This window comes from Trichogramma pretiosum, unplaced genomic scaffold, assembly GCF_000599845.2.
Source record: "Trichogramma pretiosum strain Unisexual culture from Peru unplaced genomic scaffold, Tpre_2.0 scaffold22, whole genome shotgun sequence".
Lineage (NCBI taxonomy): Eukaryota > Metazoa > Arthropoda > Insecta > Hymenoptera > Trichogrammatidae > Trichogramma > Trichogramma pretiosum.
In genome coordinates this window covers 1,821,737-1,965,915 of record NW_019640932.1, presented here as the reverse complement: position 1 = coordinate 1,965,915, position 144,179 = coordinate 1,821,737, and the positions used below count along the sequence as shown (strand labels likewise).

General features: G+C 40.6%; 10 protein-coding genes across 14 annotated transcripts; 4 read left to right on the top strand and 6 right to left on the bottom strand.

The window, feature by feature from the left end:
• Positions 1-33,126: 33,126 nt before the first annotated feature.
• On the bottom strand, positions 33,127-34,271 carry LOC106648889. Its single transcript, XM_014366037.2, has 2 exons — positions 33,477-34,271; positions 33,127-33,273 (listed from the first exon to the last, which is right to left on the bottom strand). Exons 1-2 carry the CDS (start codon positions 34,072-34,074, stop codon positions 33,233-33,235), a joined length of 639 nt encoding a protein of 212 aa, XP_014221523.1. The 5' UTR covers positions 34,075-34,271; the 3' UTR covers positions 33,127-33,232.
• A 14,985-nt stretch (positions 34,272-49,256) lies between these two features.
• LOC106648801 (serine proteinase stubble-like) lies at positions 49,257-61,655 on the top strand. The gene is made up of 9 exons (XM_014365900.2): positions 49,257-49,332; positions 49,545-49,793; positions 49,863-50,341; positions 50,554-50,828; positions 51,735-51,993; positions 59,510-60,045; positions 60,825-61,122; positions 61,207-61,332; positions 61,399-61,655. The coding sequence occupies exons 1-9, from the start codon at positions 49,257-49,259 to the stop codon at positions 61,555-61,557; spliced, it is 2,457 nt and encodes an 818-aa protein (XP_014221386.2). The 3' UTR covers positions 61,558-61,655.
• Positions 61,656-62,489: 834 nt separating this feature from the next.
• Positions 62,490-68,476, bottom strand: LOC106648758 (the record flags this gene model as incomplete). Its single annotated transcript, XM_023457797.1, has 8 exons — positions 62,490-63,181; positions 65,265-65,631; positions 66,140-66,325; positions 66,444-66,643; positions 67,249-67,592; positions 67,678-67,771; positions 67,859-68,126; positions 68,198-68,476. Coding segments are annotated over 8 exons (1,875 nt in total), but the record flags the coding sequence as incomplete, so codon positions are not given.
• A 4,138-nt stretch (positions 68,477-72,614) lies between these two features.
• On the bottom strand, positions 72,615-79,144 carry LOC106648757 (ionotropic receptor 93a). The gene is made up of 14 exons (XM_023457738.1): positions 79,025-79,144; positions 78,779-78,937; positions 78,536-78,631; positions 78,029-78,178; positions 77,573-77,958; positions 77,272-77,439; positions 76,823-77,080; positions 76,541-76,732; positions 74,746-74,967; positions 74,180-74,336; positions 73,859-74,106; positions 73,079-73,323; positions 72,843-73,000; positions 72,615-72,752 (listed from the first exon to the last, which is right to left on the bottom strand). Exons 1-14 carry the CDS (start codon positions 79,140-79,142, stop codon positions 72,655-72,657), a joined length of 2,655 nt encoding a protein of 884 aa, XP_023313506.1. The 5' UTR covers positions 79,143-79,144; the 3' UTR covers positions 72,615-72,654.
• Positions 79,145-82,608: 3,464 nt separating this feature from the next.
• Positions 82,609-87,264, top strand: LOC106648944 (docking protein 2). The gene is made up of 3 exons (XM_014366149.2): positions 82,609-83,501; positions 84,426-84,599; positions 84,658-87,264. Exons 1-3 carry the CDS (start codon positions 83,427-83,429, stop codon positions 86,026-86,028), a joined length of 1,620 nt encoding a protein of 539 aa, XP_014221635.1. The 5' UTR covers positions 82,609-83,426; the 3' UTR covers positions 86,029-87,264.
• Positions 87,265-87,348: 84 nt separating this feature from the next.
• On the bottom strand, positions 87,349-88,598 carry LOC106648946 (DNL-type zinc finger protein-like). The gene has a single exon (XM_014366153.2). The coding sequence runs from the start codon at positions 88,325-88,327 to the stop codon at positions 87,737-87,739; it is 591 nt and encodes a 196-aa protein (XP_014221639.1). The 5' UTR covers positions 88,328-88,598; the 3' UTR covers positions 87,349-87,736.
• A 450-nt stretch (positions 88,599-89,048) lies between these two features.
• On the top strand, positions 89,049-92,810 carry LOC106648945 (upstream stimulatory factor 2). 3 transcript variants are annotated; one of them, XM_023457783.1, is made up of 5 exons: positions 89,049-90,107; positions 90,645-90,715; positions 90,798-91,069; positions 91,145-91,297; positions 91,387-92,810. In XM_023457783.1, the coding sequence occupies exons 1-5, from the start codon at positions 89,941-89,943 to the stop codon at positions 91,597-91,599; spliced, it is 876 nt and encodes a 291-aa protein (XP_023313551.1). In that variant the 5' UTR covers positions 89,049-89,940; the 3' UTR covers positions 91,600-92,810. The 3 variants fall into 3 exon arrangements, with proteins under 3 accessions (XP_023313551.1, XP_014221637.1, XP_014221638.1); XM_014366151.2 differs by having other exon boundaries at positions 91,133-91,297; positions 91,387-92,809; XM_014366152.2 differs by having other exon boundaries at positions 90,648-90,715; positions 91,133-91,297; positions 91,387-92,808.
• Positions 92,811-92,880: 70 nt separating this feature from the next.
• LOC106648943 (V-type proton ATPase catalytic subunit A) lies at positions 92,881-99,178 on the bottom strand. 2 transcript variants are annotated; one of them, XM_014366147.2, is made up of 6 exons: positions 98,854-99,178; positions 97,025-97,111; positions 96,471-96,949; positions 95,388-96,394; positions 95,121-95,310; positions 92,881-95,028 (listed from the first exon to the last, which is right to left on the bottom strand). In XM_014366147.2, exons 2-6 carry the CDS (start codon positions 97,095-97,097, stop codon positions 94,936-94,938), a joined length of 1,842 nt encoding a protein of 613 aa, XP_014221633.1. In that variant the 5' UTR covers positions 97,098-97,111; positions 98,854-99,178; the 3' UTR covers positions 92,881-94,935. The 2 variants fall into 2 exon arrangements, with proteins under 2 accessions (XP_014221633.1, XP_014221634.1); XM_014366148.2 differs by lacking the exon at positions 98,854-99,178 and adding an exon at positions 97,685-97,859.
• A 15,001-nt stretch (positions 99,179-114,179) lies between these two features.
• Positions 114,180-138,708, top strand: LOC106649020 (serine-rich adhesin for platelets-like). Of its 2 annotated transcripts, none has more exons than XM_023457735.1 (11): positions 114,180-114,611; positions 123,354-123,489; positions 124,126-124,257; positions 124,967-125,047; positions 126,916-127,143; positions 130,962-131,165; positions 131,281-131,898; positions 133,017-133,678; positions 134,996-135,355; positions 135,708-135,978; positions 136,058-138,708. In XM_023457735.1, exons 2-11 carry the CDS (start codon positions 123,469-123,471, stop codon positions 136,238-136,240), a joined length of 2,760 nt encoding a protein of 919 aa, XP_023313503.1. In that variant the 5' UTR covers positions 114,180-114,611; positions 123,354-123,468; the 3' UTR covers positions 136,241-138,708. The 2 variants fall into 2 exon arrangements, with proteins under 2 accessions (XP_023313503.1, XP_014221773.1); XM_014366287.1 differs by having other exon boundaries at positions 131,278-131,898.
• Positions 138,709-138,830: 122 nt separating this feature from the next.
• Positions 138,831-141,962, bottom strand: LOC106648823 (Golgi resident protein GCP60). Its single transcript, XM_014365937.2, has 5 exons — positions 141,538-141,962; positions 140,245-140,924; positions 139,797-140,177; positions 139,661-139,720; positions 138,831-139,589 (listed from the first exon to the last, which is right to left on the bottom strand). Exons 1-5 carry the CDS (start codon positions 141,725-141,727, stop codon positions 139,503-139,505), a joined length of 1,398 nt encoding a protein of 465 aa, XP_014221423.1. The 5' UTR covers positions 141,728-141,962; the 3' UTR covers positions 138,831-139,502.
• Between the last annotated feature and the right edge of the window lie 2,217 nt (positions 141,963-144,179).

The window sequence follows — 144,179 nt, the reverse complement described above, 5'->3', positions numbered from 1 at the left end:
GCGCAAGGAGAGTTAGAAGTCGCGCAGTTCCACGCGGCATTAGCATATACGCGAGTCGACGAGCTCGCGCTCGTGCACCACGCGTAACTTTGGGACTCGCAGCTACACATATATAACGATATCGTCGCCGGAGATCTGCGACGCGAGCGCGAGCAAGATGCATGGCGTCCGGAATAATTTAACACTCGACGTCTCGAGTCGAGCGAGAGCACACGAAGCGGCCTTACGTAGATAGCGCATCGGTATACGCCTTGGGTGCAGTTGCCGCGCGCCACGTATACTTTAATATTTATAACGCAATATTGCGACACGCCGCAGCTATCCCAAAGTCATTGTCCTTTCGCGTAGTGAATGAAATTGCAGCGATGCCCGTTTATACGTATTTATTCGTACACCTTTCAACCTGAATTCTCGAAGAAAAACAAAATTTTCCGTACGGCCTAGCGCACGAGCACGATGCGATGAGTGACTGTGCGCGGCGGCGGCGGCGGCGGTGGCAGCGTTGCGGAGAAAGCTGGAGCGCAAAAAAGCCGCAGCTGCTGCTGCCGCTGCATCGGATGCGCGAAAGTAGGTAAAGACAAATCGGTAGGCGCAGAATGGACAATTGCAGCGAGCTGCCGAGGTCCACTCTAGTGTGTGTGTGTGTGTGTGTGTGTATGCGTGAGCCTATATCAGCTACAAGTATCTGCTACTGCTTTACTGCATAGATCGCCCGAGTCTGTAAGCGGACAAAAAGTCTGCACTTGCTATACTGCACACGAGTGCGCGTATGTGCCGTGTGGACGCCGCGTACAGTAGTGGCATATTCTCTAGAGAGGATGCTTTCGTCGCGGAGCCCGGCGCGACCGGTTGTTAAGCTTGACCGATTTCTATAATGGCAAAACTCGCCGTATACTCGTATGTATACGATATATAGCGATCGAGGCGTGACAAAAACGACCCGCGCACGCTGCTGCTGCCGCACATACACCTATATACATTTACGTATATAGTTTATAATATGAATTCCAACGCACGCGTATATAGCCGCTTGCGCGTAAAACATTTACAGCGACGACGAGAGGTAGAGTATAGCAACTGCGTCAAGAGCGTACGCTTGACACACAAAAACGCCCAAAAAAAACTCCGATTCATCTATCGATTAGAGTAGGTGCAGCCGCTGATTGACGCGGATGAGATTTATCTTTCCTTTATAGAGAGTAAGAAGAAGGAGAAGATAAAGTTGAAGATAACCGCTGCGGCTCGTCGCGCAGTCGTCGATGGGGTTACCATACGTACGCGCGCAGAAACTACATCGTATGCACTGTGTATATGAATATAGAAACTAGTTTTCTCGTCGTATCTCGAGACGGGCCGCCTATCATATGCGGCTAGCTGCAACTCAGCGCACGGTTATACAAACATGACACTTGTCGCTTAAGCGTAACAGTTAAATAATTTAGCATATTTATTGGCACATCGTTTTCCATATGCCAGCCGGATTACACTTTTGATATATTAATCCTTGGGCGACGACAGCGTAGTAATTATACGTGTATACACTGTGTAAGTTTATTAATTCGTTGGACACTACGATTGCGGTGCCGCATACATCAGCACATAAATATACACGGGGATGGCTTAGAATTTGGTATATTTTATAACATACACAGAAAATAAAAAAAAATCTGCAGAGGTACCCTCGAAGAGATTCAAATTATTTCAAATTATTCATATATTTGAGGGCTTCACAAAAATTATTGAAAATTTAAAAAAATTATTGACAGTGATCTGATTTGAAACGCCCATTCGAAATTTTTTTTGGCATAATAATACATATCCTCGAATTTTTTTCAATTTATCAAATTGGTGCGAAGTTAAAGTTTGCTGAAGTTTAGCGTCAGAAAACCTTTATTATTAACGAAAATCATTTTTTACGCGAAATCACTTAAACCCATATGTTGTCAAATATTTTCAGCCTGTAATTTAAGCGTTTGAGTAAACAAAGTCGCTTTATTGCGATGTAGCTACTCGTACAAAAAATATAAAAAATTCACAAATGTTCATTGATTAATTCTAAAAAAACAATCTGCACATGAATAATTTATAATAAGAAACTATGTACGTAATTTACGATCACATTAAAAAAACTCACAATTCATAAATTTTTCCTTTTATAAAGAATTATAGAAATTTTTTGATATTTATATTTTTATACGCGTCCTAACTTGGAATTTGCACTCCTGAATTGGATTTGGATCCACAATGAAAGATAAAATTAGTCAAGGTTACTCATTTTTTAGTTTCTGTTTATAAATTATTTTAATAATCCAGCTGATAGTCAATTAAAAGTCTTGTAGATGACTTCTTTTGGAAATTTCAGGTCAACTGTATGTTTAGATGTCAATTGCAGGTAAAAAGGGGGCTGGATTGCATAAAATGACTAAATCAATACTGACTTAGCCATTGATACTGGGGGCCCCAGTCCTGATACTGGGGATTTCTATGTCATGAGAAAAACTCATTAACATGCTCATTGGCGACGAGCTAAAAAGTAAACGCTAGATGTCATGATCAATTTCAAACGTGAAAAAATAAAGTTTTGCTTACATATAGATGGATAAATAGATCGATCGATGATTGCTTGATTTTTTCTTTTATTTATGTCCTTCATACTCATACAATCAGGCTTTAGTACAGACAAGTAAATTCTAGATGGTTTCAGTCAGTAGCAAAGAAATGAGTTGACATCATATACGGATAAATGCTTGAAATAACAGAAAAGAAAAAAGATGTACATTGGTCCTCTGTCCAAGAATTTAAGTTTTCGTGGGTTCGATCATGTACGTGGTGTAATTACGTGAACTTTCTCCGCGAAATAGTTAAATAATTTCCGCTCCCTCTATCTCAAAAACGAAACTAATATTATATGTAAAACTTCCTCGCTGCGCGAGGGACGCAATACTTTTTTGGCGACACTAACGATCTCCGCGAGCAGTGGCCGAGCACGCACACTTATACTCTTATATATCGACGACGTAGCCGCGCGTCCAACTTTCACTGTTGTTATGTGCCGCGCGCGTACATATGCACATAAAGCAAAGCTCGCTTCGTATTATACCTGTGCATGTGCGTTTGTGTCCGCTCGCGCGCGCGGAATATAATATAATGGCCGCGAGCCGCGAAGCACGGAGAGAAAATCGCAGCTCGTGCTCGCGCGCGTGGCGGCTATTGTGCATCGCGGTGTACACAGCTCGTACGTGTGTACTCGCGAGTGCAGGTGTAAATGCAAAAGCCGCTACGAGTGTACGTACGTTTTTGTGTATGTACACGAGGTACGTGCGTGTGCGGCTATTTTTACACTTGTCGCCGCTGCTACCGCACAAGGGACTCTTTAAATATTTCTCTTTCTCTTTCTTTCTCGCAGATATTGTGACAAAGTTCTTGCAGTATCGATGTATGAGCGTGTACAATGTGCCTGAAGTATGTAAGGTGCGAAATTCAATGCGCTCTTTAGTGAAGCTGAATTCTCACTTTCGTTCGTTTCAATGTACTTGCTATAGGGTACACGTTACTTTCGTGGAAAATCTGCGAAATTATGACGTTACTGCCTTATTTTCGCTTCCCATTTTTTTCCTCCTTTTTTTTGCAACCAAAGCACTTGTGCGTGATTCCCGTGGACGCACGTCTTCGTGTTTACAAACAACAGAAGCAGCAGCGGCGTAATCGTCCTTTCGCAACTTATACGCGAGCTCTTTAACTTTGTCATTGTGTGTGTGAATGCTCGCTGCTCTGTCGGCACATTGTATACGCGCACTGTTGCGAAGGAAGTAAGGCACACTTTTTCTTTCAAAACAGGTGGACAGTATCGGATCGATAAGAGAGAACGGCCTATTTCAGCGCACTTTAAGAATTTTCGATCGTTTGTCAATTTGCTATCAAGGTTTTTCAAGGAAATTGTTCAGTCAAATTAGTTATTAGGTACTCATAGATTATTACTGCGTAAAAAATTGTTTAATGATCTTTCTATCACTGTGGACTAAGGGTGAGCAATATGTAGATGTTGCGCTACACGAGATTCCCTATTCTCTTCCCTGTATAATGCACCGTTTTAAAAAGCCTTGAATTGAATACATGTACGATTCTTATAGCAAAAATTACCAAAAAAAATTTTTAATTCTGTATTACTGTAAAATTGAAACGTTTCGTTATAAAATAACTCAAAGCATTCATGACAATTCAACGATAATTAAAACCTGTACCCACCGCTAGATGGCGAGTACCTTTACTGGTAAATCTGCAAGTGACACAGTAAAAATAACTGTATAAATCAAAGCAAAAGTGATGTTATAAATCAAAGCACAGGTATAATTTTTTTAGAATTGTTGGTGTAATTTTATTTCTCTATATGTAAGGTTACGCATATAAAGATCGTGTTTGATATTTTAAAAAATTAACAAAAGCATTATTAAATTGAACCGATACTTTATGGAGATACACAGACTGCGTTGAATTGATTATACTTCGAAAAAACTACGAGGATGTATATAAATGGGTCTTTCTTCATTCTAAAGAATTCATCAATAAAACTGAAGGAATTTTAAAGCATCGAAGCCGGTATTTGTGGACAATGTGTACGATGTGTTTCTAAGTACAATCATAAACATTAATTTCATTAAATTTAATAATGTACAAATTTGATTTAATTGAGGTTTCACATTTCAAATGTAGTATAACTTTATGGTAATCTAACTGAAGGTGTTTTTTTGTCATTTATATGAATTCACTTTTTTGTAAAATAATCAAAATTAATGTAATTTGAATTAGATTTAAGTCAAATAGTATCATTTCTAAAGTTTATTTTAATAAAATTGGATTCATCTACGTGGAGAAAAAACGTCTACTTTTACGTAAATTTTAACGTAAATATTTTTAACTATTGTCAACAAACAAACAACAAATCCAAATTCATAAATTTACGACTTTATTTTTAAAAAATAGTTCCGATTCAATGGCACATGATTATTTTTTAGATCATCAACAAAAACGCAGAGTTGCCATATCCGATCTACATGACACTTTTCACCCAAACATTCTAAAACTTAAAAAAAAAAAAATTCATGCAACAAGACGATCCTAAATGTAAAATGAAAATCTCACAAACTTACGTATAATGCGATACAACATAAAGGAGTGAATCTGGTAGATGTCGAGCGGAACTAACGAGCCTCCGCACTTGCCTCGCTCATTGTACTGGCCGCGCGCGCGTCAACTCTTTTTTTCTCCTTTTTTCTTTTGTACATCTGTTATTACCGCCATTATATTACAGTGTCGCAGCGGTGATTCTTCTTTATACATTGCTCGCGCGACACAATAACATAATGGTTTTCACCTCGGCTGCCCATTCGGCAAACTCGAAGAAGATACGCGCCGCGATTATATCACCGCATAGAGAAAGAGAGATCGTTTTGTCAACGCTTGAGAAAGTAGCTACTGCGCTAACTGTCTACGATTATTAAAGGCCGAAGGACGCAAGTAAATTTTTCGCGAATTTTATGCACTATACCGTCGCGAGTAGTTTTCTTCGACAGAATGACGAAACTGTGCTACACATATCGTAGCTTCGCCGACTGGGGCTCAATCGTGTATCCGTCCAATGTTAGTTTTGTCAAGATTCAATTGGGATAAGATATGCAAAAATGAAAGTACAGCTGCTGCCGCTGTACGTATACTGTACGCACACATCCGATTGCCGCATTTAGTCGAGCAACACGGCGCGTTTATTGTTTCTATTTTTTTTCTCCCTTTTTAACTTCCTTGTAAATCGAGCTCATAATATACGTATACGCACGCGTACAAGCTACAAAGTGAAGAATATAAATCTGCGTATGCGCGCAAAGCGATACTTACTAATGGTCCTGCAACGAACTGCTGCAGCTACTTCGAGAAAAGAGACTTGTTCAGTTGTGCTCTAGAAAATTTATTGCAACGCTAATTTAACGACGCTGCCGCGGACTCGGAACGAGCTCGCGAGTTGAGCATTGGGTTACGCTTTAACTGTATTATTGCTTCTTTTTTTTTCGTAGCCGCTAGAATTGTTTTTACCGCGTGTTTGTATATGTACATCCGCGTATTTACATGGATCTCAGTAAACGTATGACGATATAAATGTAGACGTATTTTCGCGGGTGAAATTCGTGGAAAATTGAGAGATGACCCGTTATATAGCCGCAAGATTATAATATATGGCTAATTAATTACGAAAGTATCATTCGCGGGACGATTTGGTATCGCGTGCACGGGCAATTAAAATAATCGATTATAGCAGTTTTCCAAAGTCGCGACTCCGAACGAGCAGCAGTCAAAGGAGATTATATCCCTTGTACACTTGGCGTATACAAGAGAAGAAAGTGATATTCGCATATATACTTGCCTCTACGATATTCTAGTTAGTACAATTAAGACCGCGTACGCAGCTGCATATTATACGAAAATTAAGCAGCTTATTAATTATAGAAATCGTGCAATGCGATACGCACATCTTGCCATATATATGTATCATTAAACATCCGCCGCGCGCATATAAAAGCCATATAACACACTTGAAACGGCAAACTTTTCCTTTCTTTCCTCCCGACGCGAGTATACGCTCTGTGCTTTTATTAATTCTAAGCGCGTAATCTCGCGCAGCTGACAATTATTTCTTATCCTTGTTCTCGTCATCGTCGACCTTACGGTATCCTTTTCTTATAAAAAAAAAGAGGAGCAAGAAAGGGAACAAATTGTATTTGACCTCTTTCTCTCTTCCTCTCTGTCTCGGCTCGTCATATTCTCTGCGTACATATATTTATACGTGGCTGCGTTATACGCGCTAGCCCCCGCGCGTGGATGGGAAAGTCTGGACTTTTAAGCCACGGCGAAGATGGTCTTAAAAGATTTTACGACTACTAATAAAGGAGAGGAGATCCCTGGCGAGTGCGTTGCGCGTATTACGGAGGATTATAGCTATATATATAACGTACGTTGTTCCAGATGCAGACGCCGTCGCCGCCGACGACGACCAGCCAAGCGCGCTTTCGTCCAAAATCATATTCGCAGCTCCAATTGACCTGATTTTAGCTGCGCAGCGCATTTACAACTGAGCTCGTCCGTTTTATTTTATTTTTTTTTTATATTGTTCCGCGGATCGAGCGCGTGTGTATATTTATATTTATAAAGCAAGTCGTTGGCGGGCAGCTGTTTATAAAATTTACAATGAAACCCGGTAGCATTTCGAGGTCAGGCCGTACAATAATCGGCGAAATATCAAGTCTGACGTAAAACAAATAGACTTGTAAAGATATACTTTTTGCGCGTTGCAGCAGTAGCAGCTCGGAAATTCGTGACGATCGGCTCGAGAGCTCTCGCGCGCGCGACAACGAAAAACCGGTATTATAATACCTACGTACGAGACATTATCGGATCTCGCGCGCGAGCTCTCGCGGCTTACGATGCCGCAACGTGTAATTTTGACGCGGCCAAAGTGTCAGCTCGTAAAATTTTATTGAATCCCCGCCCGATATACATACACGAATACGCCTCCATTAATAAGACCTTCCGATCGTTTGCTTTTGCGCATAAAATGCCGTATCATATGTATGATACGTGTTGCGCGCGGCACACGATCCTTTTGGAAACAAGGTTAACGCGCGCGTCCGAGCGTTTAGTCCAAAAGGGCCGAAAATTGCAGGCTCGTCCAAGCTCGAGACGCGATAAAAATTAACACTCGTCGTTGTGTGCGTGTGCCGTTTAGCGCCTCGCGTTGCATCAAATTATACAACTGCTTTGAACGGCGTACAGTGCTGCTGAGAGAAGAGATGATGTTTTTGTGTGCAGCGGCAGCATCGAAAACCGATTTTGGGCCTAAAAATGACGAGGTATCGAGCTATAATGATACCGACCGTCAATCAAACTTGACAACGATTTTCGACACAAATACACAGACACACGCGAGGAAAATTTTCGAGTACGGTGTACCGAGCCTCGAAGAAGCCGCGCACGACCGGCCTTTATTGTGGGAATACATCTTACTTTGTTGATGGCCACCCTGCCTGCCTGCCACTACTCGTGGCTCGGTTAAAAATTGTTAAGCGCGTAAACGCACCGACTGCTCTGCGAAGGGATAATTTCTGGGTAAAAGCCCTACTCAGCGCTGGCGTACACATACATAATACTATATAAACGCGCGGGTAACGGTGAATTTTTCATTATGTCCTTGTTTGTTTCCTTGGCTGCGCTGCGTGCATCATCTCGTCAAAATTGCTCCTTTTTTCGTGTATAATAGCTCGAGCGCGCCCAGCGGCTAACGAGTGCAAGATTATTTCGTCTTCTTCTTCTTCTTTTGGCCGAGTATTTCCTTTACAGCAGCATTTCAACGTGTTTTTGCAATATCGCCGTTCGATCTTCACACCTCGCACCGCGATTTTCGCTCGACTTGGCTTGGGAGCCTCGCGTACACCCGTATGTATACAAATGAAACAACACCGGAGTAGCAGAAGCGAAAGCAGCGATAGCAAATGTAAAATGGGATATCAATCTTCTTCTTTCTCTCTCTCTCTCTCTCTCTTTTCAGTGTATCTGTTGGCTGTTGGCTGGATGCGAGTCGCGGTCCGCGCGCATAAATCCGCCGCTGGGCTGGCTTTTATGCATTATAATGCGCGCATACACACGTAATCCGAATCCCGCTACGCACAGCCACGTAAATTAGACGTAATAGCGTTCTTGAGGATGCAGCGCGCGCCACGCCGCGTAATGTACGAGCGCTTATAAAATAATTCAGTTAAATTGACGACTCTGCGCGTATATGAGCTGAGCAGCAGCCACGCGCGCGTGCATATAATACTACGTGCCTCTTCTCTTCGGTATATAAAAGGTGGAGTCGCTCGCGCGCGTGGCATGCCGGCCAGCAGCATCAGCAGCAGCAGCTCGAGCCAATGTCGAGATTCTTGGCGCGACACGTCGATGCGAAAATATTTAAAAACGAGTCCAATTTTCCATTGCTCTAATGATCTGTGTGTACACTTTATAGGCACACATACTGGATGCAGACCGGCAGTAGCCGCGTGCAGCTCTTAACGTACCAGCCTCTTTCTCTCTGACGTATTGTAAGTGCACTACGCGTATGTACACGTACATCAGCTGCCTTTTACTCTTGTTCGATGACGAAGCGCATATCTCGAGTATAATATAATACATATAATGCGATATTGAAAGTCTCGGGCATCATCAGCACGCGCCGCCACGAGATGATTGCCGTATATACAGGCGAGGATTAGCGCATCGGATATGTCGCGCGTACATATACGGCATATGCTATATAGCGGTATTAAATCTGCGCGCGGCCTTTCCTTTCTTTTCGATTGAAACTGCGCGGAGAAATTTCACGCGGCTACGTACGCATTATAAGATATTCGCGAGCGCGCAAAATTGACGCGATGATCGCGGGTCTCTCTCGGCTTTTGCGAGTAAAAGTGCGCAGAGATTGCCGTGCATTTACGGATACGCGCGCGCATGCGATCGAGGCAGCATAAGTAAGCGATTAAACATATGTAATGAGCGAATAAAGCGATCATCGCAATTGCCGAGAGAAATCAAAAGGAGGCAACGTTACACGTTTACGCGAGAGTACTCAACCTTCAATTGCGCTTTAATCAGCTGCACATAAAGCGATTCACTGTATTTTTCGTTTCCTATTTTCTGTTTACTCGTATTTTTTTTTCGTTTTTATTAAAATGTCATTTTCGGATCGAAATATCGAGTAAAGTCGAAAGTGAATTTTCAATACATTATGCGATCGCTGCTTCGTGCAATTGTTATTAAGCTGTGTGCATATAAAGAAGGATTATAAAGCTGTATACGTGATCGCGCCACGATTTCGGAACGGTAAAAGCGCGCCTATATACGTGTGCGTATATGGTTGATTCTCCTGAAATCTGCTTTTTGCATGTCTTTATGCCATATTCTTAAACTAGTGAAGATGAGCCAAAACTGGCTCGGTCATTCATTCAATATTGTTGTATTCTTCATGATAGGACATCAATATTTCAATTTTTTAGGGTCAGTTAAATTTGCCGTGAAGATATACATGCCAAATGTCACCTCCGTGGCATGTCTACATCTCAAAATCAACTCTATTTGCATGTACCATGCATTCTCATTAGCACCTGACCCTGTAATAACTATGAGACCAGCTTCTATACATCCAGAGTAAAGTTTAAGTCTATTATAGGGCTTTGAAAAATGTTTTAAAAAAATTTCCCACGCAATTGAAAAATGTCTCGGATTTTAATCATGCTTCTGAATAATTTCAAACATAACGCCTGCTTTGGGTCGCTAACTCATTTTTGATGTCGCTAGATACGTAAATGTCAAGTATTATAGCCCAGCTTTCGATTGGTGTAGGTTGCGGGTTCAAATTTTACATTTTATCGATGCTGCGATAATTATTCTATTGAAAAATTCACGTGTGTCAAAAAAACGGTCACCTCCGTGGACATGAATATCTCGAGCTATGATCATTCTTTTTAACCGCTCGCCCCGTCAAAAGACTCGTTTTTCATGACCAAATTTCGGGTTGTGCGGAAAATTTTGTGCGTTTCTTATTTTTCTTACATAGTTGATCAAAGCAGTGATTTGTCACCTCCGTGTGTGTCACCTCCGTAACCGAAAATAGTCGATTTTAAGCATAAAATCGGACATAGTTTTCGTAAAACGAAATCTCAAAGCCCCAGATTCAATAATTATTCATATTTTATGGTTTAAAAAAGGGTAAACTAGTTCGCGCCGTTCAATATGACAAAAAAATTTTCACCATTTTTTCGTTTTCCATACCCGAAAAAGCAGATTTCGGGAGAATCAACCATATACAGCCGCGTGCGTCAATCAGCTACGCGCACTGCACCACGCCCGCGTCCATGCATGTACTCTCGCATAACTTTGAGACTCGTCCTTTTTGAAGCAGCCAATTTTTAACGTATACATCTTAATTTTTGTAATTTATTGGTTATTTATCAGGATAAATACGACGACTCAATCGCTGATGAGTCGAGTTCTCACACATTTGTGTATCGTATACCCATATAAAGAGAAGAGCGAGAGAAGGAAACGAAGAAGGATGAAAAAGGAGGAGAAGAAGTTTAGGGACCTACCGCACGTACGCAAAAAAGGGTAAGCGATGCGAGCGAATATAAAAAAGCGAGATGCGCGCGCGTGCACGTTCGCAAGGCGCGTCGCAGCCAAAAGCGAAGGCCCAAAAGGGAAGGACGCAAATTAAATTGCGCAACCGATTCCATATACAAGTGAGCGCAGGAAGCTGCATGCGAGCAGTGCACCGAAAAGATGGTCGCGCAAACGAGATAAGACTCCCGCGGCAGTGATACATCGTCGCGGGCCCTATACCGAAAGTGAAAAACAGAGAAAAAAAAGAAAAGACGCGCGCGTTCAAACAAACCTCGAGTACGGCGCTGCAGCACGCAGCAGGCCTCCGCGAGAGGGTCGTCAACCTCTCTCGGTCTCTCACTCTCTTTCTCGAGTGTATATAGTCGCCATTATTTTTCTGCAAAACGATGACGATGCAATTTAAAGGGTTGCTCGCTGCGTAGATCGCGGCAGAATGCTCAACTCGCTCCAACCTTTTTTTGAGGAAGTTGTTAATGAGATTTGCAATGTGCGCGCGCGGCCAACGTGTACTGCACACACACGCGCGCATTTATTCGATACGCGCATGCGATATATACTTTATAATGGGCCGTTTAACGTTATATACCCCCTTCCGAATGGCCACTTATATATTCTTGGGGCATTATCGTATTGTGCACGAGCCGCTGGCTGGAAATTTGACTCCCGACGCGATCGCGCGCGATGTAAAATGCACTGCAATGCGCACTTGATAATTTCGGATAAGACGATGAGTTTCGTATTACACCTCGCGAGCCGCGCGTCGAGCGATATTTATCGTTTATTATACGGCTTCTTGTACATGAGCAAGTTACGCGACGCGATCTATTTCAATTTTCGATCGATATGCCGACATTAAAGGAGAAATATACCAAAGTCAATTGAGGTAAAATTATAAAGTTTTAAATAAGTTTTGTATGACTCGTCACTGAATAATTTCGTAAAAATTAAACTACTTCAAAAGATATTTGTCTTGGTAAATACTCGTTTTAGGTCACCAAAATAGTTTCTTCAATATAAAAAGGACATTAGAAATAGACACATACTATAACTAACCAAAAATGTATATATTTTTTGCAACATTTTATACTCACATAATGTTCGACATATCTATGCTATTTAATGCACATTTTTTGATGATATAAAATTCTTACAAACTACCATTTCTGCATAAAAAAGAAGGGTATCTCTTTCAAAATCAGAGACAAAAAGATACAAGTTCCCATCTTATAATATAGGACTTTACTGAGTTTTAAAAAGATAACTATATGTTCTGGGCCGACACATCACATACAAAATTTGCTACCGTGCTTTGACTTATAAGATTATTTTCACTTTGCCACTTGTAGATTAACTGATGGAGATACTCGCCATCTATTGGTGGAAATTAAAATGTTATAATTATATTAAGAGAGGTGGAAAACTAGTTTTAATTTCTTGGAACAATAAAATTGTTATTTTCTAGTTATTTAAAATGTGCCTCTCGATCATCGACCGCGTAGATGTAGCGATAAATTCAAAGTGAGCTCGAGCGTCGCGTAGTCCTCACATATAGATCCTGAAAGCTCTCCAAAGGAGCAATGCAGTGTACATATTAAGCGAGCGCAGGAGGATGTGTCGTTATACTGTGTCTGTGTTCGTATACGGTACACTTGCGGCGAATCACGATAATCAAATGTGCAGCGCGCCGTACACACACACACACACACACATACGAACGGTGATGTAATTCGCGTACAGCAGCAGGGACTACCGTCGTCGATTTATCGCTCTGTAATTTAGTCTCTATACACATTATGCTCGACTATCTTTCTCTACTTTTTTGCAACTCAAACCTCATAGTTGGAAAATCACTGATATTTTGCGCTGCGCGCCGCGGTTTGCGAGATCGCTGTACGTGGGTATGCGTTTGCATAGCATGTGCACGGAGCACCGCCCGCGGCGCTGCACTATGGTATTGTTTGCATGCCCCATACGTATATAAATAATGTATTATCATCGGGCTTATTCTTTTCATTTTCTCGCTTTTTCCATGCTCCAGCTGATTTCTCTCTCGAGTATACTTCCTGCGCGCCTGCAGCCTGGCTCACGCACTGTACTATTTGGCTATATCTTTTTCTCTTCTCGAATCGGTATAGACATTGTAGAAGCCGTGCGCGATACAAATTGGCAGTGTTCGTAGACGCAAAGTGTAAATTATCACCCCGCATATACGTATTGGTTAAACTACAACGAGCCTCCACTGTACACATATTGCGCCGTAGCTTTTGATTCTCGCGCATTTAATAAAATCGCACGAGCTTTAAACACGCATTTGAATAAACGGCGCACGTATATCGATCTTCGGGCAGCTTTATTAAAAAAAGAAAGAGAGAAGAAGAAAATAAAAAAGGAACCTCTCACGCGCGCGCGCGCACGTATCTCTCAATCTGCCAGAGATATGTACTCAACTGAAAATCAATATTATTCCTTGGGCGATCTGCTATAATGTATTCGATGCGAAACGATGAGAGTTGGGCTGCAGAGAGCGTTTCAAGCGCATAGCACGTTTATAGGTAGCGTATACCCGAGTGTGCATGCCGCGCCACGATAGATCGATCATTTTGTGCATTTGCTCAGCTGCTTTTCTCTCTCTCTCGCTCTGGCTCACTCTGCACTCTGAATGTCTAAGTAATTGAAGTGAGCGCGGCCGATCACGTTGAAATGTGCCTCACTCGCTCTCTCGAGTCTGCGTGCAGTATCGCTCGTTCCTCTCTTTTTTTGTCGTTTTTTCCGGGCACTCGATTAGCTATGCACGTCATAGCCACTGACCTCGTTGTTATCGTTAGCGAATTGCTCTGCGGTCAACCATTTTTTTTTCATTCTTTTTGTTGCTTCCCCCCGTTCACTCGATTTTGGGGCGATGCGTTAAGTTTGCCAAGTGAATTGATGTTGTGCGCGGATATTAAATTTCGCGCGCAATTTTCAACCACGTAAAATTGCTGATGCGTAAATATTGTCCCAATGTCGTGGAAAGTAACGTCGAACGTTCACGACCGCAAAATAAATGTACATCTGCATGCATTTAGACTTCATCGCAGGTATATCCAATATTACAATGCTCGATTAGTTTGGAGGTAGAGGCTGAAGCTATCCGCGCTGCGGACGATCTCGTCACTCTCTCTTTCCACCGGTGAGCCTCGGATTTACGCGAGATCGAGTACATATAAGCCGGGTACACGTCTTGTCTATGCAAAGTATGCCCATCGCGGCTCTTCACGCATGCGTGTCCCTATATAGCGATCGTACGTTATTACAAGTACCGCGATCTCTCTCGCTCGTATTATATGCTCGCGCGCAGGTGTTGAGCAGCTCGCGAAACGCCGCGCAATCGACTAGCGAGTATTACGGTACTTTTACTGCGCGCACACGCACTTACACACAAACGAATCGTACAGGCGTCCTGAGCACTATACACGTACACACGCGAGAGAGCGCAAGGACTCGTCGATTTATGAGATTTTCCGTTTGTTATAGTTAATCAATGTCTCGGGATCGTTGTGGCTTTAATAACGAAGTATATAAAAATATTAGCCACCGCAGCGCGCATGTCTTACAAACTGCTAATGCACGAGCTTAAAATCAGAAGATCGTTATCGTCTTGGGTAAATACTATTTTACGCTTTATTGCATCAACACAATGCCTTATAATATCGTATGATATATTTACTCTAAAAATGATAGCTTTTGTTACTGCAACAAACATTTTTAGTTGGCGAAACAACTTTTTTTTGTAGTACCAACTACGAATCTTTTAGTATGTATTAAGGTTTTTTTCATGTGTTATTTACGTATGCTCCAATAAGTCTTTGACAATAGTTCAGATCTGATGCTACTTGCAGTTCACAGCTGTTATCCATATATTTATTTTATTCTTCATTGATTCAATTATATCCAATATTGGTATGAATAATAAATAAAAATCTTGATCATAATCGTACTTGTATATCATGTCACGATGTTTTCATTTATAATTAATATTCTGGGCTGGGTGAGCGTAACCAATATAGTAAATCTAGCTGGCGATTAAATGTAAGAAAACGTTTCGTTTTTCATTTACTTTCGAGATGATTAAAATTTTGACACTTCCAAAAGCGCACTATCGAAAATTACTGTCTGGTTGAATAATCGGAACATGGGATGGTGACTATTATCATATCCAGCATTTGAATTAATCGTATTTCTGATCATTTATGTCATCATTAATCCAATGCAATAAAATATAGTGCCATCTTCGCTGATCGGCTAAATTTGTATCGGGACCATTTTTCATCATTTGTTCAGTCATGTTCATTAATTCACTTTGTACTCGATATTAAGATCTGTGTCGTTCTTCGATAATAATTGAACTTTGTCGTATAAAGAATGGCGGATTCGGCTTTTACGTTCATTAACGGCTGCACGAGAGAAAAAGAGAGGCGGCCTCGACGAGCCACCGTAGCGTTAACGGCTCACACGTGTATTTGTATATGTATCGTGCAGCATGCAGTTATATCTGTGTCGGGGTCCGTACATGCATATGTATACATATACCTTAACACACCATAAATACTCGGCATACTGCAGTTGAGCTGGCGCACACATACACACACACACGTACGTACGTACAATCATTTTATTATCTAACGGCAAAAGAGCTTCGAGTTATCGCTTTTCGTGTTAATCGCCGCCCGTAAATACACATATACGTGGCGGCGAGTTGCACCCGCGAGTACGCGCTGGCGGTACAGCTCCGGCCTGTGTGTGTGTGTGTGCGGGATATTTTGTGCGTACGTAAGAGTGTAAGTGTGTATGTGCAGCATAGCTGCATAATAAGGCGCTGCGAATTGCGGATGAGCATACGCTTACCCACACACACACACACACATTATACGTACTGTATCGTACGTGTGAAATTTCGAACGCAATGATTTGCGTGGGACGAGTGTACACAGGCGCGCGGCGCGTTTTGCATCTTTGATTGCTCATTGTGCGAACTCACTTTTACGAGCCTAGCTCTGGTGCGCACACATACACACACATACGCGTTTTTGCGCTTGCATATATTATGTATTATGCCCGATGACGGATGATCCTCGCGTCGACTCGTTTTCCTGTGGCGCGCGTACTACACTGCCTCGCGTCGACTCGTCGTTGCGCCCAGTGCCGCACGCACATAATACGTCTTTATCAAGCAGGATGATTATCGGTCAATGTCTTATACACATGCGTATGTATGTGAGGCTTAACGATATCAATCCATTAATCATCTTTTCTAGCGATGAATTATACCTTGGTTATACGCGATGATCGCCAGCGCCAAGGAAAATAAAAATCTCGACAGTCGCGTTATTGCAGTATACGCTTACTTCAGTGCAAACCTAGTGCCACAGATATCGGCTTTGCTCCGAACAGAGTGCAGCGCATTCGAAATGTACTTGTTGTCGTCGTCTTCACCAAGCGGGGCGTCGAGAAAAACGGTAAAATCGGCTCAGCTGCTGCTTTACAGGTATGAATGAAAAATTGGAAAATTCAGGCAATGGGACGATCCGTGTGGAGATGAAAATTCATTTATGCAAGTTCGTCGCTTATTCGCTGCCACGTGTGAGTGTGTGTGCGCGCACGAGTGTAAGAAGCTGCAGTGTTGCACGTAGTGTGATGCAGGTAATGCAGCGGCTGCGCGACGAGCACGTGGCACGCGCAAATTGACGTGACGATAATTTATTCGACCCAAGCAGCAGCAGCAGCAGCAGTAGCTAGTCCTATAAATAGGAAATGTGCAGTTCGCGAGGTCTACGTGTCACTTGCAGACTATGTGTATGTGTGTGTAAGCTACCTATTGGGAGCCTAAGCGCTAACGGTTACGTATACATGGCAAAAATCTATCTTCTCGTAAAATATAAATGTTCGAACGTGTATGTGTTGGTGAACTGCAGAAGAATCGGCTTGTACATATAGGCTATAACGTACAGGCATTCATACATGCTATACGGCATCTGATTTGCTCGAGACATTTGGACTCGTTTGTAAAGCTCGCGACGATCGCGACCGAGTAAGTACGTGCAGCCGAGACTAGGGCAATAATTTGCAAGTATACGAGCTGCTGCTGCTGCTGCTGCTACATGTCAGACCTGAGAATAGTCCTCCTCGTCGTCGGTGGATCGTCGTTGCGTCGTTGCTGTTACAAGATATTTATATGTAGGGCTCGCGCAACGATATCTCTATGGAAATTTAAATGTCAAGTATTATTACGGAGACCGCGCGAGCACGGCGATACATAAAGGTCGAGGTGAGTCAATTCGCGATCAACTGGCCGATATTCACGCGCGAATTATTCACACACATACTGCTTCGTTAAGGATAATTATATACATTCGTGCTTGCGTTTTATAAGCCGCTGGTTACGCTTTTCGAGCCTCGCGCGTCTACATGTATTATACACACATACTGCTATGTTATTATCAGCATCTACATATAATATAGGCTAGCACACGGCGCGGCTTTTAAAATCAAATATCGCGAAATGTTATAAACGCTCGTTATTCCAGTATCCTTCCGTATATCTGCTCCCTCGCTCGTAGCGAGGCTACACACATAATGCCGCCAGCCAACTATTAATTCCGAAGAAAAACACTGCTTTTGAGCTAGAGAGAGAGAGAGAGAGCTTTTACGCTGATAAAAATATATTTACACACACATACATCTAGGTACAACACGCACACGTGTGCGATATATGCTACTCTACTCGCACATCCCAACGTTTAGCGTCTATATAATTCGTTTTCACGAGACTTTTATTTTCATTTATCGCAGCTACACATAGGTGGAAGGAAAAAATTTATCTTTCTAGCTCGACGCACGCGTGAACCGTTTCGGAACCTACCAACGTACGTATTATACAGACACATGTACGTGTCGGGGGGGCCATTGGATATTTCACGTGTATGTGTGTGCAATACCACGTGGCCAGAGGAGCCAATATTCGGAGCACGTATTTTCACCCGAATTTTTATATGCTCGACTCTACATAGTTATATGCGGAATATCCACTAGCCCCGGCTAGCGGACGAAATTAAAAAGATGCCCGCGTGCACGCGAAAAATATTATGCTCGGCTTCTGCCAGGTTTTCGCTCGACGCGCGTTAGGTAAAAAAAAAGAAGGAAAAACGAGGAAATAAAGGCTGAAACATTCCTCGATATTAAAAGTCTAACGCTTGGTACAGGCGCGCGACGATGTTGACAATTGCATATGCATAATTCAACGATCAGCGATGCATACCAAATATTATAGCAGATGACAGAGGGTATATGTTTTGAGCTCGATTAATTTATATAAATGTCGAATAATCGTATAGAGACGCAAACGATGAAAGATGACGAGGTGGTGGCTATAATTTCACATAATACAAGTTCACGGGTCATTGGCTCATTTTTACACTTTTTTTTATTCCATGCTTCAAGTCATGAACACATCGCTGGTGTAAAAACTAAGCTCCATCTTGAACAAAATAATTGCAATGTGTCTTTTTACAATTAACTTTAGAAAATTAAGTTATGCAGTGGTGGTACACGGCAATTCTTCATAATTTTCAAAATCAAATGAACCCTTTCGTTGGTCATCATATGACACGGGTTGAGCGAAACGTCTTTTTTTTAGCAAAATACCGACGTAATTTTACAACTTCGAATTTTTCATGAACATAATTTCTTAGAAATACTATGCTTTGTCTTATACGGTTATCGTCACTTTGCTACTTGCGAATATACAAATAAAGGTACAAGCCATCTAGTGGTGAAGATTGTCTTCAATCGTGATTAAATTTTCATACATTTCTGGAGCAAAGCACAAAAATATAAATCAGTATTAAGATTATTTTTGATAGGTTTAAGGTTGTTCTAATGAAAAGAAGAACACTTTATTATATTAGCAAAAACTGTTAAAAAGGACAAAGGGGTCCGCGCAGCGCAAAGGCTCAAACAGAAGTGAGTGCGCGCCGGATACGGCATCAATATCAAGCTGTCGAAGATAGCCGCTAGGTGGGCAGAGAGCAGAGGCGACAGTCGCTCAAATCTAACANGGCTAATTGTAGCTCTGCACCAAGATTATTGAGTATAGTTAGTGTGTGACCACCAGTAAATTCAGTTCCTTGATCTGATCGCAAGTAGCACACCTTTGCGTCATGTCGTAGGAGATTTCTGGCACTTTTAACAAAGTAATTCAAACAGTCTCCGGTTTCACTTTTATGTCTCATTGGGTATGCCATCGCTAGGCGCGAGTAATCGTCAATGAACACTGCAATAAATTTGTACCCTCTCGGGTATGAAGCTGGAGAAATAGGACCCATTAAATCAGCGTGAATTATTTCTAAGGGAGAATTCGCTCGTGTTCTTACGTTCTTAAAGATCAACTTTTTGAAGTTAGCGATTTTACAGACTTCACAATCTACTGAGTTTTTGTCGAAGATCGCGCTTTTAAGTTCTTTATTTTCCGGGAATTTCTTTTGAAGAGCTTTGAGATAATCGAGCGATGCATGTCCGAATCTCACGTGCCATAATAAGGCTTTATTATTTTTGTTAAATTTATTATTATTGTTCGAAAAGGGAGATACATCGTCAACCTCTTCAGACTCTGATAACTCATCGAGATTAACAACTTTCCTGTCCCATATGGAAAAATCAAAAGATAAATGTTCAAATTTTTTATTATTTGAATCTTTTTGTTCGTCAATTCGCGATTCCTTTTGCTCGTCAATCTTTGGATCTGATGTTTGATTTTCGGTAATTAATTCAACTTCAGTAATTTGAGTAGGAGTCGAACACCTATCTACTATAGTCGGTGGTTCTATTAATGGCATTTCAACATCTCCCTCTGAAATTGACGTCGTTTCAGCGGTTTTATTTCTAGCCTTAGCACTGACGCTTCGCGTCACATATCGCACCTTGTCTGTGTCTGACTCTGCTAAATGAGTAGCCATGAAACTATTCAAATCGTAAGTGTGCGTAGGATTTATATTGTCTTTTTTTACTTTAAGTTCTATAAACCAATATGGCTTACTATACACGCCTGTTAAAAATGATTCTTCCGATACGGGATCGAAGATATCAATGATTTTATTATCTAAATAAATAGACAGCCCCATTTCAACAAATCGACGGAGTGATAATAGATTTTCTTTTAAGTTTTTCGCAAAAATCATATTATCTACAGTAAGACATTTTCCATTTGATAATTGAATCACAACATTACCTACTCCCTCTGTTTTTAAATTTGCCGATTCATTTTTATTTGCGCATTGAATCACACCACAATCCATTTCATTCAACGAGGAAAATACTAATTTAGAATTAGTGAAGTGCTCAGTCGCGCCCGAATCAGCAATGAAATTGAAATTTGAATCAGGATCTACTTTACTATTGCTACAGTCAATTTGGACATTGTTACAATATAATTTATTATGTAAAGTTTTGTTACCTGTATTAGCGCTGTTGGGCTTATCTTGTACCTTCTGCTGCTGATTGGAGTTACTCTGGAATTGCCTTTTATTATTATTTGATTTGTTGTAGTTAGCAAATCTCCCTCTCTTTCCGCCTCGAGAATCTTTCGCGCTGTTGTCAGGGTATTTGCGCTTCTTCGCGTCATTGTTGGCGTGAGAAGCACCTCTGCCTCGTGATGAGTTTGATTTGAATGATCTATTGTTGTATTTAGTCGTTTTTCCAGATCTATTTCGCAGAGGGCAATCTTCCTTTTTGTGTGTGCCAAACGTGTTACAACTGTAACAGAGAATACCTTTACCCAAGTTAGGACAATCTTTTCCGATATGTCCAAAGCCTTGACATTCAAAGCAACGTATATCTTTTGTATGGGCTAAGTTCGCTGATCTCCCAGTCGTGATTGTCTCAGCTGAGTTATTGATCTGCCTTTTCTCAGCCTCATCTTGCAATACGAGAGATTTCAGCTCCTCGTAATTTGCTTCAGTACCCTGAATATTTTTAGTCACAGTATTAACTGTTTGAACGAGTGGTACTGATATCATGACTGCATTGTAAAAGGCATCACGTTTTTCTTCCGCAGAAAATGGTACCGCGCCTGATGTATTTTCATAACTTCTTACAGTTTCTTCAAACTTTTCGACGAACTCAGCGGCACTTGATTTTCCAACTATGTATCTCATGTTATACAATTGTTGACGTACTGAGTGTGACGTTATATTTTGCTCACACCGTTTTAACTCTTGCAATTTCTTTATGATTTCTTTTGGATTTTTAAGATGCATTACTTTTGCATGATAGTGATTATCCAAATGATTAATGAGAATATCTCGAACTTTGAATTGTTTGTCTTGAAATGTTGGATCATTTTCATTCTGATTGGTATTTTCAATTACATGCAAGAGTCCGCAAGCTCTTAATTCAGACGAAAAATAGTCATAAAAGTGCTCGTACTTCATACTTGAACTAAGTTTATAGTCGCGTTTTACATTTGTTCCTATCGATTTAAGTTCAAGTTCCAGTGCATCTTTTATATGTTTCTGAGCATTATCTTCTTTATGAACTGTCTGGCTCCAGTTTCTTGCTAACGACTCAAACTTCTTTTCAGTCAATTTATTTATTTGATCTTGGAGATTAAAATTAGGGTCAATCTCACTTTCACTTTCATTTTCATTTTGACTGTCTTCGTCTTGCATGTTGTTTTTAAGCATACTTTCAAAATTATCTAATGCCGAATTAAGGCAATTTATCTGCCTTTCATTATTTTTTCGCAACATTTCAGACAACATTTCATTTCGTTGTTCATATTCTTGTCTTTCTCGTTTCCTTGCTTCTGACTCGAGCTTGGAAAGCTTTACTAATTCGCTCACCATATCAGTCATTTTCTTTGAATTTTCCGACATCTCTTTACACGAATTCATGACCAATTGTAAAGCTTTTTCCGAAAATATGGACGAAGGATTTTTCTTTTCTGTATTGAAAAATACTGATTTCGACTTTACAATCTGAACTTCGTTGTTGGTGCTCTCGCCGGTACTATTTTGAGTCGCATCGTTGCTTTTTCTCATCCCGTCGTTTTCCCTCTCGTCGTTTCCTTTCTCGCCGTTCGTGGTAGACTCGCCATTACTCTCATTTATCTGTTCCATTGTTGGCAAACTCATAGCTCGAGTTTTTGGCATGATGAGTTCTTTCTCTGAGGACGTCATTTTTCCACACCAATCCATAAATTTGTCCCACTCTGCTTCAGGAAACATTCTTTGTTCTGTGCAAAATATGAATGCAATTAGTAATTTATATAGCGCGCTTACCAATAAGGCATTCTTGTCTCATAGTGGCTATCTGAACACAAGCTAACCACTCTAAGACTAGTGAATAAACAGTGATCGGAACACACGGCCACTAGTTTAATCACTAAAATCAATTACAAGTTTGGTACCGAACACAAGCACACACTTGTAAATTGATTTAGAATTTCAACATGGAACAATTTTAACTAAAGTAATTTGATAAACAAATACTCAATTTTTGATTATTTATACAGTTTAATGTCACACTGAGTATGCTAGCAAATTACTCTAGTGCACTGAAAAACATCAAATTTATCAAATCTCACTACATCTCATCGTAACTCGTCAGATATACAACTCACCAGTAACGTATTCTTTTCCGAGAGAAGTCTTTATTTTTAGGAAATCAGCATTGATATCAAAGGCTATCGTCTCGTTTCGGTGATTCTGGTTCAAGCAGAACATACGTGTCAACCGATGCCAAAAATTTTCCAACTCGCCTTCAGCTGAAATATTTATAACATTATAAAAAACACTGTATACGCATAGCCCGGGTTACGTACACATCATACAATGTTTCATCGCATCATTTTAGCACATCAATTATCGCGTGTATGCGTATGGTATTTTCGCGCCATTTATACTCATAAATTTGCACATACGACGTCGCAGTATACACGGTGATCAGTCGCGTAATGCTATGTCGATATATGCTTTTACGATCACACCAAGAACATCAGAATTTAGGAAATAATATTAGTCTGCGTAACTAGACGTTGAATCTTATACGTAAGAGCCGTGTGCTGTTTTTCTTGTCCGGACCGGCGTCCTTTGTCTTGCTCGCACGCACGTGCTCGACCTGTTCGGATTCCACGAAAACAAGATAGGCACAAACTCGAGTCGCGAATGCACGCTATACTCCCGCGTGTCACACAGCCACGTTCCAAACGCACACAGATTGAAAACTTTTTTTTTCCTCCAAATTTTCCTTTATTTATTTTAACTTTGATTGTTATATTTTTCAATTATTCTCAAACTTATGATCGCGACAAACAAGCAACACCACACACGATTTCTCCTGTCATACAGACTCTTACGAAGACACACCTTAATTAACTTTTTTTTTTAATCATACTTACGCATGCCCAAGTCACCATTTCCACTCTCACCAGTCTGGATGACCTGCACCTCCTCGACGCTGACCAAACCATCAGCATCCGCGCTCATGGTACAACGCACCAGTCACGAACAGACACAAAGAAACTGAACACCTCAAAACGCGGTAATTTCACAGTTTTCTTTTTTTATTGTTGTCGCGCAGTGGAAGCAACACAATTAAGTAAGCTAGGCCTATAACCTGATAGGTTTAAGGTTGTTCTAATGAAAAGAAGAACACTTTATTATATTAGCAAAAACTGTTAAAAAGGACAAAGGGGTCCGCGCAGCGCAAAGGCTCAAACAGAAGTGAGTGCGCGCCGGATACGGCATCAATATCAAGCTGTCGAAGATAGCCGCTAGGTGGGCAGAGAGCAGAGGCGACAGTCGCTCAAATCTAACAATTTTCAACGTTTAAATTTGAGGGTAGAATTAAATATTTTTAATTTATTTTTGCATTAAAATTAATGTATGAGATTGCATTTTTTAATATTTTTTGCATTTTACGGAAAAAGTCAGTGATAATATGCATTGGTTTCCAAGGTAGATTTAATAAAAAGTACCTCAAATAAAATTCAGTATCTATTACCTTAATTTTTATGTCTCATTTTACGTCAAACATGCATTTTTAAATTTCAAGTTTTTTTAAACAATGTACATTTTATAACTATACTGTCCAATTAACTAATTGTACGTTCAAACAGGAATAAAGAAAAGTCGCTTAAGGGAGGCGTGACAAAGGTAGAAAAGTTTCGTTTGTTTAACTTTCGTCCCTGATCACGTGATATTCTATTACTCTCGCTTGCATGCAACTGCGTATGCAGGTAATGGCAGTTTGAGCATCATGTGGACATGAACGCGTAGACGAGGTATTACTCGCTCTCGAGCTCTCGCGCAGAACGTATATATGTACAACAACGATGAAAGAAGAATAACAAAAAAAAAGAAAGAAAAAAGGAAGGAAAAAAATCAGACGTGCCCAGGCATCCATACCGTTATAGCCGCGCACATTCGCACACAAACACACTCACAACTACAGTGAAGGCGCGCGCATGTATCCGTATAATGCGCGCTATATGTGATGGTGTGTGCGGTGTACGTATGTGTAAAACGCATAGATGCATGCCAAGTTGAATCTGCTGTGCTGCGGTGCGCGCACTGCACAGAGTGCACACACTGCAGCGCATGCGATTGTATGCGAGTGTATGTGTACGCGCGCGTGTATGTGTGAGTGGGTCCGGTAGCAGCAAACTAGAGCCGTTTCTCTCGGCTGCGCGCGAGAAGTCTCTTCGCACGCTCCGTACTCCGCTCCATGCCCATAGATCCTTTGACACATAAATAAGCCTGGAAGTATGTGTTTCTCTTTCTCTCTCTCTTTCTCTTTGGAGTATAGCTCCACATATATAAACTATATAAATCGATCTGTTGGGATTTGGTGCGCGGCGCAACCTTGAGTGTACTGGCCCGATTATCGCATGCTCGTTGCAAGCTCACGTGCTGCTTCTGCTGCTGGTCGCGTACTTATGGTTTTTCCTCGACTCGCGCGTCTTCTTTTTTTCTTTTTTTTTTGCCCCCGTCGAAGCGCACGACGACGACGTCGTGCCTATCGTGTGGTTTGCGTGCGACTCGCAACGATCTCTGCGTCCACGTGATCCGAGGTATAAACGTATTATATGCGCCGCGGCCCAGATCGATGATCCTTGCGAAGAATGCGCCCGCGAGTCCATATACGAGCTGCTATAAATATACATTATATAGCTGCATGTGCAGTTTCCTATGTACAGCTGTTGCAATCGGAGCGCACGAGTAGCAGCAGCAATCCGAAGCGCAGCCATAGGCGCCTATAATAAATGAGTCCGCAGTACGACGCGATGATCTGATTATCTAAACTCTCAAACTGCCAAAAAAAAATAAATAAGCGACGAGTTTATGGCTGCTGCAATATGTGTGCACGTGTGGATTACTAATAGGAGCAATTAGGGACACAACGATGCAGGTATACGCAGATATGCGCGCGCGCGCGCGTATGTAAATTTGCGCATAACGAGAAAGAGAAACCACTTGATCAATCTTCCGATTTGCAAAAGTAGACGATCGTATACTATATGCATGTGCACGAGGTATAAGCAGTAGTAGTGTGTGCTCAGGGACCTCGCGACGAGCCGCAGCGCAGATTGAAATCGCCGCGTGTTTCTCTCGAGTCCGATATCTCGTATACGTGTATAGCGACGAACGAGCTCGGGAGCTAATATAAATATCTTGATCTCTCGTCGCTTCGACTCCTGCTCTTACGCGCTTGTATACGATAATATGATGTATGCATGCCCAGGCGATCCTCGAGAGCCAAGGCAAGTATTCCGGTATATATCATCGTGTCGCCATGCATAACATGTACATTTGGGCGATCGCTACATGTACATACGTACACACGAGGGAGGAGGAGGAAAAGAAGAGTCTCTTTCTGCCTGGAGCGGCTGTGGCGGCGGTGTAGTAGCGATAACGAGGCGATTAGCGAGGGCGCGCGCGGCAAGGAAAATTAGCGCACCTGCTTCGTTCCTCTCGTTGCTGCTGCTGCTCCAACTATATGGCGTGCATGCACACATAGAGGTTCTCTTTGCTCGTTGCAGGAGAACTGCTGCTGCTGCTGTCTTTCTTTCGTTTTACAGGCCAACGTCCTTCCCCGTCTTTCACCGCCGCCGCGTGCGGAGCACTTCACTCTGCGCGCTGCGTGGTAGAGAGAGAGAAAGAGAGACTCGCAGTGCGAAGGAAAGAGTCAAGTGAGTGTGCACGGCGCAAAGAAAGAAGTTCGGCTCTCCGCGGAGAGTAGGAGAAACGGGCGCGAGCTGTGCGAGAGTCGCCGCCACCGCCGCAGCCACAGCAGCAGCGGAGCAGCCAGCCAACCGATCGCTGTATCGCCCGCCGCCGTCTCGTGTACGTGTGTTCCGCCGATTCAGTGCGAGTCCGGGCGCGCGATCCGATACAACCGGACGCCTCCTCCTGTACATCTCCATATACGAGCGCGCGTTTACAGCTTATCGGTATACGAGGCCACGGATCGAAAGTTGTGTGCGTGCCTACAACCCCCCGCGGTGCTATTTATATAGTGATCTTCCCTCACGCAAATATGTCGAGTGCGCGCCGTGCCGATTTTTGTCGATTCGACTAGTGCGCCAATCGGTTGACGTGTTTTTCGGCTCGTTCAGTGACGCGTTCAATGGTTAACGAATGGAAAAATACAAAAATGACAACAGCCGCAACGCATCGACTGAGAGGCATCTGCAAGCACGCGAGACAGCGACCCCAGCAGTGATTTTGGCAACAAAAAAAGCATGTCTCGTCGTCGAGTTTGACGGACAGTCGTGCATTTAGCCACGCTTCCAGTCGTCTGCAGTAGACTCGCAGCGCAGAATATCGAGTAGGTTGTTTCATCGGCCAAATAAATCCATTATCTACACGGACAGTGGAGTATTAACACCGAGTAAACTAGCAGTAACTCTCTCACGACGACGACGACGACGACGACGGAGGTGGCGACGGTGGCTGCTGCGGTGGTGTCTGGAAGAAGAATAGTAAAAAAAAATTAATTTTCCGTCTGCGTGATAATACATGCAGACGCCTCGCTGCGCAGCAACAAGCATGAAGCTTATCCCGGCGCGTCGAATCGGATCGATCCATAACGAGAGATCAACGAGCAGCGATAATACTGTTCAGGCTGACGCGCGCCAGCGTTCGACGGTCTGCATTTAAATTGCGACGCGCTCAGTGACAGCCCTTCGGGACACACGTACTTTGTGCCTGTACACACTGGGCCACGCATTTTCTGGAGGTGCAGCTGTGTTCGAGGTAGCGGCTTATCTCTGCTACTTTTACGTTCGAAATTGGCCTTCCAGGTGAGTGCGTGTTGGTGGCGCTGAACATTATTTTTTATAAGTCAATTAAGCTTATACGCGTCTATCGATCGATTATATGAGCATCCAGAAAAAAGAACAGAAGTATGCGAAAGAACCATAGTGCGTTATCTACGCTCTCGAGACCATTCCGCCTTATTCACTGCCTCAGCCCAGGCGAAAAAACGTGATTTAAAAATTTTACGACTTTTCACCCCTCTCCCTCGTGAGCCACATAAGCGCGCACGTCCCGCAAGAACATACAACATAAAAGCTAACCTTGTTGAGTTCAAATGAATTTTTCACGCACACATATTCGAACTGCGATCCGCGTGTCTATAATATAAGTGCATACACGGGGGGGCATCGTATGGGAATGGCACACGAATGTGGATAAAGCGGTCAACTTGGATATTATCATGCCTCTTTTTTTACGGCGAGATATAACTCAACTCGACGTTATAATATTCTTCCCGCGCTGAAGTGCGCGTTCGCGTAAATAAGCGCGCGCATTTATAACGTATATAATATATAGCATAGGAATTCGACTAGAATCTGAAAAGTTTTGATGAGTTTGAATTTCGCAGCTATGTGTATGTGCAGCAGCGGGAGTACGAGCAAGCTCTCGTGTGCGTACGTGCTCCGATTAGAAAACGCCGCCGCTGCCGCGACTTGTTTAATGCACGCTCGATTCGTGCGCTCTGCACCGACAAAAGTTTGAAATTACGCGCACGCGACTCGTTTGTGAGCACTAGCGCGCGCGCGATTTTCGCTGCAGGGTGACAATTTTACCCTCTCGCAGCCAGCCACACGTATTATTGTATTATTGCTCGAGACTCTTTCGAGCTGTCTGTCTCTTTCTCTGAATAACGTGCTTTTAACATTGAATCGCTGTAAACGCGAGAGAGAGAGCTCGCGAGAGCTACAGGTGCCGATATTTTACTCTGCGTGAAAGAAATGTGTAAATACGTCGATTTTCGCGCGTCAAAAGTACTATTCATGTAATATAATAAAGGCGTCCTCGTGCTTAGGTGTGTACACTGCGTATATATGTGTCCATAAAATCATCACGCCCCGAGCTGCGAAAGCGAGAGTTACGATCGCGGCGCAGGCGCTTTATATCTACATTATGGCGTATATTACGGCTCCGGGTCGCAAGCATAATATGAGATGCGCGCCTGGATACCTAGAGATTCTCGTCCTGTATGCTCAGCTTCAACGCGTCAATATTTCGCGAGACGCGGCTAGACGCGGTGCGCTGCGCATCAGGCTGCAAAACGAACTTGTCCGAATATAAACAAACTCGGTGATGTGCTATTAAAGCAGCTGTCCGTTAACGTGCCCTGACGTTCAAAGTATACACGTTGAAAAACGTCTTGATCAGAATCGCGTTTATACACATGCGCGCGATTCGTAATTTCTCTCGTCGCACTCGTGCAGCTGCGAGGATCCGTCTTAATTTTCGCGTTTTAACGGACGCTTTTACAGCCTGTGTATAACGAATATAATATACGCGGTTGCAGGGGGGCATATCTTTTCAGGTCACTCGATTATAGCACTCGGGACACGAGTTTTCTAATTCCGCATTTACATGTGTATAAGTTGTGTATTATCTCACGGCTCGCGAGCCGAACAATGACACAGTAAATTCGTCGAGCATTATAATCGAGGAAAAGCTCAAGGCTACCGAGCGTCGTATGCGGACATCGCGGGCGTCTAACTCGATATTGGCATCGTCATTCAATCGATTAGCCGGGCGTATACCTAAGTTAGCTACCACTATATACTATAAAGAGCTTCGACCATGCTGCACGACGCGCTTCGTGCACGGTACACGGCGCACAGCACGGCACAGCACGGCACAGCACACACACACACACACACACTCGCATCGTGTGGGCAATCTACGCTCGATCGTTTTTCAGTTATTTATTACCGTTGTCACTTCCGTAATACTTCTTATATACTTATGGGCTACTCTTTCTTATGCTCTACGTGTATATAATATAGGTACCTTTCGTCTCCTGGCACGTCCTTCTTTTCATTTTTTCCCCTCTCTCTCTGCCATTCTTTCTTTTCAAGAGCTGCACGAATTGCGCGATGATATTTCGTTATTTACGATTTTTCTCTTCCTCGCATCTTTCGCAATATATCCGTCACACGTCACGCAATTATCCCGCTGCGACGACGGTGGCGACGACGAGGGGTTTATTTCGCGCGCGCGCGTGCGAGCTCGAACGGCGAAAGTATATCATAGCTAGCCGTTCCGTGCGCGAGAAAAGGAGGAAAAAAACAACTCCTGATGTATATATATTGAGTTTCAAATCTACTTACGATGTACGAGCCTTCGACTGTCCGAAACTGTAATTGTTTATTTTTGTTCTCGCTACCGCGCTTGGAAGAGGAAGGAAAAAAATCGTCTGCCTGGAGCACATTTTAAGTGAAATTCAAATTTCATTATTGCACTCGCGCGTGCGTGCCTCGCGTTGCCACATAGCTCGGGAAAAATAAGATATAAGATATAAGGTTACCCGTAGCAGACGCGTCGGATGTAAGAGAGCTTATTCTTTGCTTTAATATATGCATTGGCTTTTATCCCGCAAGCTCTCGCTCTTGCCTCACTCTCGCTTCTCTCGGCTATACTCTCCGGCCGTGTGACCCGTTTTCTCAAAGTGCTTCAGTTTTATATATCAAGGAGTGGGTTATGCGATACGTTAGATTCATCGAGCTTTTTCCATGTACAATGTAAAATTGTTCACGCCCGGCAATGTCAAAACAGACGCGTTATATATTTGTGCATCGTCCTATTGAGAGTACAAGTAGAAAAGGAGGTGACCAGGTTCTTATGCGTTTATTCTATATTTACACTTTGTGTCAAAGAGAAAGAGAGAAAGATACGGGAGGGAAATATGTCTAGCATGTGGACGAAACCCGTATAAAAAAGTTTCGCTCGTGCACACGCGCATGCACACGTGCACGCAGCAAGACACGAGCAGCAGCAGCAGCAGCCACAGAGAAACATTCGTAATGGAATGCTCCTTGCGGATTTGTTTTCATTTTGTCACGCACTAGGTTTTATCGAGACGCGTGTGCGACTTTCGTGTTAGGAAGAGAGAAAAAAAAAATTCGTCCCCCATCGGCGGTGTACGCTCGGAATTTTCATATATTACGGGGATAATTAACGTGTGCAAATGTGCGTTTAGTACCCAGCACGTATATATTATAGTCGCAGCAGCAGCAGCAACGGCATCGGCGATGGTCGTCGTTGCGCTCCATAATATGCGTCGCGCGCTGCGCGTCTGCAATAGACTACACTCGGGCGCGCAGTGTCCCGCAAAACTTTCTCTTAATTTCAATTAACCTCTGGCGCTGCTATATACGAGCGACGCGAAACAATCCAAAACTTATTATATTTATGTATGTATACATAAATGTAGACATGCATTATAAACACACACACACATACAGACCCACATATAGGTACGCACATGACCGAGGCGATTTTTGTTCCTTTTCGTTTTTGTCGGGCTTCCTCGCTCTTTCTCTCTTACCGCAACGTCAAAGTATTATAATATAACGGTGTCTATACACGCATTACGACGATTATGAGGAGAAAAAAAAATGGCTGGAAAAAAAAATTATCGCGCGTCGCGTGAAAGTTTTCCATTATAATGTGTGCCTGCCCGCACACGAAATACATACAAACCCATACCCGCTCGGGAATATTACGGCGCTGTAGTGCTTGCGCGCGACGACGACGCGTAGAAGAAAAGGTTTAAATTTCCACGGGCTAGCGCCGGAATGGCGGTTAATGAGTATAAAAGCTCACCTATGAGCCAACTATTTTACACAGACACTTACGCACACAGGGACATGATGTAAAATGAGAAAACCATACGAGCAGCGATCGACACGCGCAGTATACATTAGCTATTGGCGATCAACGGTGGCGATGCAGGCGGCTACAAGTTCGCGATTCGTGTTTTATACGCAACTTTTTCTACTTCTACTTCTTTTTTTCATGCAACGGTAGGTGCAGTGTCTACAGTGGGGAGGAATTGGGTTTATTGCCTTAATTTAATATACGAATGAAAAGTGTGCGTCGTGATTTATCGGCTGCGTTGATCCTCTCTCTCGCTCACTCGAATTGATCCTCCGTATACGTATACGGATGAACTTACGCATGCATGCTCACGCCAGTCAGTTAATATACTAACAATATTTGGGGCTACTTGCGGTTCACAGTTGTGTACGTATAACAGCATGCAAGAGGCGGCGATGAAAAAAAAAGACGACCCTCGTCGGACCGCTGCACCGTGTTCAAGGTTTTATGTACTCGTGTAAGCACTTTCCGTTTCTGTTTTTCTAGCCTACGTTGTATGTGTGTGTATGTATCGTCGGCGCGATGTAGTAAGGCTCGCGCCAACGGTGTAACGTAACACGAGAGTATATGTGTGTGTGTAGGCGCGCAAAAAATGAGAATACAAGTATACGTACACCAGCTGAGGCAGCGCAGCACTACACGTCTGCTCTATGTGCATTACTTTTCGCCCGTGAGCAGCACAGATTTTATAGCGGGAAGAACAGGTACTCTTGCACATACGCACTCGTATAGCAGCTTATAGATGAATAGAATTAATGGCTGAGATGTTGTATATGAAGCGTACCTAGAGTACACTCATACACACACACACACATACACAGACTATATAAAACTCATGTACGAGAGGAGAGAACCACGAGAGACAAAGATAACAGCAGGTGCAGGCAGCATCGCCTTTTTGCCTTGTAGTTGCGTCATATTTTGAGTTCGTTATACCCGATCGTTGTGCCTTTTTTTTGCAGCCAAAGACTTAACTGTATATGTGCGCACGACTATACTCTCGTTGTTACCCTTTTCTCTCTCTCTCTCTCTCTCTCTCTCTCTCTCTCTCCCTCTCGTGCTCTGCTTTTTTCCGACTGCTATTCGCCTACTTTTATTTTTTATCGTTGAGCCGATTTTGTGTGAGAATCCGTATACATAAAGAGAGATACGTAACGAATCGTAAAAAAGATTTTTTTGAGAGTCTACGAAATGATTATAAATATTTTTTTTTCCTTTTTTGTTGCTGCTGCTGCTGCTGCTGCTGCTGCTGATACTACTGCAAGCGTACATCGAAAACTCACGATAATAATGCAATAGCTTTTTTTGTTCGTGGAGCTTTTACTCGACGCTCTTGATTAGATAATTGCCGTAATGCGTACGTACCGTATCTTTAACACCTCTGACTCCGCGCGAAAAAACAGACGCGCATAATGAATTACAAGATAAGGAGGCCTCTTTTTTCGTAGAATCAATTTAAACCCGCGGGTTCTTGCCTGTTTAATGCAAATTGAATGCTAAGCCAAAGCAGAGAGTACCGATAATTTTTCCGAGTGATAAATCTATTTAAAAAAAAAAAAAAAAACGAGTACTTAGGATTTGGATGTATTTTATATATGTAATTGGTTACTTGCAGGAGAGATAGAAGTGGTGTCAGTATTAATTTAGAATGAAAATAATATTTTAAATATTTGTTCAGTAACTGTTACAGAAATAAGAAATACAATTCTTTCGATTATCATTAATAATAATTATCCGTAAAGTTTATTTGAATCGGGATAAAATGAATACATTTACTAATACAGGTTAAAATTTTGAAGAAAACAATTACATACAACAGTCTAATCCTTATCTTTCTCGCGTGGCATATCCTCAATGGCACCTGTTAAAGAATAAAAAATAACTTTTTTTAAATTAAAGTCATTTTTATAAAATATTTGATCATCAAATATAAGATGTGAATCGACATATTGCTATCAAAGTAGTATGTCAAATGAATAAACAGACTCAACTTTTCATACCTCGAAATTATAATAAACGACAAAACTTTAACACTTGTTTTATAAAAAGATAAATATTACTCACTGCTTATATGGTGGGAAATTGTAGTACACAGCTTATTCAACAAATCATTTCCAATATCTCCTTCATATGGCATCATAAAGGCGTCACTTTCTTCAAAAATTTTACTAACTGTTGAATGCCATTCAGGACTCTGATTATACGAATAATGCACAGGATAGGGTACTGATGTGCCGGGTTTTAATACACGAGTTTCCGAATACGTGAATTGAAATTTGGCTTTATAGGATATTTTGTAAACGTTATCGCACGTCGCAAATTTGACATCTGACTTTATAATATTGCTGTCGGCCCGCAATAATGAAACCGTTTTACTACGTGCAACGATGAACTGGTGAAATATAATCGTGTGAGGATATCCCGAAGACAATGGCATCGTTCGAAGTTGCTCACTTATCTGCCATCCAAGAAACTCGCTCAAATCGTCCCATCCTGTGTTTGTTGTTTTATGCAAGTGCATCGCAATAAGCAGACCGATTCTTGGACAAATGAGCTTCTTGTCGTTGGTCCATTTTGGCCCTTCGCAATCGTCAAATGTCACGGTCAAATCTAAATCGTATTCACCATACAAGTCTTTAAATTGCTCATTGGCTAATTCCATCGTGATTCACTTGATTACTTATATTTTAAACGATATTATAGATAGTAATTTTTGAGCAAAGCGTTATACGGTAAACTTTTAAGTTGCTCTAATTATTCTCGAGGCTAGAATAAAACTGACCAATCTGTCAATTTTTCTCACTTCCTTATTATATTGAAGGAACCACGATCGAAACAAAACAAATTCATTGATTCATTCATCGACAAATTTAATTCAGGTAGATTTGTGTGTGATATATTTAACGTAAGCAAGTAGTAACTCTACAATAAATACTGATGAGTTTGTAATCATACAGCAATGTTTACTATTACGTCCTTGCCAATAATAATTTGAGAAGTTTCCGTTAGCAAATTTGTCGAAAGTATTCCGCAAAGTAAATTTTGCCGAAAATTCGAGCGCTCGTATACCCTGGCCCCTTGGGCATGAAATAATCGCTCTGTTCGTGATTCTACGCAGGCACTCAAATAATAAAAATAATCGAACCAATTGTATTATCGTTTTATTCCGCGGTACATCGCGTCGCGCGCAAGAGCTACATAGATGCAATCCTCGGCATGTATGCATCGCAGCGAACAAAATTGCACCATGCAATGGTTTCGCAAAAAGAGAAAGAAAGAACAGCCGGTACGAAATTGGGCTCGGAGATAATGAATCTCTTTTAAATAGAAGTCCATAAGGCTCGCGGCGAACATCGACGTTTATAATTCGCATGCTTATATATAGGATAGGTATATATAGTAGCCGCGCAGATACTTGAGAAACGATATAGGCTAAGCAGCAGCAGCAACCGCGTGGAAATCGAGCATCGTATAAGCATAGGCGGTGCTTATACCCGCCAAGTTTTTGCAACAAAGCTCGCTCGCGCGCTCGAGACTGTGTATAAGGAGAACTACAGCTATATAACACGCGCCGATCGGCCATTTACATGCGTGCATACATTATATATATATCGTGTATATACTCTAGTTTGCCATGGATCGCGCGTTCGGTGAATGAGCCCGAGAGAAACAGAGAAAGAGAGAGAACGATTCAAGCAATTTTACATGCAGGTGTTGACTCGCGCTTATGTGTATAATTGATAAAAAATGTTGCTTATAATCACAGCTATACACATGCCATACTTCCTGAACGTGTGTGTGTGTATACGTAATGATTTCTTTCTCTCTCTCTCTCTCTCTCTCTCTTTTTCTCTTTTTCGGGGAGGTAATTACCGATGTAATGCGGAACATTAGCTAGGACGAGGACGACGTATAGCTCGAACCAAGCCACGACGAAGCTCCTTATAAAATACCACAAGCGCTGCACTCACACTCGCGTGACAGCATTCCCCGACACGCAGAGATCAGCTGCAGAGGCTAATATCGAGACGACGACGGCTGCACAGCTGCTGCTGCTGGGGTACATCGATACGAGGTGCGAGCTGATAATTTCGCGCTCTCGTGTCTGTAATAGACGCTGCCGTGCGCAGTGCACCACCATATAGCTCGAATTTCTTCGAATAGGCATGATTTTACTCGCGCTATCGACGCTGGCAAAATTGTTTTTGGAAAACTAAAATGCACACCGTACAAATACGACATATCGCACATTATATAATATTGGAATCATCGCTGTGTGGCTCGTATTACGAGCGGCCTGCCCGCGAGCATAATTGCAATTGATACACGTCGTATACTTGTACAAATTCAACTTCGAAACTACACAGACACACACATGCTCTCCGTCCCGCGCAAATGTTTATGAACTCTTGGTGTGCGCAGCGTGTATGCAATCAAAGTTGATTGAAGCAGCCGCAAAAGTTGAGCTATCCTGCGAGTTGCCTGCCGCCGCCACCATTGCAAATGTAATATTATCGCGATCTGCTCTGCTGGCGCAAATATTTGTATTTACCCAGGCCGCGCGGTGACACATGTATATGCGAACGCTGCACGACTCGAGCTTGCGGTGACGCTGATTCTATACGTGTATATACCTCTATATGTAATGCATAGAACACGATACGAGTGTACGTGGCTTACATTGTAACAGCGTATACGGAGTTGCTTTTTGGATTTGTCGAGCGCGTGTCGCGTTGCGGGGTTAATTTATCGCGCCGGCTGCATAAATCGCGTATACACCTCTCTTGCCGGGCCGCCGAGCTCGACGTATATAAATTCATAATAATTAAACATCGCTGTTACTGTTGCGTTGCTTATATATATATATATATATATANATCCTATATATATATATATATATATATATATATATATACGTAGTTTACTGTGTGCAACGGCAACGGCAGCGATCCCGCAGAACTCACGCGCGTAAACTGATCATACACGCCGTAATTTCATTTGTTTTAATTAAAACGCGTAATGTATAGGCGCCGCGCGTTGCTGCTGCTGCTGCAGCGAGTATCATATATATACGTACAGATTCCTTGCTGCGAGTGAGAGAGAGAGAGCCAAGGATATGTTTAATGTATGTATGCGCGCTGCATCGGATACGCGTTACACGAACTCGGCTTTGCGTGAATAATACACGCTACACAATTTATTTAGAAATAGTTAGCCCGCGCGCGAATCGCGATCCATGTGTGCGCATGTGTGCATACGTATGTACATGTGTGTATAGGCCGTATTTCCGCGTGCGCACTAATAACCTACATATCATACCCGTGTAGTAGACGAGCCCGGCGCATATGCGCTATAATACGTATCACTGCACAATCGAAGCGACGAGACCGCAGCGAGCTTTTGCCTCTCGACGCGAATGTGATCTTGAAAAATAGTGTGCGCGCGACCGTGAACTCGACAAACAGTCTGCGAGCATATCCGCAGCGAAATTGCGCAATAATCCTCGAAAGATCGTCTCGTCACGTGTCTTGATCGAGATGTTGTCTCTTCTTTTTCACCCACGCACGGCTATACGATCTCGACTGCGCGCGAGCTTTGAGCTTGTTCCCCAATTTTTTATACATACAAACGAGCGAAGCTTCGTCGTTTACGTTGTTTTGTTTTTTCTTCTACTTTGCAACGACCATAATACTTGCCAGATAGGATATAGAGGTGTATCGCAGGGTGCAGTGCGCGTCAAAGTAAATAGACTTTATTGTGGCTGCCCATGTGATACGTCGAGGCTTGTACTACAACTTGATTTAATTTATTTATATGCTTCAGGCCTGTAGCTGTACGTACACTGCGAGACGAGCGACGACGGGTTAAATGATGAAAATTAATTCGTAATTCGCGGCGTTGTACGCGCTTCGCCGCAACTATTTTACGGGCAACAAAAAATAGGGTGATCCTTGTACGTGTACATCGCGCATTTGATTAAGCGCGCCTTAAAAAGACTGCATTCACGCCTGGCAGCATTGAAAGATTTTCTTTGCATGCTTACGAGCGAGGGGGAATCACAGCGTACCATACAGGATGGCCGCGCGAGAAGCTCCACAAGTCAAAATTCTGCGGCTGCATCGGCGCAGCAGCTCTCTTACTTTCTTTCGAATCTACACTCACACACACACACACACACACACACACACACACACACACACACACATACACACTCTGCTGCGCTACTGTGCCCTTGTTACAAACTGGAAGTGAGAAGCGTTATATATAATATATAACAGAGAACACACAACTGGGCCAGCGAATGTGCACGGGGGCCGGCAGCAAAAACTGGCATATATATCTCGTATTTTATTCCTCGAGGCCTGAAAAGATTGCTCGCGCTCTCAGCAACGAGCATGAAATCGTTGGTCTTCTCGTTGGAATTCTCTTGGTCGATCGAAATAATTAAGTACATCGTTTCTAAATTAAATGTCCGCGCGACGACCAAGCGTGCGATCTATGGTCGAAAACATTTTGTTCCATTACTACGTCGAGTAGTTTTCAATTTCGATTATTTATTTATTTTTCTTCGTGGATTTTTACAGCCGCTGAAACACGACAAATCACCATTTCTCTGCTCTTATTATGAGCAAAAAAATATAATAAGCCATACAGAGTTTATTAATTATCCCATCGTTAAAGATTTTATGCATAGGTATCAACGGGCAATAAAGCGCGACGGTCGTCCGCATTGCGCGTCGTGCGGGCAGCAGCACACAAAATTACGCTCGTAATGCTCGGGACAGTTAATGATACAAAACTTGCAGCTCTTTACGTACATAATAGCCGATATATAGGACGATGTATAAATCTTTTGCGCGATCAGCCCCCCTCGAGAGATCGTGAGTACACCGACGACAACCACAAAAAAAGCGCAAAGGCAGCTCGTCGCGTCGTTTCTCTCTCGCGCCGTTCTCGAGCAGCTATATAATGGCAATTTTTTGTCTCGAATACAGCCGTCGTCGTCGTTACGCTCGATCCGTCAAACGCTGCTCGCGAGAGAGTCGACGATCGTCGTAGCGCGACCATATCGCATACCTGCGTGCTATATATGATGTGGAAAGAGAGAGAGAGAGAGAGAGAAGCTCGTCTACCATGTAGATCTCGCTAGATGCACGCAAGGGCGAACAAGTGGGTTGCTGACAAAAAACGCGATCGCCAAATAATATTATTTCAACGCGGCGACCTATTAACCCCTGCGGACCCACGTAGTATATGATATACGAGCGAATCGAGCGCGCACCAACAAATTCAGACGAAATCGTGCTTTAATTCACAATGTACTTGAAAAATTTGCGGTTGAAGAAAGGTTCACTTTTTCTCTCTAGATACGCTTCTAATGAAGTTATTAAACGATTAAATTTCAATAGGTATTTTATAAAAAAACAGGTTGTTTGTTTTTTAAAAATTGAATTATTCAATATGGCGTTTGAAATGAGTCGTTAGATACTTCTAATCACAAATTTTAAACACTTCAAATTTGTCGAAAAAAATGTATCCATTTAACGAAATATACCAGAGCATTTTTTACTGTTTGAAAAAATAATGTCGTGTTCACTTTAGTTATCTTCTGCTACAACTGCCTTGGATTCATTTTCACTTCCATCCGCTTTGGTGCCCAAGTTGAATGATCAATTTGTCTGATACAGCGCTATAATCTCTTATGTATTTGCCACGGAAATTGAAATGAGTAAAATTTATCTTTTGATATTATAGTTCGCTTTATATTCTTATTATTAACAATCAAGACACATAATGTATCCGTTGATATTTTATCATTTTATAATTTTTTATTACAATTGAAATATGAAAAAAGAACGGAAGATAAAGAGCCGATATTATAGCTTTTTGTAACAAAAAAAAATTATTACGATAAATCGATTTACATATGTATGAAATAATTCGTGTACAAAATAACAAAGGCTTTTAGATATATTAACAATCGAAAAATTTTAATGCAATTTTCGGAAAGGATTATTCTTGAGCGATGTACAACATGTACACATAGCAGATAGGAACTCACTCTCTGCGCAGTGAAAGCCAAAGTGCGAAAAATATGCGTGTGTATGTATAAAAGCTCGCTCGGAACAATATATAATGGAGATGTGAGCGGAGTATATAAACGACGCGATGGCATTGTATTGTATTGTAATTAATCGCAACGTGTATTATATTATACGCATTGAAAAGTCGCGCGGGAGATTTGTGCGAAACGTCGCGGTGTATACCTATATGCGCACTGCTTTCGTCGAGTGCGCCGCTCGTGTCTTTTATGCGAGCGTTTGTATTATTATATACGTTATACGATATCGGGCCCGCGCGCACATAATGGAGAGTGAAACCGGAAGATTCGAAATCTTATCAATGACTATATAATCCCGACTGCGGTACATACCGGTGCCGCGATATCGGGTCAGGGATGTCGGATTGAGTTTTCAATATCTATGCCTGGTGTGTATAGAAGCTCCCGCTCGGCTAATCTGATTTTGCGCGAGTATACAGATCTCGTGCGCGCGCAAAAAAGCTCCCGAGAAATTTAGAGAGCCTTCGCGAGTGCGTATAGGATATACGATATAAAGTACTTCTATGTGCCGTACGCGCAGCGAAAGACAATACAAATGTAGCTGCAGCACGTATATACACAGATAGATTCGCCACGGCGATGGCAGTCGAACAACAATAGGCGAATAATATCCTTGCCGTATATATATATACTGCCCGGCTGCTTTCGCCTCTCTGGACTTTCTATTAGCCGCTTCTTCGTCGTCCTTCTTCCTTTTATAAAAACCGCTCGCGTGTACACGCGTTTACGTATATTATACGCGAATTTTTTTTCGGCCTGCCACTTCTGACCTTGATTACGAAAGAAATATGCCTTTATTGCGTACGCGCGGATATATAGAGCCATATAGCTGCAGCAACACAATGGTCTTGAGCGGCTCTGACCCCAGAGCGTGATTTGCTTCGAGAGCCATGATAATGATTCAATAATACGTATATAGTATGAGATTTCGCTGCTATGCCGGCCTCACAACTCTCTCTCTCTCTCTCTCTCTCTCTCTCGCGTGGTTAGGCCATCGCAATATAACAATTACCGATAATAAGACCATCGACGACGGAGAGCTTTTTCTCCGAGTGACTTCAATAATAAAACCATTAATTTGTAGTTTTTTAGCTGTGTTAAATTGTGAGAAAACTGCGATAGAGAAATTTCACGAGGTAGTTTGCCTGCTTCATTTTTATTCCAATGTATTGACCGACTATGCTCCAAATTGTGCCCGGATTAGAATAAACTCTACAAATATTATGCAGCTTTTATATCATGTTACGCTGTTCTACTTTTAAAACGTTTTTTTGCTATGAAAAATGATTGTCGAGAGTACGGGCGTGATAATTATATAAAGTCTCATTGGAAATTTCGATTAAGAACTCGAAAAAACGTGTACTTACCTCGGACTTGAGCAAATGTCTTTCGTTCGCTCGAGAAAACTAGCTTTTGATTGTTAAAAGACGAGCGCGGAAGAAGTTTACATTAAAAAGTATGGAAAATGAAGTGCGCCCTGGATTGCTTGTAATGAAAATAGACAAGGAAACGCTAAATGTAAATTGAATTGCGAGCCAAGGACTCGTGCACAAAAGCTTAATTAGAAAAAAAGAAAGAGCAAAAAATGGAAAAAGAAGGAAGCATTGTAGTAAGAATCGCAGCTCACTTTCAATTTATTTTATTGAGACGTTTAAAGCTCTAGGCTCGAGAAATTTTAATTAATACATATCCTGAATTAAGGCCTAAACAAATAATTAATCATGGTGCAAGATTTTGCCGCCAATATAATTTATAATTAATAGCTCTTAATGATACGACAGGCTGCAATTGAAAGGACTACCTTTTAATGATTAATATCCGCAAGAGGAATTGATAAAAAGAAAAAAAAATGAAGTAAAATAAAAAATTGTACGTATCATCGCAATCGTGAAAGTACATGAAAAAAAAAATGAAACTCCTTTAGAGAATTGGTCATCGTTTTATTATATGCAATTGCCAACGCACGAGGAGAAAAAATCCGCTCCACTTTACGCGTGCACATACGCATCATAAGCATGCATTCGAATCGTATTAATTTTTGCCCGGACCGATTTCGCGCCTTTCGTTTCTCATCATTACTCGCGCGTGATAAATTTTCCTTCCGCGAAGTTACGTGTCACACTCGTATGGTGCGAGAAATTCGGCGACGGCTTACTCGAGTGCATAATGTAATGTCACGCCTGATCTCTTTCTCTTTCATTTCGCGCACTTAAGCCTTCGCACTTCTCTCTCTTCGCACTTTCCCTTAAAGTACGCACGCCGCCGCCGAGCGATGCGACGAATTAAGCCGCGCGATATGACAATTCGAGCAATTGGCACGGAGGCTCGTAATTTTTTTCGTGTCATTTGATTGCCAGGGCTCATTCGACGAAACCTCGATTGTACCAAAGATGCGCGATGTAGAATTGTACGAGTGATTTTTACAAACGCATAAATATTATTACGGCCGATTAGAGAAACATGGCGAATCTCGACGCGTAAGATAATGCACGATCGCACCGCACGATACGTGTGTCAAAATCGCGCACACCTACGCATCGCTCGGGCGAGGCTGGACGCGTAATTCATTAATTTGGTGGCAGCAGCTCGATCGACGGACGCGTGGAGGCCAAACTTACGTACATACGAACTATACAGTCGGTATAATATTATGCAATCCCGGGGACTACCAGCGAGCCGGAATAATACATTCCGCGCGCGCACTCGAGCCCGTAATATATCGTCGTATTGGAAAACCGTAAATACTCCATCTGGTTCCTTTCTTATATTCAGCCGCTTCTTTTCCTAGGCTCCTTCTTCTTCTTTTTTTGCTTCGCCCGTTACCGCAATATCAGCGCGCGACGCCTGCATGACGCGCTCATAAATCAGATGATTTTCCGTCGACGCCCGTCGACGACGACGACGACGACGACGAGCAAGTGTAAAAGTTATAAATATACCTTACCCCCCGGGCGATATCTCCGAAGATCTATGTGTAATATACGTGTGGATGCGGTCGCGTAAGTATAATACGCGCGTGCACGAGCTTTTTGCATCGTTATGCGCGAATCTCTTTTTTTCTCGCGCGTTCGCATCTTCTTATTTTCATATATCCAGAACTCTGCATCCTCTACGACTCACGCTGAGCGGAGATTATTTACGATTCGCGACGTGATCGAGCTGTTATAGCTACGATTGTTACCCGATCGCAGGGAATGTTGACCTATATTCATAGAGGTGCCTCAAGCAGCTGCTAGTGCAATAATTGCTACCTACACGCTCGTTCCAAGATATACGTGACCTTATAAAATTGACCATTTCATCGGACTCTTCTTTCGTCTGCGAACTAAAAACTTGGCTTTTCCCCTTTGACACGAGGCGTTTTCTGCCTCGGATGATATTTCAATATAGTATACACCTGTATTTCTATCTACGTGTTATATAGTTGAATACTTGGCTGCGAGCTAGACTGGCGAGATATATAAGTGTAAAACTAGGGCTGACAAAAGACAATAGCTGCGAGAGGAATCGTCGTCCGCATTTATATATGTGTACTGCTCCTCTTTGCGCAACTTGCCTGGCACGTGTACCCGTGGAGTTTCTGTATAATCAAAGTTACGAGCAATGTCAAACGCAGAATCGAGTACGTATGCATACACACACACACGTTTTCGCAATGCTGCTGTATCAGAGACGAGAGTCCCCCTGGGGGGGAGAGCTGCGATCGGATTTCCGCTCGGTTGTACCTGTCAAAAGTCCACAAAGAGAGAGAGAGAGAGGAAACGTCGCGCGCGAGGGAGAGGAACAGAGCTCGTCTCTCGCCCACCTACATCTGTACCTTATATAGGTGCGTACTATCTACGATATAGGCTTTTCTGAAAACTTTGAACTGCAGCAGCAGAGAGCTGGAGCGAGCAGTTAGTGAGTAAAAGCTATCCAGTAGGGATTTCTATGCAAAGTCACGAGTTTGTATATATACAATCTATTCGCGCCGGTGCGAGTCTATACAGTGTTGCGCCTTTTCTACGATACGCAAAGGACGGAGATTCTGGAAATTTACTTACTTGCTTACTCGGTGGAATGCACGACTGCGAACCAAAAAGAAGGAAAAAAAGGGAGAGAGAGAAAAAACACGAAACGAGAAAATTACACGTATAATACGGTGGACTCCGAGCGCGGGTCGAGAGAAACGAAAGCGAGTTGCACGAGTGTGCCTGTGTTGGCTCGCAGACTCGGGGATTTTCTCGACTTTCACTGATACATACTCAGAAGTACATACACACGCACACACCAACAGGTATAGGTAGGCGCGCAGCGAAGCTGATGTATACTTAGCGATAATCGGGGTGAGTTTGCTATATCCTAGGCATGGCTAGCTTAAATAGACTCTCGGAGGAGCTGCCAATTCGATAAGATCTCGAGGCGGCCGGTGCGGTAGCAGCAGCAGCCTATGAGTCGAGAGATCGTCGAGCTATTATGACGTTATGGTACTCTCACGGCTACTCGATTTAATTGATGATAAAAACCTAGTGCTGCAGTCGGTGCGGCTACGCGATCATTCGCGTACGAATTCCCCGAGCGAGCGCATTCAAATGTTTAAACAGCATTTTGCCAGTAGGAGGAGATACTTTTATCGAAACTTTTCGGCGCGCTCGAGAAAGTGAATGTTCATCGAAATTTATAATACATGCGAAATGGAATTGGACTCGTCTACGCGAGGATCAGTATTGGATTGATCGTCTATCTATTTGACGTTTTCATTTTATATATAGCACTGATAAACACGGCTGACGCGCAGCAGACGCGTAGGCTAAAAATAGATTATCTCGGCGAAACTTTCGATGCACGCGCGTGCAAGCGCACAGATTTAATTACAGGTACTCGCGTTAGCCTACTCGCGAATTAATCCATTTATATGTATTTTAAGAACTCGAGTGCCAATAAACTCATAAACCTGTTCGTCGCAAGCGCTATTAACGAATGGAAAAATGACGGCTAAACTTGCGAGTCGCGGAGTTATACTCGACGGATTATAACATTTTTGCATCGTCGCATCAGGAGTGATTATTCGAAATAGCTCGCCTCGATCAAACTAACACAAAATTTTTATTTCAACATAAACAATTCGTTGTACATCGAGTTAAAAAGTTTTTGAAGATTTAATGATTTCATTGTACGGAATAAAAAAATTTAAAATACTGTCGGGTCAACAATCAAATATTGCGAGGTCTGCTGTCAATCATCGCGTAGGTTGTGGTCAAATATTGTAGAGTGTGCGATATGGCAGAGTTTAAATTATAGTTTTCAAAAATCATAATAACTTAAAATATTATTATAGTATTCGACGTTATAAAATTTATGTTATGAATATATAAGATTTTGATGCAGAAAAAACTCCAGTACTGTGTAATCCGCTAATAATGATTTCGTGATCATTATGATCAAACGCTTCGATAAAATGCGGAGTAAAATGCGGATAATTACGGAGTATTCCTATTTATTAAATGACCTTTAAATTTTTATAAAAAACTGAGACGTGAACCAAACTTGATAAAATCTAAAGTATCTTGAATATCTCATCTGAATCTCTCTCTCCCATCACTTTAAATAATTCATTGTAACAGAATGATAGGAAAAATTGTAGAATAAAATGTGTTTAGAATTGATGAAAAATGAGCCTGCTTTTTTCAGTATTTTTAGAACGATTTTTAGATTTCTGGATAACAACAGTTTTTCAAAAATCCAAAAATCGTTCCAAAAATTCTGAAAAAAAGCAGGCTCATTTTTATCAATTCTAAACACATTTCATTCTACAACTTTTTCTCGTAAAGTTGATGGATGTCGAGTTCAAAATTGCTGAAATTAATTTGTGATAGGCAGGTCTTCGGGAGTCTTATTTATGATCGCCATATCGAGTTTCATAATAATAATTATTTTACAATAAAGTATACATGCCATTGACCAAATCTATATGTGTGAGACGCACGAGTGAACCTTCTTTCTGTCTTGAAATTTGAGTTAAACGAGAATTTTTTCTCGAAATGTCATGTTAATTTTTAGAAAATTGTTTGTAGTAACTATTTATTAAATAAATTTTAGAAACTTCTGACCCTAGATTCGAAAATTAAATTAAATTTTACATAAGAAATGATATCTGAAAAGTTTTTTGAACAATTTTTAGTCGGTGCAATTCATAGCTGTAAATGTCGGAAAATTGTCATTTCTGGCGTTAACGGGGTTAAAGGAAATGTTATTATTGGATTCGACATCGTTTTTGAGTTAATTTCCTTAATTCTTGGGTATTACGATTGATTCTTGTTTTTTTTTTGTGTCATTTGAAAGAATAAAAAAGGCCAAATTTTCAATATTTTTTCGTTATACTTTTATTTGCAAGGACATATTGAATATTATACAAATTTGAAATTATTTTCGATACATTTAAATAACTTAATTATCTTCCACTTGATTAATATTCCCTAATCGGAGGGCCTTCAAGACCCCTATTAAGTCCCAATCCACCACCATACAACATGGTATGCATCGCACGGTCGAACTCGTCCCTGCTCCAGTTCTCCACTCCAATTTTGACACCAAAAGCTGGTGAGCAAAGTTCGCTCAACATCAAGACCGCTACAACGAGCAAACTATAAACGTAAAAAAACATACTTTATTAGATTGTAAAGATTCTATAATATAGGCTGCAGAAGACAGCCTGAAAGTTTGAAAATAAACATTTTTCTACGTATGTTCAAAGCGCCCTCAGAATGATTTGTTGTTATCAATCATTTTTATTAATGACAAATATACCTCATTGAAAATTGTGTGCGTATAACGTATGTTTGAAAGAAATTTATACTTACGCGTAAATTAACTTGGCCATTTTTTGCTATTTGCTTTTGAAATCGTTCGAATTGTCAAGCGTTTGCAACTGATGAGTGAATTATAACCAGCATGCGTATTTATATGAAAAATATTAGCCAATTAGCACGCTTAACGTTTGTTTTAGAGATTACAAATCAAAAATAAGCTCATATCAGTATAGGAAGAAACGTAGATATATTATAATTGAAATCCTCACTTTTTTAACGATCGCGCATTTTCATCTCAAACTAGTAGTTGATTAGGTAATAAAATAATATTAAATTAATTTAAAAAAAATGTTTTAATCAAGCTTGTATATTATGATTGTCTTTTTAGAATTTGAAACTTTTTAAACCAATTTTTAGTTAAGTTATCATAAGCTATGACATACAAATGGGTACGGGACTGATAAAAAACACCGATGGCTGACACATCAAATTTTTTTTCATTTTATTCTTGACTTATTTATTCAAATACATTATGAATTCAAGAATGTTTTAATTTTACAATTCAACTCACAACGTACTTGGGTTCTATCATTTTTTCTTAAATAGCCTTTTATTTATAAAAATAAGAGTGTCAGAGTTTAGTCCAGTTCTGGCATTCAATTGCACAGGGAAACTCCTAAATTTTGAACGTAATTGAAATATTTCCCAAATTTTTTAAGCGCGTTTTTTTATTGATTTAATAGAAATTTTCGAAAATTTGGCGAAAAAACGAGAGTAAAAATCAATTTTTTATGCCAAAATACAATTAAATCGCAAATCTGATATCACTGGTCAATTTTACAGGAAAAAATACACAAGAAAATGTATTGTCTAAATTAATTTTAGTCATAAAAAAAAACTGCCTGGCTATCGCCCTATGTTCGATCTCTACTCGATTTTGACGCACGTTCTTAAACTTCAAGAGCCTATCGTCACCGGTTTTCGTCACTTTTTGGACTTCTGGAGCCTGGCTTTTTTCAGCTGAAACCTTGAACTTTTAGCTCGGCCATGAGCCGAGACGATTTAAAAACATTTTCCAAAAACGAACCGGTCTAATAAACACGTTGTCTTGTTCTCACCCCTATTAAGATCTATCTAGTCCTTATCAAATTTTTTTTTCATTTGCTTCCGCTATGAGAAAGCAAAAATTTGATGTTGCAGCCGCAGAATGTATTCATCAGTACATTGAAGAAATTTAAATTAGAGTACACTCTTTGTATGTCATAGCTTATGATATGCTTAATTATTGATAAGCTTAATTAACTAAAAGTCAATACCTAATCAACTACTAGTTTGAGATGAAAATGCGCGATCGTTAAAAAAGTGAGTATTTCAATAATAATATATCTACGTTTCTTCCTATACTGATACGAGCTTATTTTTGATTTGTAATCTTTCAAACAAACATTGAGCATGCTAATTGGCTAATATTTTTCATATAAATACGCATGCTGGTTATAATTCACTCATCAGTTGCAAACGCTTGACAATTCGAACGATTTCAAAAGCAAATAGCAAAAAATGGCCAAGTTAATTTACGCGTAAGTATAAATTTCTTTCAAACATACGTTATACGCACACAATTTTCAATGAGGTATATTTGTCATTAATAAAAATGATTGATAACAACAAATCATTCTGAGGGCGCTTTGAACATACGTAGAAAAATGTTTATTTTCAAACTTTCAGGCTGTCTTCTGCAGCCTATATTATAGAATCTTTACAATCTAATAAAGTATGTTTTTTTACGTTTATAGTTTGCTCGTTGTAGCGGTCTTGATGTTGAGCGAACTTTGCTCACCAGCTTTTGGTGTCAAAATTGGAGTGGAGAACTGGAGCAGGGACGAGTTCGACCGTGCGATGCATACCATGTTCTATGGTGGTGGATTGGGACTTAATAGGGGTCTTGAAGGCCCTCCGATTAGGGAATATTAATCAAGTGGAAGATAATTAAGTTATTTAAATGTATCGAAAATAATTTCAAATTTGTATAATATTCAATATGTCCTTGCAAATAAAAGTATAACGAAAAAATATTGAAAATTTGGCCTTTTTTATTCTTTCAAATGACACAAAAAAAAACAAGAATCAATCGTAATACCCAAGAATTAAGGAAATTAACTCAAAAACGATGTCGAATCCAATTCTTTTGTCAGCTGGAATGATAATATTCTCAATATATTATCATATATATTGATTCCGATAATGATTGATTGTTAATAGTGACGATTAAAAAAATATGAAACTGGGAAAGGACAGGCGAGCGCTAAAAGTATGACTATTTAATTTTTAATGTTCCTAAATTTTGCCAACTCATTCATTCGTACCTCGATAGTCCAACAAAAGCTCGGCCAAACAAAAAAATGTGATAAGCACTAGATAGCGGTTTAAAGGGAACAAGAAACGTGTCTACAAAAAAAAATTTGAGTTTGCAAACTCAAGACTTTAATTTAAAATCCGCTTATTACTATTCCTTGATCATTATGATCAAACGCTTCGATAAAATGCTCTGATTGCGGAATATTCTTATTTATTATATCACCTTTAAATTTTTATTAAAAAACTGAGACACGAACCAAACTCGATAAGATTTAAAGTATCTTCAATAACTCATCTGAATCTCTCTACCTTCAATAATTCATTGTAACAGAATGATAGGAAGTACGTCATCTTTTGTTCCGAAATAATATCTCAAGTCTGAAGGGAAAATAATTCATTAATTCATTAATAATTATTCATTATTATAATTACAATAATTCATTAATAAATATTATTAAATCTGATATAAATTAAACTCAGACAGGTATTTCATCGACGAAACGATTGATATATTGCTATTTATTGTTGAGCTTTGCAACGGAAGTGTATGAATTTCGTCTCGTTACAGGGCTCAGGATGCGGTGGATTGGTTATGTGACTGCTATACTTTGGTGGTCAGGCATCGCCAGGACCCTCAGCTCCATGAATCGAGGTCAGTTACTTACATTTTTTTTACTCTCAAGAGAATATAATAGCCACAGTGAAGACATAAATCCTAAAATCCTTTTGTTGCTGAAATTTCTATTGAATATTTTAGGAATTAGCTACCTAGATCGAAACTACTCGAGCATTCGCGTAGCATAAAACATCGGGTGTATGGGGTACCGAAAAGGCGTTGAATAATGTCGTCCATTTGCTTGTCAGGTTACAAAATCAGTCCAAAGCCATGCCGGGTGGCGGGCCAGCCGAACGTAGAGGGCACCTGCATGTTCGTCTGGGAATGCATCAAGTCCGAGGGCACCCACGTGGGTGTCTGCGTCGACAGCTTCATGTTTGGCAGCTGCTGCGTGCACAACGCCACGCAGAACAGCATAGCCATCGCCGCCGCCGCGGCGGCCGGCCAGCAATACGCGACCAAATCAACTAGTCACAATAATAGCACGTCGAATCAAGGTAATATCGATCGAGCACCTACGATCTCGTCTTGTAGTCAGTCGAAAAGTTTTTTTTTTCTTGACGCAGCTCCAACGACTCGTCGACCGTCGTCCTCGCAAAACAATCAGCACCAAATGGCATCGCGACCGCTTCAAAAGAAGCCCCACTCGAAGCCCGTCAGCAACGGCGGCAACAACAACGGCACCCGCAACAACAGGCCCGGCAACGCCAACTCTTATCACCACTATCAGCGACCGGACCAGGAGGATCGACAGCAGCATCATCTCGCGCATCACGGCAACGGCCAGTACTATCATCATCAGCATCACCATCATCATCACTATCATCAGCAGTCGTCGTTCAAGGACAAGGTCTCGGGTGGCGGCCAGCACAACACGCTGCTGGTCAGGCTGCCCAACAACAAGAATCAGGCGAGCAACGGCAAGAACCAGCGGCCCGGCGCCAGGCCCTACAACACCAGGCCCGACGATCGCGACCAGGACGACCAGGATCTCAGCGTGCAGGAGAGCGTGCAGAGGCCGAGCATCAATTCCCTCGACGACGATGTGAGACACGATCTAGCACTTATATTCTAGAAAGCATCATTTTTAATTATAGCTGCTCGCTTCTGCTTTTTTTTTGTCCATGAATTTTCACAGATAAAATTTTTTATAAAGATTGCCTGTCTGCGTGAGTAGAGATAATATGAAATAGTGGCGAATAATAAATCAACTATGCGTTTTTGTATTATTTTCTCTTTTTTGTTCATTTTATACAGGAGGCCATGAACAAATTGAACAAGCCGTCGATGAATCACATCTACACGGAGCGACCACAATGGGCGACCAAACCGTCGCAGCAGCAGCAGCAGCATCAACAACAGTCTTACTCGCGACCGAACGACTACTCGAAGCCGCATTTTTCGGCGAAAACGAGCAGCACAACGTCAACGAGCAGTACAACGACGACTACGACGACGACGACGCGACGACCCATTGATCACGCGACGACAAAAGTCACCGCCACGTCCCATTATTCCGCTCACTCGACCAGGTAAAAAAGCCAACATCTCCTTTATATCACTTTATTTATTTATATTATTATAAGCCGGAGATACTGCTCCTGTTGCTTTTCGAGGCATTAATCAGTGCAAAGCGCGGCATGGAATCATTAAGTTGGCTTGTATATAGTAATCCGAGATTTTTTCCGTTCTTTACCTTCTTTGCAGATTTGACGTCACGAATTGATGAACTTGGCTCTTTGTTCGGTGCCGTATATACGGATGAAATATAATTTCTTCGTCGCAGGAGAATCATTTGTTCGGAAATGTCTCGTTCTCGTTAGCTTTATACCGCGAGATGTACACTTTTTATTCTCTTGCGCTCTGCAAAATAAAATCGACGCGGTAATTAAGCGCTAACTATAAAGAAAGTTTATATTATAAAGCTTGTAAAAATTTTTTTTTTCCTTCGTCTCTCATCGCTCGTCATTATCATCGTCATTGCGGTTGTAAAAGTGATAATTTTTCCTCCGAGTCACGAGCGCGCAAACACAGTTTGTGATTTTACTAAAAGTTCAGTCGAGCAGACGCGTCTGCCTGGCCGTGCCCGCTGCTGTTGCTGCTTCTCCTACGCCAACTCCATCCTCGAACGTCTGCATTTCCGCCTCGGTACGCTCGATAATGAGATGTGCTTTATTGCCGCAAATGGATTTACCATCGGTATAATAATAAAACGTAAGCGTCAGCTCGCGCGTGACGAGCCGATTATCTGCACGCCGGGGCGCTGCAGCGACGAGAAGAGAGAGAGAGAGATTGAAATACTATATCCCACATACGTATCCTCCTAATTATGATATCGAATTTTCAACGAGGCGAAGAAATGAACAAACACAACTCGCGCGCTCATTAATTAAGGTTTTTCTAATTGTTTATTATTAAATTGATGATTTCGTCGACAGTGTGACTGCGGTACCGCAAACGGCCCACTGGCAACTGACGACGGAGCCGGCCTTCGTCACGCGTAACAAGCCAGCTGCGCCTTCCTCTTCCTCGTCGTCGTCGGCGTCGTCTTCTTGGAGCTCGTCGTCGTCGTCGTCGTCGATGGCCAAACCGCAGCCACAGCACCATAAGCCACACTGGTCGTCGTCGTCGGCGTCGTCCTCTACCTCGTTCGACGCTCAGCCTCAGAGGCCGAGTTACAAGCCCGAGAATCACGAGGTATGTAGAGCATTAAATGCTCCAATAACATATATAACATCTCTCGGCTTTTTCTTGCGCTATGCGCGGCTATGTATATGCCGCACGAATTGTGGCAACTGCACAGCTCGCAACACAAAAAGCGCAGTCGTACAGCTACTACGGAAGGGAGATGATTACAAATTTTTGCACTGAAAATGCCTTGGCACGAAATTCGCGTTCGTGTGCCGCATCCGCATACCTGCGCGTCTTTAAGCTCAATCTTTATCAATTATACATCGAGTAGAGAGTACCTGCACACACACATACATGTATAGGCTTGCATAATATATCCTCTCTTGGCAGCTCCATTTTAGTTACGTATGTACGCGCCGAGTACGTGCCGAGCGCACAAAATGTAATAATCAGGAGCAGTGTAGCAGCAGCAGCAGCAACAGCAGCAGTTGAGTTGTCGTGGAGCAACGAGACTTACGACTGCCGAGGAGGCCATAAAAATTTTAAACCAACACATTCATCCTAATTACTTTTAACGAATACCCTTGACCACTGAAAATCTTCAAACCCCTTGCGCGCCATGAATAGAAAGATGGAAAGAGACAGAGACAGAGAGAGCCCATGTCCATTCATTGTGTCGGCACGAGCACGCCGTGTGCTGCGAGTAAAAGGAGCTGAGAGAGAGAGAGAGAGAAAAAAAGGAACAGCGAAGGAGACGCGGCGCGCACAGCAGCTTTAGTAAACTAACGGCCGAGATAACCTGTTAGAGCGGAGGAGATTTTTCTTCTTTCCGTATGCGCGCGTGCATGTGCGGTGTACGTACTGCACACGGACTGAATAACGGAAAATCCTCAAGGTCGTACGAAGCGCGCGAAAGGCTGGAGCGCGCATAGCCATCGAAAGGAGAAGAGAAGAAGAAGAAGAAGAAGAGAAAAAGGAATTCCTGCCACTTCTACACAGATGCACAACACGCGTCAGAGTCGGTTTACCTACTGCCTGCACTGCACATACATGCGGCAGGCACACGTGCGGCACGACGGGGGATTCTCTGCGGCAGCTATCTCGTTTGAAAGTTTAATTTCAAAGCTCGCTCGCGATCCTCGTGACGTGACACTCTCGTGTGCCTGCCTGTGCGTCGACTCGGCACTCTGTCTCTATAGATAAATTTAAACATTAACATACATGTAGGTACACACGGCTGCGGCATATAGCGTGGAGGAGTGAGCACGATGTACTCAGAACCTACGTACGTGGTTATTTTGCAAGTGGCTTGAATCAAGCTCCCTGCGCGAATACGAGAGCTCGCATGCACGCGTGCGGACTGCGCAGATGTATCGCACGGAACACAAAAATGTAACACTGAATGTCGGCCGTATGCATGCCATATAAAAGCACGACGGTTATAGATAGCACGCGTAACTTTGCGCCAACGCTATGAATCGACAAAGTTTCGTAAACTTAATTTGCGAGTATATATATGTTACCGGCAAACCCCGCTTTTGGGCAAAAGTGACTTTTGCCTAGGCAAAAACAGAAATGCCTGAAATTTCAAGCAAAATCCGCAGAAATATATGAACTTCCGAAATCTTAGGCATTGCCCGCAATGCCTACAATTTTTTAGGCAAAACCCGCAATGCCTAAAAATTTTTAGGCATTACTGGGAGCTAATAATTTTAAGTAAAAAATTAATGTAAAGTGAAAAAATACGCATTTATTTGAATACAAAAGTTTTGTTTTTAATGCATTCAGAACTACGAATTTCGTCAAATGGTCATGGTACACCATTATCAACTTAAACTCATCGACACTTGATGATTGAAAGTCAATCAAGTCCACCTGGCATCTACTATTCATTTCTGAATGGAAAATTGGTTTAGATACCAACCCCCTTCTTCTCTTTATTTTTTTCTGGTGACAGACTTCACACATTTTTAAGTATAACTCAATCAATTCGCTTGTAAAGTTGGAATACTCGATCGATGTTTCTTTCCAAAGCCTATCGCGCCCACCATGTCCGGTCGCAATATGCACGGCTTGAATGATATCAAAGACATCTTCAAGCGGTACACTAGTATTTAATGCTACTACCTGGTTTGATCTTGGAGATAAGTATTTATAACATTTATAATGCTCTTTTTCGTTAGCCTCGGCGACAAACTGATTTTTTCAATTATCGACTTCCATCTCCATTTTTACTTTATTTTAAGTCAAGTCACTAGTGAGAGTATAAGCTTGTATCCATACTGGGTTATAAACAAAACTAACAAGTAAGTCCGGCTTAGATGCTGACTAATCGTATACTAACCTGTTATTGTTTACAGTAATGCCTAAAATTTTTTAGGCATTGTGGGTTTTTCCTAAAATTGCTTAGGCATTGCGGGCTTTGCCTAAGAAATTTAGGAATTTCCTATACTTTTTTAGGCATTGCGGTTTTTGCCTAAAATTTTAGGCATTTTCGTTTTTACCTAGGCAAAAGTCACTTTTGCCTAAAAGCGGGTTTGCCGGTAACATATGGTGCATTATTTCAAAAGTGTGATATTTGGAGTGGGTAAAATGGGCAATATTGGAATAATTGAAAAACTTACTTTCTTCTATTTTGAGTTTAATTTTTCCGGACCCCCGTAGTTTCTGACACTTGATTCTTTGTTTTTTCATGGAGTATTTACTTTTTACCGGACATCATCTAATTCGTTTATTTTCTGATTGCAAACATGAAAATTTGTCACGGAGGGGACACTCACGGAGGGGACAAATCGCACTTTTATCAAATTTCACGACGACAACAAAGTTGAAAATTTTTTTTCCGATCGCGCACAAAAATTGTTTGCAAAGATGAACGTTTTTACGCCACCAGATTCAAAAATAAAAAGTGCTAGCTCAAAAACTCGTCGATCACGGAGGGGTCACTTTATTTTACTAGTACGATTTTCGTGTGCAAGTATTGTTATAGCGAAGCTGCAACTAAGATTTGAATATTCTACGGATGAAAATCGAGTACCTTAGTTCTAAAAGATGACCCTCGTATAGTTAGAGAGGTCAAAATTATTGTCTAGCACGTTTACTGGCACTATATTTGTAATGATGTAAAATTTCACATAATTTAAGGACACATTTGTAACTTACGTACAATTGTTTTGAGACTATTTAAGATGACGAGTCATACAAAAAAACTTTCTATAGGATGTATAGAATAAGGCCCATGTATCACGGAGGGGACATTTTGTGTGTTTATCCGGCTGGCAAATCGATTTGGTCTTTTTTTATGGAAATTTTATAGCTGCGGAAGGTCAAATTCGGTAAAATGAAAGGTTTTACCGTCTTAGTTTTCATTTTTTTAAAGTTTTCTAATAGCTACAATAACAAGACATGTCATATCACGCTTTTGAAATAATGCACCATATATATGGTTCAGATTCAGAATTTTTTAAATGAAACTGCGGACGAGGTCCACGGATTTTCCTAAAATTTTGGTATGTTATAGTACTTTGAAAAAGGGTCCCAAACCCACAATTTCAGACCCCTCTCCCTTCCGGCCCCACCCCAGCTATAAACGTCTATTTTCTATTTATATTTATTCTCAAGCCCTGAAGTAATTAAAAAATCTGAAAAATTCATACAGACAACTTTTAATTTTTTTTAGATTTCTGAGTGCTTCAGTTTTTCGAAACATTTGAAAAATAATGTAAGTATGATGAACGTGACGCTCTGTATTGAGCTAGGAGACCTCAATCGAAAAATGGAATGGTTAAAATTTATTAAAATTTGACAAGGAATTAAAAAAAAGTATTTTTAAATTTTTTTTACCGTAATCTCCAGAAACCTTTTTAGATAAAAATAGCGTTTTTCGGCTGAAAAAAACTCTGAAAAAATTTGAAATTGTGTATGTAAAAAAATTTGAATTGTTTGACGAATAAAATATGAAAAAATTTTTCCAGATTTTTTGAGTCTCTGTATCGCCCGAAAAAATTATTTTCGTTAAAAAAGCAGTTTTTAAACTACAGACTTCAGTGGCAAGAATGAAAATTTATTACAAAATTCAAGGAATCGTTTTTTAGCGTCAGAGCTAAAAATTAATATTCCGGTCTGGTATATTGAACCATTTTACCGAAAATGAAATAATTTGAATTTAAAATGATTTTATCTGAAGACCTAAAGCACTCAGAAAATCTGGAAAAATTCAAGATTGTTTGGATTGTTAAAAAGTACCCTGATGAATTTTTTCAGATTTTTTTATTACTTCAGTGCTTTAGAATAAGTACAAATCAAAACTAGACGTTCCAAAATATAGAAAATAGACATACCAACATTTAAGGAAAATATATTGACCTCGTCCGCAGGTATTTTTAAAAAATTCTGAATTTGACCCATATTTATTTATTCGCTTGCAACTTGGCTCCATACAAATATGTATATCTCGGAACTCGGAACCAACATCCCACCAAAAAATCGACCAATAACCTGATGTTTTTAATTCTAACTCATGTTGTTGAACAGCTGTTTAATAACGTGTCCTGCAATGAAACCATAACGAGTCTCATTCATAAATTTTATTTGTGAATCAATGTTGCTAATCGTATATCAATGGCTCGAAGACAATAGCTATTACTTTTAGTTCGGTCTGTTTATTTTAACTTTAAATTTAATTTGTTTTTTATAAATTTCAGAATTACTTTTCAACATAAAAGGAAATGTTATTATTTAAAATATTGACACAATTATTTTTTTTAACTTTATACTTTTATTATTTGCAAGGACATGTTGAATATTATACAAATTTGAATTTATTCTCGATACATTTAAATTACTTAATTATATTCCACTTGATTAATATTCCCTAATCGGAGGGCCTTCAAGACCCCTATTAAGTCCCAATCCACCACCATAGAACATGGTATGCATCGCACGGTCGAACTCGTCCCTGCTCCAGTTCTCCACTCCAATTTTGACACCAAAAGCTGGTGAGCAAAGTTCGCTCAACATCAAGACCGCTACAACGAGCAAACTATAAACGTAAAAAAACATACTTTATTAGATTGTAAAGATTCTATAATATAGGCTGCAGAAGACAGCCTGAAAGTTTGAAAATAAACATTTTTCTACGTATGTTCAAAGCGCCCTCAGAATGATTTGTTGTTATCAATCATTTTTATTAATGACAAATATACCTCATTGAAAATTGTGTGCGTATAACGTATGTTTGAAAGAAATTTATACTTACGCGTAAATTAACTTGGCCATTTTTTGCTATTTGCTTTTGAAATCGTTCGAATTGTCAAGCGTTTGCAACTGATGAGTGAATTATAACCAGCATGCGTATTTATATGAAAAATATTAGCCAATTAGCACGCTTAACGTTTGTTTTAGAGATTACAAATCAAAAATAAGCTCATATCAGTATAGGAAGAAACGTAGATATATTATAATTGAAATCCTCACTTTTTTAACGATCGCGCATTTTCATCTCAAACTAGTAGTTGATTAGGTAATAAAATAATATTAAATTAATTTAAAAAAAATGTTTTAATCAAGCTTGTATATTATGATTGTCTTTTTAGAATTTGAAACTTTTTAAACCAATTTTTAGTTAAGTTATCATAAGCTATGACATACAAATGGGTACGGGACTGATAAAAAACACCGATGGCTGACACATCAAATTTTTTTTCATTTTATTCTTGACTTATTTATTCAAATACATTATGAATTCAAGAATGTTTTAATTTTACAATTCAACTCACAACGTACTTGGGTTCTATCATTTTTTCTTAAATAGCCTTTTATTTATAAAAATAAGAGTGTCAGAGTTTAGTCCAGTTCTGGCATTCAATTGCACAGGGAAACTCCTAAATTTTGAACGTAATTGAAATATTTCCCAAATTTTTTAAGCGCGTTTTTTTATTGATTTAATAGAAATTTTCGAAAATTTGGCGAAAAAACGAGAGTAAAAATCAATTTTTTATGCCAAAATACAATTAAATCGCAAATCTGATATCACTGGTCAATTTTACAGGAAAAAATACACAAGAAAATGTATTGTCTAAATTAATTTTAGTCATAAAAAAAAACTGCCTGGCTATCGCCCTATGTTCGATCTCTACTCGATTTTGACGCACGTTCTTAAACTTCAAGAGCCTATCGTCACCGGTTTTCGTCACTTTTTGGACTTCTGGAGCCTGGCTTTTTTCAGCTGAAACCTTGAACTTTTAGCTCGGCCATGAGCCGAGACGATTTAAAAACATTTTCCAAAAACGAACCGGTCTAATAAACACGTTGTCTTGTTCTCACCCCTATTAAGATCTATCTAGTCCTTATCAAATTTTTTTTTCATTTGCTTCCGCTATGAGAAAGCAAAAATTTGATGTTGCAGCCGCAGAATGTATTCATCAGTACATTGAAGAAATTTAAATTAGAGTACACTCTTTGTATGTCATAGCTTATGATATGCTTAATTATTGATAAGCTTAATTAACTAAAAGTCAATACCTAATCAACTACTAGTTTGAGATGAAAATGCGCGATCGTTAAAAAAGTGAGTATTTCAATAATAATATATCTACGTTTCTTCCTATACTGATACGAGCTTATTTTTGATTTGTAATCTTTCAAACAAACATTGAGCATGCTAATTGGCTAATATTTTTCATATAAATACGCATGCTGGTTATAATTCACTCATCAGTTGCAAACGCTTGACAATTCGAACGATTTCAAAAGCAAATAGCAAAAAATGGCCAAGTTAATTTACGCGTAAGTATAAATTTCTTTCAAACATACGTTATACGCACACAATTTTCAATGAGGTATATTTGTCATTAATAAAAATGATTGATAACAACAAATCATTCTGAGGGCGCTTTGAACATACGTAGAAAAATGTTTATTTTCAAACTTTCAGGCTGTCTTCTGCAGCCTATATTATAGAATCTTTACAATCTAATAAAGTATGTTTTTTTACGTTTATAGTTTGCTCGTTGTAGCGGTCTTGATGTTGAGCGAACTTTGCTCACCAGCTTTTGGTGTCAAAATTGGAGTGGAGAACTGGAGCAGGGACGAGTTCGACCGTGCGATGCATACCATGTTCTATGGTGGTGGATTGGGACTTAATAGGGGTCTTGAAGGCCCTCCGATTAGGGAATATTAATCAAGTGGAAGATAATTAAGTTATTTAAATGTATCGAAAATAATTTCAAATTTGTATAATATTCAATATGTCCTTGCAAATAAAAGTATAACGAAAAAATATTGAAAATTTGGCCTTTTTTATTCTTTCAAATGACACAAAAAAAAACAAGAATCAATCGTAATACCCAAGAATTAAGGAAATTAACTCAAAAACGATGTCGAATCCAATTCTTTTGTCAGCTGGAATGATAATATTCTCAATATATTATCATATATATTGATTCCGATAATGATTGATTGTTAATAGTGACGATTAAAAAAATATGAAACTGGGAAAGGACAGGCGAGCGCTAAAAGTATGACTAGTTAATTTTTAATGTTCCTAAATTTTGCTAATTCATTCACGTTATTTATTGTACAGAATCACGTTTACCAGAAGCCGCACTCGGCTCATTACATAACTACGTCGTATCTCGACAGTCCAACAAAAGCTCGGCCGACGAAGAAGACGCCGCAAGCAGCCGCAACTACCACAGCGGCTATAACGACGACGAGTAGCCCTACCAGCAGCACAAGTAGTGCTTCTTACATAGAGAATGCAACTACGAGTACCAGCACTACGACAACGACACCTACGATCGTCAAAACATCATTTCCGGAGTCATCGACGACAATGACGACGACGACGACGACGACGACTGGCTCTCCGCTGAGAACTGGCTCGGTCTTGACGATACCCGCGGCCTCGGAGAAGAGCAGTATGTCCTGCGGACTACCGTCGCTCTTTCCGCGACCCGAGACGAGGATAGTCGGCGGCAAGGAGGCACCATTCGGCAAGTGGCCCTGGCAGGTCTCGGTACGACGCACCTCCTTCTTCGGCTTCTCGAGCACGCACAGATGCGGCGGTGCCGTGCTCAACGAAAATTGGATCGCCACCGCAGGACACTGCGTCGACGAGTGAGTGATTTTTTTTTTGCACAATTCGTTGCTATGTTTTTGATAGCTCGTGGCAACTTCCAAAACGATCCCTTTGAGCTACAGCATACGAGTCATGTACATCAGCGAACTTAGATACTCGGACCACGAAAATGTGCAATCGATTAGTCGCATCCTTTACTGTGCAATGTAAATCGTGAAACTGTAATCGCGCGCGAAGGAAGCGACTTATCGATCGCAAATTTTCCAAGTCCGAGTATTTAAGTTCGCTGGTCTATACTTTTTCAAAATATCAATGGTCTTTGCGCAATTGCATCCTTTGACGAGACGGTCGGACCTAAATCACTCGGCAAAAAAACTTGCACATACTTATTATTTTACTCTGGGTTACTTTTCATAATATCCATCATAAAAATACCCATCAAAAGCGATGTATGAATTTCACTCTAGGTTGCGATTGTGACTATTGATGTTTCAAACTTCACCCCGGCGCTATAGCTTAGAAAAAAATTTCGACAAGTGAACAAAAACAAAAATGCCAGAAAAGAAAAAATTGAACACATAAAGTATACGAACAAGGTTTGCATAAATTGCTGTGTCTGAACGTAAAATCAAATTTTTAGAGTTAAATAAATGCGATCGAAAGAGGAAACGAACGGCCTTCGAAAAATTGTTAACAAAGATTGAACATAATTTTCTTCCATTCAAAAATGCTTATAAGCCCCTAAATAAAAAGTATTTTCATTTCTCCGAGAACATTCGCTATATTTCAACGAATCTCAACTTTTTCTCTTTTGCAGCTTGCTCACGTCGCAGATACGCATTAGGGTGGGCGAGTACGACTTCTCGTCGGTGCAGGAGCGGCTGCCGTACGTCGAGCGCGGCATCACCAAGAAGGTCGTACATCCCAAGTACAACTTCTTCACGTTCGAGTACGACCTGGCGCTGGTGCGACTGGAAACGCCGCTGGTCTTCGCACCGCACATATCGCCCATCTGCCTGCCGGCCGCCGACGAGCTGCTCATCGGCGAGAACGCCACGGTCACCGGCTGGGGTCGATTGAGCGAGGGCGGCACCCTGCCCTCGGTTCTGCAGGAGGTATGTCGATATACGGACGATGTACGATTGCTCGTTGATCGCGAATGGCAATTAACTTTTTTCTTTCCGTCTGTTGGAGAGCAGGTATCCGTGCCAATTGTTAGTAATGACAAGTGCAAATCAATGTTCCTCAAAGCCGGCCGTCACGAATTCATACCCGAGATATTCCTGTGCGCCGGTTACGAAGTCGGTGGTCAGGATTCTTGTCAGGTAATAATGCACAAAAAAAATTGTAATAACAAAGTGCATCAACCGTCATCTTGTTTTTTATTGCAGGGCGATTCGGGTGGCCCTCTACAAGTACGTGGTAAGGATGGTCGTTATTTCTTAGCTGGTATAATATCCTGGGGCATCGGCTGCGCCGAGGCCAATTTACCCGGAGTCTGCACTCGAATATCCAAGTTCGTGCCGTGGATCATCAAGAACGTCTCGTGAGAGGAATGACGACGACAATGAATTTTTTATTCTGCTGGTATATTGTAATGTATATCGTCGATTGAAACACTTTATGATCGACCCCCCACGTGTAATGTTGCTTGAGGAGCTCTGAAAGTAGAGTTGTAAAACGAAAAAAAACCGAGTGTTGTTGTTACATATTTTGTTGTTTTTACCATTTACGAGCGATTAATATATAAATATTTTATAAATATAGTCAGGAAGGAGGTGATTACCGATTTATAAAAGATGAACCGTTCGAATGAAAATTATTTAATTGTATTACTTAACTCTATTTGAAATTTGTGAATATGTACTTAATAATCTTGTCACAGCGGAATAGATTTTTTGTGTATTTTTGTTTGCACTCTGCTTGTAAGCGAATCGTTTTTAATTCGATAAAAAAGGGAGAGAAACGATTTTTGCCCCTATTTGTTTTTCGGTCCGTACAGCAAGCATATATTGTACAAGCATATAGGGTGTGTAAAAGTGAATTGATACACCTATTTTTTGCGGCGCAACGACATGCTAAATTACATTGTGTAACTCGATAAAGCAGTGAATCGAAAGAATATTAAATGCAGATTTATCATCGTTTCACCTTGTTACAAAAATGAAGCAAAAAATTTGTTAATCAACGTTGACGTTAATGAATTAACGTTTTCTTAATGGACTAGTCGCCTTATAATCAAGGTAGGATTTTCATTTTTGTATAGTACAAGAATTATTTTTCTACGTGCTGAGCTCTTGCCTTTTTATCATACAACTGTAATGTTTTTGTTTTTGAACCAGATTGTAAAACACATTGTATTTTTACATATTTTTTGTACTGTATATAGTCGATCGTAATTTATGTATAAACTGCGCGAGGAAAAATGATTTTATTTGATGCTGGAAAAATTTTTCCACTCACTCCGCGCCAGTGGTAATAATACCTTTATTCAAGATAATGCATGTCTTGTAGTTTAACGCATTTTTTTTTAATTTTACAAAAAAAAACAAACCTTGTACAGCATTTTATTTCTTACTTTTACAAAAAATAGCGTTTGTATGTAAATTACTTTATATAGGATAAAAACAATAACTATAAATAATTATCAATACATTTGTTTATATATATAGCCCGAATTTGTTATAATATAAGTACTGCCAAATAAACATCAGTTAAACATTGGAAAAAATGTATATTTTCATCATCAAAAAAAGTCGAAACTTTGTCAATTTATCACATATTTTCGTACATTGTCATATTATGATCTCAACGAGCAAAATTTTTGCTCGTGCAATCAACGTATTCGTGTATGAGTGTCGGTGATAGATCGCTTCACGCATACACACGAGCGAGCGTCTGTTAACAATCGTCGTCGCCTCGCACCGTAGAGTCCATAAATCAGCGCTGCATTGGAAAATCAAGAGCCCCATTGACATTCAAATAGCTTCTCGATACATAGAGGTAGCAGCAGCAGCAGCAGCAGCAGCACAGATCGTCATTGAAGTATCCGGGAGTTGAGGGGATCGTCGATCCTGCCGGCGATGAGCGCCACCGAAGTCTCCCCGTCGACGATGAAGTAAAGGAACGGATGGGCTGCCGTGAAGGCCACCAGACTGTCCAGCATGCCGTTAACTGCAATTGATCGACGGACATGTATGCGTATATAGTAGTAGTAGTAGTATGTACGAACGCTTGACGCACGCGAGACAGAGAGTGAAATGGTCGTACGTGCGAAGTTTGCTTGATTTTATGCGGCAATAGGTGTATTATATATTAGGGGTCGTAGGACATATATATAGCTCGCGTCCCATTGAATAGGGAGGAAAATTGCCGCCACGCTTGGAGTATTTTGCGCAACACTCGCGCGACGTCGATCTTCTCTTTCCCTCGTCGCGACGGTACATCGAGAGAAGCTTCTTTTTATCGTGGGAATCTATAGAAATAAACAAACAAGTCACGTATACGAGATGCTCCTTTCGACGACGACAACAACAACGAGTGAGAATAAGGTTGACGAGTAAAGTGTCGATATAATGTATTGTTGTACATTATGTATGTGATTGTTTTGTTTTTTCGTGCCTGTGTCGGTACAGTCTATATCCTTCGCCTCATTGAACCACCTAAATGGTAATTTCGTCGTTTTACTGTCACCACGTAAATGACAAATATTTGCGTGGAATATATCATAATGACGCAGTAAAAATCTTTATTATCGAGAGAGAGAGAGAGAGAGAGAGAGAGAGAGAGAGAAACCCAGAACAACAAAAAAAAAACCATTAGAATAATTGTCGAGTCCGCGCATAAATACGTTCACCCACGCCACAGTCGATAAACTCGTAATATTATACATATTATATATTGTGTAGCGGGAAAGTCCAAATGATAATATGCCTCGAGATACTGAGAGATCTGCGTGCGCAAGTTTTTATAACGTCACCAAGAAGAAAAAGAAGAAGACAATATAAAAATCGACACTTATAAGCGCAAGGACGTTGTCTTATGTATTTATAGAGAGAGAGAGAGCTCGAGAGAGAGTGAGTCAGCCTCGCTCAGGATATCAGCCATTAGCTTTTAAGTTTCGAGCAATAGCCATTCTCTCCTTTTCCCTCTCAATGCCTCTGTGAAAATTCCAGTCGCGACTCTGTGTATTGTTGTTATTTCTCCTCCTTCTCTTCCATCTCGTATACATACATACAGTTGTTATAGTCGCGCGTGCGACGTTGTAAGCCATCGCAACTGCGAATTTCCGCGATTGTTCGTCGATCGATTACTATAGAGCAAGAAGAGGAGCGAGAGAGTATGCAGGACGATTTCGACACACACACACACTGACTAAGTCCACTTTGGACAATTCGATTGGTTGCGCAATACGCGTGTATACGTATCATGTATGCAGATGTGTAGTGCACTGAAAATTAGTCGCGCTTGCGGATATCTGTCTCTCTCGCTCTTTCTCTCCACTCGACTAGAGGCCAATTATTATAGCACATCGATCGACAATTACTCGCGGCTCGCGAGAGGAGCTATAGCGGCCGATAATCGTCCGAGCGTTGCGAAATTATCCGCTACTAGCTGTGTATAGCATAAAGACGGTAGCTTACAAACATCCGATTGAAATCGATGATTGTATACCTACGACGACGTTTAGAGATTATATTGTTGTTGTTGTTGTTGTTGTTGTGTTGTTCGTCGTGCTTTTTGTCACGCTGATATCGCTCCAATGTACAAGTCTTATAACTTATTGCATCTAGGTGTTACGCGTCGAACGCACCAAGTAGGTCAATGCACGGCTTATATTATATAGGCGATGCGTCTTCTTCGCGGACCGAGAAGTCAGGCCTATAAGCGTAGTTGTAAAGCTCCGAGGAAAGTTTACCTCAAAGATTAAGCAAGTTTGAGAGTCGAGCGATCCGTACAGCAGCAGCGAGAAAGGAAGAGAGGAAGAGAGGATGCGTGCCTCGATGTGCTGCCCATCGTGAATATATCGCGTACGAATTTCCGCACTCCGATCACGAAGCGACGCTTTACTTTGCTAAAAAGGCCTCGAGGGAGCTCAGCAGCTGAGTCAATAAACGAGGCAACAATCGAAAATAGCCCGCCTCGAGCCCTGAACTCGATTGTAAGATCGATTGTGAGTAGTAACAGCCTGATTTGGTCAGACCGTGAGATACACACGATCATGCGTATACGCTGTGTAACCGCTTATATTACGAACCTGGCCTACCGTAGCGTCGATTCGGTAACACCACCGACGACGTCTGGTCCAGGGGATTTCGATTCTGATTGTTCGTGGCTGCTGCTCCGTTGCTCGTTCCGTCGCTGTTACCGGTTGCGTTGCTCATCGCGTTGTTATTCATCATCGAGTTATTTCCATTGGCCATCGTCGCGTTGCCGTTGCCATTGCCATTGCCGTTGTTGTTGTTATTGTTGCTGGTATTGTTCCCTTGCGAATTAGCGTCGCGCATGTAATTCCTGATGTTGACGGCGATGCTCTGCTGGACGTCGCGCGCGTACACCCCCAGGTCCGGCGTCATCGGAGTCAGATCGGCGAGGCGCGGCTCGAACACGTCCTTGATGCCGAGCTACGGACAAAAAAAAGAGGGAAAAGAAACGAAAATATTAGTACTTACGAAGCATATTATTATGCGGCGAGATGGTGCAATACAATATATACGATGCCCGAGGAAGAGAAGTTTGACGGCTTTGCATGAAATATTTTATCCCCGTAGCCTGTATACGTTGGCTTTAGTTTACATAATGGAACGCGTCGAGCGCCGTCGAGCGAAAGATAATATTCTAGGGCAAAAAAAAGCTAAGATTGCAAGCTCTATGACGACGCGACGCAACGTCTTTGACGAGCCAAATTGAATCTTCATTCTCTCGGCATTATAGTACAGAAAAGTGTCCAGTATAATAATGATCGCGCGCGGATGTCGTACCATGATGACGCGCACATATAATAAAGCTGGTGCAACTTTTTTGACTCGACGGCAAGCGGATGATACAAAAGAAGCGTAATTTATATCTAGGTAGGTATTATAATATAAAAGAAAGTGTCGAATTGCTGTTCTCTCTCTCTCTCTCTCTCACCCGCTGCAGATAAGGCGTGAGCGTGACGAAGCCGCGCAGCATGAAGGCCGGTATGGTGGCTCTGACCCAGGTGGGCTGGAGCTGCCTGCGCAGCAGCCTCAGGCTCTTGCCGCCGAGGGCTCGGGCGAGCCTCACCGTGTCCATGCGCTCCGTCGGCAGCAGAAGCAGGGCGCTGTATCTCGGATTCTACGTCGTGACGCGCGTCAAGTGTCGGGTAGTTTAATATATGCCATATCGTGAAACATTCAGTTTTTAGCAGCTACTAGTAAGTTTATACCGTTATGTATGTGATGCGTGTACTCACGTCAAGGGGAAATTCGACGCCGACGGCCTTGAGCGAGGGAAAGTAGGCGAAGGGGAGTACGGCCGTGTAGGTGGCCGCCGGCACGATGGCGATCTCGCAGCCGTTTATCAGGAACTGCAGCTCGGTCGCGTCCCGGGCGTTGGTCGGCTGTATCGGCTGGTCCGCCCAGATATCGAGGTCCTGCATCCACCAGCCGTCGTCTACGCACGCTCATACACATATTTTAAACGCGTGCATGCGTACAACAATGATAATGAAAGTTCTCGCAGCGTGGCAAATATATCGCATGATTAAATTACGATTTCGAGCTCGCGCGCGAGTTTTGCAGCGCAGTGCATAGTTCAACGAGGCAGCAACAGCAGCAAGCAACGCGAGCGCAATCGATGCGGAATTTAAGTTGTTTCGCAATATTGCAGCCACACGTACGGTCGCGGCGCGCGTAATTACTCGCGCGTATATTACAGGTGAAAGAGCCGCCGACCGCTGATATTTTCAATCAACGCGACGGATGATTTGTTGAAATATATGATCGCTTTGAGCGGAGGTGGCGGCGATTCGAACGTTAAATTGTTGCAGGTGCTGCTGCACGCGATCCGAGCTATATTTTCCACAAGGGGGGTACAAAAAAAATTAGGGACAATGGAGCCTTTGTTTCCGCGCTGTAATTGGTCTAACTGATATCTAGATAGTGCGGACTTTTTACACGACGCGTTCTGCAAAAGAAACGGCTGGATCCAATCTCGAGGTGCGCGCACAATTTCCTTATTGATTTTCCGCTTAATGATAATTTCCCAGCCGCTCTTACCGTGATAATTAACAAAGTATCCGTCGCTCCTTTTCCTTCTCTTTCGCGTGGCTTTTCTGCGCCTGACTACGGGCGGCACCACCGTGGCTATGTCCTCGAATATCATGAAACCGGCCGTGGTCGTCTCCTGCGGGAGCCTCGTCGTTGCCATCGTCGTCGTCGTAGTAGTAACCGTGGTAGTGCTCGTTGGCTCCGTGGCCGCCGTGAGAAAATCAAAGTCCGGCGGTGTCGTTTGCACGACCCTCGGCAGCGTCACCGCAATCGTCGGAATAGTCGTTCTCGCCGTAGTCGTAGTAGTGCTGCTGGTGGTGGTCGGCATTGTGGTGGGTGGCTGAGTCGCGGCACTTTTCAGGGCAGCTCGAAAATTACTCTCGACTCGACGCGCGAGGCAACTTTGTACTGATTAAAATTTGTGTCGTGCGTGCTTACCTCGTGGCTGCTGCCGTGGACGGTAACGTCGTTTGCACGATGTTGGCCGGAGTCGCTGGTTGAGTCGTCGCTTCTGGCGTTGTCGGCGTCGGAGCTGAATTCGCACAAATGCGTCTCACTTTACTTTTCGGAAGATTTTCAGAGGCAATTTTCGTCGAAAAGACACGTTACGTATACTCACTCGTCTGCTGCGTAGTAGGCGGCATCGTCGTGGGCACCGTAGTATCCATCGTCGTGGGCATCGTGCTGATGGTCGAGGGTGTCAGGGTCGTCGCCGAGGATCCCTTCAGACCGAAGTACGGAGTGCTGCTGATGGCCGTGATATTGGACAGATCGACGCTCAGATCGAAACCGTAGAATCGCAGGATCGTCTCGTACTCGTCGCGCAGCGTCGTGTTCTCGCGATTCAAGTTCAGGCCGCCCAGGAAGCCGTCGGGGTTCAAGTAAGACTGTATGAAAAGTAACGTAAAAGAGGCGGCTCGCACCGAACTCGATTCGAAGATTTACGAACGAAACGTACTCTCAGTCGCATGTAAATCTCACGCATGCCCATCCTGGCGACGTTCCTGTCCCTGGGCAAGGCCAGCGCGTCGACGATCTGCTGTCTGCCTCGGCCGGCGGTGCCCTCGTACAGAGCGGCCAGAATGAAGCCGAGACCGGCGGGCGAGAAGGCGACGTTGCCCGTGTCCACGTACTGCTGGAGTATCCGAACGCCGAGGTCGTTTATCACGTCGGCCATCACGTCGACGGGTCGACGAGGCGCCGGCGGCAGACGATACCTGTACCAGGTGGATTGCTGATGCTGATACTGCTGCTGCTGTTGATGACTCGGCGGTGGCTGCGCGACGACCTCTTGGTAATGCGCCCAGCCGTGCGATCGAACTTGATATGAAATTTTGCAAAAGAGACGCAAGCGTGTATGAAGTTCACAACGACGAGGAGTAATTAATGCAAGCGACAACGCCCGCTTATATCAATACAAAGAAAGAGGCAAATGCTTGTATAATATCTTGATTGTCAGATTGCGTGCAGCTTCTCATTACGAAACGTATTTACTACGTTGCTAGTCTATTAACGGCTAATTTCTTTTTTATAATGGAAATTCACTTTTTGACGTTGCTTGATATTGCACATTTTTAAATGAGCGTTGTTAATTAAAACGTAGCAGCGAGTTAGAAAGAACAGTTATTAATATTACTCTTTGAAGAATTTGGCAGGTGCAAAATTGCGCAATCTCCTTTCTCTCTTTCTTTTCGGGCGCCATTGAAAAGGAGAACCCACATACCAAGACCTACATCGTATAAAGACAATATGCAAATTTTCATACGATAAGAGTTCGAAGTTAATCTACGTAAACTCTTTTCTTACTACCCTCTTTTCTCGTATACGTATGTGCGGATTAATCAACGATAAGGCAAAGTTTTAATTCTTTTTGGAACACTTGATCCAAGTCAGAAAGAAGCAGAGGTTAAAGTTCAGCTCGGCTGCTTATTCAACGGCGATATTTTGTTTTTCAAACTCAACACCCACCCGACTTTCCGGATAGTTGTGCTGATGTTTTTATATTTTGCACATTATTCATCAGCCTGTCGTGCGCTACTTTAACACGTATTTAAGAAAGTCTTTTTATTTGTTTTTGAGCAACTTCCACTCACACCCATACCAATCCCGCACAACAACAGCGGCAAGATAAAATCCTTTAAATTTTCCTATATACCTCGTCCGCGCAGCCTGCCTAGACGTCATATTTCTTCTTATGCTTCTCGGCGTGGTATATAGCGTGGGTGCGCAGGTAATCCACCTGTGAGTTTATTTTTATCTATATATCCGTCCTGGAGAGAGAAGCGAAAATTCCCTGCTGACTTTATTTTCCATTGATCTTATAAATAACGTCGAAGTGCTTGCTCAGTGCTGCACAGAGCTATATAGGCGTCGCTCGCACGCAACAAGCGACAAGAGAAGAAAATCTCGAATTCGATTTGCGACCCCGGGAGTGGAAAGCTTCGACCTAGCCATGTATATATAACCAGCGAAGACGTAGCTCTTTTGTAACAGAAAAAAAGAAAGAAAAAAATATATTCTAACGTCTATACTTTGCCTTCTCGCTCAAACGACGTTACAGCTCCGGAGTAAATATAAATGAAGCATTTTTTTGATCAAATATCCGCCAGGTACGCCAGCGCAAATAGATCGTAATAAATATTGATTATTATCACGGTGCGAGCTTTGAATGGACTCTGATAGAGATAATTCTTCCTTATTATTATATGCTTTTATCCTCGGAACCGAAAAAAGACGCGTGTAACATTAAAAATGCATTACTGCATTGCGTGAGTGTGTACGTGACCCGAAAAAAACTAAGATGTTTACCCGAAATAATACCAGCGAAAGCCGAAAGTAAGAGGGAGAAATAATCCTCCTCTCCGCGCGGCGCATGAAATATAAAGCGCAATATACGAGAAATGAAAGAAAAGTGTGTATAGCTATGATCTGCCTCGTATAAAAGTGTGCGTAGAGTCTTGGAAAAGGAAAAAATAGAACACAAAAAGCAATAAGTCTTACTGGGTATGAAGAAGCATCCTGCGAAGACAATAAGAACACTGAACACGACGAGTTGCTTCATTTTCGTCGCTGTTAATTATTTCTTCCTATTATTGTTTCACTTGGATAAGGTTGAAAATCTCGCTCTCTCGAGTTTACATCGCACAGAGTATAATTGTTCGCTTTTTTTTCTGCTCCGTCGCTGACTTTTTTCTTTATCGAGGCGCATCCGCGGCCGATCTTGACGCGCGTCGCGTCGGGACTGACACTGAGGCGCTCGGGTCTCGCCACGCAAAGGTCCCACAATCCGGGCGCGAGCCAGAGGCGTTTAATACTATGCACGACTCTCCCCCTTATTGTGCAGCTCTATTGTAGCAAGGTTAAGCGCTAGCAGTCGCTGTATAAACATTATACGCGCGGCATGACAATTTCGCCGAGGCAGTTAACATTGGATTTTAACGAGGAACGTACAGGCCGTCGCGCGCGTTAAAATTTCCAAATGAAAATCCTTGTCTCGTCGCTCGCTCGGTCGAGCTAATAAAGGCCGATCCTCGCTGGATATTTAGATTTTAAGATCGTGCACGATACTATAACAGCTTTTAGAAACTTCGCCTCGAGTCGTATGATTTATTTCTGTAGCTTTGGAAAATGCATCTTCTAGCCGGCTGCGCCTGGCCGATCGAGGTTTCACCGCGCACCGCGTGTGTACATTACATAACATTGATAAATTGCAAAAGAGGTCATTCGTCGTTAATCCGACTCTTTGTTTTTCTCTTGTACGAAAATTGAGATTACGTGCTCGAGATAATAGCCGATGCTAGCACTTCATTTGCCACCTGCTGCACGCTTACATGAATCACACCTATGAAACACCAATCTCGTGCAAAAATCAAGCTCTCAATTGTGAAAATCCAAAATGCAAACATTTAAAATTGCATTAGAATGAAGAAGAGCGATTTTCATCAGACGAACTTCATTAAACTTTTAATGAAATGATGTCTACATAGAGTTGAGAAAAAGAAGGAAAAAACAGCTGGCAAGTCCACTTTATAGAGAATCTGCGTTAATACAATATCCATAGCTTTATCGCGGGTATGGTGTAAAAGCCGCGTGCGCAAGCACGGACGTCTTGAAAAACTTGTTTATTATAATAACTCGTTGGCAAACTGAGGAGCATCTTTAAACTCGAGGATGCTTAGGAAATAAGGGAACAAAGGGAGATTAAAGGTAAGTGCAAAGGCAGCTGCGTGCTTTTTCTTACTTCTTCTTCTCCGCGCGCCCAAAGCAGGACACGTACTACTATCCGTACGGTTCGCGTTTATACGCGCGGCGCAAATGCACTCGAGGGCAACTTTGCTGGGGCTTTTTTTTCTCCTCCTCCTCTAACGCACTCATTTTCCGCGCGGAAAAAAGTTTTAATGTATTTTAGGCCGGAGCAATTCGGAATTTGAAAGTTTTATACGGAGCAGTATTTGATAATGGTCGAGGGAAACTTGTGTATACACATGTGCGTGCTCGCAAAAATTCCGGTCCAAATTTGTCGTCGTGTTCTCGAACCGATTATCACCTTACGTATACATAAACGTGCAGTAGTTATGATATACATAAGCGCCGTAATAACATAGGCAGATATGTAGACAAAAGGACGCGCGCACAAATCTTTATAAATGTAAACGCTCGTCCCAATTTCGCGGCTCTCGAGCTTCGCGTGCAGATCGTGGCACATCTTCAAAGGAATACAAGCCGCCGTTACTGCTGCTGCTGCTTTCATCCTCGCGCGCGCGCGCACCAGCACGAGAGCCTAACGCGGCGATTATTGTATACATTACATGCTCGGCGTTATACGCGTATTGCGAAATTTTTTACTATGCATATGCGCCTACTACTGAGCGCACGACGACGACAACGACGACTCGCACCGGCACGAGAGAGCAGCAGCACTTTTACTATGCGATACTGCAGCTATATCTTCAAGCATCGAGCGTGTCCGTATACGACGGCGGTAACGAGTAATTATTCCATTCGCATTAAAGGATGCAATATCACGTGCATAGACGCTATATAAGATTTAAAGCAGCCTTTGCTATATAGTGTGTGTTGCGAGCTTATACAACTATATATACACATTTACGCGCGTCTTCTAATGAATGAGACATTGAGTCTTGACATAGAAAATTTTTATAATCAATTTTATAGGATCTCGGGGAGAGAGGGTGAGGTAAGCGGCTGTATCACAAGAGCTAGTTTTCTATATAACGACGGCAATAAAGTGCTAGATAAAGATACGGCAGGTGTCGTTAATTTTCATTCGATAAGTTTTAATAAAAGTTATAAACAAATCATAGTTACATAAAATGTTGTGTATGCGTATTCGTGTGTGTGAATTAATTCTATGCGCGTGAATAATGTATTGTTCAGGCAGCGAGAAGAAGAATTTCAAGAGACGAATGGCTTGATAAAGACTTTCTCGGCAGCTTCTTTTTTTCTGTGCCACACGAGCTCCGTACCGATGAAAATCGCCGCCACCGTGAATCCTGCGAACGAGCGACGCGATCGTATATCATTATCTATTCAAACGTTTCGCAGCGGTATCGATCGCATTGATTTATATACATGACACATACCGATTGCCAAGACGAAAAATATCCCCTGCATGTCGCCCATGTTGACCTTGTGATTCGTGGCCTCTTGACCCTTCATGTTTCCGTGGCACTTGTTTTTCGGTGGCAGCCTATCCTCGGTCCACTTCTTTATCAGACCCGACTCGTGCATACGCTTTATCCTGCATCAACGAGCGACTCGTACAACCGCATGTCTCGTTATTTATTTCAAGTAACAAATAAGAAAAAAAGTCACCCACGCGTCATTGATCAAGGACAGATAGGGACTGTCGCCGGCGATCATCATCGCCAGGTTCTCCGGCAAAAAGTCCTCGGCGCCGACGTGTAAATTGCAGCCACCAGTGCTCTTGAGATCCGAAGTCGCGAGATGTTCCAGCGACATCTTCCAGTCGATATAAACGAGCTTGTCGCGTTTTACGGATTCCAAAATGTTCGCTGCTTTCGACGTTTCCTGACGCGTCGCTCCATCAAACAGCTCCTTGTACTGTGCAAGACAAATATACAATTTGTGCATAATTCGTATATTGTTGATAATAGTTTCACTGAAAAATGATAATTTAGTATCTACGTTTGATAAGTTCAAATGTAAATAATTCGTTGGCTGAAACAGAAGTTTTGCAAAAATCGTTTTCTGTCACTTCAATACTTTTTTACCTAGGTAGAAATATGACGCATGACTATTAATTGGAATGTTTTTGTACGATTATGTTATGATCATAGGTATTGAGCGCATTTTAAATGATCTGAAAAAAAATTTATATAGTGTAAAAAAGAGTTAAAAAAAAATAAATAAAAAAAACGTTATGGAGAGTTATATGTCCAAAAAACGTGTGTCCGATTTCAATGTCCTATGTATTTCCAAGTAACTTCTTCCTTGACCAAAAATTAACCTTGCAATTTTAAGCATTTCTACCAAGGTAAATAAAATGGATCTTTAAGTAAATTATTTATTTTATTAAAGTGAGTCCTTTAGAGAATATTTGTGAACATTTTTTCACGATTGTCGCTGTTGTATATACTTTGACGTCACCGTTGGCGGCCGCGAGCGAGAGATAGCTCTCGACGACGCTGCCGTTGGCAAAGGACCAGACGAACTCGTTGCTGCGACCGAGCAGATCGTCGACGCTATCGATCGGCGCGTCGGTGCGCGGAAACGTGAGGAAGGCTATGAGATTGCCCGAGTACGTGGCCACGACGACCATCACGGCGAGCCACCAAGTGCCCACGACTAGTCGCGCGCTGTCGGCCTTGGGTAGATTCATCCCACCTGTGCGGCACACATTCGTGCATATGATCACAATACTCGAGTGATTTTCTTCATCATCGCTGAGAGATCTCACCTTGTTGCAGCAGAGCGCCGTAAACGTACCAGGAGCATTGCCAGGAGGTGGCCAGGCCGAGGCTGCCGCGATCGTCGGCGCTCAGGGGGCTCCACTTCACCATGAGATAAAGAAAGGGCCCGGTCAGGATGAGAGCCGAGATCAAGCAAGCCCAGGCCTAGACGAACGATGCGGATACAGAAAGAGAGATAGAAAAAAAGGGAAGGTATAAAGCAGCGGCAAAATTGCTCTATTATAATACAACGGTAGACTCTGTACTTTCGCGATTAGCGATTCAATTTTCATCGCTCGACGAAGCTCGAATAATGGGAGCTCGTGCGCGAGTCGCGTAAATTAGGCTTTCGTAATATTCATTTGCTGCGCGCGACAAAAAGGTTCTACGTTATCGCTATGGAACTTTTTTTGCCTTGCAGCGCAGCTTATTATATACACACGGCCTGGACGGTAATTACCGTCTCTCAAGTTCGTTATGCAGAATAAAAATAACCTAGGTAAAAAAAAAGATCTCGGTCACGCTTGACTCGTACAAGTTCGATACTTTTGTCATCTCAGATATAATAATATACCTCGTTGGTGTAGGGCGCCACGAAGAGCAGAGCCCGCGAGAGTATCTCGGGCTTGGCCTGCATCAAACCGTAGGTCTGCGTGCTGACCGTAGCGGTGAAATTGACGCCAGGCAGATTGTCGCCTACGGTTATTGCCATCGCGCCCAGGAAGACTTTGCGTTTACGCACGAGCTCCATCAGCTGAGGCGGCACTTGAGTCGCGTGGGACGTCGGTACGTCAAGCTGTACCTATACACACACACACAATATTACGTATTTTCTTTTTGCTTACCATCTACATTATGAGCTGCATGTACATCAGCTGCATTCATTTATATCTATGTAACGACATTAGCAATGGTCGAGGATAATTTTTATTGAGGTCCCAGAAATATGAAGGAAAGCGCGAAAAACGAAAATTTCGTTAGATATTTTGACAGCTATTTATTTGTTACTTTACTACTAACGTAAAATATGAATACTTGTTCCATGTTTGACCTTGTCGATATTATCTTTTCTCTGACTCTTTTTTTTGCCTTGGGACATCAAATAATTGTAATTAAGTTTTCGGATAAATTCACATGTATTTTTTCAGCAATGTTAAGGTGATGCCTAGGCCACAATTTTTACCGACCGAGCTCAGAAAATGTATATTTTCGTAACTTTTTTTCCAGGCTGATTTTCGTAAAAAGGCTCTGTGGAGCCCTCCGTATTGTTGCTGTGAACAACTGTACCAAATTTCAGCCAATTTCATCGGGTAGTTTTCCCGGAAAACAGGATCGAAATTTTTGACTATTGTTTGCAGGATAAAAAACTTTGATCCTGTTTTCCGGGAAAACTATCCGTTGAAGTTGACTGAAATTTGTCGTCGTTGTTCGCAGCAACAATACGGAAGGCTCCACAGAGCCGTTTTTCGAAAATCAGCTTGGAAAAAAAGTTACGAAAATATACATTTTTTGTGCTCGGTCGGTAAAAATTGTGGCCAAGGCATCACCTTAACCCGGAAAAAGTAGTCATACAAACGAAATCAAAATCGCTATGTAAGCAAAAATTAAAAATTTAAATTAAATTTAAAAGTAAAAATTTTTATATTTATTTGAAGCCATTTATGTATTTCTTTAGATAATAACATAGATCTTAAGGGCTTATGACACCTTAAACTCAACATTTTTTTATTACATTTTTGAGTTGGATTCTATCTTCTCTTTTCATTGCATTTTTCGTAATTCCAAATTTTGATTGTGCACTGAGATACAACTGTTTCCATAAACCTTTTTCCTATACTTTACGTGTTAAATTTTTTTCTTCTTTTGCGTATTCTAATTGCGTAATTATTTTTCATTTGTCGTTTTTACCGAAATTTGAATCATAAAACTACTGAGAGTGACCTATGAGTTCAATCGTCTCACCCGTGGTAGTGGCCGTAAGCATCGATGTTCCGAGGAAGCGTACGCGACCCTGGCGCTGAGGCTCAACCGGTAGCCTTTGAAAGTTACGACCGATGACCAAGTTTAATTTAAAATTTAAAGTTTAAAAAACAACGTTGCCACTAGTATATCGGGAGAGTCCCCAGGGTGGGCGTAAATATCAGTAGGTTGGAAATAAGTTGTATGCCATCCTTTATATAAGCGCGTGTGTGCGTGTACGTGTGCTCACCGGGGCCAAGGAAAAAGCGTATACAGTCTCTGGCATATATATACACTGCAGGCTACTGCAGTACATGCGTGGGAGGTGTATCTATATGCCGTGAGAGAAAACATACTTTATCGATTTCAATTTTCTCCTCTCCTCGGCAGTTTACCTTCGATGAGGTAACGTTGTCAGTCATAAAACTCGCCGCCGTTTCCTTCGCTACTGCCGCTGCTGCTACTGGCGAGAAGCCGGGAAGCAATTGCATCGTGTACGTGAAATTCAATTTCAGACTCAGGTGATTCAAAATATCGAAGATTAATCCGCTGTACTGGAGACCGCCCGAGCTCGTTTGGCTTATTACTTGAAACGGTGGATTCTATGCGGCAAAAGAGAAATGAATGCTTGTAAAACGTTTTAAAGGTTTTATATTTAGTATAAATAATAAATAAAGCGAAGGGCGACTTACGTGGTACGAGGTGACGGGCAGATTTATGCCCCGAAAGCCCTGGCTCACGTGCGGGAAGAGCGGCTCGGTCATGTTGACGCCGAAGGCCGGCGCCCAGTTGCCCGTGTCGATCAGGTATCCCTCGGATCTCGAAGCTGTATGGCCACTGGCACTGCTCTCGTTGCGTCCGTACGACGTGCCCCAGGTAATGGCCGAGGTCACGGACCAGGACACGCACTCGCCGCAGTCGGCCCAGCTGCGATCTTTGCGCAGTAGCCTCTTAATCAATGAAACAGCTCTATTACGCTTAGCACGGATAATATTTCATATAATGGCGCTTGTTTGCGAGTCATTAAAAGTCGCCGCCTTAATGAGAAGACTTTGGCCGTTCTTTCATATATGCGAGCGAAAGTTAATTCGACGCGCCAGCAGCAGCAGCAGCAGCAACAACAACAACAACAACAACTTACATTAACGTTACTAATGATTTCCCTTTGACGCTCGGCTTTTGACAGTCTAACAACTTCGAACTCCTCCTCGGTGACTCGCTCGTAAAGTTCGAGCTCGGCGTGCAGCGACTGCTCCAAGCTCAGTGCCAAAGCTCGCACGAGCTCGCTCAGGTGGCACGTCAAGCCCATCTGAACACGAGAACGACGCCAACAATTTGTACGAAACAAAAATAAATGAATCTCCGCACGAAAGCTTTTAACGTAAGGATAGTAAACTATTGAGAAATTTTCTTCTTATTATATATTATATTGTAATATGTACGTTGCAGTCGCGCGACATCTGCGTGGTGTTGTGGACGAAGGCCACGTTGTCACCCTCGGCGAGCAGGTCGACGAACGACGAGACCTTGGCCTCGCGGCCCGAGGCGTCCGTGACCACGTAGAGCCACTGACTCTCCGGGTTGACCATCCTGAGCTGCCTGGCGACGCGCAGCACCGCCTCGATCATGTCGACGCTCACGATCACCATGAAGCAGCTGCCCAGCTCGTCGAGGCGAAAGTTCGCGAGGGTCTCGTGCAGCAGCTTGAGCATGGCCGCCTCGTCGCGCTCGTACTTGGTCGAGAAGAGGGCGCGCGCCGACAGAGTGAGATCTCGATTGGGCAGCTCGATCGACAGGGCCTTGACGACTCGGCTTATCATGTCGCGTTCTGAAAAATTTGATTTAATGATTAATTTTGGATAAAACGAACCTTGTACTTGTGGGTTTATATTTTTTACCGAAAGTATCGTCGTAGATGAAATTGATCCTCGGCCAGGATATCGTCTTGGTCATGCGGAGATCGAAGAAGATCTGCGATAACTCGTCACCCGGACGAAGCAGCGGCATGCTTAATCCGTGACCTTCCGGTAGCCTCGGACAGTCAGGATCTTGGGCATCATTTTTCCAGTTAAACTTCGTTACGTTACATACGCATTGAGTGTGAGGAGGGCATTTTTTAATCGCGCTGTAATGGTTTGAAGAACTACGCGTTCTCGGCTCAAAACGGCATCAGAACTGACATTCGGTAAGGTTCAGAATCTGCCACTTGAGCGCTGTCTCCATTGCTCAACACGGGTATAAACATATTTGTTGTATTTTTTATATGCAATGTTTTTAAGTTTTATAAATTGTTCATCCAGTTCAAATAAATACATTTTTCAAACATTACTTTTGCATCGAGTGAATTTTTACTCTAAATAAGAGAAAAAAAAGTGCACGAGCCCGATACTGATATTGAGATTCACCTGTTATGGCGAGGTAGGCGAGTTTTTCCTTCTGAGCTCGTTTGTAAAGCTGCCAAGTCGACTGGCAGCTGGCCACAGACAGCAAAACGATGTAATCTAATAAATTGCAGCAGCGACAACAAAAAATTCGCCATCGTGTCAGAAGTATAGGTGTAAAAGTAATTTCCAGCACCACGTGCAGTGTGACTTTTCAAGATATTTTATTTCATTTTATTTTTAGCAATGTTTCTCAAGCATGCCCACCTCTTCCGAGATTTACGTTGGTGTCGCCGAAAATCGTGTACGCCAAGCCGCTTGATTTCATGTGCATTCTCGTCACGTCGGCGATCAGGTCCGACATTTGCGACATGCTTCTACGGTAATCCTCGACATCTTTGAAAAAACTCTTCTCCACGATGACGGCTGGCGCGTAAAAAAAAGCGGACGATAATTTCGAAAATGAATAGCGCAACGATGCTCGCGTGGCAAAGACGAAGATTTTTCACTCACCCATGCTCGCGTTGGACGTAATCAACGACGGGAAGTCATTGTAAGCGGCGACCAGTACTCGGAGACACGTCAAAATTAGAGCTAGTGAACACACGGCACTGCTGATGATCAAGCTCATCGTGGCTCGGTAGCGTGCTCGAAACTACGTCTCGTCCGCTTCGTTTTTCTAATCATAATTCCACTCAGCGATTCCATTTTTTTTTATTTTATTGTTTTTTTTTTTCTCTCACAAATATACATCGCGCGGACTACAACGCATACGCGAGGGCAGAAAAGAAGAAGTAAATCGCGGTCACCCGAGCGAAGGGATCGGGGTTGAGGCCGTGTATGTGGATTGCTTCATTAATTGTTACGTAGCCGTATCGATTCGGTACGATTTTGTTCTATTTTATCGTAAAGCTTCTTCAAAGTGCTGTATACGAGTATGATTGATTTAAAAAGATAGAAACAAATACTTGCTTACTTTTTACTCATTAGTTTTGTAACGTGAACTCGTTGATTACTTTTTTTTCTATACTTTGCCGATATTGAATACAAAAAAAAAATAAAAAGAAAAAATCTTTGCAGAAACAATCGAAAGGATAATTACAGGATAGCTATAAATAAATGGCTGCAGGCTAATAAAAGTTCGACGATTGGCTACAGGTTGCAGAAATACTTTCGAAATTGTTTCCGAATAGCTATTTATATGAATGGACATTTAGGTAACAACTGCGTAAAAAGTGCAAATAGCGCGCGAATGAAACTATTTCAATAATATACTTTTAAATGAAAAGTTAGTGAGAATTGGTTGGGATTATAGTGAACATTAGATATTAAAATTAAATCATCACCCTCTGGTATTTCGTCCACTATAATTCCAACTTATTTAAAATATTTCGGTAAATAAAAAACGGAGTTCTATGATTCGATATACTAATGTACTTTCGCCAACTGAGCTTTATTTCCAAACTAAACTATAAGGGAATGTTTGATTGATGGAAATAAGCGAGCCCCAAAATCGTAAGAATATGATCAACTTTTTAGAGCTAAAGTCGTCGCATGCTGCGAAGGGTCAGGGCTCAACGAGTCTACTCGCTTGCTTATCGATTTTAAAAATGAGCCATTTCCTTGTTGCTTTGTTTTTCTTACTTTTCTTTTTAAAAATCGTATTCCAACTGATATTTCAGTCAATGAAAACCAAAAAACATATTTTACTTTTTAATTGAGTAAGTCTGAAAAAGTAAATTAAAAATCTTCAAAGACTATAATCAAGTAAATTCCAACAAACTTCAAAACAAACTTTAGGATGGATGAAAAAAAGTCGTGCTGGAATTCTTTTTTTTACATGCGATTACGTAGTTTTTCATACTCTCATTTTCGTGCCAATAACGAGTTTTCCTTCTTTTTTTCAAGTGCTGCTCACGACGAACACGACGACAATGTTCACTCCAACTTTTTAATTTTGTCGCCGTGACATGCGTAATATGTATATGGGTCAAAATAATACTTTTTTACAAAACCGTGCGAACGTATATCACCGATTTTGACGCGCTTTTGGTATGTTATAGTACAAGGACTCCCCCCTCCTACCCCCCACTTCCGGTATGAACGTCTATTTTCTATTTATATTTATCCTGCAGCCCTGAAGTAATTAAGGGGACATTCCCATTGAAAATGAAAAAAAAATCGATAAATTTTTTTTTACGTTAAAACGTTCTTTGACATCATAAAAATATCCTGCTAAAATTTTAGAACGAAATTCAAAAAGGAAAAAAAATTATGCCCGATTAAACGAAGCGTCTAGCATGCTCGATATGTACAGAACAAAACTTTGGACGCGTTTTTCTCATAACTACATTTTTCAGCTCTTAGCAGCGATTGAGAAAAAACTATTGGTCCGATCTTTACGTTTAACGTCTCGTTTTAATCGTTACAACTTTCTTTAGAAGACAAACCTCTAAAAAGTTGAAAAAATCATCCCCAATTCTTTTTATAGAGGTGAATTCACCCCCATAACCACCGAAGAGAGTTTTTTAAAGAAAAATTCGTGCAAAAATCGTAAAAATTGAAAATATCAATTTTTTAGAGGTTTGTCTTCTAGAGAAAGTTGTAACGATTAAAACTAGACGTTAAACGTAAAGATCGGACTAGTAGTTTTTTCTCAATCGCTGCTAAGAGCCGAAACACGGATTTCAGCAAATTCCGTCTACAGCCAACAAAATGGGTCTTGAGTCCCATAAAAAAATTTTTTTTGTAGTTTAATATGTAAGAAACAATACCCAAAAAGTTCGGAATGAATAAAAATTATAGTTTTCAAAAAAAAAATATTTAAAAAGTGATTTTTTTTATAATTTGTAATGGGAATGTCCCCTTAAAAAATCTGAAAAAATTCATGGTTGTTTGGATTGTTGAAAAGTATTTTTATGAATTTTTTCAGAGTTTTTAATTACTTCAGAGCTGCAGGATAAATATAAATAGAAAATAGACGTTTATACCGGAAGTGTGGGATAGGAGGGGGGAGGGGGTCCAACATTTTGGTTTTGGCACTTTTCTTTCATGTACTATAACATACCAAAAGCGCGTCAAAATCGGTGACATACGTGCTCACGGTTTTGTAAAAAAGTATTATTTTGACCCATATATAAGTAAGTACCCATACCAACACCGTCCTATCGACGATTTAAAAACCACTCGAAAATGAAGTGGCAATCGGGTCGGGCACGCTACTGAGTACTGTATAAGAAAAATAAAAAGAAGAAATTGATGATTGCCGCGTGATTGCTCGCGAAGCGCTCGAATGACAGGTGTATAATACACAATAGAGGTGTGCGCGCCTCTTTGTTGATACAGATACAGATATCTCGCGTTATGTTTATACATCGTTCACACGTGCTTTGACAGCTCGCTCGTATTGCGCACGTTTAGCGCGTTTAACTCGTGTGCGTGCACGCGTGTGGGGGATACTTTTATCATTTTTTTCGCGCACGATCGACTTCGTATCCACATCTTGTCATGAGAATTCGCTAAATAACGGAGTGAAAATCGCAGAGAAGATACATATTATAGTCCAATGCCCGAAAAACCCCAAAGATCGGTGATGGTGCATTATCGAGCTTTTTGGGCTGAACACGCGACTCTGTTTTGGAGTTTCAATGAGTACGACCGATCGCACAGATTGGTTTCGACAACTTTTGCTCTATTTTTTTTTGAAAAAAATCGCACATACTTGCGGTTTACTTTCACTTTTTTACTATTGAGCAGTTGGTAAAATGACATCGCCGAACTCGACTCTACTCGGTATTCCTACATTCGGTAATGAATAATTTAGCTGAAAAGAGGTGTTTTTTTATTTTTCACGAAATTCCGGAACGTTGCACAATTGTCACTCTCTCGGAAAGTGAGTGGATGTGCACACATTCATATATATACGTTACATACAGGTAAAACAGTCTCGCAGCGGTCCCGATCCCCGGTCGTAAAAAGCCGATGTATCGGCACTTTCGCGAGTTTCGAGCGCGATGTAGAACTGGCCTCGCACGCGCCGTGTGTGTTGCTGCAGTCGCTTTGCTGCCTCTTTGCCGCTGCTCAGCGAGTCTTGTATTTATAATATACAAAGTAAGTGTGCGGTCAGTGTCGACTGTCGCTGCTGCTCTCTTTGCAGCTCTCTCTGCGTGTGTGTGTGTGTGTGTGTTTTTAAACGTGTGCAGATCGCAGCAGAGAGAGGTAGCTCGTAGTGCGCGGTGTGTGTATGTGCGTGTGCGGGACAGCTCTGTGTTATCGTGTAACGTTCCGCGAGCTGATGTTGCAGCTGCAGCATTCTCGTCGTCGTCGTCGTCGTCGACACTCTGCGTGTGCAGCGCAAAAGCAAAATAGCATGTGCATTGTTTGAGAGCGAGAAATTCTCATATCGACCCAGCGAAAATGGGCTGAATAATCGGTGCAGGAATGGAGGTTAGACTCGCCGACTCGCTTCCACTGTCGTTGCTGCTGCTACTAATCGGCCAAGAGGATTTGCTTGTGCAGCCGTAGCCCGAGTTGCTGCGGTCAAGGCATTTTTATCATCCTCCTTTCTTTCTTTTTCACGGACAACGAATTTTTTTAACTTCAAGAAACATAACGCATGGATACACGCATAGGTTCGCGCGTAAGAATATAATTTCAATTAAAACGTGCGACATCGTGCTGTCTTACTGCCGCACCCCCCTCGAAGTGTCTTGAGTGCCAATCGAATACTTATTATACACTCACGTATACATACACATTACGCACACATATATTTTTGTGTACACTGCTCGATCGACATTGTTTTCTCTTTTGGAGTAAGAGGCGTCCGCAGGAAAAATAACAAAGGTGCAGGCGCCCGATTATTGACGTCGCTGTCATTGACATCGCTGCCGTTCGAGCGAGAACCTGGCTTTAAATGATGGAGGCAGATGAGCCGCTTCTACAGGGATACTTGCTCTTGCCGCCTCAGGGCATGCTCGGACAACTCAAGGTTCGTAATAATATAAATGCATGCACTTCTCTTTCTCTCTTTCTATTTCTCTCTCTCTCTCTCTCTTTTACTTTCTGTCTATATACCTGTTGCGCGTTTCAGTCTATATATGCATTCAATCTATAACCTGCATCCTTTTTGGTATCTTTGTTTTGCGACAATTCGGACCACCTTGTTCTAAAACCTTTGTGTTCGACGATTTTCCTGTTTTCGTCGACTCGATAACACGCTCATTTTTGCTTGCAAACAAAAAGATCGTCGGGAATTATTCGGTATTGCAATTTTTTAATTGTTGGATGATATTAGCATTTATCGGGCCTTTTTTCGGAAATGGCCACATGGGTTCACATGCATACTAAAAATTCGATTATATTTTAGAAAGTTGTCTTGTGCCGAATTTATTATGCTAATTATAATAATTTATATACTTGGCCAACTGTGGCCAGACAAATTTTTTACATGAATATCACATGCCTTATCAGCTTCATTCTTTCCTGTGTCAAAATTTTAATATTGGATCACATTTAATTTAATACAACTTTGTTTTAACATGATTGGAATTTGATCATTAAAGCATATTTTAAATTCTTGACCCAGTATTTTGACAATTGTTTATCAAATATGAAATATTCACAGAATTAATTATTTTCATTTGCAATACATCAAGATATTTAATATTACTTGCTTCATGAACTAATATTTAAATTGTGTAAGGCATGAATCATTTCTTGTTTGATATAGTGCTAAGACTTATTGAACATATTTTTTTTTATCCCAGCCAAATAACAAAGGTGTCATATTTAAAAAATTTGTTACTCATCAATGAACGGATGAACCAAATATTGATATTGAAATCTAATATATTCCAAATAGTTATCATTTTGGTTCAATGCATTAAATGGAATTTCTTTACATATTTTTTAGAAAACCTGGCACAAAAAATTTTGTCAAATCTTCAAAGCTAGCAAGTATGGCATTCAACGACTTGAAATTCATGAGAGTCAAGAAGATGCTTCTCCACTGCAACACAACCAAAAAATTATCACGCTTGAAGCATGCGTGAAAATTTCTCCCAGTAATCAACTTCATGTCTTTACTGTGAGTATAAATAATATAAATTTTTTATTTCATATTTATTAACATTTATATTTTTTAGTTACTCACTAAAACAGGAGTCTATCACTTTGGATGCTCCTCTGAAGCAGAAATGTCAACATGGATAAATGCATTTCAATCAGTTGCTTTTAAAGATGAGTATTGTAATAATTTAGCTGTTGAAGAAGATAATGACTTATACTGCACCAGCGGAGAAGGTGTTTTTACAGTAAGGATAGCAGCAACTGATGCATCTAGGAAATGTGGTTTAGAACTAATGAAGAATTACACTCTAATAGTGGGTGCAACAGAAATGAAACTGATGGATGGCAGTAAAATGTTATATACTTGGCCATACCAATACATTAGAAAGTATGGTTATCGAGAAGGAAGATTTACTTTTGAAGCAGGAAGAAGATGTGGATCAGGAGAAGGTGCTTTTTGTTTGGAGCATGAAAAACAAATTGAAATCTACAGGTGCTTTGTTTCCAATAAAACAAAAATGAAACAGTTACTTAATGGAGGAGAGAATAGTCCAACTGTAGAAAATAACGAGATGCAGTTTCATGCCGCCTTATCTATGGAAGCCGGCTCTCGATCGCCACTACCACCTTCTAAAAATCTCATAGATCTCGACATTGCATCGTTTTCTTCTCAGAATTCCCAGAAAACCCTTCTAACGCCGATATCTCCGACTGAACCCGTGAAACCTCCATTGCCAGCCAAACCAAAACCCATAAAACCTCCGCGAAAGCCAGTGTTCACTACCAAGTTGGATAAAAATCCCTTTGATTTTGAAGAAATCAAGTACAGAAAATTGAATTCTCCAACGTCGCCGGAAAATTCTCAAAAGAGCATTGTTGTCACTAACGACGAAAAACATTCGTACGATTTAGTGGAAGTACGAAACGACGCCTGGAAAACTCATGGTGTTGACAATGTTACTCATACAGAGAGATCTGAAAGGCTGAAATTAACAAAACTGAAGAATGAGGAAATTTTGCCAGAGTCACATTATGAAACTATGTCGTATCCGATCTCTCCGCAAGGCTCTGTAAAAAGCAGCACTTCTTCCATAATTCATAACATACCGAGCCCAAACGATTCGCCGGACTACGACAGACTTCAGCATTTCGGCTCTTACAATAAGAAAAGTAAATCCGGCTACAGAACGCCGAACTTCTCAATAATGTCGCAAAATTCTTCGCAGAATTTGTCACAACCGTCAATCGACATGAATTCCGTCGCGAGTAATTACGATCTCGTGGATGATTTAAATGCGGTGCGACTGGCAGACGACGTTCATCTCGGTTACGGAATGATTAGGAAAAAATCCATTCCTTCGCTCGCATCACCGACCGTTTCTGAGCCAAAGCACAAAATTATCAATGAAACTGAATACGCCATTGTGTCAAAGCCCAAACGTGTATAGTTAGGTGAGGTTGAGGAGTTGTTTGATTTTTACTGCCATTTTTATAAACTTAATATGTTTTGCACTGTTGAGGGTCATTTTATCGCGTGTCATAATGTTTTTTCTTTTTTTATAAACAATCTGGGTTGTACAAACCAATTAGTGTTTTTAAAAAATGTGAAAAATCGAAATTTTTACATCAAAAGTGGTGTTTTGCAATATAAGGCATAACTACTTTGAAATATTTTCCAAAATGTAATCATTCCAATTTATTCGAAAAATCGAGATGATTTTACAAAAAGATTAGAAAGAATTTTATATGTTGATGTACTTTAAAGTAATTGTGATTTTTATATTTTACTTCCGTGACATTTATCTTGTTCCTTGTTCAAATCAGATCAAGTCTTGTACACTCTCTGACTAATCAAAACTCTGATTTAGTGTCTAATTGTTATATGATAATTGTTAAAAATAGACTTTAAGAAAACTGAACCAAATTTCTTTTAATATTTATGTCAAATTATTCAACAATTAGAGTCAAACCAGTGTACTTATGAAAAGACTTCGTCAAATGGTTATACTTGTTATTTTATTGTTGCATTGAAATATTTTCTGGTAAAGAATCAGAGTAGTTTAATGTATTTCAAATATTTTGTATATTTATATATATATATATTTACATATTGGAAACAACTTTTATACATAAAGTATACATTAACTGAAATACCAGAGTGTACAATCGTGATATTTCTCTCATGAGCGACCAAAGAATGTTGTAAGGGACTAGATGCATGAAAAATTTTTTTGCCATGAAAGAAATCAAAATTGCAATTGATATGTAACACAAGTCAGTTTTTTAATGCAAATAGTCTCACGAGTGCCTTGTCATACTGTAAAGAAGAACAAGTTTTGCAGGAATAATTAAGGATTTATGTTAAACATTAATTGTTAAGAAACATAGTGATGTACTGCTAAATGAATTTTAACCATTGTTTATTATTATCATGTTGTTTAAATTCACGATTCATTTCTTAAAATGTAGATACTTCATTATTAATATTTTAATAGTCATTCATTGATGTTGTTTTGCATATTAATCAATAACAAGAGAATGATTATGATGTAGGATATCAAGAATCTGCATTTATAATATTCTCTTTGTATAATTTTAAAACTTAGGTTACTTGATATTATTATAAATTACATTTCATTGATATGGAATATGAACTTTTTTAAAAAAAATATTTAGTCTTGAGGCCATTAATTAAAGCTAACAACCATTCTGATAATTTATGAAATCTTACATACTTCCAAAAAGGTATTTGTGGATCAAAAATGCTGTTTTGTTTGAAAAAGTAAATTTAATTCATATATTAATATTACAGTTATAAATCTATTAATAAGTTTCTTATTTGTCTGAAAAACACAAGGCAAACGATGCAAGCTTTATCGCATAGGTACTGTGAAAGGTATCATTAGAAAAAATAACTTACATTCTCCTGTAGTTTTTTTTATAACATTGACAACTTTTATTAAAAATTCTGTTTATAAATCAATCAGTCCTCATCACATGCTAGTTACAATATATAAAATCTCTACAGACGTACCACATCTTACAATTATAAAAAATACTAGTCATATTAATTACATATCAATAAGGCTAGTATTATAATAGTGTTATAATACTAGTCATATTAATGTACATTGATAATGTACAATATACTTTCAATTACTTTTGCTCTTGACCAACTTTTTCGTATTGAAGTTTGTGTATTTCTGGTTCTTGATCTTTTGGAGTTTCTGAGGATTCTGAACGAACTTCTTTCATGGCTTGTTGTATCATTTTCAGCTCCTCATTAGCGAGCACTTCAAAGTATCCTTCGCTGTCGTCTCTGATTCTTCGAACGTGTTCTCCCTTTTCTTTGAGTAACTTTTCAATATTTTTGGGCCCACTGCCTTGGAACCATCCCAAATTATCAGCAATAAGGTGATTATTTTTGCAGCCCTCGCAGCGAACAATGACTACGCCCTTCTCGTAGGCTTTCTTGGTGATAATTTTATGATTCCGGGAATTACATTTTTTGCACGTGAAGGCCAATTGCAACTTTCCCTTGAGCTGGTCTCTCAACAGTCTTCCTTCCTCTGTGTTGTCGTGTACCACGGGCGGTTTGTACTCGACCGAGGACGACTTTCTTGTCAGCATATTTCTCTTGATCGAGAGCAAAGGAGCACCGAGACTTTGCATGCTTATCACGTTCTCTTGAAGCAGAGACAGGGTCGTTCGAAGACCCACACTAAGGCACCGTCTCATGATAAACATTTGTGTTTTACTCGAGGTAATCTTCGTAATTTTATCTTGATACAATATCAAATTCGCGCAAGGATAAGGAATTTGATTTGTAGCGGGACCTTGCAAAAACTTAACCTCTTTCTAACGTAAAGCGTAGCAAAAGCAGGCGCTCGGTGTGCGTTCTTCAAAGTATAACCGCTAACTGTCGGCGAAATGTCCTAAAGTATTGTAATTCACACCGACGTGATATTGACATGACGGAACACAACCGTGGTGCGTGACGCAACTGTGGGACAAAAGTTTCGTCAGTTCGTCAATTGTCAAAAGTCAACGCACAAGGCGCCAATTGTCGGGCCGATGGATTTTTCGTTTGACAGGCGAGATATGCGTCGGGACAAACTCGATTACTCCCTTTTCTTTACTCAATCGCGCAATTTTGCAGTCCCATTGCTACAATAATGACATTTTCTGATTTATAATACATGCGTAATTAACAACACGAACGAAGCAGCAGCAGCTGACGGGCAGACACAGAAACAAAGCGCCCACGACACACGTGTTCGAAGCTTGACGGCGGCAGCAGCAGCAGCGGCGGCGAAATTCTCCCGCGCGCGCGCAACTTTATTGTCAACGATCGATCAACCGGACGATCTATTTTAGCTACTAAATAATGCCTATGCATCTGCGGTTTTATTGCTGGTATTCGAGTCCATCTATATACCTCTACGCCTCGAGCGACACACGGTGTAAATAAATTGTTGTCTGCATGCGCATTTAGCATTATTGCGAAGCTCGCGAGCATAACATGTAGGGCGATTAAATATGGCGCGCGTTTTTGTATTAAAATAAAAGCCGCTTTTAAGCTCAAGACACCGAGCCGAGGGCGAAGCACGCGCGCGCTGACTACCTCTCGGCGGAATTACATCTAATGCACATGCATCGCATATATAAGAGTCGCGGGAAAATCGATGAGCCTTATACATGTAATATTATGTATGTATATGCACACGTCCGAGTTGCAGGCAGTAAAGCAGGCCATTGCAAGTAGTAGCGCAATATATAGTTATACGAGCGCAATGTATAAATGGATCGCGTTGCTGCTTATCCGTGGCACGAGATCGCTCGCTCTGGCATTAATATAATACCACTGCTGCACTGTAAGTGCAGTCGTCGCGCGCTCGAATCGTATACGCTCGATTTTCGGAGTCGTCGTCGTCGTCGACTGCCGAGCAATCGCGTACTTATACATAGCACGCGCCGCGCGTCATAACGTAATATACACAAAAAACTGTTGCAGCAGCAGAAGACGGACGGACGGACGGACGGCGCGCGCTCAAAGATCAACACGCGCTTGTGTGTATATTATTGAGACAGCAGCAGTCGGAGGCGTTTGTGTGTGTGTGCGAATGTATAACAGAGCAGTCGACACCTACACAGGCGCAAACAGTGACTGATCCGTGTGTACAGAATCGCGTTGCTGCTTCGGCTATACCTACATATATCGTACGCAGTTCCAATTTGCTGCTGCTGCCACTAGCAGTCAGGCACGTATCGTACGCGTTCAGCCATCTTGCCGAGCACAGCCGAGCGTGTTGCCCTATCAGCTTGAAGCGGCCGTGCGATATACTTGAAAAAAGTCCCACATGACCTCGGCGCAGAGTCCCGTGACCAACTCACGTGAGAAACGTCCCCGAAATTCAAATGCTCAGCTTCAGCCGCAAAATCTCGAGGAAGACGAGCTAATCATAACAGCCGATCATCCATCGATCATGGATATGCTCGAGCAGCATCTCGAGAGCCCGGAGTCCAGGTGAGCGAGTCCACATAACCAGATTCTCGCGATACGTTAACGCGCTGCATGCTGCTGGCTGTGCGTCCGATGTAAATGGGCGCGCACGCACGGACCCACGCTGCTGTAATATCAACTCTTCGACGGTCGCGAGCTCTCAAGGTCACGTTACCCGTGTGCCACCGCGTATATACCGCGCGCGCGATGCACGAAGCGACGATGGAACTCTCCGTTTTTCCACTATAATGATCACGCTCGTGCATCGCGGGCCGCACGCAATTAATGCCTATACACACGCTGTTTTTATGCTCGATGCGACTGGAAAAGCGCTCTTTATACTCCGACTCCCTCTACTTTTAATTAATGTTTGCGCTTCGATCGTTTTTTTTTTCGCCCACTGATAAAACTGAGTGTTTATAAGCTCGCTTTTTATTATGTCTCGCTCAATAAAATCGATCTGTTATCGTAGAAGCACCACAGGATATCAAGTTTCCATTGTTATTGAGTTTATTGAATTTTTTCAGAAGCAACAGTAATGAGAAATTTATCTTGTTTCAGTAGTAATGGACCAATCATTAAATCTGACAATTCCATTGTCATAGAAGAAGCAGAAATAGTTGACTGTGATGGTTAGTGAGAGAAACTGAATGATTATAATAATGGCTCCATGCAAAATGAACAGAGATTTAAATTTTTAAAACGTATTTGCAGGAGATGCAGTCGTAGATGATGATTGTCAGTATGAACAATCTATGACTTACAGAGTGGTTCAAGTCAATGGAGGAGCTTCTCAAGACATTGATCTTCCTGTAACTCAAGCGCCACTCCAAGTCTTAACAACTCCTATCAATGGTCAGTTCTATGTCATTGGGAATGCCAATGATGTATATACAACTGCCCAAACATCTAGGTCCGTATTAGCTCCAAGAGCGGCAGCAACATTGCAAATTGAACAACCTCCTACGTCTCTAAAAAAAACGAAGGTACGCAATTTTCTAAATTACTTCTTATCCATCTCCTATTTGTTCAAATTTGTTCATTTATAGAGGGATGATAAGAGGCGAGCAACACACAACATGGTAGAGCGCAGACGAAGAGACAAAATTAATAATTGGATTTCCGAACTTGGGAAAATAATTCCTGAATGTAGCTCATCAAATGGCAGTGGAAGTGGTGGTGAAGGTTCTGGTAAAGCCAATTATGAAACACAAGTGAGTAAAAGATGCATAAACAAATTAAAATTTTGCACTTATTCAACAGTTTGAGTCAACTAATTACTATTAATATTCTTTTTTTATAGAGTAAAGGTGGTATTTTAGCCAAAGCATGTGAATATATAACAGAATTAAAAACATCACAGCAAGAAATGGTCAAATGTTCGCATGAAAATGAAAAATTACGCCAGGAAGTTATTGCTTTGAAACAATTAGTTACTCAACTGAGGCGTGAAAATTTAAGCTTGAAGTCACAATTACCTATATCTCATGGAAGTCCAGATAGTATACTTCCTTAGAAATAAAATTTATATTAATTTAGAAACATTACTAGTTTGTAAATCAGCTTTTAAGGAAAACTGCTTATGAATTATTGTAAAAATTATATACTTTACCCTAAGAAGTGTTAGTGCCATATTGTGTTCATTTTAAATCTAAATGAATGTGCTGCTTGAAATCAAGAAGATGATAAGTCTTTTAGGTTTCTGTGATATACCACATGTTAATACTGTAAAGACTTTAAGTTTACTCACAATGTGGTAAAATTATAAATTTAAAGCAACAAGATTGTATAGTGCCTATTTTTCTCTCTTGTATTAAGCAGTTTTCTTGATGAGCACCAAACTGTGTGTTTAAAAGTTTAATGAATATTTAGGATTAAATGCAGTTAATTGCATTGTCACACAAACAATAATATTTTTAGATGAAGATGCCTTGAAAAGTGTAAAAATAATTTTTCCATCAAAATCATGTTTGTAAATAGGAGAATTTTTGAATATTTTTGATCATTGTGTATAATATATTTATTATAATTTTTAATTATTTAAAAATATTAAAAATTTTGTGGTAATTAAAATTTTTTTTATATTAATATTTTTTTATTACTAGTAGAAACCACATTTTAAATCCTATTTGATTTTTAATTCTAAATAATTTGGCAAGACGTTTGTTACAACAAAGATGGTAATTACAAAAATCTTGTTCGTAAAATAGAGCCTAATTGTAAAAAAAGTGTTGTTCTAAATGAATGTGAAAGTATCTTGTTGTGCTGTATATTTATGCCTACATATTTGAATGTGTATATATGCACATATCGGTGTCATGTGAAATTGCAGTTTGATTGACACCCTTGTTTCATTTTTATGAAAATTCTGTTATAAGTTTGTACCAACATATAATTGAACTCTCAATGTATTCATAATTATGATTACAAAAGTTTAGGAGCTCTGTATTTTTATTGTTGAAATTGTTCGTGAAAGCTTTTGCATTGAGTTTAATATGAGTTGATAAATATGGTATATTACGTGAATGCAATACTACTTGACCCATTAAGTTTAAGGTGAAGAAATCTTATCAAAAATACCAAACAATTATAAAATAATTTTCTTGATGTGAATGAACCGTTATGAAAAAAATTAACTCACCTTATATGACCTCAATTTATGACTGTATAATATCGTTAATGTAAATATATCGCGTGGTTATTGTTATATTACTATTAAAAGAAATATTTAAAATCCTAATATGAGCTCAAATTTTACTTTCCCATCATGTACAAGCATAAATAATTAATCTTTATATATTGTGCATAGCATTTTATTGATTTTTTTTACATATTATACAATGGAAACGATATTGAAGCTGCTGAAACTGGACAGCTAGAGCGAAGTCCTATATTCTTTCTGATGTTGTACTTTCATGAAATTTTTCTTGTGTTTTCATCACAGCAAAGCTTTTCGGTCTGTCCTTATTAATATATTTCCATTTTTTCGCACAATTCACCAACATTATAGTTTAATATTAAACATAATATCATATTTCATCAACGATCTTGGTATAATTTCTGTTATACATTTTTCCATGTTAATCATACTTTCTTTAATATGCATGACATACAGCAAACAATAACTATAATACTTCGCACCAACGTATCGTGTGACAAACGTATCAGAACAGTGCGCATAAACGTTGAAGGCCCATTAAATAACTTTCATTGATAATAATATGTGTGCACTTATTGGACACTTGAAAATCGATTGAGCCCTTTATAAATGAGACGATTTTCAACAATAGGTATGATTTCGAGTTGGTGAATTTTACGCCATTGAAAAATTGCATATATTCTTTGTTCAGGGAAACATTGACATAATATCGAAGACTGCAGAAATTCGAGCTGCAGCTTTTTAGATCCGTCGTATTTAGAATGTATGAAGAAGGATAAAACTGATTTCACATTGACCAAGTTAAACACCATACGGGTACCGTCTCGTTCTTCGTTTATTGTCCTAATAGTTATTTTCGGGTGGACGATACTCTATGGCAATATGATTTTTTTTATATATACAAATTTGAGATTATGTTAGAATTTTTACAAAAAATAACAAAGGTATTCAATTGGAACATCGTGTGAAACATGAAATCAACCTTAACGAGATCGATTAACATTGATAAGTATCGATATGCGTGTGTCTGCGGGACAAGAAGTAATATAGGTATAATCTTTCAAAACGTTCGAAGGAGACAAACTACATTATAATCTAGAAAGCTTGATTATACTCTGTGCAACAGTTTTGTATTGGAAAATTGATTACCTCTGAAAATATATATTATGGCATCTTAAACTATGAAAAAAAAACGAAAACTGGAACCGATCGTTATAGCTTTCGTTGAAAAATATTCTCTCTAAAGCCAGACTGGAATCTACGTACTTTCTCTTGCGGACGCTTTTAATCTCTACATTAGACCATATCAACCTGAACAATTCCTACCAAGTGATTATTGTTCATTGCTTATTTTTTTTGGATAGTTCTGATATCTTATACACGGCATTATTCACCTCATTGGAAGCACAGCTTCATAATTTACTTCAATTAGGACAATATGTGAAAACTCAGAAATCATACAATATAAGAGAAAGTTTGCGTGTAATTTTTAACTCGTGATTCCGTGCAACAATTCGTAGTAGCGGCATGTTTTTCATATCAATTCATTGAAACTCCAAAAATGTATTTTTCTTTATGTTTTCATTGAGTTTTTAATTGGATTACCATTTCATACTGTGAAGGTCAGTATCTACGGTTTTCATTTCATTGTAGCAATAACTATTACGATATCTTATGTATTTAACAGTAATTTAATCTATATCTGTAGTTTTAACATAATTTAAACCATTAGGCTTAGCCCTGGCGAAATAATTTGAATATTCATACTTACAGGGCTGAGGAAATTTTCAAAAAAATTAAAATACAAATACATTTGTACATAAAACACATGTAATGAAATACATATTCAAGTATAGATTCTTGTTACGCTTCTATGGGGTAAAATACTCTAAGAAATACAAAAGTATTTCAAATACTGGATTTTAAAATACAAATGTAGTTCAAGTGACGATTTCTTTCAAACATGAGATATATTTTTTGCTTACATTTCATCGTTCCTTTTAGGAAATTATTGTTTCTTTTAAAAGAAAAATATAAATAAAATCTTTAAATAAAGTAATCGATACGATACTATAACAACTATTTTTGGAAAGTTCATTCAATAAATTGACAGACTCTCCAGCCCTGCATTAATACATACATACACGCATACACTTGAACACATCTTGCACATTTCACACATATTGCAAAAATTTAATCTTCTAGATTTCTAAAAGCTTGCTGAATATCTTCATGTAATTGGTCGAAGTCTTGTCTAATCTTAGCTTCGCCGTCTTTCACAGGGTCCTGAAAATAATTAGTTTATGATAAATTATATGTGTGTGTTATGGCATGATATAGCAATGGAACATTTTTTCCTTGAGGCATTAATAAATTACCTTGAATTTCATAGAGCTGAGCTGATATAGAATCGTTCCCATGCTATCTCGGATGACGTTCCATGTGATTTTGTTATCAGACTGGGCTGTCGACTCAACGGCATGTCGGGACATGTCGTAGAAAGCAATCATGTTTCTCAACATACCGACGGTTTTGTAGAATGGGCAGAAGCGATCGTAAGGAGAGTAACTGTGAGATAAAAAACATAGACATATTAGTAAAAAACAAACTATCGCTTAAAAAATATAAAAAGCAAATTTAATCACCTGTTTTGCTGTAAGAAATCGTCCTTAAGAAGCTTGGCAACCTCAAGAGTAATCTTGTCCGTCTCGGCGAGCGACGCTTTACCGACCAATTGCACAATTTCGGAAAGATCTTCTTCCTCCTGGAGGATCTCCTTGACTTTGGTACGCAGAGGCACGAACTCTTGAAAGTTCTTGTCATAGAAATCGTCCAGAGCACGGAGGTATTTGCTATAAGAGATGAGCCAGTTGATGGACGGGAAGTGCTTGCGCTGGGCGAGCTTCTTGTCGAGACCCCAGAACACTTGGACAATACCGAGGGTGGCGCTGGTCACGGGATCAGAGAAGTCACCACCGGGTGGGGATACGGCGCCGACAATACTGACCGAGCCCTCGCGGTCTGGATTACCCAGACACTTGACGCGTCCGGCACGCTCGTAGAAACTGGCAAGACGAGCACCGAGATAGGCTGGGTAACCGGAATCGGCAGGCATCTCAGCCAGACGACCAGAGATTTCTCGAAGAGCTTCGGCCCAACGAGACGTCGAGTCAGCCATCATGGACACGTTGTAACCCATGTCTCTGAAATACTCGGACAGGGTGATTCCGGTATAGATGGAAGCCTCACGAGCAGCGACAGGCATGTTGGATGTATTGGCGACCAGAGCGGTACGCTTCATGATGGACTCGGTCACGCCGTCGAGTTCGATGGTCAGCTCGGGGAAGTCACGAAGTACCTCGGACATCTCGTTACCACGCTCACCGCAACCGACGTAGATGATGACGTCCGAGTTGGAGTACTTGGACAGAGCTTGCGAGATGACGGTCTTGCCGCAACCGAAAGCTCCGGGAATGGCGGTGGTACCACCTTGTACGCAGGGGAACAGGGAGTCCAAAACACGCTGTCCAGTTAGCAGAGGGTGATTGGCCGGCAATTTCTCTGTGACTGGTCTTGGTTGACGTACAGGCCACACTTGGAGCATAGTGTATTTGGTCCTCTCTCCGTCGAATTCTGTTTCCAGAATGACGTCCTGAAAAAGAAAAATTTGTATACAAATTTGAAGATAGCAAAGTTCACACTGAATATTGATTCAATCAAATGCTTACTTCAACGGTGTAGTTTCCAGCAGGAGCAACATAAACAACGGTACCCTTATTTTTGGGTGGCAACATCATTTTATGTTTTACCAAGGTATTTTCATGGACAAGACCATAAATATCTCCACCAGTGATATGACTGCCAATTTTAATATTCATTGGGTTGAAATCCCATTGGTGTGTGCGAGAAAGAGATGGTGTATTAACACCTTTAGGGATGTAAATGGATTGTGTAAGTTCATTGATGTCTTTCAATGGACGTTGGATACCATCAAAAATACTGCCAAGAATACCAGGTCCAAGTTCTACTGACAAGGGTTTACCAGTACGTAAGACAGGGTCTCCAACAGTAACACCGCTGGTTTCTTCATAAACCTGAATGGTAGCCATGTCTCCTTCGAGACGAATGATTTCTCCTACAAGCTCATCATAGCCTACACGCACCAACTCGTACATAGCTGATCCAGACATTTTCTCTGCCGTAACGACTAAAATAGAAAATTATTTATTGTAATATTACAATGCTTTATGAAATAGAATTTTAGAAACTTTTAAAAGCTCACCAGGTCCAGAAACAGCATAGACATATCCAAACTTAGCCTCCCTCTCCTCATTGGACATCTTGGGCAACGTCATTTTGAGTTTTTAATCTGGAAATAGATGAATACTTCACTTTAATCAAGAATTCATATCAGCTGATCGCTAATTAATCAGTAATGGCCACAATTGATTTTTAAGGATAAAAAAAAATCAACTGCATTGAACTGAATGCACAAGTGATAATTATAAAAAAATTAAAGTAATAGTAGCCAACAAAAGCAAAAAAGTTGAGCGAATTCAGCATGTAAAAGCAAAGTAATTCGCTCGATTGAACAATCACGTGACGTACGTCTCGTTCTCACATGAGAAACTCGTACGTCGCGATAGTGCTGCAGAATCGAATATTATTTTGTCGCTTAGCTTTGCTTCAACGTTACCGACGAGGCCAACGAAATTCACAAATTTTTCACGAATTATCGTCAAGCTTTTGAAAAATATGGTACGAAAAAAGAAGAGAAACGAAAACACTTGTTGAAGCAGAAGACTCCGAAATTCGCGATATCTCGATTGTGTCACAATACGCAAAGAGGAAGAAACGTCTTTATCACCACTGCATTCCCGTTTTAGGATAAAATAAAATCCATCGGAGAAATGCAGAGAGAAGAGAAAAAAGCAAAGCATACCTTGGGCAATGGTCGAAATAAAAGCAAACAACAGTGCGGGGGCGAGAGACGTCAACGAATGTCGCGGATCTCAGAGACAGACTGTCTTGATGGCTCACGAGCTTCACCAACACTATGCGCTCTCGGCGCTGGCTTGCTGCTCTCACGTGAGTACCGATGCTTGGTATATAAGGCGTAGCCCGCGGAGCGCTGCTGCCTGCGATGTGCTGTATCAACGTCGCGCCGCGTTATTAAAGAGAAAAAGAGACAGAGCACACGGACGAGCAATGATATTGTACGTATTGTGTCTATATGTATTGTAAGTATGTTGCGTTGTGGCTGCAGCAGCAGCGAAAACGAAGCTCGCCGTCAATTATAATGCCGCGTATACACACTTTGCCATTAAGGTTTGTCTTATCTCGCGCGTCCATGCTTGTGACTATGACGAGTTCGTGGAGTCGCTAATTGTTGTTTGGGCGATAGCAATTAAGCCTAGCAGGTGATTTATATTGATTTTAAAGTCTTCTAAAATGGAGCGACGTTGCTCGACTCCGAAAAATGCTAATCTATTTGCGCAGCGCTAGGAGTCACGTAAAGCTTTTAATTGCGAGCAAGGATGAAGTTTTTTGCATTTAAAAAGCGCGAGCCATAGACTGTCGCCGCACGTATTTTTTGGTTTTACCCAACGAGTCACGCATACTTTCGCGACATTTGTTTAACAACAATAGGCCGAGGGTGTTATATTAGCGTAGCAGAAGCATCGCGGTGCACGTCACGCTCGAAACTTTGGGTCGTTTTGTTATTTAAAATTCGATTGTCGTGTCGTAGATATGATCGAGCGCGTCTGCTATTTCGGGGGCTTCTCTATGGGGGGCCCCGTCGTCGATGCGTGCAGCTTGCAAGAGCGTTTACAAGCTGTAATCAATAACACGTGAAGGCAGCTTTCGGGAATTGTTATGGCTGTTTTTACGAGGCGATTTTTCAACCGAAAGTTACGATGGCGCATAGTCGAGCACGCACACGATCGATATCAGCAGTAGTGGAGCACGTATATACACAGAGCTAGCACAGTGGGCTCGTATATGCATATATAGATACTACATGGATGCCAGAACTTGGGATTCGCGACGCCAAAATTATAACGCTCGTTTGCAGTGAGTGTTTACGCGAATGCGATATGGCTGGCTTACCTGGTGCTTTTTTCAAACGATGATACTTGGACTTTTGGAGTCTCGATGCCTTAGCTCGCACAAGACTTCTGCAGTGTTTTTCGGGCCACACGAGTTTTCAACTCGACTCTCGCAGGGGACTTGCAATTGCTCGCTCGCACTGCACACTCTCGCGCAAATTCGTCGCTACAAGTATGTGTGTGTGTGTGCGTGTCTACGTACAGCAATACACAGACTGACTGATCTAGAGAGAGCTACGGATATTATGCTTATTCTGTATGCTCCGTGTGTTATAATCTGTCCACGACGCTGCTGAATGCTGCTCGCGATTCGACGTTGTGTGTGTGAGTTGACGTGTGCTTGTGTTGGTGTCGAATACGATGATGGCAGGTGCTGGTCAGCTGACTGCACGTGTGCCCCGTCGTCTTGCGCCCGGCGGACGCGCCGAGCACTTTCGTCTGCGTCGGCGCAGCTTGGCGCCAAATTACGAATTTCGAATTGCGTCCCATGTCACTCGAGTCTTATCGTGCGCGTGACAATACCAAACGATATAGGATAACGTGTATGGCATGATTCGACGAAAAATATACACTTTATAATAGGTCGTTTACAATAGGTTAAAATGAAATTTCCAAGCGTTAATTATAGTGGCCATAACAGCGGAAAATGATCGCGTGAACTCTATTAAAATTGGTCAATGCATATATCGATCCATTATGATAAGCAGTTTTCTTTGGAACGGATTACGCGTACGTTGATAATAGCGAAACGCGCGTTATCGCCTTTCACAAACTGTAGATTATAAAGCATGCACGTATCGATTATTGTCTTGGCGAGGGAGACAATTCTTTCGATTTTTGAAGTAGACGGGAGCGCATCGATGCGGTAAAGCTCAGCTCGTGTGTATACGGATTTTCCAGTTCAGAAATTTATGCAAAAGCTTTCGCATTGAAACGTTTTTAGATGCGTTGGGTATGGAAACATAATTAATCGGTAATAATATGAGAAACTACATCGAAAAATGTATGTACCATTCTGTTTCCTCTCCGAGGAAACTCTGTGATGAGCTCGAAAATAAGTTTTTGATTCAGGCAACGTGGGACCGTTTGGTTTACATATTTGTAAACTAGATTGAATTCCCAACAAATGTTTAATAAATTTGGGTAATCTTCTCACTTACCTGATTTTTCACTAAGAATCGTTTTTACATTAGGAATTTGGGGTTTTTACTTATATTAATTGAAAAAAAATAGAAACAATTTATTTGAGAAAGCTTTTGGACAATAATTTGGCAGCAGTTTTTCATTCGTAAATTAATAATATAAATGGTTAGAGCATTACATACTAGGTGCGATTTTACAGAGATACGATGTAATTTTATAACAAAGCTTAAGCTTTCATAGCAATCTATTTTTAATTTTGTCCATTTATATGCGTTCGTCATAATTTGTAATGGTTGTACTATCTAAAATTTTCCGTTATTCAATGTAAGTTTTACAAAAATAATGAAGCCCAATCATTTTCGCCTTGATCTATAACTACCCAACAGATGCCAAACAAATCTTCACTTGTTAGATTATCGATGATTATTTCGCAGCAGAGAATCGCCAGTTGGTAGCGTTATGAAAGAATTCAATGCTCAGATTTGGGAAAGCTGTTCGACAACCACAAGGCAAAGTTATAAGAGCATAATAATACATGAACTGAAGCAATTAGGGGATGAATTCAAGTTTGTTTTTCATCATTTGTATTTTTACGTAAACGCGTAACTTGCTGAAATCTTACTGTATCAACGTCTAATTTATCGTTAGCCAATGTAAAAGTTACAAAAATTGTTTAATCCATCTGTACTTTTGACCAATGGTTACCGAGCAATTATTTCATATAGCAGAGAAGTGAAAATTGCGTGTCCACTGCATGTCAACTAGTGCATCAGGTCCAAGAAAAATTCAGGGCCGCAAAAATTCTCTTGCCTTTATCACACGTAACTTGATACCTTTCGAGTAATTTATTCGATCGTGTGAATGAAAAAAGTCTGCTACAGTTAGACGTCCATGGGTCGCTCATAGTGCATTTTTACTCTTCGCTCACGAAGTGTTTACCGCTACGCAAATATTTGTCAAAATCCACTGGCATCTTGAACGATCCGGTCAACTTAGCGAATATTTTCATGATCGTTGACGCGCCGTTTTGGTCTTTTTTGTCGATCAGGTGCTCAATGATAACCGGAGCAAGTTTTAATTCAGATATGTTTTGATTTTATGTTATCAACGAATTGGCATTCTGTGAGGATAACGAAGCTTTCGCCTTCAGTGAAATACTCAAGACAATATTGGAGTTGAATGTTCAAGCTATAATGTAAAGCACGAATCGCTTATACACATAATGTGAGCTTTTTCTATGTAAGCCTAAGCCGGTAAAAAAGAAAGCTCCAGAACGCGCGTGCTTATCAGCCGAGGCAAAATCGAATGCTTTAAAACTTTTCTGTTTTTCCCGGTCTAGTATAATAATATACCATGTTTTCTTTCTTTATTTTTCGACTGTTTGTCCCCGTTACTTTTGCTTCCGCAAAGAGGAAGCTTTGTGACGGACCGATTTTCGACTTTCATAACTAATAATCGTAGAGTACTTTTTACATATGGGTAAGGCTCAGAATTTTTTAAATAAACCTGCGCTCGTATGTCACCGATCTTGACGCGCTTTTGGTATGTTATAGTACATAGTAAAAGGTCCCAAAACCAAAATTTTATACCCCCTCCCCCCCTCCACCCTTATAAACGTCCATTTTCTATCTATATTTTTTCTGAAGGCCTGAACCAATTAAAAAATCTGAAAAAATTCACAAAATTACTTTTCAACAATCTAAACAACCTTGAATTTTTTCAGATTTTTTGAGTGCTTCAGGCCTTCAGAAAAAATCATTGAAAATTTTGAAAATTCATATAAGGCGTTAGGATGCAATACAAAGCCCGATCTTTTTTTTCACTCATTTTTTGCATCAAAATACATAACCTCAACTTTTTTCAGATTTTTTCAGAGAGGACTCTGACGTCTAGAGCCGAAAACCCCCATTTTTTAACGAAAATAAATTTTTTAGGACGATACGAAGCCTTGAAAAATCTGGAAAAAATTTTTTCTCGTTTTCTCCATCGAAATACATTACCTTGAATTTTTTTTGACAAAGATTCGTGCGAAATTCTGAAGACATTCATCACAGTTACATTATTTTTCAGATGTCTTCAGAATTTCGCTTTAATCTTTGTTATGCTCTAGAATGAGCTAGGAAGCTCCAATTGAAGTTTTGAAACGGTCAAAATTTATTTAAATTTGACGAGAAATTCGAAAAAAAATTTTCAAATTTTTTTACCGGAACCTCTGGGTTTCAGGAACCGTTTTTCATGAAAAAAGCATTTTTCAGCCATAGATGCTATCGCCTTCAATAAAAAAATTTGAAAGAATTCAAGGTAATGTATTTCGATGGAGAAAACGAGAAAAAATTTTTTCCAGATTTTTCAAGGCTTCGTATCGTCCTAAAAAATTTATTTTCGTTAAAAAATGGGGGTTTTCGGCTCTAGACGTCAGAGTCCTCTCTGAAAAAATCTGAAAAAAGTTGAGGTTATGTATTTTAATGCAAAAAATGAGTGAAAAAAAAGATCGGGCTTTGTATTGCATCCTAACGCCTTATATGAATTTTCAAAATTTTCAATGATTTTTTCTGAAGGCCTGAAGCACTCAAAAAATCTGAAAAAATTCAAGGTTGTTTAGATTGTTGAAAAGTAATTTTGTAAATTTTTTCAGATTTTTTAATTGGTTCAGGCCTTCAGAAAAAATATAGATAGAAAATGGAAGTTTATAAGGGTGGAGGGGGGGAGGGGGTATAAAATTTTGGTTTTGGGACCTTTTACTATGTACTATAACATACCAAAAGCGCGTCAAGATCGGTGACATACGAGGGCAGGTTTATTTAAAAAATTCTGAGCCTTACCCTTATTTATTGAGGGAACTACTTTAATTGTTACGTCATCGTGAAAAAAATTAGATAAAAATTATATATCAAAGAATAGAAGAACGTTGGCAATTGATTCCACAAACAGAAATAATGTATGATTACAAATATTTTGTGAGCAAATTAGAAAAGATAATATTAATATTTCCAAATTATTTTCAAGTTAAAAAAAAAGTATGAGGAAGCTACTTGCCAATACATTGGCAGCGGTTTTTTGTTTTGGCTTGCAAGTAAAAAACTTTGACAACGCGCTAGATAATGCACCAGGTCGGAAAAAGAAACATACGTATAAGGGAATTACGTAAACTTCATAAATAGCACAAAACGTCGGACGTTCTCTCTTGTACGCGCGACAAAACGAAGCCGAAAAGGAATCAAAGAAAAGAGTGACGTTTTCTTCCTTTGAGTTAATGCGCGCACGTATCAACTTTTTTTGACGGTTACCAGTGCGACTATATATACGTATATATAAACTTTCGTTGGTTGCGCCTGTGTCCGGGTCAGAGAATCGTGTCTTTCGGCGGGCGCGCGCTGCACAAAGCTGCTTTCGCGCTGCAGCTACACCTGCATGTTATATGCTTTAGGTACGGCATACGTACAATATATGAAAAACCTGGATACATCGTGTGTGTCCCGTACGTCAAAAAGAGAGAAAGATTCTTCGTGAGTGGCGCGAGCTTTTGCCAACGAGTACAGAATGTGTGTCGTGTACATGTGTTTCTTTGTTCGAGTTGCGCTGCGCCTGGTACATCATTAGCGAAAAAGGCCCCTGCTGCACCTGCGCTATTCTATACGAACACACGTCATTGTCAAATCTACGCGTTGTACGTATGATAAAGAGCTGCGAATGGCATACGTTACAAAGGATACGAGCCATCACGGCGGCAATTATATAATGTGTTGTAAACAACGCCTCGAGCTAAAACCGAGCTAATTAAACGACAGCGTCAGTTGCAGCAGGCGCTCGGCCGCAGCTTATACTTTATGCATGGAAGTGTATGCGCGTATGCAGTGCTGGAACGTACCTTGCCGATAATCTGCGTATGACTGCGCATTTGCATGTTCCTTTCGTGCGATGTATAGCCGATCGTTTTTTTTCTCGTTCGTTTAAGCCGCTTTTTTTCCAGAGACTTGCCGAAATTATGATTAACTGCGAACGCGTTTGTGTGTGGACTTTATTAGCAAATATGTATAGCGTACACAAAAGATATTTTTCAAGCGAAACCTGCTCTGCTGTCGAAAAGAGTGACACGTGTACGTTCGTGTATTTTTCATGGTATACTTATTAAACTAAGAGTACAAATATGTGGCGCAGGTGTCCTCCGCATTTTCATTTTTGAAACGAATCAAAATCTGGTCTGCTGCTCGCTCAACTACGAACTTGGGTAGTTCTACTGCGACGATAAAATTTACCAAGAGCTTCGTATTACGATATAATATTTTCCATCGCCTCCTTTGACGCTCGTTTATCTTCTCCCTTTTCCCTCTTCTTTTTTCGTCAAGCGTCATTATAAAAGAGAGTTAAACCTGGCCCACTTTATATGCATCGTTGATTCTCTCCTCTGCATTATATATGTAGCCGCGAGAATCGTGTATAAGTCGCCGCAAAGAACGCGCGTATAGCTATTCCGAGAGCGTGAGTTCTCGTGCGTTAAAAAAGGAAAAATGTGTAAACTATAACATATCAAACATGTTAGCGAATGCACGCGCACATGCACAAGCGATGCTTTTGTAAGTCAATTCGAGTATTTAATCGATTTTCTCAACGTACGTTGGTGGGTTTTTTAATTGAAAAGGCGAATAAATACACTTTTGGATACAACGTTTTCTATCTCTCTCTGTAACGAAACTTTAACGAATAAAAAAGAAGATGAAAAAAGTACAGTATATCTACAAAACTTGGCTGTACACCTGCAAGCTCAAGAGGGAAAAAAAGATTCAATTTCAAAATAATGAGGTACTCGTGGATGTATATATGGAAGGAGAGAGAAAAAAAGAGAGTCTAAATGAACAAACAAACTAACAACTGATAGATTGTATACGTGTCCGTGTGCGAGTGCAAGAGCTCGTGTTGGCGCTGTATTTGTCGAGGGATTATATACATCGTGCGCACAAGCGTGTATAAACAATATATATACGGAGTAGCAGCAAGTTGACTCTTTTCTTCCAGGTCAGTCAACGTGTCACGAGCAAAAAGAAAAAACAAACCAAGAGTGGGTATATAATATATAGGATCAGAAGAGCGCGAAAAAGAAATAGAAATAGGGGAGAAGAGAGACAGAGAGAGAGAGAGCAAAGTTGCACAACAGGTTACAACTATACTATAGAAAATCACTCCTTCTCTCATATATATACGACTTCGGGATTGCATTGAATCGCGCGCGCTGCGCATTTATCCTTGCATTGTTGAGCTTTTTTGTCTCGCTTCGTCTCTCCGTCCTATCGGCACATACGCGTATACACAATTGCAATTGGGGCCAACTGCAAGAGAGAGAGAGAGAGAGAGCGCCGCGAGGACTCGTACGTAGATATACGTCGCGAGTGTGTCATTTTTTTCTCCCACCCACCCACTCTCACAGCAGCCCTTTGCGCTGAGTACCTTCGGGATTTCTGTCAAATGGAAAATCGTGAAAAATCATATCCTCATTGTTGTCGTGAGATGGCTGAGGGAGGAAGAAGAAGACAAAAAAAAACAATAAAATGTAAACGTTAGGATTGAAAAAGATAGTCGTAATAAATTTTCAGCTGGAAAAGGGCGGATTTAGCATGTTTCATGCGAAAGCACGTACTTCAAAGTGTAATATAAAAGCCGTCGTGAACGATGATATTAACGCGCAAGTTCATCGAAGCACACGCTCGTGACGTACAGGTTTACAGGTATCTTACGGCTCTCTGTAACCATAAAGATGTTTCACGAGTGAAATGTGCAAATTGCTTTTGCTCCGTGCTATATATGCCGTTTGTTGCTTACGAATGAATTTCATAATATTAAAAAAACAAAAATATTAAACCACACACAAAGCTGGATCAAACGGGCTAAAATATTTTTAATAATCCGCTTTACTTGTGTACAGGCGGCACGCCGCGTGCGCATATAGGCAAAAAGCTGTCGGGATCGTCAAATTCTTTTCCCGAGAACGAAGTACGAAAAAATCGTTTTCCTTTTAAAAGTTAAACTTTCATACACGCGCGCGTGCTTACGTACATATGTATATATCGAGAAAGAGAAGGGAGAGCGATTTTTCGGCCAGGCGACGCCGAGACGCGCCAGAGAGTCGCGGCGCGTTGGCTTTTTTCTGTGCCGCAGCACTGGTACTGCTAGCGTATCCTTTGTCCTCCGGCGTCCTATCGAGTCCCGTCGTCTCTCTTTCGCTATCGCAGAAAAAAACATACCGCATAAAAGCTCGAATCCCGAGTGTCCTTTAAATAGTAGATATGCGGGGCGATCGAACGGCGGAGCTCTGCGTAAATGCCAACTAAAATCCTTTTCTTTTATTTTTTGATTGTATCCACCTCGAGTCGAGTCTCGAGTATAGAATCAATACGTGAGAAATGAGTTTACGCGCTCTGTAAACACGCGGCTCGGCCGAAGGGCGACAAAACGATCGGATATTTGTGCAGCAGCGAGTGTACTATATATAAAGTTGTCGCTATACGCTTTATATTGCTGTGCGCGGGACATCGTTAAAGTACATTTTTCATGCGCCTATCGAATAAAGCAATCGTCCTCGCGCGTCTGCAAACTCTTTTTTTTCTCATTATTTATAACTCGCTCGGGCTCTCCGCGATTGACACTTTTTCTCAAAATTACCCAGGGCACGAGGAGAGAAAAAAAACCGTCAATGTCACGAGTCGAGTATTAATTCAATGAGATTCGAGTGGCACGTGTACGTATATTGTATACATGCTGCATGTATATTTATTTATTGATCGATCAAGTGCATGCTCGCCTCATCAACAAGCTGCACGTTGCTTATAGGCCGCGTGTAAAGAGAGACAAGCCCTTAACCCTCGCGAAGCTGTATACATACACAGACACACACAAGGAGTGTCTTATATACCGCGCGGTGCTGTGAAATCAATTGTCGAGCAGTTCGGCCGGTGGTCCGAACACGTCACGTCGCACGACGTAGACTGCATATGTCCGTGTGTGTGTGGGTGTGGGTGGGTGGGTGGCTGCCCCAAGCTTGACGGAGAGACGGAATGCGGCTTTGGACAAGTGCCAAACGCTCTGGCCCACATAGCAATAATCAAACTTCGCGTGTGCTTTCTTCTTCTTCTTCTTCGTTTTCTTCTAGTTTAAAAAAACTCGCACAGGAAAAAAAGTATATAAGTATGTGCCATCGCTCCGCTGCGCCTTATGCAAAGAAAAAAGATAACGGGATAGAGGAAGACGAGAGATTCTTATCGTTGATGCTCTTCAGGCATGCCTACACGTTTGACGGATCAAGAGATCGCGAGAAGACGTTCGAGAGCTAAGACGAAGCATACACACACACACGCAAAGCCAAGGCGAAAAAAATAACACAGTTTTTTCGTGGCTCAAACACCCTCGACTCTGCTGTAATTACGGTATACACGTGCACTTGTCAAAGCAACGCGCGTACACGATATACTATGTGTGTCTGTGTTTGTTTATGAATGTACACGTACGTTGTGCCTTACACACGATGTATATCTCCGAGGATGGCGAGTGAAATTTCAGTTGCTATCGCCGATCGAGGCCAGGGGCACTGCAGTAAAAGAGAATTACGTGCATGATTCCGATAATTATCTGTATAGCACTTAAAAGCATTAGAATTAGACATCGCCCCTGTTGTCCTCCGATGTGCCTGTATATTTATATTTTATTTTTATTTTTTTTTTTACTTGCACGCTCGCGCTGGGCATATAACCCACTGTACGTATCGAGCTCACTTTCGAGTACATGCGGGTTGGTCGGTTGTCGAGACAAAGAATAAAAAAACGAAGCTGCAGTGGAATAAGCCAATCGATATAATTTGAATTTCTGCCAATTTTCAATGGTTCGCTATACGTATGTCACGACGATCCCGCAAGCGCTTTACACGTATTTAATACGTAATGGTACGCGCACGTAACGACGAAAGATAATTGCATTAAGAAGGATAGATATGTGTACATTCAATTATAACTAATAGTTAATGCCAGTCGCGCACCTGCCAATTACGCCATGATTATCTTTCACTGCAATCGCGAATTATTATATCCGTTCGATCATGTAATTTTCATAAATTTTCATCTTTTTTACGCATGTGCTTGCGAGCTTTATAAGTTCGTGCGGAGCTTGATGGAAAAGTTGCGAGCGAGCTGCGCACGTCATATTGAAAAAGTCAAATTTAATTCAGCCAGTCGAACGCACACATTGCACGCGCAGCAGCACGTATTTACGGGGAAAAAACGGCTATTTTCCATGTTTTTCTTCTTCTCTCTTCTTTTTTCGTCGTACCGCATGTAGCCTTCCCCGTATAAGCAAATTTTGCATTTCTCCGGTATCCGGGGAGCGAGAAGGCTTCTTGGTAGCGAGCCAGAATCGACGGTATTTTTTTCCCCTCTCTTTACAGATTTCGTTTTCGAATTGGCCGTATATACAATATATCAAGCGAGCTTGAGCGCAGGTAGGTATATATAAGCGTGTGTTTACGTATACACGCACACGTGCTGCACAAGGACTGGCAACACGCTGCTGCTCGCTCTGCAGTTGGAGTATTTTCATTACGAGATTCGACAGAATGAATGAATAGCGGCGCTTCGATACAACTACGCTAATGAAATGGCCGTTCTCAGTCGAGTGAGAAAATTCGACCGTCCCGATTGGCCAGCAAAAAAAAAGGTTGAAAGAAAGAAAATCGGGACACGAGCGAGCGAGCGCTATATACAAGTATAGGAAGAGTCTGTACGCGATATCATATATATATACATAGAATGCGACGAGCTAGGCGAGAGCAATCGATAGGATACATGCCCGACGCGACGGCGCCAAGCATTACTGGCCTGCCTGCCGTTCGCGTTGCCGCCGCCGTATGAGATCTCGTTTACGCGCTACTGAAGCCGCAATAGCAAGTTGTTGTTGCTGCTACTGCTACCGAAGCCTATGTATGTTATACGTGAATACATACATGCGTACACGGCGATTGATCGGATACTCTTTCTGTTTGCTTTCTTTTTTTACTTTTACTCATGGGTATATTTTTATTTTTTAATATCGATATGTACTATCGCGCCGATAGCTAGATCTGTTTATTTGCGATGCTAGGAGCAGAATTTCCCGATGCCTTGAAATATTTATTGTCATATACGCAGCGGATATTTGCCCATAATTTTGACCTGGACGTGTTGTATTATAGGTGCATTGATCAAGGGCGCACCTCTGTGTGCCTCTTGAAAATGTACATAAATATTTATAGCTTTTTTTCCCAGGCGCGTCAACAATACGAAAATTTGCACAGTGCGTGGGGAAGTATAAAGTCGGAGCGAGAAAAATAGTTGCATATATACGGACCGGAGAGCTTGCGTCATTGTCAAGAGTGAAAGGCAATATATCATGTTGATTCAATCAACACTTTTACTTTTGTTCAAGTCCTTTGATACTCTACATCGCAAAATTAAAGTGGATTTAAGCTCGCGAGATGAAAATGCTCTCTTTCTCTATTTTTTTTTCTCCGGGCCCGCAAGCGTCCTTTGGGATTACATCTCGATAATTAGTTCACCCTCGATCCCCGATATATCCTGAAAATGCCTTTTTTCCTCACCTCCGGTAACTTTTCGGTTTTCTAGATAGCCTCGAGTTCTCGAAAAGCTCGTTCGTAAAAGTTAGAATATATACCCAGCAGCCAGCGTGGCGCGGCCCAGCCAGGCTATTTCCTTCGCGCTGCATAGATAGCACGAAGATATAAGAGAGTTCCGTTTAAGTCCAACGGAAGACGGGCAAAATTGCTCGGGCTCTTTTTTTCGTTGTTCCTCGAAGAGCTGCGTTACGCTGATATAAAACAAGCGAGAAAACAAATTAGTTCGGCGTGTCATAATTGTTGTTGTTGATGCGATACAGGCGAGAAAACAAATTAGTTCGGTGTGTCATAATTGTCACACAGCTGGTAATTTTCGTAACGATTAAAAAATTGTACCTCTTTTTATACGTAATTTATATCCTCTTTTGGGATTAATTGAAACGAGAGAGTCCCGATGCTCGTCCGCGCCAAATGACGAAACAGAAATTTAATGAAAAAAAGTGTACTATTTCACAGCATCTGATATTATGCTATTTGATGTTTCCCCGTGGAGTTATATTTTCTCTCTCTCTCTCTCTCTCCTCTTTTCGCCGAGAGAATCCCCCGCATTCGTGAGGCAAGTTTTATCAAATAGACATTTTTTATGGATATTAATGTCAGTGGCGCAAGCTCGTTGCACTAGCTCGTTACTATACATGTGTACGCTATATAGTTTCATTCTCTATGCGTGCGTAAATTTTCGTATATCTTTGGAATGTTTTTTCCTGGGCATAGAACTGATGTTGCAACGAAAAGCAAGAAACTCTACCTCGACCGCGCGCAACCCATTAAATTTCGTTAGATGTACAAATTTCACGTCTATTCAAATCTAATGCTTGAAAAGATCGACATAAGTAGATATGGTTTTGGTGCTGCATTTAGAATGACCGCGCACTGAACAAATGTGGAATATGACTTGAGTATTGTTTTTCAATCTATTTTCTTGTCGGAAATACAAAGTGTTATTTTTTAAGTCGCGTACTTGAGTCGCTTAAAAATTAAAGAAATACAAATTTTAAAAAGTTGCACCCTTCAGCCCATCGTCCGCGAGTAAACCATAATTAGACAATGTTTTCAAAAATGTAAAAAGAGGCGCTGAATGCATCGTACGCCTTCTACCCAAAACATTTGAGTTATGTGAAGAATCTACACTCACAAGACACAATGTAATTTTGGAAAATCTTACTCACATGAACATTCTTGAATTGTTCAAACAACAATAATACATTAATTTGATAATGAAATTTGGGATGAATCAAGGACATAGGTATGAGATAGGACACATCTATATGTCCTTGATTCATAATGAGTATAATGATGCGATGTACTGGGTTCATAACGAGAAGTAACATTGATATACTGTATGTAAGTATCACTGTATGTAACTACTTCTTGTGTCCACTCCTCACGAAATCCTTCCATAAACTTCGTAAGCTAACTCTTTCAATTGATTTTCGAATAAACGAAGATTTAACATGATCAAAAGTCGATAAAAAAGCTCTTAAAGTAGTGACTACATTCAGTGTATTCATTCCATCCGATTGAAGCATATCGTATATCTATTGATGGATGGACAGTAAAAGTTCAACTCTTGGCTGAGGTAAAAAATTACTTACCAAACAATCTGTTACTATTTATGTCCATTTTTTTTTCAATGACAAATTGTTGAAGGATAAAGTTTAGCTCTAATTTCTAAGACATATAATTTTATCACGCCGCGGCACATACAGTACAATACCATTGTGTAAAGGCTGGAAATTCGGGCAGAGAGAGAGAGAGAGAGAGAGAGAGAGAGAGAATTAATAAGCGCATCCAGTACACCGCAGTTGCGTAAATCTCCGAGATGAAAAGGCCATTATTCGCCGTGCAGCCGCAAGCACGCGTCGCTGTTTTTCTTTTTGTCGTCATGGCATATACGTATGGGTGTACCTGCAGTATTCTTTGTCGGACGAGTGATCGAGCACTACCACTGTGGCAGCTATATAGGCGCGGCGGCCACCTACTGCTGCTGCTGCTGTTGCTGCTGCTGTTGCTGCTTATTCAACCGACTCGCTGAGCACGTTATGCATGCGCCGAACGCACTGCCTCGAAAGCTCCGTGTCCCTCGGTATACGCCAGCGTCATTTTTTTGTTCGTTTCATTTACTTCTTTTCCGATTCATTTTTGTTCTCGAGTACGTACATAATGCTATTATTAGTCTTTGGGAAAGGGGTCAATAAACTTTTTCTCCTGCCCGCTCGAAGAAAATTCTGGCTCAGCAAAAAAAGTACTTACACAAAATTTGATAATATATTAATGCTCTATACTAGGAGCGCCCTGATCAATCAATCACTCCAAGTTTTGTTGATATACTTTATACACTTTTTCGACGATTCATCATTTTTTATTTCGCGTGTCCGCGCCAACTTCCTGCTCGTTGTTTTTTAGCTCGCTCGCGCGCTCGTGTTTTCTCTCCTCGTGCATGCTGCGAAAATTGAAAATGATTTCCCCACGCACTTTTCGTTCCAAGATAAATTCATAAGCGGTACGCGCGTCTCGTGCGCGCCATTAGAATTAATTCACTCACCGTCGGCGATGCAAATTACGAGATAAAAATTTTGTGCGTATAAAAGTCAGCTGGTTACGCGCGCGAGCGCGAGATTCATATAAAAAAATTTGTTGCGCTCGTTCGAGCTCGCTAAGCTAATTTAGCTTTCAAAACACGACAAAATCTATTTATTCAATCGGAGTTGAAATACGGATTCGACGCTTCGCTCGAGTAAAGTGTCTCTCACGTATATAACAGCGCGTCGGAGAAACTTTCTTTATATATGTACAGTGGATGGGCTGGAGAGTGGGCTACGCAAGACTGGGCTTGGCTTTATATAAGCGAGAGGAAAAGTCTTATGCATGTATCGCGACACTTTTACTCGTGAAAAAAAGATTTTCATGCCATCTATATAACACGAATGCAGCACTGCTTCGTCCGTTGCTCGCGTCCAGTAAGTTTTTCATCCGACTACTGTACGATACAGTGCTGCACGAAGTGCGCAAGTGCCTATACATGCGACCCGCGTACGTATGTATGAGTATAGAAAAGACGTTTTAAAGTAGAAGGATCAGCAGCAGACTTTTCTCTCTCTTTTCTACTTTCTTGCTCTTATTTCGTCTCTTTTCTTATATATCCTTTACATTTTCGTTGAGATGCAGGTGCGTGACCACAGCAAAAAAAAAGACTCGTCGGAAACGCTCCGTTCCTTGTGCAGTCCTGCATGTATTATATACACGTATATCTTTGCTCCAGCTCCGGGATACTCTGTTGCATACGATTTACATTTTTTGAACTAGAAATTGCATACGCAAACATACAAAGTGACACGAGCTACGGTCCATATATAGGTATACGTATATGCAGAAGCGTCGATATGGCGAATTAGATGCATGCGATGCTATACGCGCAGCTCACTTCGATCCGCATATGCATATAACATTATGGCCAAAGCTCAAACAGAAGCAGCACAAACGTATCGACAATAATACGTCCGATGGTGTGTGTGTGTGTGTGTGTGTGGGTGGGTGTGCTGCCGTTGCAGTGGAGCACATGGCCCAGGTATATAATAGTTGCGCGTCTCTCTTGTCTCTCTCTCTCTGATCTTTCGCGTATGGCGTTGAACACGCACTGATGCAGCCCCGGGCAATACTCGCGTCTAGCTACATCCGAGTTATTGCAAAGCTGCCGATGTATATATACGTGCATTATATCACTCGAGTAAAAGGCCGATATGCATTTAAACAGCGCTGCACACACATGGATATTATATAATATCGATGAGATGAGCTCGATTTTTTCTAGCCGATATATATTCCAGGCTGCAGCGTGAATCGGAATCATTAAAATGCGCTGCGGTATTTGAACATTTTTATCCTTCCCTCAAATCCAACGATTGAGTAATGGCATATAAGAAAAGAGCAAAAGGAGTGTGTGTGTAGGCGGGTTCGCTGCAGTGAAGAAGTGAGAGAAAGCCAGAGAGTAAGAAGCTTTCGAGGAAAACATTGGCCTCGGCGCAAAGCAACAATTCTTAGAAAGGAATCAGCGAGAAGCCTTTATCTCACTTCGCGATTCTTCTTCGTGAAGCTGCAAACATTCCAACGCGTATCATTATATATACATATATAGCGCAGTAGCATCTCAGCGAGTCGACGCGCTCACACATACGTATAGCACACTTGGAAATAAAGTCCAAGTACAGCAGTAGCAGCAGCAGTGCCTGCACGTATCAGACGACGGCAGCAGCAGAAGCAGCAAAAGCACGAGGAGCGTCTACACGTACATATAGGATATAAACAGCTATATAGCCAAGCGGACTAAGTTGAAAAACGTGGCGCGCTTGAGCTTTGTGGGCGCGGGGGCTTTAACAGGCAGGGAGGGGGTGGCTGCTGGCTGGCTGACTGCAGGCGCGGCGCCGTCGAGCTGTACTACTGGCGACGTTGTGGCACTCTCTGCTGCTGCTGCTGCTGGCGCGATGGATCCTTTCGTATCATATAGGTATAACGTGCTCGATGTGCAGCAGCAGCAGTGGAGCGGCGTCAGCGACGGTCTGTCTCTCGCGCGCCAGTCAGCCCCGAGCGCTCGACTTGCGCTCGTTGTTGCGGAGTAGTTGCGCGTACTGAGTTCCCTGCTGCTCCGCTCCGCGAATTCATAAACGTGCATAGTCGTGCATGCTCGATCTTGCGCTGCAGCTCTCGTGTCTCTCGGCGGGCCTGTGCAGTGTTCGTGCATAAAATACTAGTGGTGGTGGTAGTAGTAGTAGTACGTTGTAGCATTCGTATAGAGAGAGAGATAGCCGGAGAGGTTTTAGAGAGATAAGCCAGTGCTTTTGTGTCTATGTGCCCGTGTGTGCGGTGCAGTTGTTTTGATCCGTGCCAAACATGACACGATGATAGAGTGCCGGCGTCGCGGCTGCTCCCGTTCCTGCTCGTATCATCGGCGTCGTTTAAAAGCCAAACAGGTGTGTAATTCTGTGATCGTCTCTGCTGCATAATGCCGCAGCAAAATATATGTGTACGCGTTAATATATTTAATATGCACGTCATGCCCGCAAAAGTCCATAAATAATTACACGCGTACCCTCTGATTTGTCGAGTCCATAATGTACATATTTACATTATATACACGCGTGTGTATTACGAGATCGCGTGGCGATACGCGATAACGGCTCGTTATACACGACACACGCGGCTTATTACACACACGCGGCCCTCAACGCTATACGTTCGTATTGCCAAGCTCTGTATTATAGATCGTTATTAGTCGCGCCCCCGTGATTAGCCGCCCTGTACACTTATACTCTCTAGCATACAGACGCGTCGTTTGACATTTATTCGAGAATATTTTCCGCCCCGGTGTCGGAACAGCTCGGCACAAATTAGATCGATACGCGTCTCCGTGCGCGCCAACGATCCTTACCTTGAAGAAAGGAAGAAAATAGAGTGGAGTAGCGTATTGCCCACCAGCTATTATGCAGCTCGCGCGACAAGGTGAAGGTTAATTGCGCGCCCCGCGTACATACCAATAACAATACGCATCCTATTTTATTTCGAACTGAACAGAGCGCGTATCGCGCAGCTAGAGGAAGCTCGACGCAAGCTCGACGCAAGCTCGGCGCAAGCTCGTGAATGCTCAGCACGACAGGAATATGAAAACAAAACAAAAAAAAACAAAATAAAAAAATGTAAAAAAACAAACAAATAAATGACGAATTGTTTACCTGGGAGTCGCGATCGAAGGGTCGCGAACGTATATCGCATGCGAGCGCGTCGTGTGCGTATACGCTGTATACATAACAAACAAAGTGTACACATGAACCGGTCGCTGCTGGCAGGAAGTGTATACATCTCCGATTGCCTTGGGTATTATATCTGCGCGTGGAGGCAGATCGTCATTGTAGCGCGGTGGGATGGAAAGAACCGAGCTCGGCGGCGGCGCGGGACAATGTTTATACATATGCGAAGCTTCGTTTTGTCAGAAAGCTGGCTGTACACGGTATATACACACAATGCACATACACAAATCCAATTGTAAAATAGCACGTGCAGAGATTTCAAATGGACGCGTACTTCGTCGCGTATATATAAATTGCCCCCGAAGCAGCGAATGGCTTGTGTTTGACCTGCCCCAACATATATACATTATTGTTATATAAATATGAAGGAAAGAGCATGTAAAGAATAATTCAAATAATGAAGTGTGCGGGGCTAATGCATTTGTTATCCTTTCGAGAGATTATTAACGGCTTGAACCTGCGGATTTTGCCACATCCGAGTTATTGTGCTTATAACAGCCTACCCTTTTCTCTCTTTCTCGTTTATAATCTGGGAATTACACAGTTTTTAAGACATGTAGAGAGTAGCCGCGCGCGCGTTCATGCGTGAAAATTATTAGTTTTACGAATCGTACAAACATATTATGTCGCGCTAGAGGGAGGGCGAGAAAGAGTATAGAAGAGATAGAGCGTGCTCAGAGTTGCATAAGCATACAGCAAAGCTGTGAAAATTCATTTTAAATCGAATTCGCCAGCAGCAGTCGTATATGCAAGCGCACACGAAAATTCCATTTACGAAAATTGGGTGACGTAACTCATGTATACATATCGCGAATATGTGTACGTAGCAGATTCATATACACACGTACGTACAAACACCTCCCTAGGCAATGTTTAATATAGCACTGAACATGCACACAACTACATATTCGTACACACGGCTCGTTTTGTAGCTTAATTTATGTTTACTCGCGAGATCTATGAATATTTTTCACGGCAATGAGGCGCGCGGCCGAGACCTAAACTTTGTCCTTACATACGATTATTTTGTATAGCAGAGGTAAATTCTCCGACGACATTTTCATGACTCGGGCGCATTTCAAGCTCGACTCAAGACTGCAGCAATTATATGAGATAAAAAAAATTTTTTTACCGGGATTCATTGGAAAATCATGTGCACACATGCTCAAGACGTCGAAGAGAACAGTCAAGTGTCTCGTCTATTGTCGCTGGCACAACGGAGTTGACATTTTTTTACGTAAACCCTCGATCTTCGACATTTTTTATATTGAAATTTTTCTAAGAACTCGTCCTATGATATTTTAATAAAATTCTGATTTATTGCATTCGTATATATGTATTTGGCTCTTTGCCTCGGAAAATCTCGCTTCGCGCATAAGAAGAAAGGCTTTAACTCGGCAGCTTGCACGAAGCTATAAAGCATTTTTTTGTGCGCAGCTGCCGCTGCTGCTGTGTGCATTGAAGTGTGCCACAGCCAGGCAGTGAATGGCCTGTTAATTTTTAATTGGCTCGAGTCCTAAAAAAGATCGCGAATAAGTTAAGACTGGACTTTTCTCCCTTTCTCTCTCCCCCGTGAAATATGCATACTATATCTATGTGTATACGAAGATACAAACGCCCGAAAAAAGACTGTATTAAAGAGTAAAGTTGGAATTAACGAGGTGAATTTCCACTACACCTCAGACGGGCGAGTCCGTTAAATTTTTTATTTACTTCTCCTTTTTCTCGCTCTTTCTCTTTCTTATGCACACCACTCACGATGATGCCCCTTGGGTTGTTGAGCTCTTAATCGCCGAGAGAGAGAAAAATGATATATAGCTCAAACTCATTGGTCTTAACGACTTGCCGGTATATATAATCGATATGATTTCATTTCTCTAATGACGAGCTCGCGGTTTTTAACCATGGCATTTTAATTAAAGAGACTATAAGGCGTTTGAGTGTTGATAAACGCATATATCATGCATTAAGCTTCGAAAGCTACGATGAAAGATACGACGTTCTTGGCCTCTTTCAATCTGCTTTCGAAATATAATCGAAACTACAGAGGAAAGAACGCATCTCTCTCTCTCTCTCTCTCAGCGATTCCAAAAGCTATATATATTATACATACACGCAATACTACACGTCCCGAGGCGTACATGCCAACGTAGAAAGAGAGAGAGAGAAGAAAATCGATATTAGCACGTGGAGCGCGCCGGAATGAAATTATTTTTTCAGCTCGTGCTGAGAAATTTTAGCCGCTTTGCAGCGGGCGTCGACAATTGGCAGCGAGCGACGTGTAATTCATTCATCCCGCTCTTTTGATATATTATATCTATACACACAAAGCCGCTATTGTGCATTGCAGTCGAGTGCGAGCATTTCAGAAAACGGCATTATAGCAAAGTTCCATGACTTGAAAAACGTGCTATTCTGACGCGCGCGCCATTAGGCAATGAGACGTGTACGTATACATACAGACAAAGACGAATACTTCATATATAACGAACTTTTGAGGCGCGTGCAGCTAAATTAGGCGCACGCTACCAACATTTTTTTGTTTCGCATGCACGTTATAGAGGAAGAAAGTATGTAAGCGTAGAAATACTCGGAGGAATAAATTTTGAGTGTTTTGCACCGTAGAGTCGCTTTTTCGAGTTGGCTTCTATAATATTCGGATGAATAGATTTTCAAGTTGACACAGCAATGTAGTAGTCCTAGTTTTGAAGCTACATCGTGTACATTTTACTTTGCGCGCATATATACTGGAGAACGTCAGAAATATACTCGAAGCAACATTTTCGAAAAAACGCTCTAAATTTATTATTTAAATATATAGTTATCATTATATACGATACGGAATAAATTGATGAATGTAAATGGGATTCGCTTTTGCGCGATGAATATAGAATCACTGCATATAATATATATAAGAGAGGATAATATAGATGGGTCGCGGGCGCGCGCGGCACTGCGGCGGTCGCATTCGTCATGCATTATTCAAATATTATATACCCTTAAGTTGTACACGCTATTCTACGTGTTTAAAGTAAGTCGACTCGAGATAGAGAGAGAGATGCAGCGCAGGACTTCTCGAGACGACAAAGCTCGAGCATGGAATACAATGTGTCTCTCTATTTCGAGAGTAAAAAAAACATGTTTTTTACCATTCCCGATGAAAATGTCAAGGTTGTATACGATTACGCTTTACATATTTTTTTGGCGCCAACAGTCAAGTGTCACGATAATATTGATTTTTCATCCTCGACTAGGTTTGAAGCGATACGAACTACAAGGCGCTTTGGGTATGACTCGTCACTCGTACCGTATGAGAAGTTAACTCGTAAAGAACGAACTAGCGACGCGTGACTGACCGCGCTAATTTTGGAAATATAAACTTCTCATATATGATTAAGCAGCAATCCGTTTAGGAAGCGTCGAATTAAACGAAATTAATTATTCGCGATAATTTTACAAAAATCATGTTTTTGGGGGTAGTATAAACCAGAATAATCACTCCAGTCAAAGCAAATTAATTAATTAGATTTATTTATTTAATTGAAATTAAATCAATTTAAATGATCAAATTGAATGGAATAACTTCTGTTTAATATATTCATTTATTTAAACTTTAATTTTCATTATAATTTTCTAAAAGTTTCACTTGCACTGATTTTATGAGCTATTTGATTTTACCAACAGATGGAGTATTGTAAATTCGTAAGTGGCAAAACCAATTTTTGATTAGTATAAATACGCATAATCTAGTCAAATTGTTGGTTAGTCTCATTTATTGGTTTGGAAGAGGCTTCGTTATACTATGTAAAATATTTCCGCATTTGACCGCAGGAAATCTATAGCTCATTTAGGCGCGCTCTCAAATTCGCCAGCCTTTAGACTTTGACTCGAAAAAGGAAATTCCATATAGGCATATTACATAAAAGATAGGCGTAGGCGTGTGTATGCGCGTGATAACCGATGCAATGAATGCCAGCTCGTCGAGTGAATCGCGCTATTATCACGAGAGCTGTCGTGGATCGTTTATGTATTATACACGGCGCGTGTGCCAAGTGCGTGCGAGGGGGCGCAGAGAAAGTAGTATAACTGCGAATATGGGTCGACACGGCGCGTCGCGCTCTCTTGCGAACGTATACGTGTATCCACGATTCGTGTTTATTTGTGTATCCGTACATATATAAATATTATATACATGCGTATGTACGTACACACTCGTATCGGACGTGCATGTACGCTATCGCGGATTCGCTCGGGCTTATCGCTTTGCCACCTGTACGCATCGAAATTTAATCACCAAAGTTATTATTCACGAGAGAGAGCGAGAGAGAGAGAGAGAAAGAGATAAGCGCACGTGTGCGTTTGTGTATGCTTACGCAAACTAGCTCGTAGTTCGCTCTCTTGATTTATGCTCGAGCATTTCGTGATTTCACGTCGTGATGCTCGAGCGGCTAGGTATACGCACACGCTGATTCGGTGCGAATTTTTAATAATATTCCAAAGAGAGAAGAGTCAAAATAATCGGAAAAATAAAATAAAATAATGAAGCGGCAATTGAATTTTGCCGAGAAGGTGCACAACGCGCGCGAAAAAAATACACCTATATTATAACGTTGGAAAATTATAATTCGGAGTTTCTTATATTGGGAGCTTTTGTTATTATTACTCGCGCTCGCGCTCGCAACTTCGTTATGTAAATTGGATTGGTTCCAGAGCAGCGTCGAGTGAGCGAGAGAGAGCGAGGCCCCGCCGCCGATGTATACAGGCTGAATAATTGACAGTTAGCATTGATAATCGTTGAATTATTAACGGGTAAAGTCATTTGGGACGCGTTCTGCACGCAAGAGCAGCTGCACGTTCGTTATAAATGTGCCATAGTATGTGTGTGTACTCATCATAGCGTCTAGAAAAGTCTAGAAATAAGAGAGCGACGTTAAAAACTCCGTACACGCTCGTTTGTTTATTGCGAGCGCGTCGCGCGATGTATTATAGACACCGTATACACGTATGTACGAACGAACGAAACAATAAAAGGACATTTCTCATCGACAGCTGCACGAATTGCAACTGGAATTGTGTAGACGTGTGTGCGTGTGCTATACGAGTGCGCGCGAGCGTATCCCATTCAGTCAATAACTCATTAATCATCGCATACGCGTAGCGAGCCACAGTTCTGTCTGACAACAGAAAAAGTTACTTGCTATACGTATGTGTTCACGGGTGTACGAAAGCGGAAGTAAAACGATCGGAATGAATTGCGATGCTACTTTACGATCGAATCACGCGCGTAATTATTAACATATTGGTCTTCCGAAAAAAAATGAATGTAGATACAGCTGAAAAATGCCCGCGGATGAGCTTTGATGGTTGTTGTTTTTCTTTTCCTGTTTTAAACCGTAGACGCTCTGATTCTTGTAACGCAAATGATCTACAACTCGGCGTATCGTACAAAGTGAAGTAGCAGCATCAGCTGCGGCTTGTATCTCTAGAGGGAAGATGCTGCTACTTCTCCTTATGCACCACTCGCGCGCGCACGCCTGCGTATGTATGTGTGTGTGTGCAAGTGTAATTAAGCCATTTATGAATAAAATTCTTTCCACTTTCTTTAACCGAGAATTTCGCTAGAAATTGTACCGTGCAGGCCATACACAAGCACCCGCGCGCACTGTGATTTATCACTGTGGATGTTTTTAAAACTCTATCTCGCTGCGCTTTGAGCTTATATCATCGTACGTGTAGCAAAGGTCGCGCACGCAAAAAGCTTGATTTAAGTTTTAAAAATTGCTTTGGTCAATAATCACGAAATTAAGTTTTTTTGAAAAATTAGTATCATTTCCTTGTTTTTTTTTTTTTTTTTTTTTGAGGTTGCTTCACATGGAACTAGGTTATTTGAGTTTAATCCAAGTCATTATTTTTCAGTCGGAATTACATTACGGAAAGTAACGCAGCGCTTCATTTACCCAGTATAATATTAATGAATATTTCAAAAGTGCAAATATAGAGACATCTCCCTTTTCTTTTTTGGCTTTGAAAAAACTTACATCGAGTATCACTGGAGAAAAAAAGTAGAGTAAAGAGCCCGCTTCAAAGTTGGAAAATTCATTTTTGAGATTATTTTCCACTTACCATGTTAATAAGCCCTGGAAGAGCAAAGAGCCTTTATATGTAATAAAAATGAACATTTTATTAATTATATGAAATTACATCCTCATGATTTTCACATTAATTATTTAACGAAAATACAGTAAGTATACGCTGCGGTTAACGCATAGTCTGCGTGAATCGCCATGGGCGGCTTATATACGCGGCTCTGGAATTATTCGAAAACCCCCAAAATAGATTAGCGCTAACACCGCGGGCCTTTGAAAAAGGAATTTCGATTCGTTCTTTGACTCACCGCAAGCTTCTGCCGCGCGAATAAAGTCCGTGGCGTATACGGTGCGATGCGCGCTTTATACACTCGATAAAGTAAATACCGCGTCGAAATCTTCAACGTCGATGGACCTATATAATTGAAAAATATTCCGAAAGAGCCAAACTTTCGCTTCGCGGCTGCGCTTTCGATATATATAACAGCGCAATAAGTTTCAAAACAAGTTACGTGGGAGTTTTAGCCGCCTCCTCCGCCGCCATGCCGGGGCTGCAATCAGCGTTGAGTAGCGAGACCTACTTTCGGGCGCGATGATTCACGGTCAGTCTTTAACTTTTTGATGAATACCAACAATGAATATTGTTGCTCGAATTCCCGATTATTCACGCGAGAATCACCGGGGAAAATTAATATATTTAATGTAAAATTTTAGTCCGAGAGAGAGAAGAGCAATTTTGCCCTCAATGGTTTGCTTTCAGTTATGGAGATACCATAGCCAAGTTAAAGATAGTAATTTGAATAAATCTTTTTCTGAGATTATTACTGAATACTTTTACCAATTCAATAATAGTACGGTTCAGAATCTTAATGAACACCAATATGATTGATCTATGATCTTATTGATTTTTATGAGGTGCTAAAGCCACAATATTGTAAAGATTCTCACAATGTAGTCATGTAAAATGAGTTTCTTAATTTATTTTGACTTTCTTTTGGTGTATTTTCTTGAAGTTTAAGCTTTTCGATTCTACCAATTGATGGAGTATTGTAAATCTGCAAGTGACAAGACCGATTCGATTGGTATAAATACGCAAATCTTTATCATAATCCGCGTAATTTCATCCAATATATTCAAACTGTATTAATTAATTGTAGATTGGAACAGATCTCTAGTTAATCACCCTAGATGGTACAAGGACAACTTGGGTTAAGGGGATTGAATGCCAAAGCAAGAAGCCTAACGAAAAGCCTTCTTCGCAATAGCGTTGATTTCGTTGTCTTTTGGGGCAACAATAGTAATAATAATAATAATAATAGCGATTTAAAAAAGCGCAAGATAAATAGGTATTGAAATTCTTAGGAATTTTTAATTAAAGAAGATTGAATTAACAAAACCATGATTTAATTGTAGATTTTTCAAATATTGACATTATTCTTATATTTCTAATTAATTTCATTTTTTAAATTCGTACACTCTAAAAAATAGCGTAGCATTGAATCATCTTTTTATACACGAATAAAAAAACAAGTTTTTCCTATAATTTTACGTCATTTTTCAATGTATTTTGTCAATCTTTGCATCGAAAATATGATTTTCCAATACAAGCAAAGCTCTTAGATCTTGCGCGCTTTTCCCATCAATTTACCTGTAGACCCTTGAATATCACCATGAAGCAACGCGTGAAAGTGTGCCTTTGTGCTCGCTACTCTTATATATAATTAAAACATTGAAGAGCACATCATTTTTCCTCAGGCTCGAGTTTTCTTGACCCGAGTGCTTAATTAACTTTTTTTTTTACTCCTCATTGTTTTCTCGTCAGATCGAGAGGGAAGTAGCAGTAGCAGCAGCAGCAACAGAACCAACAGTCATAGTCGAGAGGATGAGCGTCTGACAGCCAACAAAGGGTTCCTTCGTTCGTGCCAGCTGAAGTAACGATGAATCCTGAAAATGAGGAAGTAAGTGTATACTTTTACTAAAGCCTCCTCGTCTTCTGAGCGGAAAATTATATTTAGTTTATGCATACAGCAAATGTATATATATCTGATTAATGATACAGCCCGTGTTTTATTACGGCCAAGCGAAACTCGACTACTATTATGCGCGACGCGGAAAAGATTTGCGCAAATAAACGCGGCTGAAGAACTCTAATTTGTGTACTTTGCGCGCGAATTCATTCAACGAGTCGTGTAAATATTATGCGCGCGCGGCTGAATTTGCGACGCGTGTTCATAATATAGCTGCAGCTAGACGATAAGGGTTATTTGATCAACTGGTGTAAGCCAGTCGAAAATGGCTCGAAAAATCACGTCATTAAAAACTAATCAGAACTTGGTGTACTTTGTATATTATATATCTGTAGGGTCGAGTCGCGCGAGTTTGTTGCCAATCATACGCGCGCGTATCCTCGCTCTTTGTTAGCCGAAAGTTTGTTTTTGGCCTGTAACTTTGGTGCCGCGCCGCACACGATTCCGTTCGCTGCCGTATTTACCGTAGCGTCACACACACCCACACACACAATGCAATTACATCGGTATACATACTGCGTCGCACAACGCAACGAACATATAACGAACAAGAAGGAAATTTCGCAGCAAAAGCCAGTACCGCAAACGCTGTGCGGAGCCCTGCAGAAAGAGGCCAACTGCAAGTGCCTCGTGCTCTCGGTCCTGATCTACGGCTGCCTGGCCGCCGTCACCTGGTGCAGATGCGCCAACGTAACCAAGGTTCGTTATCCATGCATTATATATACATCTTATTATCGGTATCGCTATCTTGTCGTATGCACATAATGATATAAACCTGCTTGAGTGTGTCTGTGTGTGTGTATATATATTTGCAAGCAGCTGATTCGCTTCCGATGATCCTATAGTAGGCGCGAAGCCACACATGCGCTCGCTCTCTGGAGGTTCTGAGCCACCGCCGAGGCTGTGTGGCTCAATTTCCACGCGCTTGTTCAAACAGACCTGGGAAATTGTAATCTTCCTTGTAGTTTATGTATACATAACTAGCCACGCGCGCAGCACACATATACACCGCACAGATCGCAACGCACCAACGGCAAGCTTTGTTAGAATGTAAAATCCAATCCTATGTATATGTGAATGTGTGCGTAAGTTCACTCGAGTGCACGCTATTGTGGGGGTTTCGTGATTAATTACCCTTTCTCGGCGTACACACACACACACAGACACACAGACACACCCTCGCTCGCAAAAGGATGTATGCATGCTGTATAGCTATTCCAAAGCCGAGAGCGAGTAGTGCTTTTGCATAGGGCGCACAGAAATTGAACGGGATCGCCTCTCTGTGATTTTCTCAAGTAATGCCTTGCAATGCCACAGTATACTCTAGATAAACACTTCTCTCTATATCTCTCTCTGTGTGTATAGTTGCAATATAGACTACCTTCCCGCATCTTTTTTCTTTTTACAGATAGTTTTTAATTTTACAACGTTTCCAATCAAGAGCACAAAACACGTTTCACCCTGCGAAGATGGATACATTTACATTCCTGTAAGTCGTCCTTCAAAAAAATTTTCTGCTTTCATTCATCGTCGAGTTTTATAGTTGTTTCTATTTCGAAAAGGCTGTGAATTGAGAGTATCTTCCACTTCTTCTTCTTTTTTACGCGAAAGTGCGGCAAAAATGCAGACGTGTACAGTCGTTAGAGAATATTGCACGGCTATGCGAGGCGAAGAAAAAAAAATAGCGTAACGAACTCGAGTGGAAAAGATAATGCAGAAAACAGGAATAATACCGGTAAGAAGAAGGAAAAAATTGTAAATAGCTGCTCGAAATTACAGATTGAAGACAGTTGCATTCAAATAAGAGCCATCTCAAGTAATTTCATGAATGGTTTTACAGCTTTTTTCTTAAAAGATCAAAATCGCGTTGATGACTAAGACATAGAAACATTCTTTTATACCTTTTTTTTTATAAGTTACGAGCGATTATAACAAGTGGACGAGGTTTGAAAGCTCAAACGAAAAAGCCGCGCACAAAGGGATTAATTCCGATAAACTGGTTGAGTCGAAAGTCGGCTGAATTAAACGACATTACAAACCAGAGTTCAACAAAGTATATGGTATATAGCTACCGCTAACGCGGAAATTTCAAAAGTCTAAAAAATTTCCCGTAAGAGCGAGGGCAGAAAGTATGCTATGAAACGAAAATCAATACGAATCGAATATGTCGAGCTTACATACTTGGCTTGTTACAAAAAAAGGAAGAAAAAATGTAGAACTGTTCGATTTTTGTCGATGTGAAAGAGGATAGCAGCAGCCGCCACTGCCGGATGAAATATGTGTGCCTCTATATTGAACTGCGGGCGGACGAACAAATAATTGATTTTGATCGACGTCTCTTATGTTTGATTGTTTTAAAAACTATATTTCGCTAACGTGTTTTTTTATTATTATCAAAAAAAATGTGCGTGCGATCCATATTAAATGCCGATAGTGCAAGACAGTAATTGTTTTCGTCAAATAAAGGTAACAAAAAAAATTGTAAACCCAATAAAACGAGCTGCTTCACCGAGCTTCAAAAACAATTGATGAAGTTTTGAACGTGAATGTAGCGATTCTCTCTTTACTCTCTCGGGTGCGCTAGAAACAAAAGCATCAGTCGCTGGAAAACTTTTCGTAAAATTCATCATCGAACTTAATCGTAATGATGCGAAATATTTAATGCGTTGCGTACGCACGGCCATAATCTGCTTCGAGGGCCATAACGAGTACAGACTGTGTGACTTATTCTCCCTAGTGCTAATTAAAAGTAATTAAACTCAGTGGAAATTTTGCTTTTGCAGTAGCTGCCTCTGCACGCGGGGCTCGGCAGAGTTGAAAATCTCTCGCTCTGTAATAATTTTACGTAGCTAATTTGATGTAGTCCATTTTGTAGAGGAAAAAAGCGTGTAAAACATAAAGACAATGAGAGTTTTAATAAGCTTTGATAAGTCAAGTATGGTGTCCGCGAAATTTCGTCCATGCGACTTCAAAAGGAGCACTCGTTGAATATGTATTTCAAAACATACGTACGGAATAAATTTTCGTTTGAAAGCTCTTAAACTTTCAACGCGCAGTGCTTAAATTTATCCGATAGAAAAAAAATCGGTTTGAAATTTTTATCTCTCATACTCGAGGTAATACGCAACAACTTAATTTTCTATATGCGAGTGTTCGCGAGTGTTCATAAATGGCTCTCACAGTCCAAAAAAAGCTTTCACGTCCAGTCGGCGCGGCGCACATGTATATATATAAAAGCACACTTATATTCACCCGTGCACGGGAAAAAATGAAAAATTGGATTATAAACGCATTTTATAAGAAGAGCTAAAAAGAGGGAAAAACGAAAAAAAAAGATGAATTGAAATAAACAAACAGGTGGCGTTCATGGGTATGCTGTACCTGGTGTACCTCGTGGAGTGCTATCACTCGCCGATACGCATCGACCTGCTGCACGCCGAGAGCCAGAGCGGCGTACTGGCCAGACTGACGCAGCTGAGACTGGCCCAGCCCACCATCTGGTGGAAGGCCATCTCGTACCATTACGTGCGCAGGAAGCGCCAGGTCATGCGCTACCGCAACGGCGATAATTTCACCACTACGCAGGTGAGTTCATTATCGCACAAATTGATTCGACTTTTCGGTGTTTTCGAGCGTGTGCAGTTGCGTCATTGTGGCTGCGATATATTTTCTCGACCGAGAAATAATTGATCGGTCGGATACGATTTATATCCTCTGGCTTGCGCGCACGTGTATACAGAGACAATTGACAGGAGAAAATACGTTTTTACCCGGAGCTTTTTACTGAGAGACGCGGATGTAACGGAGATTTATCTTTCATCCGATTACGATGACTATCGTATAATATATATATAACACAGCACAAACACACCGAATGAAATTATCTTCCCGTTCGTCTTCGCGGAGGCGAATCAAGAGCTCACTTTATTTTCTATGAAATATGAGACGCATAACTTATAACGTTCGCGTGTCTTATATATTATCTCTCTGCATGCGAGCGAGAGAGAAAGAGAGAGAGAGAGAGCAAAGGTAAAACGTCGTATAAAAATTGTGCACTCAGAGTGGAAGGAGGAGTAGGAGAAGCAGCCTATGAGCTGCAGGAGGAAAACTTTACTAACGCGCCGAGAGGAGAGTGCACGCGGGCCTAGAGCTCTAAAACCATTTATGGAAAATGAGCCCGGTGAGATCTAGAATAAAACTCGCGCGCGTACAGAAAAAAATCATCGAGTTCGTAACAAGTTGCCACGCGCGGGCGCGCTCGTGGGGGCGAAAGAAGTAAAACTTTCATGTATATATAATACACTTGCTCAGGGCGTGCATACGAGCATAAATTGCGCGCGAGCGAGCTAGCAATTTTTTCCCCTCCACGATTGCCGCGCAGCAGCAGTTTGAATGAATTACTTTTTTTTCCCTTCAATAACCTTGTGCCGGCTGTCTATACACGTCGTCGCGCGTAATTCGAAGTGGTTGGGCATAATTTGCTATTAGTGTAGCGAGAAGAGAGATGAAGAAAAATGATTACGCCGCGCGTATAAAGCCTCGGCTACTGACAAATATTAGAGCGGAGGAAATATCTCATCTCAATTTCTCGAGGAATATTATATAGCTATATCGTAGTTTTCATTAGTTGATTACTTATATACGTTCTCGAGGCGGATACTTCAGTGAGCGAGTTAATTCGAATATTTGATTTTTTCTTTTCTTTTTTTTTTTTTTTTGAATAAATAAAAAAAAGGAGCCAAACGATCAAACTTTTTTTGAACTTTCGAAGCACGTGCGCTAGTATACAGTATAAACATCGTACAAACGTTTAATCGGCTTTTCCTTTCACGTATATTCCAATCCGTTCGTATGTACGTATGCGCGCCGCTCGAATTAATACTTTCGATACGTTTATTATAGCAATCTCAACCATCGTTTCTATGGGGCGCGCTATCATTCGCGTCATCATAAAAGCTCCTTGTATATAGCCAATCCTTCATTAGTCACGAAAATGCGCACCGTGTAATTTATGATACATCCCCGACCCGAATATATAATAAAATGAATACCGTATAGTATTATATAATACGGCAAAGTCTGAATTCAGCGGTGTGAAAGATGTCAGTTGCAGAGGCGGCTGTAAGCTCCGTTTTGGGAAATATTTATTCGCTGCTGCCACGTGTGCATATATCGTTACGTGCGCGTATATATATTAAACGAGGGCACAAAAGTTTCCAACATCTATACACGGTTACGCGCTTATCGAACGATGCGACTTTACGGTTAATTCATCGATATATTTTTAGAGAGAGAATGGAGAGCACTTCAATTGTAATTGAACAAAAGGAGCTTTTTTGGCCACAGTCGATGAACTTCGTTCGGTGAAGTAAAAAAATTGGCAATTGAGATCTTTCCGTACGTACAGAGACAAATTGAGCTAGATTTTTCTACAATTAACGAGCTTGCAAGCTCAAAGAAAAACGATAGGGAGAGGGCGACGTACGTAGTCTATACTCGAGAGCGCCGACAAGGGAATAGATAAATACCTTCGGTTTGTTCTCTTTAAAACACAAGTCAGTGGGCGCGCGGTACACTAACTCTACACACTGTCGGCTCCATAGGCCACTCCAATCAATGAACATCGATTAGGACACACACGCGCGCGCACACGAACACACCGAAACACTCGACGAAGCAACCGGATCTCGGACTTGAAACGCCGTTTACACCAAGTCTCTCGGCTAGGAAATTGAAATTCAACTCGACTCGCTATTTCTCTTGGGTGCGCGCACGTAGAATTAATACCCGCCGCAAGTTGGTGGCACTGCACTGAAGCATTATATGTACAAGATGACGCGCGAGTAAAAGCTGCACGAAAAAGAACTTGACGAAACTTTCCGCACGCTCGATCCTACTCTATCGATAAGCATAGAATGAAAATTAGAATGTTCAAAGAATCTTTATTATTAAGGTTCTTTAAACTTTAGTTACTGTCAACGATAAGGACTTTTTCAATTATGGATAAACAACCTTAGTGAAGATTCTCTATATTAATAACAGTCTAATAACCAAAAACTTACAATTTAAAATATTTTAAAATACATTAATTGTTTCATTACATCAATTGAATTAATTGGGTTATTTTCGGTGATTTTTTTATTCCAATTATATTATGAATACAAAATGCATTTTAAATGACTTGAAAATAACTATTTAAGTGTTTTAAAAAATGTAGACCAGTTTTCGACCTCTTTAAGTAAAATAATATTGCTTTAACTCTCCACCACTAGATGGCGAATACCTATATCTGTAAATCTGCAAGTGGCAAAGTCAAAATAATTGTATAAGTGACGTTTATATTGTGATATTAGACATCTCACGATCGAATAATATTGTCAAGTTCCGTTCCACGTGAGGGTTAAAAATAAAATCAAAAATTTGTTCAATTAACAATGATGTAAAATTTTCTTCGTCTGTAACGCATGAATACCACAAAGTCAGCTCAAAAGCGTTTTCACGTTGTAATGAAAGCTTAGACGGGCATTAAAGGTCTAGCTCGCTGTTCGACTGTAATAGCCAGCGTCGTTTGTAGATATTTGTCTGATTCAAGTACAATAATACCAAGACTCCTGTCAAGCTCTCCCCGCGCATTCTACTATCGAATTCAGACCACATCCGCGCCCCATATTTAAAACATGCTATTGACCAAAAAATTTGAAATTAACAAATTTAATTTAATTGCCGTTTTATACTTCAAACGTAGACAATTATAAACAACTATTAAAAAATGTGTTCGAAATCCATTTTATGCCTAAGAAATTTTTTTTGTTAGCCATAAAATGTTGAGCACTTCTACCAGTGAAATAAAACATTCAATATTTGATTGCAAGAAAGTCACAATGCCTCCCACATCGTTATCAGACATCGAACTTAAGCGTGGAAACGTGCGTGAATGTTATCTAGCGCAACCATTCCGCCGTCGCCTTTTTCACTAATTTTCTTCTTTAGCGAGAATCGAGCTATACAGACGCGCACTGCGTTATGAATTAAAACGAGCGCGTGCGTATGCAACGAAAATAGAGTCGAAATGAAAAGGCCAGATGTACGCTTCGTCACTTCGCATAATTAATTATTTGCCCTGCAAACTTCCTAGCGTATATAAACGTACACATGAGTATTAATTGAATGAAGGCCTTTTTTATATAGCTTAGGTATATATAAACGAGTATATATATGAAAATGCGCGTGCTCACGCTCGTAACTTTAAGTCTTTTTTGCGGCGAGGCGTGTATTAACTCTCTCGCGTGCTCGCTCCTAGCAGCTACGTAGCATTGGATTTTTCACTACTTTGGCCTTAAGTATAATTTATGTTCATTGTCGCCGTCCCACTCGGGCGGGTGGATGGACTTGATCCTGTGCAGGTATACTACGAGCGAGTCAATTCTCACGCCGCGACGTCGTTTTACTTTTACGACTACTGCGGCTCGAAGGATATCAGCAAGGAGCTGTTGCTGGACCCGAAGATACCCATCACCAAGATTACCCTGTCCAAGGGCTTCGCCTTCTCGAACGTGCGCTCGGCCACCGAGTTCGAGGAGGCGAGGTCGAGATTCTTCGCCGAGCAGGTGGGTTATCATATAATTATATACCACAAAAGGAATTTCTGTCTCCTCCGACATAAAACGCTGACGAACGATATGGGATACGAAAGAAAAAAATGAATGAACTTTGTCGAAGGAGTTCCGAGACGACTACATGGAGATGCGCGAGGGCCTCGACCTCGGGGTGAACTTCAGCCCGGTGACGCTGGTCTCGGTGCTGGGCAATCCCTGGTTCACGCGCTCCTACGTGTACTGGTGCCTTAGCGCTCTGCTGCTCTCCTGGCCGCTGCGCATCATCATCGAGTGCAACACGCAGTACGTCAACTACCAGGTGACGAAGCTCTTCGGCGTCAATTACGACACGCCGACCAACATACAGATACACACGTCGGCCTCGCAGCTCTCGGCGCCGGGCTCGTACATGCTCGCCCCGTCCTACAGCGAGGCCCTGCTCATGGAGCCGGCGGCACCACCTCCCCAGGCAGCTACTGCTGCTGCTGCTGCTGCTACTGCAGCTACGGTGGAACAACAGCAAGCGGCGGCGACAGCGAGCAACCAAGTACCCTCGGATATGGTACCGAGCTACTCGGAGGCGCTGCTCTATCAACCGGTCGTCGACATCGCGAAAACCATTGCGGCCACGGGATGCGAGTGTCCGTGTCACAGCCTGGGAGCAGCGACGAGTACTGTTTCCTGCGCGTCCAACGAGAGCTTACAGATTCCTACATCTTCGAGAGACGAGAGCTCCGACCTACCGGTGAGTTTTCGACGTGAAACATCGATGCATAATGAATGAGTGCTTACTCTTAAAATCAGAGTAGTTTCTTGAGCATTAATGCACCAGATGTGAAACATGGATGCTTGTTTCAGAATTTTTTGAGTTTTCTTCTTTTTTCTTGATTTTTTAGTTCCTAGTTTGGTTTTTTTTGTTTTGACTATTGCTTGTTTGATTCATGTTTTTTACTTATTTGATTGATCAATTTTTTTGTTTTTATTTTATTTAGCTTGGAACTTGTAATTCTTTAATTAGTTTATAAAGATGTTTCATGTCTTGCAGCTATGCATAAACAGCTGATTTTTTCATTCGTATTATTTTAAATTTTTTAAATTTATTTTCGAATTTTTAGTCACCGGATCACCTCAAGATAGTGCCTTGAATACTCGAGAGAAAATTTTACTTGCTTTCTCCATATGTTCGACAAAAATTGTCCATAATTTTGAATTGTATGAAATAGATACGCTGGCTAGTTTTTAGATGTCTGCGCCGATATTGGGTGATAATAATAAATCGTATGATATATTGTGATCATTTTTGATACCTTTAATACTATTCGACCCGGTTCCCAGCCGCTTGCGGGTACCAGAAAATATCGCTAAATAGACATCTAGCGTCAAAAAAGCTAAGTGCACAGCCTACACGTACGTATTACGCCTAAATATAGAGTGCCTTTTTTAACTAAAGACCGTAGTGAAAGTTTTATGCGATGATTGTAAAAGAGGAGCAGTTAGATTTTTTAAGACAAAAAATGTGGGAAATAATAGAAATTAGTTAAGGTATATTTCAAAAATAAAAATTGTTTCCCAATACTTTTTTTACGTTATTGTACTTCTATTTTATGCTCACGGTTTTGATGTTGATACAAATAAAGTAAGTTATTATTTTTGAAGCTACTTATCAATTAATTGGCAGCGATATTTTTATGCTTAGAATTTCCGGGCGTGTCCCATCGAGACAGAACGAGCCATTAGGCACGATTCCGTTGAATCGCTCGTTGCAGTTTGAACGAAATCCGGGCTGCAGATCATTCCTTATCTCAAACTCACGGTGCGGTGCGCCCGTTATTCAAAGTCCATTATGCTTTTTGTTATATACAGGGAGATTCGCGAGCGGGCAGCTCGAGTCAGCAGCAACAGTCGGCCGAATCCAACGCTCGCATTTGTAATGACTGCCTCGGCGCTCGGCCTCAACGTACGGCAACGACGGACCATAAGCGACGGCGCATCGGCCGCGACTACTCCGAGCCGGATCTGCGACGGAGCGCCGAACTGCTGCTGCTGGCCGAACTGGTCAACAACGCCACGAGGTGCAGCGGTCGGAGCTTGGAGAACATCGTCGAGAACGTCGCAGAAGAGTCGTCTCTCGAGGCGTCGGGCAGCGACGGCCCGGCAATCGTCCCGATCAATCCACCGGGCGAGAGTACGGGCGCCATACCGAAGCAGCGCCCAAGACTGCAGGCCAATCCGCTGGCCAACGAGCGTCCGCTGCCCAGCTCGGCCAGCAGCAGCGCTTACCTGTGCTTGAGGTCGATTCTCAAACAGAATCGACGCAAGTTCAATCGGGAGACGTTGGAGGAATTGCAGAGTCTCACGCGATCGGCTGCCGATGACGATAATGGCAACGACGACGACGAAGACAGCTGTGATTGCACGGGATGCAGAAGTGACGCATCGGCGATCGAGAGGCCGGACTCGTTGATGATCAACAATATCCAAAGACTGCCGAGTTGCCAGTTCTCGGTCAGGAGGGAAAATTCCAGGTGAGACGCGTGTTACGTACGCCGAATAAAATTACCCACGCAAAAATCAATTTTTAATTACGTTCTAAACTCGTCCATAAATTATCGATTAGTATACGTTTATCGAATGTATCGCGTCAATCGAAAAAATCATATTTTTGTCATTGATTTTAATGATTACAAGTAGTAGGTCTTATTTATGACGTAGACACTCTGAGAAAAATATCAGAAATACATCTTAACCGTTCAACGTCATAACTTTATTGAAAATCATTCTTCTCTCAATTCAAAAGAGCTGAAAGAAAAGGGAAAAAAATCGATTCAACAGTGCATCACATGGTTGTGTGAGCTCAGAGAGCTTGCGATGATATGAAAAAATATCTGAGAGTCGCTGCACAGGAGTTTTTAACTTGATTCGCGCCTGTGTTTTAAAAGGTATGCGCGTGCAAGGTCGTTATTCAGCTAGTGCCTGCTCAAATTGTAAACGATACTGATAAAAACTTGATATGTAATTATAAGGTCTAAGAGATTTGTATTTAATTATAATCTAATTCAACTTATCATATGCAATATGTTTTGAATATTATACACCGTTTATGTACTGTATGTTAGGGCACGAGTGTACTACTTTTTGTCCATTGAAATCATATATACAAGACGCGAAGTCCGTACGCGTGTCTGTGTAATTGGCAAACTTCGAGTCGAGACAAGTTAGTGATGAATCCAAAGCAATTCGACTCCGTGATACACAACGGTTCAGAGAGATTTAGCCGCACGCCGCATGGCTGAATTCAGTTAACTGTTGGGTCGAATTATCCATTATAACAATGTTATTTGCGCAATTTCAATCGTAAAGAAAAGTCGGAAAAAATTACTCAATAAGCTTCTCTTTGGTAGGTTCTTCAATGCCGAGTACTCTAAACAAGGCACGGACAGCTTGTTTAAATTTTTATCGATAGTCAACCGCATGTAGATGAGTATGTGAAAGTATATGTGCACCGGTCGCGTGATAGCTCGTCGTACGTTACAACGACGCGCTGCTCCACTTGATGATGATAAGTCGCTCTTTTCTTGCTATGCGGCGCGTGACTGTGCAGAAGAGCCACGAAGATTGGCATCCTAGCCTGATATGCGTCTGGGTCAGGAATTAAGCGCCCCTGAAAACACGTACCTATTAACGATTCGCGTCGTGATCAATGCCACTGGCACATGAATTTGAAGGATACATTTTGTTATTTGTAAACAAGTGTATGTCAGAGTCAATGCAATCGCGCAAGGCCGATCAGCCCAGCAGCAGCGCTCGATTATAACGTATTGGCCCTTTTAAAAAAATTGCAGAACATTAATCTTCGCCAGTCCGATCCAAGTGGTCTGTCCGACGGATCCGTTCGGCGGCCGGAATCTAGTCCAAAGCGATCAGCCGCCCAACTACGAGGAAGCTCTAAATCTGCCCGTTTTATCGAACGCGAGACGATCCCTCGGCGCCGCGGAGAGCGCCGAGCAACAATCGTCGTCGTCGTCGTCGTCGTCGTCGTCGTCAGTCCCGATCTCGGTGGTGGTCACGTCGTCGGGGCCTCGTTACACCAGCGTCAGCGTCGCGTCGACCTCGTCTCAAAGCACTGGGCCCAAAGCGCCTAGTGCCAATAGGTCTTGGAATCAAAGCCGAGCCACCAATACGGAACAGGGACCCATCATTGTGTGAGTATAATATAATAATTATAACATAAGCACGCGGGTCGTTTTTCCTCGGGTGCAGCGATAAAGTGTCAACTATACGTTACGTTGCCGTGTGGGTGCCTCGGGGATTTGCACGCGAGATTTATTACACGTATCGAGAAACGATATCGTATATATATGTGCAATGCCATGGAGCCGCGTATAGGGTATTAACTAAGTTTCAAGCTGTTGCGCCGCTGTGAGCCTCTTCGGAAGTTGGCGTGTATGTAGAGGTAAATTTATCGATGGGACGCAGGCTCTCATTCGGGGAAGCTTGAATTTAATCGAGTATTATATAATATGCATCGGAACTACGACAAGGGTAAATTTGCAGCAAGGACGACACGAGGGTAGCCGTAATTCGAAGCACGTCGACTCAGCGATCAGCCGTCCGAAACGCCGAGACGACAGCCATCTCCCTGCCGACGTCGATCGACGGCCTCACGATGCCACCGGACTCGCGCGCCTCGAGCTCCACGATCACGACGGCGAGTCAAACTAACGGCGGCAACGTCGAGGTCGCCACTGCCGCAACGAGCACGAGCAAAGGAGCAGCAGCAGGAGCCCCGAGCTCCACCTCGCACGGGCCTAGCGATCCGACCAAGGTACGAAAGCGTTTTTGAGACGATGAGTTACATGGAAATTCAAAGCTCTTTACTTTTAATACGAAATTCCGCGTGACAGGGTAAGACGAAAACGCGCCTGACGAGATCGCTGACGGAGAGGCGGCCGTCGGGCAACTCGACGCACGATCAATCTCGTCGGCGCAATCCAGCTCTGAGGAACAGCTTCACCGAGAGAATCGACACGGGCACTCGAGTGCCCGGCATCAAGCGCATGAATATTAATATCGAGACGTCGCTCTGAGCGGGCGAGTAGCAACTATCCGATCGAGCGCAGAAACCAAATAAAAGACGAGAAAAAAACAAATTTTTCAATGAAAACGAACAATTAGGCTGTACTACGGTGGCAACGGCACGTGCTAACATAATTATGTGTAATTTAGTCCAATAATATAAATATGTATACGCACGGATATAATTGCATGTAACGATTAATGTAATAAATTTATCCAGTTAGTCGTAAATGAGCTTATACGGGGTTTCAGTGGGCAATTAGACACACCCGTCCACGGTATGTGTCTGCTTGCGCGTTTATATATAACAAAAAATAGGGTGTAATTAATTAATTAATTTTGGCATCGGAAATCTGCCTTATTGATGTTTGAATGTAACTGTATGAATAACTATTTTGAAAAAAGCCTTCTCTCTACTGTCCGCAGTACGCCACTTACATTCGATCACCTACAGCTTTGCCATCACATATTTTTGGTTGATGTACCTTCTATTATTCTAAGTAAAAGAGTGAGAATTTGAGCTTTTTCAAAATAATATACATTCGTGCGTCTGAAAATCGCTTATTCGTTAAAAGTCGTGAATTCAGCGACAGTGTGATACAAATATTTTGTTACCGACCGGTTCGTTATGTTTTTTGAAATGTATTCGTTTTTGCCTTACCTTCGAAATTCATCATTTATTTCTAAAAATAAAATAATTCTGACTGTGTAACTGCTACGCCAAAACTTGCAGAATTCTTTTTTTGCCACAGTATGCGGTATGATTTAGCATACTCTTCATGTGTAATGTTACTGTATGCGCACTTTCTCTCCCGCAGTGTCTTCTTTCTTCGATTACTTCACTGCTTTTATCGTAATATTAACATTAATGTAACTTCAGTAATTTTTAAAATAATATTTATACGATGTTCGTATTACAAATATACATGACGAAAAAAAATCATCCCAAACGAAAATTATTGAATAATTAATGACTGCGGCATTGTACTGTATAATGCATATTATAAATTAATCGATAACCAAATCGAAGGTAATTTCGTGCTAGAATTTCATAATTGAATATTTCAAAGGGTCTCAACGTTTCTATTTACATGAGTAAGTTTAAATATTGCTGTAAAACCATTACCGTCGGATTGAATTTTATGGATAGAAAAAAATGAATCAACTCGTCATCGACCTATGGGCTAAGACTCTATACATTAATTCTCTGAAGGGTGAAATTGGTAATATTTCATTATAGCGTTCATTTTTACGATATTTTCGCAATGCGAAGACAATGATACGACAATGATTTATTCTCTGAATTACGATTTTCTTGGTCCTCAAACTTCAACGATAAAAAATTATTTTTCTATATACAATAGACCGCTGATAAACGGTTTCAATAATTCTTTGTCATTTGCCTTCCGTGCAGGCTCGCATAAAAAAAGAAAGGAATTTGAAACAAAACACTAGTATACCAAAGTATACGTAATTACGCTTGAATCATGCCAATACTACCTAGTAAGATATAATAACGAAAAATTTGAGGCCAAATAAAAAAATACGTGCGATTTTCATGTAATATTTAAGAATGAAAAAATTACTTGAGTTGCGCCATGTGTTTTGTAGAAATTCTAACAATGGTTGTATGGATTTTATCGCTTCGAAACAATTGTCACAGTACAATTTTGAAAGTAATCATCTGTTTGTAAATTATGTGAAAATTCGAACTTATTATAACGAATGATAATGAGACTTAATGCATCCTTTGAGTATATTATAATGTGTATATGAAAATGCTACCTCATTCTATGTCCATAATCGCCCGTGTAAACCTTAAATTGTGCGCAGTATATTCTATTTTCATTAAAAATGTATATTGTGAATTGCGCGACACGACTGCATCCATTATGAAGATCAGAACTCAAGTTTAATGAATTGTATCATACACGATTATAATTTGTTACGGGAACCCGAGCACTATTATAGTTACATTAGATTGAAAATTTTTCGACCTCGCGAATTTCTAAAAAGTATTTCGAGTTCGATAAAATAAGATATATACGTTGTATATGTGCGTCTGTTAAAATCCAAACAACGACAAAAAATATGCAAAACATAATTGAGTATCAGAGTCGAAAAACAAAAAAAACCAAAAAAAAAATAACACAACTTATGCCGTCTGAAATAAGTGCTCTTGTACGAATTCAAGCCAAAATAATGGATAAACTTAAATTTTTATTTGCGTAAAATAATTTAAAATAGTCGCGAAGAGAAAAATTAATTTTGACTTCCGTTGTCGCAAATAGGCAAGAGCATTACATTGAACTTTGTTACTTTGTACAAAAAATATTTGCGTTTCATGAATAATTCAGGCAAATAAATTATAAATCAACAATTATTACGAATAATTGTAGTTATGATTATTCTAATAAATTGCGTCAGCATGTGAATAAAATATGGTTTACACATGATAATAAATGTTATATAAAAACAATTTTTCCAATGGTATTTTTCCTTTCAATTAATAAAAAAATAGTCAATCACAGTTCACAAATTTTTTTTTTTGTTTAAATTTCTTTTTTATACAAACATACTTTTAAGACATTTTTGTGTTATTATGACATTTTTAAATTTAAAGTTTACAATTAATGATTTTGCTTGTGATAGAAAGAAAATTGGTTGAAATTTATAAAAGTTTCAGTTGAATGGAATAAAATTAATAATTTGTGCTTAAATAGATAAAAAATGGTGTAAAATCCATTTCACTTGAATTTTAGAAATCTATAATTTTTATTGCTAATTAAATAATTTTCAAATCATATACATTTGAAATATATTTTGATTTTGAAAACTTGTGTGTATAAATAAATTTAATATTTTTAAACAACTTGATTATTAACCTATTACATTTTAACATGAACAAAATTGAAACTTTGTTTCATCTATACTTGGACACAACAATAAATACTATGTTGCACTACTAACACACATGGTACCATACAGTTCATACCCCAAATCATATTATATATGAATTAAAATTATTAATTATTTACATGAAACGTTGATACAAGATGCATTCTTCAAGAAGTAAAAAATTGATAAATAGATTTATTTTTTGTTGTTGAAAAAGTGTTACTTTTCATATGTCTACTTACGTAGCAAATATAGAAATTTTTAATTCTTATTTGTGAAGAAGAATGTGCTCTTATTTTTTCATTGGACTAGCATTATATAAATTACTTGTAGCAGTGGTCTTCTGGTCAACAGGTGTATAATAAATATATTATTTTAGGGTCTTGTATAATATACTCTGTAGTATAAAGTTTTGCTCCTCCAAAGCGAGTAAGAATTGTCAAATTTAAGTAAATAAACTCCCTGAAAAAAATCAAAACAATGATTTATTAACCAAATACTCATGCTTTATTGACTAATTATCAACACCTTACCTGTCCAGGATATTTATGACTACCTGCATACACCTCTTCTTGTGAATCTCTCCTGTATACCTACAAAAAAAATATGTAAGAATCTTAATAAAGATTATTCTTGATTTACACAAACTGTAAACTTTGAAACACTCACCGGTATTATGACACTAATAGGTATGCTGCTGGGTTTGTAGTCAGACATTGGAGTTTCACTAGCATCACCGGTCTCCAAATCTTCTCTACTTTCATAATCATCTTCATCATCATCATCCTCAGATTCACTTATATGAACTGAAACTTGTGTAGTTTCTGGTTTTGACCATTCAAAATACACACCAAATCCAATATCATAGCCATCAGTTGCAAATTCCCAAAATAGACAATTCCCATCATCATGCGTAGGCACTCGAACAGTAACAGTTTCACCATGACCAATTTTTATTACTGCATCTCCTGCCTCTCTTCTAATTGTATTTTTAAATTCATCTATGTTAGCATTTGTCCACATATCTGGAGGGAGTATTTTAGGCCAGTCCTGTATAAAAAGATAAAAGTTGTAATTTTTTTGCAATTCTGAAAATGGTAAAATCTAATCAACTTACTTCTTGTTCCTCTGATTCTTCTTGAGTAGCCTCACTATTTGTAAGCAACAGATCTTCTGCAGATTCTCCAATTAAAGCTTTCAAATGTTGATTTTCTTTCATACCTTTCTCATTTTCTTCTAAAATGAGTTCTTGATTTCTAAACAACTGCTGCATGTATTGATGGTAATGTTGCTCTTGTAATTGTCTAACAAGTATGCCTTGTTGTTCTGGGTTTCCAGGATATTGCTGTTCAGCGTATGCCTTAAATTGGCTAAAAGTTTGCTGATTCAAAGCATCTTGTACCTGCCTTCTCTGGTTTTCTTGTTTCAATCGTTCTTCTTCTTCCTTCATTTTTTGCTCATTCCATTCCTGTAGTCTTTTCTCTTCTTCTAATTTTTGGAGTTCTTGCTCCTTTTTAAGTCTAGCTTTTTCTTGTATATCGCGCTTTTGTGCTTCAACATAAGTCTTGAATGAAGGGCAAACTTTATCTAAGAATATAACAAATCCCTCCATAGCCTGCTCTTTAGTCATATCTCCTAAATTTTGCCATGCTATTCGTCTGTCTCTACCTATTACATCCAAAACTCCTAAATCTGGCAATTTTTCTGCAGAAAATTTACCATGAGACACTTGTTGAGTAAAGGCCACCAATTTCAACTTATCTTCATATGATAAATGAACAGCTTTTCCTTCTTTCTCTGAAAATTCAATTTAAATGATAAAATATATAAATAATGCAAATCAATTATCAATAAACAAATTAATTACAGTCAATAATGAGGGATTTTCAAATATTGTCATAGTATATAATTTAAAAAATCAAAGCTTATGTACAAAAAAGTAGACAATTAATGCATTAAAATAACAAAATAAATGAAAATTAAGTTCAATTAGAAATACAGCAAGAAGATTGTTTAAAAATCAAAATCGAAATAATTTGTTATATTTTATCATAGATGTTAGTAACAATACATTAAACTTCTGAACTTTATTGGGTCAAGTATCACGGCACTTTTATGAATAAAATACAACCCTTGTTGAACCTTCATATATGTACAAAAGCTTAAGAGGTATGTACATTATCGACCATTCTATAGCACGTCCGAATTCTATAATTAATGAATTAATGATCAAGGTGTTTTCTGACGTCTGTAGAGTGCACAAAAAAAAATTGAATTCAAATTTCGCATCGAAAATAAATAAAAAGAAACCTTCTAACCTCGTTACTTGACTCTTCGTTTAACTTGCGTCTAATCAAAAACAAACAGATTGATGGAAGGTGCAATAAAAATCAATACGCTTGTCATTTACCTTTGTAAAACGAGAGAGCGAGCCTGTAAAGATCCTTATTGTCAAAACCCGACAAATGTGGCTCGAAAACGTCATTCTTGAATTCCGTGGCCATCGTTGAATTTTCAGTAATTAGGTTTGATGTTTTTTCACCTTCCTTAACCCGGAGTCTTGCCAATTTTTCAGTAACTTCGTCGTTAGAGGCTGCCATGCGGACGAAGACGAAGAGCACAAAAAGTATATCCGTATGGTATGACCGTCGCTGTTTTGCTGCACGAAAATATTGGACACGCGTATCGAACGTCAACGTATGCACAATATATATTTGTACTGTATCAAGCGGATCGCGAGAAGAGGCATCGAGCTGTCATGTATACTGTCTGCTGTGTGGCAGTGTAAGTCACCACATACGAGCTACTGCATGAGGTGATAGGCAGCAAATACTATAACCATCGATACGGCTTGGACGACATATATTGCTATATACGCATGACTTGAAGCAGTAGCGATCTCGCAGAAGCAGTGACAAAATCACATGGCAGATGCGCGCGCAGCGATGACAAACCCTAACCCGCGAAGGCTTAAAAAAAAGTAGCTCGCTCAGCGTAGACTTTTTGATTTTTCTGCATCTAAAGAGGTCCGACAGTGCTCACTGAGGTATTAATTAATTAATTCTTTTTTGCGAATTACGAATATTCAATATAATTTACAAAAGCTTATAAAAATTGAACAAGAGAAAATGAAATATGCACAGTTAATACGAATTTACTACGCTCATTATATACGCTAAACCAGGTAATTATCGAACACCACTAGTTTTCGGACACTTTCAACTTTGGGTTAGAATAGTAAGATAACACCTACTTCTAGCGATGTGCGGTTTTTTTATTTAATTAATCATGCAATTTTCTTTAAAATGACATAGTTTAATAAAATGTGGGTTTATTATATTAATTATAATTTAGTTAGATTTGCAGGATAGTTTAACAATGTACCCTGGCAGAAGATATTTCAAATATCTATAAAGAAATTTTAAACCTTCAAAATACTGCGAAATAAATTTAAAGAAAGATTAAAAATATTAAATGAATCTAAAGAAAACTAAATATAGTACAATATTTTCCAAGACCTACGTAGATAATTTTAAAGAATTCATAAATAAGTTCGGACGAATTTTTGGCTAGTACAATTAGTGTATTTAAAATTATTTGAAAATATTTCATTTTATTTCATTTTTTGTACTATTCATGACATTTCATATGTTTTCTTAAATATTATTTAAAAATAGTAAGAATTCTTTCCGAATAATTTTTAGTTAAAGTTTTGAAAGTTTATAAATAAATTTATTTCAAAGCAAAATTGTGTATGAATTATACAATAAATATTACAGTAGGTCATCAATTACCTCAATACTCTCCATATCTATTACTGGGTATTCTTTCATAGCTTTCAATTTGTTTCTGGCGCCGCCTATTGCTCTGTTTGCATAATCATTAATTTTACTCATATAGTAGCTTATTTCAGATGGATTATCATGATGAAAATTTTTATGCTTCTCTACAGCGAGCTTTTTATGCGGGGTTGCCGTAGACTACTGGTTCTTGCTGATCTCGCAACGCACCTTTCAGCTAATGCATTAAACCCCCGTACTGTTCAAAACATATTAGTACAAAAATGTGAAGGTTCTTTCTTCTTGTATGCATCTTCAACCACAGACTTTTTAGCAAAACCCCTGTTCTTGGTATTAATTAATACTTCAATTAATCATTTCCATACAATAATTTTCGCATCCTTGCAATAAAATAGATGACAACTTTGGTATCAGCAGTATCGACTTTATCGATCATCTGGAACTCATTAAATATTTGAAATAATTTGAATTTTCCGTTACTGGGAAGTTCGAATTTATTATATAAAAGAATTTATAAGCCATTGGTGTATAGTTAATGTAAAGTTGTCCCCAAGCTCACACCAAAGAAGCATATTAAGGGAAAATTCATTTAATCATTCATCATAAGTGCAAAATTAAATGATAATAATATAATATTAGCAAGTGAAGACGAAGAAAATGAATTGAAATTAAAAAAGAAGGTTAAAGAGGCATTACGTGCAATACAGAACGGTCTATCGGTAAGAAAAACAGCTAAACTTTACGATATTCCTTGAGTGATATTGATAATGGGAAAATATTCCAGTACGAAAAGTGACGAGGACCAGAATCAGAACTATCATGTGCTGGGGAAACTAAAATCATTGAGTGGTTGAATGATTCCTGTAGCATCGGATTCCCTGTGAATAAAAATAGACTTATAAACAATGTTGAACAAATGGTCAAAGATTCTCAATTATACCCACAAAATTTGTTAATAATCGGCCAGGAGATACTTGGTACAATCTCTTCTTAGGTAGACATAAGAAAATATCAGAACGTATTGCAGAGGGCATATCTACAAGAAGAGCTATTGTCACACAAGAGTCCATTCGCAACTGGTTTGAGGGACTGCATAGGTACCTAAAACAAAATAATTGGTTGGGCGTATTACTCAATCCTACAAGAATTTTGAATGGAGATAAGACTGGATTTAAGGGTTCAAACGGGGATTGAATAATTATATGATATTTCTATTTATAGTATTAAGCTGAAAAAGTTAAAAAAAAATTTT

Coding starts and splice junctions, on each gene's coding strand:
- LOC106648889 (XM_014366037.2), bottom strand. CDS start 34,074: ATGGAATTAGCCAATGAGCAATTTAAAGACTTGTATGGTGAATACGAT. Junction 33,274..33,476: donor AATTTCCCACCATATAAGCA/GTGAGTAATATT, acceptor ATTCTTTAACAG/GTGCCATTGAGGATATGCCA.
- LOC106648801 (XM_014365900.2), top strand. CDS start 49,257: ATGCGGTGGATTGGTTATGTGACTGCTATACTTTGGTGGTCAGGCATC. Junction 51,994..59,509: donor ACAAGCCCGAGAATCACGAG/GTATGTAGAGCA, acceptor TTTATTGTACAG/AATCACGTTTACCAGAAGCC. Junction 61,333..61,398: donor GTGGTCAGGATTCTTGTCAG/GTAATAATGCAC, acceptor TTTTTATTGCAG/GGCGATTCGGGTGGCCCTCT.
- LOC106648757 (XM_023457738.1), bottom strand. CDS start 79,142: ATGAGCTTGATCATCAGCAGTGCCGTGTGTTCACTAGCTCTAATTTTG. Junction 78,632..78,778: donor CAACGTAAATCTCGGAAGAG/GTGGGCATGCTT, acceptor GCAATTTATTAG/ATTACATCGTTTTGCTGTCT. Junction 74,968..76,540: donor CGAGTTTTATGACTGACAAC/GTTACCTCATCG, acceptor GTATAGGTACAG/CTTGACGTACCGACGTCCCA.
- LOC106648944 (XM_014366149.2), top strand. CDS start 83,427: ATGATGGAGGCAGATGAGCCGCTTCTACAGGGATACTTGCTCTTGCCG. Junction 83,502..84,425: donor GCATGCTCGGACAACTCAAG/GTTCGTAATAAT, acceptor CATATTTTTTAG/AAAACCTGGCACAAAAAATT. Junction 84,600..84,657: donor ATCAACTTCATGTCTTTACT/GTGAGTATAAAT, acceptor TATATTTTTTAG/TTACTCACTAAAACAGGAGT.
- LOC106648946 (XM_014366153.2), bottom strand. CDS start 88,327: ATGTTTATCATGAGACGGTGCCTTAGTGTGGGTCTTCGAACGACCCTG.
- LOC106648945 (XM_014366151.2), top strand. CDS start 89,941: ATGACCTCGGCGCAGAGTCCCGTGACCAACTCACGTGAGAAACGTCCC. Junction 90,108..90,644: donor CTCGAGAGCCCGGAGTCCAG/GTGAGCGAGTCC, acceptor ATCTTGTTTCAG/TAGTAATGGACCAATCATTA. Junction 91,298..91,386: donor AAGCCAATTATGAAACACAA/GTGAGTAAAAGA, acceptor CTTTTTTTATAG/AGTAAAGGTGGTATTTTAGC.
- LOC106648943 (XM_014366147.2), bottom strand. CDS start 97,097: ATGACGTTGCCCAAGATGTCCAATGAGGAGAGGGAGGCTAAGTTTGGA. Junction 96,395..96,470: donor CTGGAAACTACACCGTTGAA/GTAAGCATTTGA, acceptor TTTCTTTTTCAG/GACGTCATTCTGGAAACAGA. Junction 95,311..95,387: donor GATTTCTTACAGCAAAACAG/GTGATTAAATTT, acceptor TTTATCTCACAG/TTACTCTCCTTACGATCGCT.
- LOC106649020 (XM_014366287.1), top strand. CDS start 123,469: ATGAATCCTGAAAATGAGGAA. Junction 124,258..124,966: donor GATGCGCCAACGTAACCAAG/GTTCGTTATCCA, acceptor TTCTTTTTACAG/ATAGTTTTTAATTTTACAAC. Junction 125,048..126,915: donor ATGGATACATTTACATTCCT/GTAAGTCGTCCT, acceptor ATAAACAAACAG/GTGGCGTTCATGGGTATGCT.
- LOC106648823 (XM_014365937.2), bottom strand. CDS start 141,727: ATGGCAGCCTCTAACGACGAAGTTACTGAAAAATTGGCAAGACTCCGG. Junction 140,925..141,537: donor CGCTCTCTCGTTTTACAAAG/GTAAATGACAAG, acceptor TTGAATTTTCAG/AGAAAGAAGGAAAAGCTGTT. Junction 140,178..140,244: donor AAGAATCAGAGGAACAAGAA/GTAAGTTGATTA, acceptor CTTTTTATACAG/GACTGGCCTAAAATACTCCC.